Here is a 144,179-nt window from a genome sequence, read left to right as displayed (position 1 = left end):
CCACTAGCTTCTCAACAAAAATATTCCCAGGAGTCAATAGAGGCCCGAAAGCCCTGTCCCAATTTTAGTACCAAACGCTTAAATTTAGGCCAGAAACACATATGTTCTCAATATTTAAATGCATTTCGTTGGTTTACGGTCAAAAAACATTTTTTCCTGATTAATGAGACTTTGTCACACCCCTTGGTTTATACATAAATTTCGGGTGTATTTTGTTTTCCCTGTCTTTGAAACTTGAGCCCCTGTCGACTAAATGAACGTCAAACAAGGTCAAAAGTGTCAAGGTTCAATTTTTTTGTATGGTATTCAGTTGGAGCTGCCTGACAGCTTAACTTGTCAAAGCTGAACCCTTGGTCTGGCTTTTGCCAAGTTTCCCCTCTACCAGGACTAATACTCAGACGGACTAGGCTATGGTGCCCACATGAACACTGTTTATTAGTAGTAGTTCTAGTTGATTTCGTGTTTGTTGTTAAAAGTATTTATTGGTCATTACGTTCATATATGGGGCGGTCCATTAATTACGTAAGACAAATTTCTGGGTTTTTCGACCCACCCCCTCCCCGCATGGTAAGATTTTTTGTATGAAAATCAAAAATAAATTGTATGGCGCGTAAGAAATCTCAGACCCCCCCTCCCCCCATAAACCCTTACGTAATTAATGGACAGCCCCTATCCTTAAAGAAAAAAATCACTTTCCTTGTCTATTCAACAATTTCTCGAAACTAGCAAGTTACCTAAGGCTTCTATTACAGTCTCCTACGAGATTCACTTTTCGGTGGCAAATGTAATGCTTCACAACGCCTACTTTTTACTTATAAATTTTGCGATAATGAAGCTGGAATTAGATTGTTTATACCATTGTAACAAAACAGGTATTCCATGTTATGGCAATGTGAAAACCATATTAAAATAAGATTGTCGCCACTTATTTCTACTCAGTGAATCTACTAGTCATTTTCCTAAGAGTTCCTATGTATTCCCTACGTCGTATATGATAACAATGTGTCTAGCTAACTAATAGTAAGAGTGGCTACGGATCAATCTGGTTAGCAATCGTCGCCAATAGTATTAATGTCCACTTCGAATAGATTAATTAATTGAAATGGGCATCAATTCCATCAACGACGCAGGATGTCCGTTGGATCACATCCGAGATATCATTAAAGCCATTTGGCATAAAGTCGTTTGGCATAATGGTCATTTAGCATAATTTAGCATTTAGACGTTTGGCATAAAAGAAAAGAAATTATAAATTTACAGTGCTGTTCTGAATAATAGCAGCGCATGTCGATTTTCATACAAAATGCTCAACTTTGACATGCTGTAGTTTTGTTCCCTTTCAAGCAATCGAGTTGAAATTTTCTCCACAGAACTAAAAATATGCCCAATTTTGTAAACACAAAATTTCAAAATTTTCTAAGCCCCTACCGGAAAGTGAGATACTAGGTGAAATTGTTCGAAAAAATAGCAGTTTTAAAATTTTGAATTTCGGCTTGACATTATAGTTTTAAATTGTATATCACTTACCATTCGAACAATCTCCTCCTACTTATCAAACCTACACCTAAACCGAAAATGTTTAAAATATTTGTAGAAGAAAAATTTTAAAATGAAAAACTGCTATTTTTTCGAAAAATTTCATCTAGTGTCTCACTTTTCGGCAGGGACTCAGAAAAAACTGAAATTTTGTAGTTACAAAATTGATCATATTTGTAGTTCTGTGAAGAAAATTTCAGCTCGATTGCTTGAAAGGGAACAAAACTACAGCATGTCAAAGTTGAGCATTTTGTATGAAAATTGACATGCGCTGCTATTATTCAGAACAGCACTGTAAATAGTGCTACTTAAAAGATGATCTGGTGATCAAAAGAAGGAAAAATCGTCGACGAAAATGTTAGTAGTCTTAAGGCGAAGTAGGCCGTCAATGAAATTTGTACGTGTCGTTGATGATTGTTGCTAATTCATCTCACGATTTCGGATCAAAGAAAATCAGTTGGTTTTGCACTGACACAGCTGAATAAAAATCAGCATACTTTATGCATGTTAGCACGTACAATGATACTTTTTCAAGATAATATAAACTATCAAGACTGAGTTTTATCACTTCGAAATTGCATACAGCAAAGTCATCATTGCTGCTGGAACGAATGACGGGCTACTTAGCCTTAACGCCAACGTAGAAAAGAAGGCAAAATTGTCAATGAAAATGTTAGTAGTTACAATGCAAACCACTAGTTTAACAACTTAATGAGAAAGAACAGCCTATGACCGAAAGAAGGGGAAATCATATATGAGAATGTTAGCAATGGTAACGCCAAAAACATAGCAACTTAGTTTTCAATGGTTATGCCAAATGTCCATTATGCCAAATGACTATTATGCCAAACGACCGTTATGCCAAATTATTTTATGCCAAACGGCTTTATGCCAAATGACTTTATGCCAAATGGCGTTCCCCCATCCTTTGTTTTCCATCATATGGGCTAATGGATTATGCCCTCCCATCGCGGCAAGGTCGTATAACCAAGGGGAGGGAAGATCAAAAGTGTCAAGTTTCGAATTTGAACCCATTTTTTAATTAAAGTTCAAATATGATATAGCTGTTAGTTGCCAAAATAGTAACAAGTATGTTTTTATCAATTGGGTCCTAAAACCCCAATTCAAGATTTCATTAGAAATTGTCAGCTCCGGACGCTCTTAATTGAATATTTTAAGAGAATTGCTAATGGACTTCTCTGCTATATTCTGTTGTGGGGAGAATTTTTCAAAAGCTTCGCCAGGAAATCTTCGGAACTGCGACAAAAATCTATCGAAAATTTGGAAACCTAATGAAAGATTCACAAGACTTCCGCGAATACTAAAAAAATAGTTTTGCCAAATTTCCAATTAGCTTAATAATATAATATACGTACAAAATTGTTCAAAATTGTCAAAATTTTCATATTTTGACATGTAGAATCTAACAAAAATAGTCCGGTTTAAAACCCCATGTAACACCAACGTGACCTTCCCTGGTTAGAATCTTGTATGGCAAAATATATGATTATTGAAGTTCAGAGAATGCAAAGTTTTAAGTCAAACACACATCTACACTTACTTCGTAACAATGGGGTCCACAAAACTTTCCCTGCAGATGTAACACTTAAAAGGCAGCTCTTCATCATCGGAATGAATCTCATATTTAGTGTCATCTCCATCTGAATCGTCGCCCGCATATGTGCCACCGGTCGTGGATGCCTCCTGTTCCAATTGCCAACCATGTTTATAGTCACTTCGATCGTGCAGAAATTTACAGCTGTCTCCAAAGCCACAATAGCCCGTTTCCTTATAGTCCTTACAGATATCCGGTTGGTAATCCCATCGGACCGTGGACCTAATGTTTGAGGGTGCTCGGATTGGGCCTTTGCGTACCATTCCGGAAGCAGCATTTCCCAACGCACTATCCTTCTTCTTGTAGAACTGCGTGTAGTTGGCCATTCCACGGTAGACTTTGTCGTCCTCTTTGCCTTCCAGTTCCTTGTTGATCTCGATACTTTTCTCGTAGATCGCTTGGGCATCGTGGCTCTTTTCGGTTTCAATCTCCAATTCTGCGGTCGCTCCCTGGTCATTGGGTCCAGCAGGTGCAGCACTTCGTTTTGATTTGTAGCTGACGCCGACTGCTGACCGGTCGTCTTCCTCGCTGCCGGAATCACTGTTGGAAGCATGATCGGCGGCTTTGCGCTGGTGCTTTATCGATGATGTACTCTGTACATTTGGATTGGCCTTCTTTCTTTTATCCTGATTAATGACAACGGCCGATTCTGGCTCATCTTCGTCTGCGGGAAATGTATGAAATTTAGTGGATTTCGTTTTATGGAATGTAAACAAGAATAATTGAAATCTTACCCGACTCAGAAGATTGCTTGCGCTTCCTAGCGAATTTATTCTTCACATTACGTTTTATAAACGTTGACATTATTGTAAAAAATCGTACAATAAACCTTGTTGAATGATTTAGGTATTTAGTATTTAGGTATTTAAACACAGTAGAATTTGGTAGAATATTTGGGAATCACAATGTGCGTTTATGAATGAGTTATGAATGTTTTGGTTTTGAGAAGAATATCAATGTTACCCACTTCATTGTACCCACCAGTGCACTTATAAAATAATTCACACATCCAACGTAAAAGATTGCCTTTAATTCGATTCTACGGATTCGACCGGTCGACAGTGATTCAAATTCATATTCGTACAGCGTAGGTATTTATTAATCAAGGACTGTTCATTTCATAAAGTGGACACCTTGTACAATTTGGTGTATCATATTATTTTATTAATGAAATCGCAATCGGTTTTCTGTAGGGTAAACAGGTATAATACGCCCCCCCTAACGAAAAATTGCTCTATTGCAGTGGAAAATGGATTACTTCTATTGTTATTGGTGTCAAAGTGTTGTTTACATAGTTGGTCATGCTCTGCATGCAACTTTCTCTTGCCAGGTAACTTCTAAAAAGAGTACAAGACGTTTTCTGTAAACGGTCCAAATCTTGACGTTTCAAAACAAACCGGGCAATATGCCCCTCCCGTAGAAAAAGTTCCGCAGCGCTGTAGAAATGTTTTCAAGGAGAATTCCACCACTTGCTAAGCTTAAAAGGGTCTATTGGCAGTCTTCTTCCGGTAAAAGTTTTTGTAATAAGTACAATAGTAAAGGATGGGCTTCATTTACAACGAGGCTTCCCTATCGGACCCAAAATTTTACGCCAAAAAGCTGATTTTCGATATTTTCGGTATTTCTATTTCTATTCAAAGATCTTATATGTGCAACATCAGTTTTTCGCGAATATTCACGGTGTGTAATCATATTTACGTGTCAAATAAGCCTTAATCCCTAGAAAATGAAGTGGGGCGTATTGCCCGGTTGGGGCGCATTATACCAATTTATCCTACATCGTTCGACTAGTACTACACGAGGTTGGGTAAATAAAATAGTCAACAAAGTATTTAAAGTACTATATAAATAAGCTTAAAAGATAAGAACGATCGATTTTCAAGGTTATCAAAATAAATGTATATTAGAGCACAGCACAGCACAGTCTGTGATTAGAGAGGATAATTAAATAACTCAGCAATCCTATCTTTATTTTCAAAATATGGTGTGCAGTGCTGGGAATGGTAATAGTAGTAGGCTTGATTTTCGAGAAAGTCACGTGGCTCTCTGACTACAGTAGTTCAAAAACGTTGAAGTAGCCTATGTTGGGTGCATGAATTTTCTAAATCGTTAGTGTCATTGAAGGCTCTAAATGCGGGAAATGCAGCGGGAGGTAGAACATTTTTGTACAGTAATTTTGGGTTGCCCTTAGCAACGGGTGTTTTGCAATTTTCAAGGCTTTTTGCCTATAATAGCGATGGACGTGAGTTTCACTGGCTTCGCTGACTGTGATTGGCTTTGTTTGGCTACTGTAGGGTGAATTTCAGATTTTTTTTTCCAACCCTGATGGTGTGTACTTCAATGAATAAAGAATCATCATTAACAAGCCTCTTAAAAATTTCATGTTTGCTCTAGGGGTCATGCACAAATTATGTTACGCTCCAAGGGGGTGGGGGGTCAAGCCAAGCGTGACAAGCCTTACAAAATTTTCGAAGTACTCATCCAAAAAAAACGTGACAAAGGGGGGGGGGCGTGTCTGAAAAAAATCGAAATTTAGCGTAACATAATTTGTGTAGGGGAAGGGGTGGTAAAATGAACACCTTAAGGAAATTATCTTGATTCTAATAGAAAAACGACAAATTTGTATAGTTCTATCGCACAACATCAAAAATAGGGATGTAATCTATAGCAGCCACATGGATTCAGACTAAAATAGCTTAATTTTCACAATATTTTATTGCTATCAAAAAGCGATGCAAATGTTCATTTTACCTGCACTATGTGGGTAAAATGAACAGCGGTTGGTGGTAAAACGACCACCATGCAAAAAACGTGAGCAAAACAAATATTTCCGAATATTTTCATTGGCACACCGAAAATACATCCATTAATGATTGTAACCCATTCAAGAAGAATTCTAAAGGTATCAGATTTGACATCATATCATAACGATATTCATCTTACTGAAAAACCTCAAGTCGTCCGAGCTAAAACTTACGTCAGTTCTAATTTTCAAACGTGGTTTTCTAAAATCTTAGTTTTTGTTGATATTTTCACTTCAATTGACCTACGTATCAACTCGAATACTCAGATTTATGCTCTAAATTGGCCGTGTGTGATTAATATTCATCGAAATTTGTTTTTTCTCGGTAAAAGGCACGGTGTTCATTTTGCCACCCCTGTTCATTTTACCACCACTTCCCCTACCATTCCCTACACGGGAAATTCTGTGGTAATAATTACTATTGTAGTTGACTACGCCCATTCTTGAAACTACCATGGAATTTTAGACCAATTTACTATGTTTACGGTACACCCCACCATATAACTGGTACATTTGACAGAAATAATTTACAACAATCTGATTTCGACTACAAACATGGTAAAATCAAGCGCATTTCTGGTCTGCTGAAAATTGCCGGTGCGAGCGCTTAAGTTAACCCCCTAAAAAAGTAGTTCTTACCGCACAATTTTTTTGCGTGTAGCAATAAATCATATAATACCGTTTAAACCTATTTTCGAAGGAAAACGATCTCAAATTATCAGAGTTTTTTTACTTCCTGAGATGTTTTAAAAATAGTGAGATTTTTCAATTGAACAACCAGAATGTGTAAAATTTATAAATTTGGTGCTCGTTTTTACAGATATAGTTTCTTTAGTATACAGCCTTTTACTCGCTCTTTATTTTACTTGCTTACTGGATGTACAAAAATGGCATTACAGCAAATTTAACCATTAAGGGGGCAGGATCCGTCATTGATTTCAGAATTTTCAAAAGCAGTTTTTTGTTCAAAATAAAGAAAATTTGAAGGAAAATGTGTTCATTGTATTCTATTATCCAACCGAAACACAGTGAACACATTTTCATCGAATAACTTTTAGTTCTGCACAGAAAAACTGCTTTTGAAATTTCGATGATGACGATGATTACGGAGCGTTGAATGTTAAGGCTGATTTGCTGCTGAAAATAAAAGTAATCGCCTATCTCAGTACGTGAAAAATACACTCCAGTGCAAAATTTTGGTTTCACCCCCTAAAAAACATACAAAAGTATTCTGTTCACATCTCTGTGATTACACATCCAATTGAAACTCTTTATGGCGCATTTGAAAAGCAATGAGTTATTCTTACTATGTAGGTATTTTTTTATAAACATTGTTTAAATTTTGTATATAGTGTGTCCCAGAAAGTATGGGCACGACTTTGATAATAAAAATCATAGTACTTTGCCAAACAATCAAATATTTTTAAATTTTTGTTTTTTTTTTTTTATATAGGCTGTTTCAACCAGTATCTGCAATAAATTTATTTAATTAAATAATCGTTTACATTGAAAATTTTGATTTTAGAAAATCAATTCTTATCTGGTCAGCACAGACCTTGCATTTTGTTTTTGTTGAAAAATAACTAGTAAAATATGTTTTTATCAAAATCTTTCGCCGCGGTGAGTTCAAATAGATTTTAATAAGGATGTTTTATATAAATTTTTGTTTGAAATTTCATTTGGCTTTGTTAGAGAACACTTGAAAAAAAAAATAAATTCGAAAAATCTCGTATTTTTCTCTCCGCATAAGACAACATTACGAAGTTATAACTCTTCAGGTATTTTAAATAGTAATAAAAATAATAAATTTTAGATTTACGAAAGGTTAATCCCTTTTCTCTTGGATAAACAACTTTAATTTTGGATTTATTCATGTTTTTACTAAATACAGTGGGATTCCGTTTTTGGCAACAAAGTTAAAATTTTCAGTTGCCAAAAACGGAACCGTGTCAAAATCGGAACCCATTTTTTAATTTAATTTTTAAATTATTGCTTTTAAAAACATTATGGGAATGTTATTACAGCATCCTAATGGAATCATATAACATCCAGACTTCGGAACAGTCCACTTCGAAGCAGATTCCTATAGTATTGGACTATGCTATGAATCTATATCCCCGTAATGTTAATTGTGACAAACGTTCTACATAATTTTAATCGCTAAAATAGGTTCAATGATTTTTATAAGCTTAACGCACACAATTTTTATTTGTGACCCATGTGAAATCAATAATCGCATAAGTGACCTTCATTCAATAATTGGATATTTCATTAAAACTGTGTAAGGATGCAAAAAAAAATATATTACTTTATTCCTTACGACTTTGTTAGAAAAAACATGCTCTGGATATTACAAAACTGTTACAATGCTCTTTGATTTAATGAACGTTAAACATAAGTTTAAATTTGAGCCCCAAGCGAAAAATTTGAAAAAAAAATCGGTGGGTTAATAATAGCTCCTATAATTTATCTTTTTGACAAAGTAAAGCATCTCAACGAATAATTGACTGCAGTCAGAAGGGCAAGCAAAAACAACTACAACATGATCCATGAATGCCACTCGTTATTTCGTAGAATACGAAAATAAGCTTATGATCATTTTTATTTAAAATGAGCATTAGTTGTGATTTAGAAGTTGTGCACGATATATGTTATAAACCTACGGAAATTTAGAGGACTCTGAAGCATATTGCTAGGAATTCACAGGATCCCACCTATGATTCCCAGGATCATGCTTAGTATTCCGATAGGATTTGACATCTTAAGATTCCACTGCAATATTGCTGGAAATTTTCAAGTCTCCTATGAAAATCTTCAAAAGTGTATTATTTTTAGACTACCACTAATACTATCCAAATTTCACTTGAGGGCCTTTAAAAATTCCCAATTTTTTTTCTTTGGAAACTGTAAAAAGTTTATCACGAATCGCCAGATTTTGGATAGAATTCCCAATAACCAATTACACATTCTCAGGATCTCGTTAGAAACTTCCAGTGTCCACTAAGAATTTCCAGACATCCTCCAAAATCCGTCAAAATGTCTGAGATGCACCGTAAAACCATGAATCCCCTGAGGATTATCCAGAGTACAGTTAGGAAACTCATAGTCCCAGCTAGTAAGGAACATTTGGTTATTTTAAGGGACCCGTAGCTTTGATTACAAATTTTGTATAGAATGTTGAATCGTCTAAAAAAACGTCTTGCAGAATCGCTTAAACAATAAATTGCGTTAGTGAACTACATTGTCATTAACAACGCAATTTACGCAATATTCAATTTGTTAAAATTTAAGATACGCGAATTTTTGCTTTATTTGTTTTCATTACTGCGGTGTATTTTTACACACGCTACACGCAAAAAAAAATGCGGTAAAAAGTAACATTTTAGAGGATAAATTTAAGTGCTCGCATCGGCAATTTTCAGCGGACCAGAAATGCGCTTGATTTCACCATGTCTGTAGTTGAAACCAGATGGATGAAAATGAGATCAAATGTACCAGTAATGTGGTGGGGTATACCTTAAACATTTTGTTCCATGAAATTCCATGATAGTTTAGTACATTTTTAGTACATATTTTATTCCCGTGTAAACATCGAACTAAAAAAGTGTGACAAAATTGATTGAAACTCTGTGTGAGCCATACGCTTTTTGTTGCTCTTGTGTCAGTGCTAGTGCTTTGTTCAAACTAGCAGTTTCTAATTCTGAAGAAAAGTGGTTATTATTAAGTGTATTACCTTCTGGCAGACTCAAGTGGGCTGGTTATACAGTATAAATGCCTTAAAGAAGAGTTTGGTCTCTACTTGAAATACTGGTAGAGATTAATGAATTCATGAAACGTTGCGAATGCATGCCAATGAGCATTCCGAAGAAAATGAGCACGTACGTGAGCCCGTAGCAGATGATGGAATTTGGGAATATTGTCAACGATGGAGCTCAGGAACGTAGTCGGTGTGTAGTTGACTGTAGCGCTGTTTAAATAAATTGAGCAAAAGACACGATAATACTTACAAAAAATTTACATATTTTATTGGTATTCAAATATGTTGCCAAAAACGGATCCATTTTGTTGCCAAAATCGGGGGGTGCCAAAAACGGAGCATGCCAAAAATGGAGCATGCCAAAAACGGAATCCCACTGTATAAGGATTTGTTTTTGACTATTTTCAAATTGACCATGGCTGGAATCGAATTTTTAGTTTTTAACTTAGGTCTAAGTTTAAAATTTCAATTTGAGTAAGTGATAGTCTTATCAATTATCATATCGTCGCTGATAAATATATTTTTCAGATTTTTATTATACGCGCTTTCTGACATAGATCAAACAAAGTCGCTCAAAAATAACAGCGATGAGCCTTGGTACAAAAATAAGCAGCTGAGTCATAAAGAGGTGCGAAGCCTGAATCGTCTGATGGCCGGACACAGCTTCGCAAACCAGGGTGGGTGTACGGCTGTCAACTACAAACAAAGCTCGCCTAACAATCATCTCACACGCGGGCCGGCCCAAACAGCATCATCTCTCACGCGGGCCGACCCAAACAGCTCAGGTCGAAAACGCGGGCCATACCAGGCAGCAAATGCGGCAAATGCTGATGCTTTTCAACACTCAAACAGCGGAGTTCTGGAGGAACTTAATGAGGATGGAATTACTCATTTTTTTTGAGGAATTCTTCGAAAAGTTCATAAAATATTTCATGGAATAGTGCCTGAAACAAGCAATTCAGAGCAATTTCTAAAAGTAATCGTGGTTGATTTTTTTTATAGAATACATATGAAAAATCGAAACTATGGAATAAACCTTTGCGGAAGAACTTAGGATATGTGATAAATCTCATAGAAGTAATAACTGAAAAAATCGCTGAATGAATCAGTGGAAAAACATTTGGAAGAAATCCTGGGATAATCACTTTATTTTTTCAGAGTGATCTATGTGAAAACTACTGGAGGTAAAAATGCTGCAAAGCTTTACGATTTTCTTGACAAAATTTGTGATGGAATTCATTTGAGCATCCCTTGAAAAATTGCTGATAGCATCCCTCGAGAAGTTTATAAAGGTATTCCAGAAATTATCACTAGAATACCTGAATACCTGAAGCATTCCTGGAAATTTCCTTCAGAACTTGTAGAATAGTCGAAAAACATTTCTGTGAACAAAGTTAGAATGTTTTCAACCAAGTTTTGTATGCTCATGAACAACACCCAACTGTAAATGGCAACTGTATTTGCCTTTCTCAACTTTTTAATCTTAAGTTAGGATTAGAGTTAGTGAAGGAGTTAAAATAAGGATGCAATTATCTGTACATGTTTTGTGTTGGAAAAATATAAATCGTTTAAAAAATTTAGGACCGAACAATCGAAAATATCCAGTAACTTCTTGACAGCGGCGCAGCTGAAAATTTTTATGATTGAAAAGATTTTCTGTCACAAAAAGGACATATTCTACCTTGTATTACTGATTCAAAAAAATTTCCCTGATTATGGCCGAAATTCCCTGAGAATTCCAGGTTGAATAAAATTCCCTGATAGTTCCAGCACGTTCCAGGTTTTCCAGGTTTTTCCGGGTAGTAGACACCCTGTAGAAGGCAGCCTAAACTGTTCCTCTATGTGAATACTGATACTCGATACCCCGCTAACTCCATGATCCCTTCAATATCGAGTTATATAGAGTTGACTGTATTAATGATTTCTAATCATGCCTTGAAGTGGTATATTTATTGAGCTCTATATTATTATTAAATGAATTTTTCATAATTTTCTTCAAGAATGTCCCTCATGTTCTCCCAAAATTTCATTCAGACACACTGAAAAAAGGGACGTATGAGGGATATACGATTTCCCTATGAAATGATGACGTAAGGAGCATTTTGTTTTCAATTCGAGAATACCATAAATACCCTCAACAGACTTATGAAATAACAAGCAAAATTTAAAGAGACATAATTTCATGAAAACTCTTCAATGTAATCAAACGTATTGGTCATTTATTCTAATAATACAATCCAATGGTACTAGTTTTTTGTAACAATTTCGTATAGAAAAAGAATGAATTACGAAATTTGATTTTGTTAAGATGAAGATGCAGTGAAGCCACAGCTCGAAATGGAATGGAAAATCAATGGATCTCTAATGGAAATGACAAGAATTAAATGCGAACATCGTACGTTTTGTGTCTCATGAGAACCTTACGAAGGAGAAAAAACTAGTCAAGAAATCAAGTCACAATCGTTTTCACATGAATTTTTTTCGTAGCTTTTGCTTCAATGTATTTTTCACTAGTTCATTAAGTGATTTTCTTTTACGGACTTCCTAAGTAATTCCTCCAAAAATTGCGTTCAAATTATCTGAAGAATTAAACCTACATTTTTTCTAGGATAACCCCAGAAATTACTCGAGAGATTCCAATAGGAATTCTTTCTATTGGATGCTCTGGCATGAACATTGGCATTGTGGATTTTATTTATTATCTTCTAGAGTAGCAACTAGATAAATCAGTTGAAGCGATGGTCCCTGGGAAAATTTTCGCAGTAATGGATGTGGAAACTACTGGAGGTAGTAGCGTTGGAGTCCTTAAGGATTTCCTAGAGCAAATTCTGAAGAAATTCAATTAATATTTAATCATTTAAAATTTGCTACGAGTACTCCAATGAGCGTCCCACATGAAACTATAGTTTTAATCGAAATTAGTGAATAACATTAAAGAAGATTTCAAAATTGATGTAGAGTACGCAATTATGATAATTAAATTCACTTATTAAACAATATGATGTTATTTGTGTAAAGTTAATGCAAGTTCAGTATCGACTCTGGTGGTGAAGTCAGAACTGTGGTGAAGTCAAAATTTATGACCATGCCTTCATAGTAAATATTCTTGATTCTATACACCTACATACGTATACGTAATTCTCAACCATCTGTTGAATAGAACTTTGACAAGGGTTGTAGATGTATCGTTGGTAAAGTGTACGTTTCGATCAGTTGTGCTCGCAGAGCGTAAAATGGAAAGTCTCAAAATATGTCTGGCTCTGATTTTGGTGCTGGTCAGCGTTCCTTTCAGATCTGGGCAAATAATAAATAGGCCTAATGTATTGCTACTAGTTTTGGACGATTTTCGACCGGCTATTAAATCATTTGGTGATACCAAAGCGATAACACCAAACATCGATAGGATAGTTAACAATGGATATTATTTCACCAACGCTTTTGCACAGGTAAGTTTTAATTAGATTAGTTTGAGGAAAAACTTTTGAAAAATGATTCCATTTCGCATTGCAGCAATCGATATGTGCACCGAGTAGAAACTCATTTCTCACCGGCCGTAGACCGGATACTACAAAACTGTATGACTTCTACAGCTATTGGAGAGAATCTGCAGGCAATTTCACAACGCTACCTCAATATTTTAAGCAAAACGGTTACCTAACTAAATCGATTGGAAAGGTATTCCATCCTGGAGTATCCTCGAATTTCACTGATGATTATCCCTTAAGTTGGACCGATGAACCTTACCATCCTTCAACAGCGGAATACATGAATGAACCAACTTGTATCGATATGGCAACCGGAAATATGACGAATGATTTACTGTGTCCTGTCGTACTACCACTACAGCCAGAAGGAACTCTTCCTGATATACAGAGTACCGAAGAAGCTAAAAACTTTTTGAAATCTCATCGAAACTACAGTTCACCATACTTTCTTGCTGTAGGATATTATAAGCCCCATATTCCTTTCAAAATACCGATGGAATATTTGAAGCTACATGAAAACACTAATTTTAGAACTCTGGATTTGGACTATCCGCCATATGGACTACCGACAGTAGCATGGAACTCTTACTTAGATATCAGGAGTCGGGATGACATGATGGCTTTGAACATAAGCTATCCATTTGGCCCGATTCCAGAGCTGGTCAAATTAAAAATACGTCAACACTACTATGCTGCGGTAACTTACATTGATACCTTGATCGGAGAACTGTTGAAGGATGTTAACTTCGAAAACACTATAATCGTTATAACATCAGATCACGGATGGGCACTCGGTGAACATGCCGAGTGGTCAAAATATAGCAATTACGACGTTGCTTTGAATGTGCCTCTCGTCGTATACAATCCACTTGTGAAACTGAGATCCGAGAATAAAATCGAAACGGTAGTTGAACTGCTAGACCTATTTCCCACTTTGGTGGACTTAGCTGGACTACCACCGATTCCAACTTGTAAGACCAATCGGATAGTTGAGGAAACATGCGTGGAAGGAAAGTCCTTGCAACCATTGATTTATGGTGATCCGTGCGACAGTTTATTGGAAGAAGCTTTCAGCCAATACCCAAGACCAGGAACCTACCCGTCCATTCATCCGAATAGTGATAAGCCAAAGCTTTACCAAATCGAAATTATGGGCTACAGTTTACGCACCAAGCAGTACCGTTATACCGCGTGGATTGGATTCGATCCGAACAATTTTACTCGAGGTAAGATGTTACCTTCGGAGGCAGAAGAACAATTTATTTTTATAATTTTACACTTTTAGATTGGAGCGAAATCTATGGTGAAGAATTGTACGATCATACCATTGATCCCAAGGAAAATATGAATATTGTCAACCGATCACATTTGGCCCCGGTAGTTGAATGGTTAAGACTACGACTGCAGGAGAAATTTTGTGGAATATGAATTAATCGTCCGTTGATGTTCCTATACACTGAAGGTGCTTTTTCTGTCAATGCTTAGGTATTGCTGTACACATAGGGCTGGTAGCGCCTGAATGTCTAAAAAACGGAAACTTAAGAGAACACATTTTTGAAATAAAAGCCACATGATTGAAAAGAGAAAAATCAGGAATCAAAATGAAACTACTCAGAGTACCAAAAAACTAGAGCTATCAGGAACCAGCGAATACGAAAGAAGTAATTGTATGAGATTCAGCCAGACTTGTATCAGAGAGCACTTTCAAGAATTTCATTGAGGATAACATTATGTTAGATTGTTAGGTATTACTTTATTTATGTTGTCATGATTTTTTTTCTAATTTTTTATTCATTAGAAATAAATTGAGGCACTTGCCCGAAATTTCTTCTGATTTATTCAGTGAATCTTTCACGGATTTCTTTCCAAACTCATCCGATATTTTCGTTTGAAATATTAAAAAAAAATCGACCGGAATTTGTTTTGAGGATGTTGCTAGAAACTACTTCAGATTCTTGCGAGTATTTCTCAGATCTCATGACATGTATTCAACTGATCTTCCATCTCATTATCTAACCGAAAACTCCTCTTAGAATACCTCTTGAGATTTCTGGACTTTCTTAAGGCAATGAGTTCCAAAGCTTTTAATTTATTTATCCAAGAATTCATACAGTGATTTCCCCGTTGGTTTTTAGACGTTCCTTCAAGAATTTCATTAAGGACTTTTCAAGAAATACACCAGTTATTTCTCCAGCAATTCTTAAAAGAATTTCCACAGAGATCCTTACAGAAAATGTATTGCGAATTTTTTCTAGTTTTATTTTATTAGTTTATTAGATTTTTCCATCAATTCATCCAGTACCCATCACGATTTTTTTTAGGATTGCAGGGCTGGTAGCGACCAGGCAATGAAGTAATAGAGATATTAGTGACTAAAATCGCCAAAAAAGTGACCAAATAGTGACTAAAATTGACTTCACAACTATCAGGATTTCAGATCACATTAACCCAAAAATGTGAAGAAGCAGGACTATGTACTTCCATAGATGTTAGACTGTAATAGTTCGGCATTATTCTTACCTCACGACAGCATCATCTACAAAGATCAGGGGCGACTCGTAACCTCACTTGAAAATTCGTGCATACATCTTTTATCTACGATCATTTACTTTACTGACAGGAAATAGGAAATCACCCTGTAATTTTTGGGAGCCTTCCTTGCCCGAGTGGGTGGAGTCCGCGGTTACAGAGCAAAGCCATGCTGAAGGTGTTTGAGCTCGATTCCCGGTCGGTCCAGGATCTTTTCGTAATGGAAATTTCCTTGACTTCTCTGGGCATGGAGTATCATCGTACCTGCCACACGATATACTTACTTAGGGTAGGTGTACCAGTTATGGCCATAGTGGTTCCCTATTTCGCCATACATAATAACTTTAATTTCTTCACATTTTGAATAGTTTTATGTGTTTAAGCAATAAGATAAAGCGTAAATCTTGATGTTAAAACATTCAAAAACATTAAAAATATGAAAGTTATCGAAATTTCACATATGGCCAAATAGGGAACCACTATAGCCATAACTGGTACACTTTCCCTATACTTATTTGGCTTTACATCAATTATCTTGATAAAGCCTCCCCAACAATAATTCGCCAATTCACTCGGTTCATGGCCGCTTCTCTCCATCCTCGACTGTGACCTACGCTCTCCAGGTCCTGGTGCACCTGGTCAATCCACCTAGCTCGCTGCGCCCCACGCCTTCTTGTTCCGACCGGATTCGTAGCGAACACCATCTTTACAGGGTTGTTGTCCGGCATTCTTGCAACATGTCCTGTCCAGCGTATCCTTCCAGCTTTAGCTACCTTCACGATACTGGGTTCGCCGTAGAGTTGAGCGAGCTCGTGGTTCATCCTTCGCCGCCACACGCCGTTCTCCTGTACGCCGCCGAAGATCGTCCTTAGCACTCGGTGTTCGAAAACCCCAAGAGCTTGCAAGTCCTCCTCGAGCAAAGTCCACGCCTCATGCCCGTAGAGGACTACCGCTCTTATGAGCGTTTTGTACATCGTACATTTGGTGCGGGGGTGAATCTTTCTTGACCGCAGTTTCTTCTGGAGCCCATAGTAAGCACGAAACAAATTGTCCGGAATCGTGCCTCGACTGTTAAGTCCGGCTCTCCGTATAACACCTTCAAGCGCAATATTGAACAACAGGCACGAAAGTCCATCGCCCTGTCGTAGTCCCCGCCGAGACTCGAACGAACTGGAGTGTTCGCCCGAGATCTTCACGCAGTTTTGCACACCGTTCATCGTTGCTCTGATCAATCTTGTGAGCTTCCCGGTAAAGCTGTTATCGTCCATGATTTTCCATAGCTCTACGCGGTCGATACTATCGTATGCCGCCTTGAAATCGATGAACAAATAGTGCGTAGGGACCTGGTACTCACGGCATTTCTGGAGGATTTGCCGCACGGAAAAGATCTGGTCCGTTGTCGAGCGGCCGTCGATGAAACCTGCTTGATAACTTCCCACGAACTCGTTTGCTATAGGTGATAGACGACGGAAGAGAATCTGGGATAGCACTTTGTAGGTGGCGTTTAGGATGGTGATTGCACGATAATTTTCACACTCCAGTTTGTCGCCTTTTTTGTAGATAGGGCTTATAACGCCTTGCTTCCACTCCTCCGGTAGTTGTTCCGTTTCCCAAATTCTGACTATCAGCCGATGCAGGCAAGCGGCCAACCTGTCCGGGCCCATCTTGATGAGTTCGGCTCCGATACCATCCTTGCCAGCGGCCTTGTTGTTCTTGAGCTGTTGAATGGCATCCTTAACCTTAGTTTGATACTGGGGTCATTATGACCCAAAAACGAATTTCAACCGGCAATATCTCTGTTGTTATCAAACGGATCTTTCTGAAATTTCCTGACTTTTAATATTTTGTGGAAACGAAGCGCAAGACCAAAAAAATTTTTTCTTAAGGTGATTCTAAGATGGCGCCACAAAAAAACAACTTAATAAGATACTGGGGTCATTATGACCCAGAAATGTATACCCCTATAAATCAGCGAAATATCAACCGAATAATTAAATTTATGCCGCATTCGAAAGATATACTCCTCAAGATTCTGATCAGTACCTGGAATACCGGTTCCGGTTCCAGTGGCCACCGGGAATCGGCTACGAAGGGGACCATGTTGGCCACGTGGAATTTCAGTACACCCAGTCCAGAAATCTGCAGTCATCACCAAATTGTATGAGATGCAGGCCATATAGGAACGTACTGCCTTCAGCAAACTTGCTTCAGGGACCAAGAACTTCCACATGGGATACAATTTAGTTCAGAACTCGACCACCGCGTGGCGCTAGCGTCGACATGAACTTCCGGTAGGGGCTAATTATGCGATAACTCAAGATTGCGAGTACATAGAAGGTTGCTGTCTTCGGCAAAGTTGCTCAGGAGGATAAGGGCTTCCACATAGGATACAATTCAGTTCAGAACTCGACCACCGCGTGGCGCTAGCGTCGACATGAACTTGCGGTAGGGGCTAATTATGCGATAACTCGAGATTGGGAGCATATAGAAGAATGCTGTCTTCGGCGAAGTTGCTCAGGAGGACAAGGGCTTCCACATAAGGTACAATTTAGTTCAGAACTCGACCACCGCGTGGCGCTAGCATCGATATGAACTTCCGGTATGGACTAATTATGCGATAACTCGAGATTGCGAGCACATAGAAGGTTGCTGTCTTCGGCAAAGTTGCTCAGGAGGATAAGGACTTCCACATAGAATACAATTCAGTTCAGAACTCGACCACCGCGTGGCGCTAGCGTCGACATGAACTTCCGGTAGGGGCTACTTATGCGATAACTCGAGATTGCGAGCACATAGGAGGTTGCTGTCTTCGGCAAAGTTGCTCAGGAGGATTAGGACTTCCACATAGGATACAATTCAGTTCAGAACTCGACCATCGCGTGGCGCTAGCGTCGATATGAACTTCCGCTAGGGGCTAATTATGCGATAACTCGAGATTGCGAGCACATAGGAGGTTGCTGTCTTCGGCAAAGTTGGTCAGGAGGACAAGGGCTTCCACATAAGGTACAATTTAGTTCAGAACTCGACCACCTCGTGGCGCTAGCGTCGACATGAACTTCCGGTAGGGGCTAATTATGCGATAACTCGAGATTGCGAGCACATAGGAGGTTGCTGTCTTCGGCAAAGTTGCTCAGGAGGATAAGGACTTCCACATAGAATACAATTCAGTTCAGAACTCGACCACCGCGTGGCGCTAGCGTCGATATGAACTTCCGGTAGGGGCTACTTATGCGATAACTCGAGATTGCGAGCACATAGGAGGTTGCTGTCTTCGGCAAAGTTGCTCAGGAGGATAAGGACTTCCACATAGGATACAATTCAGTTCAGAACCCGACCATCGCGTGGCGCTAGCGTCGACATGAACTTCCGGTAGGGGCTAATTATGCGATAACTCGAGATTGCGAGCACATAGGAGGTTGCTGTCTTCGGCAAAGTTGGTCAGGAGGACAAGGGCTTCCACATAAGGTACAATTTAGTTCAGAACTCGACCACCTCGTGGCGCTAGCGTCGACATGAACTTCCGGTAGGGGCTAATTATGCGATAACTCGAGATTGCGAGCACATAGGAGGTTGCTGTCTTCGGCAAAGTTGCTCAGGAGGATAAGGACTTCCACATAGGATACAATTCAGTTCAGAACCCGACCATCGCGTGGCGCTAGCGTCGATATGAACTTCCGCAAGGGGCTAATTATGCGATAACTCGAGATTGCGAGCACATAGGAGGTTGCTGTCTTCGGCAAAGTTGCTCAGGAGGATAAGGACTTCCACATAGGATACAATTCAGTTCAGAACCCGACCACCGCGTGGCGCTAGCGTCGACATGAACTTCCGGTAGGGGCTAATTATGCGATAACTCGAGATTGGGAGCATATAGTAGAATGCTGTTTTCGGCAAAGTTGCTCAGGAGGATAAGGACTTCCACATAGGATACAATTCAGTTCAGAACCCGACCATCGCGTGGCGCTAGCGTCGATATGAACTTCCGCAAGGGGCTAATTATGCGATAACTCGAGATTGCGAGCACATAGGAGGTTGCTGTCTTCGGCAAAGTTGCTCAGGAGGATAAGGACTTCCACATAGGATACAATTCAGTTCAGAACCCGACCACCGCGTGGCGCTAGCGTCGATATGAACTTCCGGTATGGACTAATTATGCGATAACTCGAGATTGGGAGCATATAGTAGAATGCTGTTTTCGGCAAAGTTGCTCAGGAGGATAAGGACTTCCACATAGGATACAATTCAGTTCAGAACTCGACCACCGCGTGGCGCTAGCGTCGATATGAACTTCCGGTAGGGGCTACTTATGCGATAACTCGAGATTGCGAGCACATAGGAGGTTGCTGTCTTCGGCAAAGTTGCTCAGGAGGATTAGGACTTCCACATAGGATACAATTCAGTTCAGAACCCGACCACCGCGTGGCGCTAGCGTCGATATGAACTTCCGGTATGGACTAATTATGCGATAACTCGAGATTGGGAGCATATAGTAGAATGCTGTCTTCGGCAAAGTTGCTCAGGAGGATAAGGACTTCCACATAGGATACAATTCAGTTCAGAACTCGACCACCGCGTGGCGCTAGCGTCGATATGAACTTCCGGTAGGGGCTACTTATGCGATAACTCGAGATTGCGAGCACATAGGAGGTTGCTGTCTTCGGCAAAGTTGCTCAGGAGGATTAGGACTTCCACATAGGATACAATTCAGTTCAGAACTCGACCATCGCGTGGCGCTAGCGTCGATATGAACTTCCGCTAGGGGCTAATTATGCGATAACTCGAGATTGCGAGCACATAGGAGGTTGCTGTCTTCGGCAAAGTTGCTCAGGAGGATTAGGACTTCCACATAGGATACAATTCAGTTCAGAACCCGACCACCGCGTGGCGCTAGCGTCGATATGAACTTCCGGTATGGATAATTATGCGATAACTCGAGATTGGGAGCATATAGTAGAATGCTGTCTTCGGCAAAGTTGCTCAGGAGGATAAGGACTTCCACATAGGATACAATTCAGTTCAGAACTCGACCACCGCGTGGCGCTAGCGTCGATATGAACTTCCGGTAGGGGCTACTTATGCGATAACTCGAGATTGCGAGCACATAGGAGGTTGCTGTCTTCGGCAAAGTTGCTCAGGAGGATTAGGACTTCCACATAGGATACAATTCAGTTCAGAACTCGACCATCGCGTGGCGCTAGCGTCGATATGAACTTCCGCTAGGGGCTAATTATGCGATAACTCGAGATTGCGAGCACATAGGAGGTTGCTGTCTTCGGCAAAGTTGGTCAGGAGGACAAGGGCTTCCACATAAGGTACAATTTAGTTCAGAACTCGACCACCTCGTGGCGCTAGCGTCGACATGAACTTCCGGTAGGGGCTAATTATGCGATAACTCGAGATTGCGAGCACATAGGAGGTTGCTGTCTTCGGCAAAGTTGCTCAGGAGGATAAGGACTTCCACATAGAATACAATTCAGTTCAGAACTCGACCACCGCGTGGCGCTAGCGTCGATATGAACTTCCGGTAGGGGCTACTTATGCGATAACTCGAGATTGCGAGCACATAGGAGGTTGCTGTCTTCGGCAAAGTTGCTCAGGAGGATAAGGACTTCCACATAGGATACAATTCAGTTCAGAACCCGACCATCGCGTGGCGCTAGCGTCGACATGAACTTCCGGTAGGGGCTAATTATGCGATAACTCGAGATTGCGAGCACATAGGAGGTTGCTGTCTTCGGCAAAGTTGGTCAGGAGGACAAGGGCTTCCACATAAGGTACAATTTAGTTCAGAACTCGACCACCTCGTGGCGCTAGCGTCGACATGAACTTCCGGTAGGGGCTAATTATGCGATAACTCGAGATTGCGAGCACATAGGAGGTTGCTGTCTTCGGCAAAGTTGCTCAGGAGGATAAGGACTTCCACATAGGATACAATTCAGTTCAGAACCCGACCATCGCGTGGCGCTAGCGTCGATATGAACTTCCGCAAGGGGCTAATTATGCGATAACTCGAGATTGCGAGCACATAGGAGGTTGCTGTCTTCGGCAAAGTTGCTCAGGAGGATAAGGACTTCCACATAGGATACAATTCAGTTCAGAACCCGACCACCGCGTGGCGCTAGCGTCGACATGAACTTCCGGTAGGGGCTAATTATGCGATAACTCGAGATTGCGAGCACATAGGAGGTTGCTGTCTTCGGCAAAGTTGGTCAGGAGGACAAGGGCTTCCACATAAGGTACAATTTAGTTCAGAACTCGACCACCTCGTGGCGCTAGCGTCGACATGAACTTCCGGTAGGGGCTAATTATGCGATAACTCGAGATTGCGAGCACATAGGAGGTTGCTGTCTTCGGCAAAGTTGCTCAGGAGGATAAGGACTTCCACATAGGATACAATTCAGTTCAGAACCCGACCATCGCGTGGCGCTAGCGTCGATATGAACTTCCGCAAGGGGCTAATTATGCGATAACTCGAGATTGCGAGCACATAGGAGGTTGCTGTCTTCGGCAAAGTTGCTCAGGAGGATTAGGACTTCCACATAGGATACAATTCAGTTCAGAACCCGACCACCGCGTGGCGCTAGCGTCGATATGAACTTCCGGTATGGACTAATTATGCGATAACTCGAGATTGGGAGCATATAGTAGAATGCTGTCTTCGGCAAAGTTGCTCAGGAGGATAAGGACTTCCACATAGGATACAATTCAGTTCAGAACTCGACCACCGCGTGGCGCTAGCGTCGATATGAACTTCCGGTAGGGGCTACTTATGCGATAACTCGAGATTGCGAGCACATAGGAGGTTGCTGTCTTCGGCAAAGTTGCTCAGGAGGATTAGGACTTCCACATAGGATACAATTCAGTTCAGAACTCGACCATCGCGTGGCGCTAGCGTCGATATGAACTTCCGCTAGGGGCTAATTATGCGATAACTCGAGATTGCGAGCACATAGGAGGTTGCTGTCTTCGGCAAAGTTGGTCAGGAGGACAAGGGCTTCCACATAAGGTACAATTTAGTTCAGAACTCGACCACCTCGTGGCGCTAGCGTCGACATGAACTTCCGGTAGGGGCTAATTATGCGATAACTCGAGATTGCGAGCACATAGGAGGTTGCTGTCTTCGGCAAAGTTGCTCAGGAGGATAAGGACTTCCACATAGAATACAATTCAGTTCAGAACTCGACCACCGCGTGGCGCTAGCGTCGATATGAACTTCCGGTAGGGGCTACTTATGCGATAACTCGAGATTGCGAGCACATAGGAGGTTGCTGTCTTCGGCAAAGTTGCTCAGGAGGATAAGGACTTCCACATAGGATACAATTCAGTTCAGAACCCGACCATCGCGTGGCGCTAGCGTCGACATGAACTTCCGGTAGGGGCTAATTATGCGATAACTCGAGATTGCGAGCACATAGGAGGTTGCTGTCTTCGGCAAAGTTGGTCAGGAGGACAAGGGCTTCCACATAAGGTACAATTTAGTTCAGAACTCGACCACCTCGTGGCGCTAGCGTCGACATGAACTTCCGGTAGGGGCTAATTATGCGATAACTCGAGATTGCGAGCACATAGGAGGTTGCTGTCTTCGGCAAAGTTGCTCAGGAGGATAAGGACTTCCACATAGGATACAATTCAGTTCAGAACCCGACCATCGCGTGGCGCTAGCGTCGATATGAACTTCCGCAAGGGGCTAATTATGCGATAACTCGAGATTGCGAGCACATAGGAGGTTGCTGTCTTCGGCAAAGTTGCTCAGGAGGATAAGGACTTCCACATAGGATACAATTCAGTTCAGAACTCGACCACCGCGTGGCGCTAGCGTCGATATGAACTTCCGGTAGGGGCTACTTATGCGATAACTCGAGATTGCGAGCACATAGGAGGTTGCTGTCTTCGGCAAAGTTGCTCAGGAGGATTAGGACTTCCACATAGGATACAATTCAGTTCAGAACCCGACCACCGCGTGGCGCTAGCGTCGATATGAACTTCCGGTATGGACTAATTATGCGATAACTCGAGATTGGGAGCATATAGTAGAATGCTGTCTTCGGCAAAGTTGCTCAGGAGGATAAGGACTTCCACATAGGATACAATTCAGTTCAGAACTCGACCACCGCGTGGCGCTAGCGTCGATATGAACTTCCGGTAGGGGCTACTTATGCGATAACTCGAGATTGCGAGCACATAGGAGGTTGCTGTCTTCGGCAAAGTTGCTCAGGAGGATTAGGACTTCCACATAGGATACAATTCAGTTCAGAACCCGACCATCGCGTGGCGCTAGCGTCGATATGAACTTCCGCTAGGGGCTAATTATGCGATAACTCGAGATTGCGAGCACATAGGAGGTTGCTGTCTTCGGCAAAGTTGGTCAGGAGGACAAGGGCTTCCACATAAGGTACAATTTAGTTCAGAACTCGACCACCTCGTGGCGCTAGCGTCGACATGAACTTCCGGTAGGGGCTAATTATGCGATAACTCGAGATTGCGAGCACATAGGAGGTTGCTGTCTTCGGCAAAGTTGCTCAGGAGGATAAGGACTTCCACATAGAATACAATTCAGTTCAGAACTCGACCACCGCGTGGCGCTAGCGTCGATATGAACTTCCGGTAGGGGCTACTTATGCGATAACTCGAGATTGCGAGCACATAGGAGGTTGCTGTCTTCGGCAAAGTTGCTCAGGAGGATAAGGACTTCCACATAGGATACAATTCAGTTCAGAACCCGACTATCGCGTGGCGCTAGCGTCGACATGAACTTCCGGTAGGGGCTAATTATGCGATAACTCGAGATTGCGAGCACATAGGAGGTTGCTGTCTTCGGCAAAGTTGGTCAGGAGGACAAGGGCTTCCACATAAGGTACAATTTAGTTCAGAACTCGACCACCTCGTGGCGCTAGCGTCGACATGAACTTCCGGTAGGGGCTAATTATGCGATAACTCGAGATTGCGAGCACATAGGAGGTTGCTGTCTTCGGCAAAGTTGCTCCGGAGGATAAGGACTTCCACATAGGATACAATTCAGTTCAGAACCCGACCATCGCGTGGCGCTAGCGTCGATATGAACTTCCGCAAGGGGCTAATTATGCGATAACTCGAGATTGCGAGCACATAGGAGGTTGCTGTCTTCGGCAAAGTTGCTCAGGAGGATAAGGACTTCCACATAGGATACAATTCAGTTCAGAACCCGACCACCGCGTGGCGCTAGCGTCGACATGAACTTCCGGTAGGGGCTAATTATGCGATAACTCGAGATTGCGAGCACATAGAAGGTTGCTGTCTTCGGCAAACTTGCTCAGGAGGATAAGGACTTCCACATAGGATACAATTCAGTTCAGAACCCGACCACCGCGTGGCGCTAGCGTCGATATGAACTTCCGGTATGGACTAATTATGCGATAACTCGAGATTGGGAGCATATAGTAGAATGCTGTTTTCGGCAAAGTTGCTCAGGAGGATAAGGACTTCCACATAGGATACAATTCAGTTCAGAACTCGACCACCGCGTGGCGCTAGCGTCGATATGAACTTCCGGTAGGGGCTACTTATGCGATAACTCGAGATTGCGAGCACATAGGAGGTTGCTGTCTTCGGCAAAGTTGCTCAGGAGGATAAGGACTTCCACATAGGATACAATTCAGTTCAGAACTCGACCATCGCGTGGCGCTAGCGTCGATATGAACTTCCGCTAGGGGCTAATTATGCGATAACTCGAGATTGCGAGCACATAGGAGGTTGCTGTCTTCGGCAAAGTTGGTCAGGAGGACAAGGGCTTCCACATAAGGTACAATTTAGTTCAGAACTCGACCACCTCGTGGCGCTAGCGTCGACATGAACTTCCGGTAGAGGCTAATTATGCGATAACTCGAGATTGCGAGCACATAGGAGGTTGCTGTCTTCGGCAAAGTTGCTCAGGAGGATAAGGACTTCCACATAGGATACAATTCAGTTCAGAACTCGACCACCGCGTGGCGCTAGCGTCGATATGAACTTCCGGTAGGGGCTACTTATGCGATAACTCGAGATTGCGAGCACATAGGAGGTTGATGTCTTCGGCAAAGTTGCTCAGGAGGATAAGGACTTCCACATAGGATACAATTCAGTTCAGAACTCGACCACCGCGTGGCGTTGGCGTCGGTTTGGACTTTCGGCTAATTATGTGATAATTCAAGATTGTGAGCATATAGAAGGATGATGTGTTCGGCAAAATTGCTCAGGAGGATAAGTTACATGATAAGTCACATGAGATACAATTTAGCTCGGAATTTGACCACCGCAGTGTGCTGGCGTTTTATGAACTTACAATAGGAGCTAGTTATGCGATATTTAGAAATTGCATACACATAGAAGGATGCTCGTTTTTCAGACAATTTTCAGACTTACCATGCATTTTTGAGGAAGAAATATTTTACCAAGTACGAACATTTTAGTGTTCTAATATTTAACAAAAGCGAGATTTTCTTAACCCTCCTAGAGGAACTTGAAAAAATTACAGGAAAAATATCAAGAGAAAATCATGAAAGTATCACAAAAAGTGGGACCCATTAACTACATCCAACGAAACCTCTTATTAAAAAAATTAGCAATAGTTGCAAACTATTTCTTGCAAAAGTGAAGAAACAATTTCTGGAGAGATTGTGGAAGGAAATGCATGGGTAGATAATTTGTGCAAGGAACTTTCAAACAATTTTCTATGAAAACAGAAAAACAAATTGCTGAAAGAAATCCGTGAGAAACTCCAAAATGACCTAAATAGTAAGGAGTAATTTTTAAAATCATTGGAAAAATAAATAGATTGATAAACTTACGCCTTGAGGAGTATTAGGGGCGTCTCTCCTAGGAGATAATTTATAAGGATGTCCTCAAAAAATATTCTGGGGCGTATCCCTAGAAGAAGTTAAAGATAGAATTCCGAAAGAAACTCTTGAGCTTGTTTTTGTTCTTAAGAAATTTCTTACCTTTTCTTACCTTTACTTAAAAAAGTGCACGTCGTAAACTTTAATTTGAACGTATTCCTCTGCGTGAATGGTGATTATCTTATCACCTAAACTATTCTTCGCAAGTTAGAAGTAAGAAGATTTGCTAGCATGACTTGAAGTACAAAGATGTGAATGTTTTCGGATAGTGATAATCATCAATGTTATTACAGGTCGGACTCGATTATCCGGAGTTTGTTTTTGATATTCTTGTTTTCAGTTTTTATGCATAAATTTGAGATAGTTTAGTATTGTTATATACAATATAAATGGTAAAGCAGTTTTGGGCGTAGGTAAGAAAACGAGAGTTTGAGAAAAGTTTTTTTCTTGTGTATACTAGTCAAATTTTTTTTCTTCTCAAGCCCCAATGTACCTAGAAATAATTTATGGCTACGCCACTGCATCATATAAATAAAAACAACGAAAAACGATAATATTTAAGTAATTTTATCGCAAATTTAAATTTTTCTTTTAGCGATTCGATTATCCGGAGGATGAAATAAAAATCGATACTCCGGATTATCGAGTCCGACCTGTATTGAGATAAATACAAGTTTATAGTAAAATGAAAAGGTGCGTGAATTTGATCTAACGTTAAATTTAGTGCTGAAGTAGTTGATTTGTTTCAGAATAAATTATTTTTGCGTAAGTAAAAATAATTAACAGGATAGTAATGTCAACATAAAAAAAATCTTCTTCGTTATCTTCTGCAAATTTCAACATATATTGCGTACAAGATTTAGTGTAAAAATTTTGTATTATAACAATATTACCATGAAGAACTTAGAGAAATTTCATCACATTATCTTGAAAGAAGATTTGTACAAAAAATCAATTTTCTCGTAAAATTCCATAATAAATTATTAGAAGAATCAAATTCAACTCATGTAGAACTTCAACGAGACTTTCAGTAGACTTACAGAGCAATTCCAAGAATGACCGTGGAGGAATTCATACATTAACTTGAACGAATGTTGCAAACATCTTTTGGACTAATACTAGAAAAAGCAGCTGGAGGAATTCCAGAAATAGCTTCAATGGGACGCATTATTAAACTGTACCCGGAAGTGTTTTCAAGAAAACCCTCTTGAGAAAATTCAAATCGTCAAACCGAAAAATAATAACTTGAGAAATACCGAAAACAATTTAAAATCAGATCGTAGAAGAATTCAATAAAAAAGACCTGTGAGGGATTTACAAAAACTCTGAAGAATTCGCTCCAGATAAAAATTTTGGAAAATTTCAAAAGGTACTCTTTTGAGGGAGTTTATAGATTTATAAGATTTCTCCGGGAATTAATCCATCCTCATGGAACTTTTCCAGGCATTATTGCAGAGATTACTTCAAGGACTTCTACAGCGATTATTCCAAAGATTCTTCAAGCTATCTCTCCTGACATTCCTCCAATAAAAATTACAGGGGAGGATTCCTCCAAGAAGATTACTTACGATATTTCTCCAGACATTCCGTAGGTAGTCCTCTCAAGATTCTTCTAGGATTTAGTCCTAAAATTGCCTCCAGGAATTCTATAACGAATTATTCCAGAGATTCCACCATTCAATTGGGGATTTTACAAGAAATTATTTTATGAGTTCTTATAGGGATCGCTGAAGAAATTCTTGCAGGAGCCTAAGAAGGGATTCTCGAGGAAAACTCTGGAGGAATTCCTTACAAAAATTCCCGGAACATCAAATATGCTTTTCAGTTACGCAGTCTTTATTTTTTTCAACATTCTATTTATAATAAAGACTACGTAGACGAAACTCATATTTCATTTATATAAACAGTCAAATCTCTACCAGTTCATTCCTGAAACGATATCTACAGTAAACTGTAAAGATTTGTATAGAGAAATCCCTGGAGGAGCCTTAGGATAAACTCCTGTAAGAATCCATGAAGGATTCTATAAGTCAATTACTGAAGGACTCCTGGAGACATATCTGGAGGAACCACTGGAGAATCCTTGGAGGTATCCCAGGAAGAATCGTTATAGAGATTTTGATGGTGGAATCGTTAGAGAAATCCCTGGAAAATCCCCTGTAGATTTTTTTCTGGAAAAATCTCTGGAAGAATCTTTATAGAAATATTTAAATGGAAAAACATTCTGGAAAAATCTAAGGAGAAATATTCGAAGGAATCCATGAAGAGATTTAAAAAAAATGTAGAGATTTAACTGGAGGATTATATGTAAAGATTTTCTTAATGTAATCCATAGAGAAATATTTAGCATAAGTTCTGATAATATTCTAGCAGGAATTTATGGGAGAATCTCTGAAGAAATTTCAAGAAGAAGTCTTGGGGGAATTCATGGAGTATTATTGGACCCAGAACGAATCCCTGAAGAAATTTTTGGGGAATTCTGAAAGATAATCTTGGGAAATCCTTGAGGCAATTCATGTAATTTCCTTGAGGAATTTGTGAGTTTTAGAACGGCTGCAGAAATTCCTTGTGAAATCCTTGTAGAATTTCCTCGAAGAATCATCCCTGGAGCGATCCGTGGAGGAATCCTGGAAAAAATCTCCGGTATAATTTCTGGACGAATCTCGAGAGAACTGCTTGGGGATATCTTTGTATGTATCCGTAGAGGAATCCTCGGAATAAATTCTGGAGAAATCACTAGAGAAACATCTTTAGTAATCCTTGAAGAGATTGTTTTAGTGTAACTCCTGGAGAAAACCTTGAAGATATCTGTGCTAGAATTCTTGTAGACACATTTTTTGGAGCAATCCTTGCAAAAGTCTGTGGAAAGTTTTGTAAAGGAATGCCAGAAGAAATTACTTAAAAAATCCCTGGATTTCTCGAAAAAATTTCGAAGCATTCCTAAAACGAATCCTGGAGGAATCATTGGGGAAATTCCTGAAATAATCCCAGTAAAGATTTTTCTGGAGGAATCAATGGAGGAATCACTAAAGACATTTCTGCTGGAAATCTTTGCGAAATCGCTAAAGTACATATTTTCTTGTAGGAATCCTTGTGAAAATTTCTTGTCAACTCCCTGGCCTGGAGAAATATGAGTATGGAAACCAAGAATCAAATATACTGTCAGTTAGTTATAATCTTAGCTCGAAAAACTGCTTTGAGGAAAACGTCTTCAAATAACTACAATTTCATGCATGGCGAACAAAAGTTCTTCCTGGTAGAATCTCTGGCAAAAGTCCTAGTGGATCTCCAGGAGAAATCACTGTAGGGATTAAGGTAAAGATCAGCTTGGATTATTTTCTGGTAAAATCCCAGGAGGAATCTTCGAAAGATTTCCTGGAGAAATCTCTGGAAGAGTCTATGAAGATATTTGTAGAAGATGATGAGCAGAAGGGCTTGAGTTTGTATACCATCGGATGAGCTCTCGGTAAAAAACTGTAGAATTCATCATACAAATCATTTAAGGTTACTGGACTATCTCCTTTGCGATCCAGATGTTTTTTTGAAGGAATTCCAGAAGGAAATACTGGTGTAAAGTCATAAGATTCCTCCGGATCCAATTAAAAAATAAAGTGCACAGGTAGTGCAAAAACTTATAAAGAAATTTAGAAGTATTTTTTTTCGCAACTTTATGACATTATCTGTATCTAACTCTTGTGGGAATTTTAGAAGTGACTACAATATAGTTCATATCATATCATAGAGCTCATTTCATATTATATAGTTTATATCGTACCATAAACTTCATTTCAGATCGTGTAGTTCATAACATATAGGAGCAATATAATGACGAGCGTCACGCGGAATTTACTACGCAGAATAAAAAAAACTTAACAAGTTTGCCGAAGATAAAACCTTCAAAAGAGAGCTCCTTCGGGAAATGCATATAGACGCCAGCATCACATGCCGGTCAAATTTGAACGTATGTTCATGCCGAATTCCTTATTCTCTCGAACAATTTAGCCGCAGACAGCATCCTTCTATAAGTTCACAATCTCGATATATCGCATAATCAGTAGAGATGGTCGGGTCTCGGTTTTCAAACCCGAACTCGACCGGTTCGGGTCGGATTTGCAGGCTAGAAATTTTTTTTCGATTAAGTTGGAATCGGGCTTGTAAAAAATCGGGTTTAGGTGGAGTTTAGTAAAAGTTATGGAAAGATTAACATCCAGAAAGCTTCCTTATGCATCAGAAACGATGAATTTATCTTTTTTTAAAACTCTGTTTTTTCTTACAAAAATTTCTTGGGTTTCGAGTCGAGTACGGATTTGAACAGAGGATTTTTTCAGGTTCGGGTCGGTTCCGGGTTTGAAGAAATAAAGTAAGTAGAGTACGGGTTGGGTTTAGGCTCGAAAAATGTGAAACCCCCCTCTAATAATTAACCTCTACCGGAAATAGAAAACGACGTCAAATCCACCGGGTGGTCGAGTTCTAAACTGAACTGTAGCCCATGTGGAATACCTTATTCTTTTGTGAGACTGACTCTAATATTGTGGTTGCTCCACAAACCCCTCACGCTGAAGACCTGGGATCAAATCACATAACCTGATGGTCACTTTGGAGCCGTTGGTCTCGAGATAAACTTGCTATGGGTTAAAAACCTCATTATAAGAGACAAAAAAATATCCTCTTGGGCAACTTTATCAAATACATCCTTCTATATGCACATAATCTTGAGTTATCGCATAACTAGCCCTTACCGGAAGTTGATACCGACGCAAGCGCTACGCGGTAGCCAAGTTCTGATCTAAATTGTAACCAATGTGGAAGTCTTTATCCTCCTGAGCAGTTTTGCGGAAGACAGCATCCTTCTAAATGACCCATAACGCGGGTACATTAACTTTTCGTGGTGCGTTATAGGGAAAAGATAAGTGAACTAGTGAACCCTAGTTCTGACTGCTTCAAACAAAGAGAACAGGATGTTCTAGTAATGAAAGAAACACTTATTAGTCCTTGTAACATTCGAAACCTTGTTAAAAGTGACAAGTCTCGGTTTTCCCAGTTGCCGAGAAAGATCTGACAATGATCGAGACACGGAAAAAAATGGAGTCTAATTCAACAATTTGTTTTCTAATCCTTTATTCATTTAGTTCTCTAGTTTGAAAAAGTAAGGACAAGGATTCTGATACATGGACAATATCTGTGTAATTTCTTAGCTTTATCAAAGGATCCGATTTTGACTGACAAAGGTGCACTCACCACACTCTTCGAAGGGAATAAAAAGCGAAACCTTCCAATTAGAATCCTTTCCAGCGATCGAGTTACGAATTACAACTGTAAGAAAACCGAATACTTTATCTCTTCTCAATAGTGACAGAGTAAAACGATATGAACTAAATAAAACACACGAGATACACTACAATAGATCAAATGTTGGTCGCAGTGGTTATGTTCCAGACAGAAAAAAAATCCTTCTATATGGTCGCAATCTCAAGTTATCGCATAATTATCTCCAACCGAAAGTCCATATCGACGCTAGCGCCACGTGGTGGTCGAGTTCTGAACTGAATTGTATCGTATGTGTAAGTCCTTATCCTCCTGAGCAACTTTGCCGAAGACAGCAACCTTCTATGTGCTCGCAATCTCGATTTATCGCATAATTAGCCCCTACCGGAAGTTCATATCGACGCTAGCGCCACGCGGTGGTCGAGCTCTGAACTAAATTGTATCCTATGTGGAAGTCCTTATCCTCCTGAGCAACTTTGCCGAAGACAGCAACCTTCTATGTGCTCGCAATCTCGAGTTATCGCATAAATAGTCCATACCGGAAGTTCATATCGACGCTAGCGCCACGCGGTGGTCGAGTTCTGAACTGAATTGTACCTTATGTGGAAGCCCTTGTCCTCCTGAGCAACTTTGCCGAAGACAGCAACCTTCAATGTGCTCGCAATCTCGAGTTATCGTATAATTAGCCCCTACCGGAAGTTCATGTCGACGCTAGTGCCACGAGGTGGTCGAGTTCTGAACTAAATTGTATCTTATGTGGAAGTCCTTGTCCTTCTGAGCAACTTTGCCAAAGACAGCAACCATCTATATGCTCCCAATCTCGAGTTATCGCATAATTAGTCCATACCGGAAGTTCGTATCGACGCTAGCGCCACGCGGTGGTCGAGTTCTGAACTGAATTGTATCCTATGTGGAAGTCCTTATCCTCCTGAGCAACTTTGCCGAAGACAGCAACCTTCTATGTGCTCGCAATCTCGAGTTATCGCATAATTAGCCCCTACCGGAAGTTCATGTCGACGCTAGCGCCACGCGGTGGTCGAGTTCTGAACTAAATTGTACCTTATGTGGAGCCCTTGTCCTTCTGAGCAACTTTGCCGAAGACAGCATTCTTCTATATGCTCCCAATCTCGAGTTATCGCATAATTAGTCCATACCGGAAGTTCGTATCGACGCTAGCGCCACGCGGTGGTCGAGTTCTGAACTGAATTGTATCCTATGTGGAAGTCCTTATCCTCCTGAGCAACTTTGCCGAAGACAGCAACCTTCTATGTGCTCGCAATCTCGAGTTATCGCATAATTAGCCCCTACCGGAAGTTCATGTCGACGCTAGCGCCACGCGGTGGTCGAGTTCTGAACTAAATTGTACCTTATGTGGAGCCCTTGTCCTTCTGAGCAACTTTGCCGAAGACAGCAACCTTCTATGTGCTCGCAATCTTGAGTTATCGCATAAATAGTCCATACCGGAAGTTCATATCGACGCTAGCGCCACGCGGTGGTCGAGTTCTGAACTGAATTGTATCCTATGTGTATGTCCTTATCCTCCTGAGCAACTTTGCCGAAGACAGCAACCTTCTATGTGCTCGCAATCTCGAGTTATCACATAAATAGTCCATACCGGCAGTTCATATCGACGCTAGCGCCACGCGGTGGTCGAGTTCTGAACTGAATTGTATCCTATGTGTAAGTCCTTATCCTCCTGAGCAACTTTGCCGAAGACAGCAACCTTCTATGTGCTCGCAATCTCGATTTATCGCATAATTAGCCCCTAGCGGAAGTTCATATCGACGCTAGCGCCACGCGGTGGTCGAGTTCTGAACTGAATTGTATCCTATGTGGAAGTCCTTATCCTCCTGAGCAACTTTGCCGAAGACAGCAACCATCTATGTGCTCGCAATCTCGAGTTATCGCATAATTAGCCCCTACCGGAAGTTCATGTCGACGCTAGCGCCACGCGGTGGTCGGGTTCTGAACTGAATTGTATCCTATGTGGAAGTCCTTATCCTCCTGTGCAACTTTGCCGAAGACAGCAACCTTCTATGTGCTCGCAATCTTGAGTTATCGCATAAATAGTCCATACCGGAAGTTCATATCGACGCTAGCGCCACGCGGTGGTCGAGTTCTGAACTAAATTGTACCTTATGTGGAAGCCCTTGTCCTTCTGAGCAACTTTGCCGAAGACAGCAACCTTCTATATGCTCCCAATCTCGAGTTATCGCATAATTAGCCCCTACCGGAAGTTCACGTCGACGCTAGCGCCACGCGGTGGTCGAGTTCTGAACTGAATTGTATCCTATGTGGAAGTCCTTATCCTCCTGAGCAACTTTGCCGAAGACAGCAACCTTCTATGTGCTCGCAATCTTGAGTTATCGCATAAATAGTCCATACCGGAAGTTCATATCGACGCTAGCGCCACGCGGTGGTCGAGTTCTGAACTAAATTGTACCTTATGTGGAAGCCCTTGTCCTTCTGAGCAACTTTGCCGAAGACAGCATTCTTCTATATGCTCCCAATCTCGAGTTATCGCATAATTAGCCCCTACCGGAAGTTCATGTCGACGCTAGCGCCACGCGGTGGTCGAGTTCTGAACTGAATTGTATCCTATGTGGAAGTCCTTATCCTCCTGAGCAACTTTGCCGAAGACAGCAACCTCCTATGTGCTCGCAATCTTGAGTTATCGCATAAATAGTCCATACCGGAAGTTCATATCGACGCTAGCGCCACGCGGTGGTCGAGTTCTGAACTAAATTGTACCTTATGTGGAAGCCCTTGTCCTTCTGAGCAACTTTGCCGAAGACAGCATTCTTCTATATGCTCCCAATCTCGAGTTATCGCATAATTAGCCCCTACCGGAAGTTCAAATCGACGCTAGCGCCACGCGGTGGTCGAGTTCTGAACTGAATTGTATCCTATGTGGAAGTCCTTATCCTCCTGAGCAACTTTGCCGAAGACAGCAACCTTCTATGTGCTCGCAATCTCGATTTATCGCATAATTAGCCCCTAGCGGAAGTTCATATCGACGCTAGCGCCACGCGGTGGTCGAGTTCTGAACTAAATTGTACCTTATGTGGAAGCCCTTGTCCTTCTGAGCAACTTTTCCGAAGACAGCATTCTTCTATATGCTCCCAATCTCGAGTTATCGCATAATTAGCCCCTACCGGAAGTTCACGTCGACGCTAGCGCCACGCGGTGGTCGAGTTCTGAACTGAATTGTATCCTATGTGGAAGTCCTTATCCTCCTGTGCAACTTTGCCGAAGACAGCAACCTTCTATGTGCTCGCAATCTTGAGTTATCGCATAAATAGTCCATACCGGAAGTTCATATCGACGCTAGCGCCACGCGGTGGTCGAGTTCTGAACTAAATTGTACCTTATGTGGAAGCCCTTGTCCTTCTGAGCAACTTTGCCGAAGACAGCATTCTTCTATATGCTCCCAATCTCGAGTTATCGCATAATTAGCCCCTACCGGAAGTTCATGTCGACGCTAGCGCCACGCGGTGGTCGAGTTCTGAACTGAATTGTATCCTATGTGGAAGTCCTTATCCTCCTGTGCAACTTTGCCGAAGACAGCAACCTTCTATGTGCTCGCAATCTTGAGTTATCGCATAAATAGTCCATACCGGAAGTTCATATCGACGCTAGCGCCACGCGGTGGTCGAGTTCTGAACTAAATTGTACCTTATGTGGAAGCCCTTGTCCTTCTGAGCAACTTTGCCGAAGACAGCATTCTTCTATATGCTCCCAATCTCGAGTTATCGCATAATTAGCCCCTACCGGAAGTTCACGTCGACGCTAGCGCCACGCGGTGGTCGAGTTCTGAACTGAATTGTATCCTATGTGGAAGTCCTTATCCTCCTGAGCAACTTTGCCGAAGACAGCAACCTTCTATGTGCTCGCAATCTTGAGTTATCGCATAAATAGTCCATACCGGAAGTTCATATCGACGCTAGCGCCACGCGGTGGTCGAGTTCTGAACTAAATTGTATCCCATGTGGAAGTTCTTGGTCCCTGAAGCAAGTTTGCTGAAGGCAGTACGTTCCTATATGGCCTGCATCTCATACAATTTGGTGATGACTGCAGATTTCTGGACTGGGTGTACTGAAATTCCACGTGGCCAACATGGTCCCCTTCGTAGCCGATTCCCGGTGGCCACTGGAACCGGAACCGGTATTCCAGGTACTGATCAGAATCTTGAGGAGTATATCTTTCGAATGCGGCATAAATTTCATTATTCGGTTGATATTTCGTTGATTTATAGGGGTATACATTTCTGGGTCATAATGACCCCAGTATCTTATTAAGTTGTTTTTCTTAACATCCGCGGAAGGTTAACTTCCCCCATCGTGGGAGCTGGTTGGTTTCCGCTGTCCGCTGTGCTGACGTAGCCATCGCCTTCGTTGTCCTGACCTTCTGTGCCTGTGTTCTCTGCGCCATTCAGGTGTTCATCGTAGTGCTGCTTCCACCTTTCGATCACCTCGCGTCCGTCCGTCAAGATGCTGCCACACGATATACAAATGTTAAAAATGGCAACTTTGGCAAAGAAAGCGCTTAGTCAATAACTGTGGAAGTGAACACTAAGCATATGAGCATGTTCTGTCCAAACGAACACGTAATGCCAAGGAAAAGAACGTCAAAAATACTGTGCTTTCTGAATTATAAATTTAAAACAAAATGAGTTCGAGCCCATAGGCCTCTCCCCTACGATCAGTACAAGAATAACTGGAAAGTTAGATACGTACATTTAAAAATTGAAAAAATGTTTTTCAAGATCATTTTGCCTAAAAAATACCTTAGAAACCTTCCATTAATAGTCTTTTCAGAGATTTGCATTAGAATAGTAAACAACGCTAAACAACGAAAAAAAAGGGGTTGAACTTCTCCTTTGGTGGTGAATTGGTGGAATAATCACTAGAACAATTTTTCGGAGAGATCTCTGAAGAAGTCTCGGATATTATGCCAAAAGAACTCTCTAAAGAAATCATTAGTTGAATTGCAGTAGCTTTTTTCTAAGAATCTAAGAAGAAACTCCTGAAGAACCTGTAAAACACTCGCGTTATAAATGTTTCTCCGGAACCTCTAAATTTGGCAACAGGATTCACTGTGAACAGAATAAAAAAAACATTTTGGTCTTCAGAGACATTCCATTATAAACAGGAACTTGCATCAAAATAAAGACCAAGTCTCTAAAAATATGTAAACCTATTACCAGCCCTGATGTTAGAACATGGATAGATATTTTCTCTAACCTAAAATGAAATTCTTTGGCATTCCAAGTCAAAAAGTGAATTCCTTGACAATCCTTTACTTTCCAGTTTTTTTTTTTCAGGAAGCCGACACCCTTTCCTACACACCTGTTCTAGATAGGTATACATGATGTAGGATTCTTCAAAACCGTTAATAAATGAAAATATTTCAACAATTATTTAAATTGTTTTATGAATAATAGAAAATGGAACTCCTACCTTGACATGTAAAAGTCCGTCCGTTCATTTCACCGCTCGTTCGATCATCTTCTCACTCAGCGTCCACAGGCTCTGCTGCATCCGTTCGTTCTTGGAAGGGCCACTGGGATCACAGACGTAGCAATTGTTGAAGTACAGTCCGGTGAAGCCATTCAGTTCCGGTGCCGTAGCACAGTAGATAGTGGTACTGGCCGCTTGTTGCAGTGACTTGGTGAAGGGTCTTACAATCGCAAACAGCAGCCTGTAGAACCACCAGTTGCGGGACAGCTGCGAGGAAACCATATTGCCGGGATGGAGAGCAAAAACTGATATTCCACGAGTTTTCCAACGTTTGGACAGTTCACACGCGAAAAGGACGTTCAACAGTTTGGCATTGTTGTAGGCCATCATGCTCCAGTACTTGTTGGCCGACGGCGAAAGGTCAGTTTCGGAAAAATCGCTTGGCAGCCTGCTGAAGCGATGTGACTCGGAAGACACCACAACTACCCTTGATGTGTGATCGAGTAAGTCAGCCAGAAGATTGGTCAGATAGAAGTGGGACAAATGCGATACTTGGAATGTGGTTTCGAATCCATCTCCCGTAGTGCTGTAGGGTAAGGCAAAAACTCCAGCATTCAGGATCAAATAGTCTAAATGTTTAAACTCAGCTTTCACTTGTTGGGCACAGTCCCTAACTGACCGCAGACTTGCCAGATCTAGCTTCACGAATTTGCATTTCTGTCCGGCAACTTCCTTTTCAGCAAATATTCTACCAATTGCTTCTTTCGAGGCCAATTCATTGCGGCAAGCAAAGATGACCTCACATCCGTGCAAGGCAAGGGATCGTGCCGTCTCGAACCCTATCCCGGCGTTGGCCCCAGTGATTAACGCTTTTTTACCACTCAGATCCCGTCCATGAAGTACCTGAAGAGCATTCGTGCCACTATCGAATCGCTGCCGCAATTCCCCGACAGCTTGAGGGGCTTCTTCCACGGCGAATGCAAGCCGCGGATCCGTATAGGACTTCCGCTGGGTGGCATCCTCGACGAAAATGATCTTTCCCGTTCCCTCTTCTACGTGTTTGCTCCAGCCCAGCGGGAGGTCACCGGAGACTCGTTTCATTTTGCCCGTTCTCGGATGCGTCCACTGGGTGGTTTTGCTCTGGTGATTCACGTAGTAAACAAAACCGTCGTTTGTCGCTCGCTCCTCCCATGCCGGAGGCAATTCATCTTCCGAGTCCGATTCCGGCAGTGGCACGGGCATTCTTCTATTCTCACTCAGTTATACGCGGCGGATTCGAATAACTTATAGTAATTATCACATACAATTTCTTATCTCGGTATAATCACGACTTGATAAGATTGATAACAGCAATAAACAGAAAACCGACACGAAACACCTGAAAACATCAGTCGCATCATCAGTCTCGATACACAATAAAAGACATTCACCTACATTTTGGGTTAACTTGAACCATGAAAAAATGACTGTACACGCTAAAAAATATTATACTAGATGGCTTAAATACTATAGGCCTTTTCATGTGACAGGTCCGTCTATGCATTTGTTTACATCGGTGGAAGAACGGTGCATACACGAGGCTGTCATTTTCATAGAAGAACTGTCAAAGACCTTCCTGATCAGCTGTTTTGGAACGTCATGTGAATAGGCCTATAGTCCATTTTACGAGACGTTTTTGAACAGCTGATCGCTTATTTTACATCGGTGGAAGACCGGTGCTAAGACGGGCATGTCATTTTCATAGAAGAACTGTCAAAAAGCTTCCAGATCAGCTAATTTGAAACGTCATGTGAAAAGGCCAAGCAATAAAGGCAGCGTCCATTTATTACGTAACGCTAAAATTGGAAATTTTTGACCCCCTCCCCCCCTTCGTTACGCTTTTTGTATGAAAAATTTAAAATGTTTGTGTGAGCCGTAGCGCTTGAGTCTACTCCCCCCCTCCCCCTAGATCGTTACGTAATTTGTGGATGCCTCCAAATTTATTTTTTTTTTCATAGAAAACAAATTTCAGATGTTCTGTATACTCTATCACGATCGTGCATGAAATATTTCAGTTGCGCGAGTTTGCAAACGTTGAGCCCTTTTGATTTCCATGTCCCATTGACGGGCGCGGAGTGCAAAAGAAAATGCGTAAAATCGTTGTCAGCAGACCAGCGCTGCTGTCATTTTCATTGATAAAAATAATACTACGGAATAGTGATAGCAAAAATACACAAATAATTGGGAAAATTTAAAGTTTTTCCAAGTGTTTTTCGCGTTCTGGTGCAATAGGCGCCTTTGTCGAACGTTACATTTTGTGCGTATCGATCACTGAGTGTGAAAAAACATCGATTCGACATGTAGAACTGCCGTGAAAGAATGAAGGTTGATTGTGTTTGGATTAAGCTCTGGTTAGATCATTCATTCGATTGTGACGACAAACGGCAACGTAGTTCGCGCTGATGATGGTTGATTGGGTAAGCAAAGCAAATTATTTCCAATGATCAAGTTTTAGTTGTGAATCTAGCTTAGTTTTTGTATCACATTCATAGATATGTATATGTTGCGGGTGTAAATATTTAGAGGGAAATAACTTATTTATGACTATCAAATATTAACATTAGATTGCTTCTGAATAGACAAATACATACGGTTACTAATATTCCTTCACACAGGACATTAACCTGTTGCATTCAATAATATGATATGGACTATTCCACGAAACACGTGCAATATTTCGACCCATCTGATGTATAAGATGTAGATAATGTATTCTGTAGATTGTGCTTGAGTCAAAATAATAAAAAATAATTATGGCGCAATAAGGTCTATGTATTTGTATTTGTATTTGTATTTATTGTTAGCTATTGTGTACGATAACTTGCTGTTTATACAAACGTTTGCTCAAGTCTATGTGAATTTCAACTACTAGCCGTATCCTATTCTTGGCACTTTTGATTCACTTCGGCAGTGAGGTTTTTAGAAAGCTACTGAGCCACAATGTGCATCGTATTAAAGTGCTTCTTATTGCAAAGCTTTAGAAAATTCGGACGAGAAAAACCCCCCATTCCAAAGTGAATCATGGACGTGTCCAAGAAGCTCTGCACCCTATTTACCCCAATTATGTGAACTAAGTTTTGACAAAATGTCATATAAATGATTAGAACTTTTTTTAGATGAAGTTGATCAACTAATATGATAGGTTTCTAAATATATTTATAAAGACATGATATCTGCAAAACTGGTAGCAAGTCACTTTTAGTTACTTGGCATTTTTTCGACCAGATCACAAAAAAAGTCACTATTTGCAACAAAAAGTTATCTAAGTCACTTTTTCTTTACAAATGGTCGGTGATCAGACTGAACCAAGTGTTGTTTAATGATTTCAGGGAAACGTACCCCGTATAATTGCATTATTTGCTGTAATAATGAAACTTATCTATTTGATGATACATCTGTATCAAAAACCGTGTCAGAAAATCCAGAATTATTAGAGCATTAAAATATCATCTAGTCCGGTTTGTCTGAACACCGACCAAATGGTCACTGAAATCCCTATTTTCGTGATCTGATGATAAAGCAACGATAATTTAAATCAACTTCTTAAACAGTAACGTTTTAGTAGTTTTTATTATTCTAATGCTAACATTGTTTTTTCGATCAGCATATTAAAGTGTCTAGAAGGAAGGATTTTATGTTTACTTTTAGGAATATTAGTGAATATTGCGCAAACATTTCTGACAGAATATCTAAAATTTGTTGTATGGAATGCTAAGGTCAAAATACGAAAATAGGGTTTGCAATTTTGCAGAATACGACTTTGTGTTCAATCTAGTGGCCGTGTATTTGATCAAAGAAATGAATACGAAGCAAACAAAAGACCATTCGTACGTTCACAGATCATGAGCGTTCAGAATGCATCTCTGCTGTATTCTCGGATACTTTTTTTTTAATTTCTAATTCAAAAAATACTTTATTTTCCATGTGATTTTGTTACTAATTGAAATGCCTACGATTTAACAAGCGAAAAAAAAAATATGGGTGGCTCCAAATAAACAAATAAACCTTTAAACTTTAATTATGAAAGCTATCACACTTTTTGTAAAAATGTGCATTATTTTTCAAGTATCCTTTATGCCCGTACACTAAATTCAGTAAACTCGAACAAGTTAACTGGCTGTTGGAAATTCAAGCCAGATAGCCGTAGCGGTAAACGCGCAGCTATTCAGCAAGTCCAAGCTGAGGGTCGTGGGTTCTAATCCCACCAGTCGAGGATCTTTTCGGGTTGGAAATTTTCTCGACTCCCCAGGGCATAGAGTATCTTCGTACCTGCCACACATGCAAAAATGGTCATTGGCATAGAAAGCTCTCAGTTAATAACTGTGGAAGTGCTCATAAGAACACTAAGCTGAGAAGCAGGCTCTGTCCCAGTGGGGACGTAATGCCAGAAAGAAGAAGAAGAAGAACATTTATTTTCGCCAAAACCTTATTTTTGCATGAAACGTCCAGAAATGGTGTTACTTTATTTGCACGGTTTTTGTAATTTTGAACTAAAAACTTTTTTTGCACGGTACGCATCTCCAACAGAATCGGGTGTATTCCTAACACAGACATTTGCATAGTAAGCTCTCAGTTAATAACTGCGGAAGTGCTCATAAGAACACTAAGCTGAGGAGCAGGCTCTGTCCCAGTGGGGACGTAACGCCAGAAAGAAGAAGAAGAACCGCAGGATGAAGAAATAACATTATCATGCTTCATATCAATACGTTAGTGTTTCAAGAACTTTCATTGTTATCAATTGATTAAAATAATATTTTGTTATTTTTGACCATTACATACAGTAAACAGTTCAAAAATAGTCATTGAAAATATTTTGAGTCTGAAATTTCAATTGAAACTCTTCTCTTTTGAAATACGAAGTTTAATTCTCTTTAAATAATGAAACATAAAAGTTCAAAACTGAGAAGAGTTTTCATTTCAAACGATAACTAATCAAAATAAGGATCATGTGATCAAGTGATGAGAATCTCTATTAAATTAAAATTCGTGAGTAAATACTCACTCCACAATGTCTATGAGCTGTTCCACTTAACAGTTTTTGCAGTTTGCTCTAAAAGATGGAACGTATTTATTTCAAACCCCATAGTTAAATAAACCTTGAAAGTTTTCCATAATATATAGTTAAGAAATATCTTTAAAATTTAATATATTTAGAGATTTTTAACAATGTATTAATGGAACAATTGTGGTAATCAAATCAAAAATACTTCAACGTTTTTAAAAAAATAGTTCAGCAGATGTTTATGTCGCGCTTGAAAAGCAGTCTACTTCTTACAAGTTGCTTGAGTTAAAGTTCGCTATAACCTAAACTGCCCATACTCGCATAACAGTCCAATAATATATGGGATTTGCTATTTAAATGGGACTGTTATGCGAGTATGGGCAGTAAAGATGTCCGTTAATTTATTTATTTCGTCAATCAATAGTAGACTACACGTTTGCTTAATTCTATGTTGTATTAAATCTTAAGGAATTAAAATATTGTCTTAGCTTTGTTCGCGACATGGTCAGATCAATTTCTGTGCAATGCTGATTATAAAGAGACATCATTCGATTCATTGGGCCGAATTTTGCATAGTTAGTTCGATGATTATTTGATGCAAACAATTTCCGATTTCTTAACTGTCTAGCGGGCGTGTAGAAATTCAAACATGATAAAAAACATGATTAAACTGATAGCTTTAGTTCCATCTCCAAAAACTCGAATCCCCAGATTATATCACCCAGAAAATATACAAAAATGAAACGCTATTGGTTGCTTGCACATCTTGCTCGATACGAATGACAAATTTCCATTCAATACAATCAAGGCAAATTATCTTTACAAAATATGGCTAAAAATTCGTTTTTTTTAACAAATTTTGTTTTTTTTTTTTTCAAGAATCCACATTTTTTTTGCAATGCGTTATATTTATATCTTAAATTCATTAGTTTTTTTCTTTCAATTCATTAGTTTATTGAAAAGAAGTTTTATACATATATATTTCAAAAAATCGTATTTCATAAATACAGTGAGAGGCAAAATAAAGTGCCCACCTTACCAGTTTTCGAATTTCTCTCATTGATTTGGTTCAAATTAAAGTTAACACACCTAAATCTTTTGTGATATTTTATTTTTGATGTTCTTTTAAAGTTGCACTTACGAAATTTTGATTAAAAAAAGAATTTTACTTAAAGAAAAAGAAAATCAATTTGTATTGAAAAAAAGTAGTGACAAAAATAAGTGCCCACTTCCTTCTTGGCCCCAGAAAAGATGATTTAAGAAAAATAAAAAGCAATTTAATAGTTAATGTGTCCTCCTTTGGCCTTAAGGACTTGCTGGAGGCTCTTCGGCATGCTTTTCACCAGGTTTTGTAGGTGTTGTGGATCTAGTTCTTCCCAGGCGCGTTCCAGGGATTCAAAATAATTATTTTTGTTGGTAACACCAGTTTTTTCAACCCTGGCATCGAGAATCGCCCACAAATTCTCGATGGGGTTGAGGTCTGGGCTTTGTGGAGGCCATTCCAGCGGTTTAATCCGACAAGACCGGAAGAAAGACTTGGTCTTCTTTCCAGTATGCTTCGGGTCGTTGTTCTAGAGAAATATGAATTTCTCTTCAAGGCCCGTCTGGATCAGCGAAACCTCCAGATTTTCCAGCAAGATGTTAATGTAGGAATCTGCCGTCATTATTCCGTCGATTTTCACGACGCTTCCTACTCCACTCCATGAAAAACACCCCCAGACCATCACATTTCATCACATCACACTTCCATGCGTCACCGTTCCTTGGATGTGGCGCTCCTGAAGCTCGAGCTGTCTAACCGAGAGCGGCGGGCTCGTGTGTGATGCAGAGCACCACATCCAAGGAACGGTGAAGCATGGAGGAGGAAATGTGATGGTCTGGGGGTGTTTTTCATGGAGTGGAGTAGAAAACCTCGTGAAAATCGACGGAATAATGATGGCAGATTCCTACATTAACATCTTGCTGGAAAATCTGGAGGTTTCGCTGATCCAGACGGGCCTTGAAGAGAAATTCATATTTCTCTAGAACAACGACCCGAAGCATACTGGAAAGAAGACCAAGTCTTTTTTCCGGTCTTGTCGGATTAAACCGCTGGAATGGCCTCCACAAAGCCCAGACCTCAACCCCATCGAGAATTTGTGGGCGATTCTCGATGCCAGGGTTGAAAAAACTGGTGTTACCAACAAAAATAATTATTTTGAAGCCTTGGAGCGCGCCTGGGAAGAACTAGATCCACAACACCTACAAAACCTGGTGAAAAGCATGCCGAAGAGCCTCCAGCAAGTCCTTAAGGCCAAAGGAGGACACATTAACTATTAAATTGCTTTTTATTTTTCTTAAATCATCTTTTCTGGGGCCAAGAAGGAAGTGGGCACTTATTTTTGTCACTACTTTTTTTTCAATACAAATTGATTTTCTTTTTCTTTAAGTAAAATTCTTTTTTTTATCAAAATTTCGTAAGTGCAACTTTAAAAGAACATCAAAAATAAAATATCACAAAAGATTTAGGTGTGTTAACTTTAATTTGAACCAAATCAATGAGAGAAATTCGAAAACTGGTAAGGTGGGCACTTTATTTTGCCTCTCACTGTATGTGTTAATTATTGTGTATATAATATGTGTAAGTAGAATTTAAGATAGCCGTAGCGGTAAACGCGCAGCTATTCAGCATGACCATGCTGAGGGCCGTGGGTTCGAATCCCGCTGGTCGAGGATTTTTTCGTAAAGGAAATTTTCTCGATTCCCAGGGCATAGAGTATCTTCGTACCTGCCACACGATATACACATGCAAAAATGGTCAATCGGCAAAGAAAGCTCTCAGTTAATAACCGTGGAAGTGCTCATAAGAACACTAATCTGAGAAGCAGGCTTTGTCCCAGTTGGGACGTAACGCCAGAAAGAAGAAGAAGAAGTAGAATTTAAAGCTCTTTAAAAAACTGTTGTCAAGTTTCGATCATCGAAACTCAATCAAAGAGGCCTTCAGCCATAGCAAAATCAATTGGAATCTCACTTATGATACCTACACGTTTTAGATTTTCATAAGGAAACTGTTAATCAACAGATATTATGTTGAAAACCCACCGAAACGCAAATATCTTAAATATGAGATATGAAAATTTGTGTTTTCTTTTAACAAAACTAGATTAATGTTATTTGGAACCACCACTATGTTTAGGATGTTGAAAAAAACTCATTGGAAAAAATCCCTAGTATCCCTAGATCCCTAAAATCCCTAGATCTAGTAATCGAACTGGCTGTTTCTGGATCCATTTGACATGAAATATCCATTAGCCTGAATGAAAATTAATGCATTATTTGTGCATACAAAGTAAGATTTTTTTGCCTCGAGTTGTATGTAACAAAATGACCTCCATCAAATTCGCAATATTTTCCATTTGATTTTAAAATTACAGGACGGGTTCAGTAAGGTGTTTGCGTACAATATTGCGTACAAGAAAATCGTTTATGTGAAATTATAAATTAACACATTATTTTTATTTACGTTACGTGTAGATTTTAGCATTTTTATCTTATGCATCAGTTTGATTAGTAGTCGTTTTGCTGCTGAAACCGCGCTGCTTCATTCAAATTGTTTTCGTCATTCTTATTAAGCAATTCAGTTTACGATGTTGTTTTAGTGCTTGGTATAAAAAAGTTTACATCCGGTGTGTCGATTAACATTAGTAACATAGCTGACAAGAGTGCTAATATTGTTTAATGTTTGTTGTAAACATTTACTCCTCCACTTGAGTGTTTTGTTCGAAACGTCCATTGTTGTTCTATGTCATCATACAAAATTATCTTTCTTTTGATTTAATGAATTGAATGATGATAGTCATTATACAGCCAAAATACAGTGAACTCTCCAAAACTCGATATTGAGAAAGGTATCGAGTTATTGAACACAAAACCAATGCAAATGCGAAAAAAGAGCGTTGTTTGTTGCCATACTTTTTCATTAACATTTTTCTAAGACATTTATGTTTTATTTATATTTTTAATAGTTCCATCCAATTGAATATTTATCATTCGGGTTTTTACTCAATTGAACAATCGGCTCAAGTGCGATCAGATATTACGGAGCCGAAATCTTTTGAATATTTCAGAAGCAGAGCAGATAATAATGAGCTTTTATTTTGTTTGAATTGATTGTTGACATAATAAAAAAAATCTTGGTTTATCTTAATGATAACATAATAATAACTGTTGAGATACCAAAATACCAATATTCTGAGTAGATAACATTAAACGTTTTCGGGTCATTCTGTAAAAACTTCGTATATAAGTGCGTCTAATTGCTGAGTTTCATACAATTTGGCCGAAAAAATCCCATGCTGGAGTGCTTCACGGATGTGACTAAGTAGTTATGTATACTATATAAACATAAATGTCAAATGAAGAAATCTAAACGGTAATTCAAATTAATACTTATATAAACAACATATTCAGAGGTTACTTTGTAATGAAAACAAATGTTGATATCATTTGGTTCTTCTTCTGTCGGGTGTGGGATCACTGCGTCCATTTTTTAGGACTATTGTGATATACCCTATTACTCTATGTACACAATGTTTTCCAGTAGCAAATGTGCCTCCGGAATACTTTGCGCATTTGACTGAACTTTGAACCATCTGCCATTGATGGGCAGAAGTCCTAGGTTGCAGTGTTGTAGTTCCCCCAATCTGGCGTGATCAGCCTAATAAAGCTAACCACCTCCCTGGGGGATGCGTTCCAAATATCAGCTGGCTGTAAGTAGTGCTTGCCAAATATTTTGAACCTACGATGGATGTGTGCACTGCAAGAGCAGAGAAGGTGTTGTGAGGTTTCGTCCGTCTCGTCACAGAAACGGCAATTTGTGTTTTGGACGACACCGATCTTGTATAAGTGGTATCTGCTTGGGCAGTGACCAGTTATTAGATGTATGTTCTGAGATCCCTTTTGTTGAGACCTATAAGTTTTTGTGTTTGTGTCGTGTTTATTGTTACGAACCTTTTGGACTGATTCGCATTGGAAACTGTATTCCAATTTGATTGAATTTGACCGAACAACCAGTTGTTCAATTTCGTGTTTAGTGCAGAGTTTGAAATGCCAAGGAATGGCTCTGGACCAATGAACATATTGGTTGATCCATTCCTTGCTAGCTGATCGGCAATTTCGTTACCCTCTAGACCCGTATGTCCTGGGATCCAATATAGTTTAACTCGATTGCGTTCAGCTAGGGATTTCAGTGCAAGAATGCATTCCCACACAAGTTTTGAGTTGCAAGTGAAAGCCTTCAAAGATTGAAGCGCTGCTTGACTATCAGAGAAAATACAGATGGTGGCATGTCTGTAATTTCTTTTCAGACACAGCTGCGCACATTCCTTGATTGCATAGACTTCTGCTTGAAATACTGTAGGCCACTGTCCAAGAGAGACAGAGATTTTGGTTTTCGGTCCGTATACTCCAGACCCTGTCAAATTATTCATTTTTGAACCATCTGTGTAGAATTTAATAGATCCCGGTGAAATGGTGGGTCCACCTCCTTCCCATTCCTCACGAGAAGGAAAGACCACCGTGAATGGCGAGTCATAGTTTACCACTTTTTCCATTCAGTCACTAAATTTTTCAACAATAGGATTTATCGAAAATTCGTTTAATATACTGAGGTGACCTGCTAAGTCCCCTGACAGTAAGACTGTTGATCGTTTTAGCCGAAGAGCACTTTTCTCAGCATCCAGCTTTATGAATTGATCCAGCCGGGGCAGATTGAGTATAGCATCTAGAGCAAACGAGGGGGTACTACGAACTGCACCGGTTATGGCAATACAGGCAGTACGTTGAATTTTGTTCAGCTTAGCTCTAGCCGTAGCTTCCTTTGTCTTAGGCCACCAAACAAGGGACGCATAGGTTATTCTAGGCCGAACGATTGTTTTATAGATCCACATGATCATACTGGGTTTTAGACCCCATGTTTTACCACAGGTCTTTGAGCAAACCCAGAGTGAATTGAGACCTTTATTTATGATTGTTTGAAGATGGGTGTTCCAATTTAGTTTTGCGTCAAGTGTGATGCCAAGATACTTGACCTCATTTGAGTAAACTAATTGTATTTGGTTCAAGAAAAGAGGGTGGAGTTGTACCTTTCGTCTTTTTGTGAACGGTACAATTGTTGTTTTTGAAGGGTTTATTCCTAGTTTCTCTTTTTGACACCAGGAGAGTGTGTGATTGAGAGCAATTTGCATCCTTGATGAAATAACGCTGTCAAATTTGCCTCGTACAATAATGACTACGTCATCTGCGTATCCAACAACTTCAAAACCCCTTCTTTCTAAGCTATCTAGCAGTTCGTCCACCACTAATGACCACAATAAGGGAGATAGTACTCCCCCTTGAGGGCATCCCCTTGTAGCCATTACAGTAATGCGCGAATCACTCAGCTCAGATGAGATCTGTCGATTTGCTAGCATAGCATGTACCCAGGTTGCAATGCATGGGTCGAAGTTTCTCCTTAACATTGCTGAACCTATAGACGAATAAGAAGCGTTATCGAACGCGCCCTCAATATCAAGAAATGCTATAAGAGCGATTTCTTTTGCATTAAAGGTTTTCTCGATCTTGTTCACTAGCGTGTGCAGTGCTGAGACCGTTGATTTTCCGCTTTGATAAGCAAATTGGGATTTAGAAAGAGGCATAGTTTTCATAAATTTAGAATCTATATACTCGCATAATACCTTCTCCATGATTTTAAGCATTACCGAGGATAGGCTTATCGGTCGGAATGCTTTAGGGTTGGTTTTGTCCTTTTTTCCTGCTTTTGAAATAAAGACAACTCGAACTTGACGCCAATCATTTGGAATGTGTCCCAGAACTAAACTTGCCTTAAAAATCTCTACCATGTGTGGAATCAGTGTCTCTTCCTCTTTTTGGATAAGCGCTGGGAAGATTCCATCCATGCCAGCAGATTTGAATGGCTCGAAAGATCTCACTGCCCTAACAACCCTATCGCGAGTAAAAGCTTCTTTGGCAACCTTTATTGCGTCCCTTTTTGCTCCTGAGTCCCCTGATAGGAACCCGTGTGGAACTGAGACGTCAAGTCTGGCACCTTCAGCATTTAGACTCGTTTGTGGGATTGAATCAGGAAAGTGAACTCTTAGCATTTCACTCAGTGTTTCACGAGGTTCCACAGTGAGTGAACCGTCAGTCCTTTGAAGACTTCCCAAACCATTGGAGTGATCCTTCGAAAGAGTTTTATGAAGTCGAGCAGCTACGGGAGTTTTCTCAATGCTTTCACACATGAGAACCCATGATTTCCGTTTTGCTCGTCTCATTTCTTTGTTATACTCTGTCAGAGCCTTTCGGTATAGACTCCAATCAGAAGTGCGTTTGGCTCGGTTGAATTCCTTCCGAGCAGTTTTTCTGAGTTTATCAAGGTTGAAGTTCCACCATGGAACATCTCTGTTCGAACTAACTGTTTTGATCGGACAGCTCTCTTGATAAGCATTTAGAATTTTGTTTTTAATAGAATCCGAAGCTGCTTCTAACTGTATAATAGTTTGAATATTCGGCTCTATTATATAGTCTTCAGAACGGAGAATAGCTGAGTAGGTTTCCCAATCAGTTTTCTTGGGATCTTTAAACGACTTTTGAATCATTAGACCCCCTTCCCACTCGAAGACTATATGTTTATGGTCTGACATAGATATTTCATTAGAAACATGCCAGTTTTTTATTTTATCCGAGATGGATTGACTGCATAAAGTCAGATCAAGGACTTCTTGTCGTAAGATGTTTTCAAATGTAGGCTTATCACCGACATTGCATATGTCAATATTTTTGGAGGAAAGAAACTGCAAAAGATGCTCACCTCTGATATTTGTGTTTGTACTTCCCCATACAAGGTGATGAGCATTGGCGTCACAACCGATGACGAAGGGGATGTTGTGTTTTTGACTGTAAGAGACAAGAGCAGCCATCTCTGGAGGAGGAATGTCTTCTGCGTCGCCAGGGAAATACGCCGAAACCATAATGATCTCAGTACTGCCCCTAGCAGTAGAAACCTCCATCCTGACCGCCACGATGTCCCTTTTGATGAATTCTGTAATTGGAAAACATTTAGTATCATTGCGTATTAGAATAGCTGCTCTGGGAGAGAGCTGGCTGTCATCATATACCAACCTACACGAGTTTAGTTGAATACCTTGTATTCGAGTTTTGTTGACCCATGGCTCTTGAATCAGTGCCACGGAAAGGTGTTCTTTTGTGAATCTCCTGCAAAGCACATCTGTTGCGCACTGAGCATGATGGAGATTCACTTGGAGGATTTTAATCATTGCTGAGGCGTTACGCATTTTCCGGACGTTTGCCGTCCTTCTTTGGATGTTGCGGATCATCAACTTTTGATTTTGGGGGATGTCTTAGATTTTGGTTTTTGTCCTTTCCTTTACCTAGGCCTGCTGGCTTATCCCCTGTGGTCAATTTTACACTTTTGACATTTCCACTGCCCTTATTAGGAGCCATTGAGGTGACACCGCTTGGGCCAGGAAGTGAGGTCAAACATGCATCTTTTCCATCAGAGGAAGACAAGCTAGCCTGTATGGTGGGAATTGGTTGTGGGATGCTACTAGAGGCCTCCTCAGATTTCTCTTGGGTCGGCTGTCCAGTTGGATTGTCATTGGAGTTTGGGGTTGTGCTCTTTACTTTCCTCAACTGTATTTCTCCAAAGCGGTAGTTGAGGATGAACTTGGATTGAATGAGTTTTTCCATGGACGGTCCATCTACATTAAAGACCCACACCACATGCTTGTTGTTAGGAGTGAGCCGTTGCATGACACGCCAGTTGTTGGTTATCAGATCGTTCTGACTCTCGATGAGAGCTTTGATACGATCATCGGTGTATTGTGCGCTTTGAGGGAAGAAGGCTCGAATCAGTTCTGGACGTTGAATCTTATCCTCATCCATTGCAACCAACTCAACGCCTTCCAGGGGATTTAATGCAGGTGTTATCTCCTTTACCCATTCCGCAGTCTCCTGATCCTTACAAATAAGAACCATATGGCCAGACTTGTAGATAAGGTTAGAGAACTTGGGCTTCATTGTCGCGTTCCGTTGTTGTTCAACCCGAAGCAGCAGTGCCTCCTGGAGAACGTCCAGCTGAGTCGTTGAAAGTTGGGTCGTGGGGAAGTCTTTTGGGATTATTCCGACTCTCCTGCGACTGGTAATTTCACCGTAGCTTAGACTAGTCTGTTTTTTATCTTCTGGTGGGGGTTTGTTGATCGTCGAGGCTGTTGAGCTGTTGGTTTCCTGTTGCCCAACGCGCTTTCTCGGATTCAGGTGTTGTTTCATCCGTTTCTGCTTATGTTCTTCTTCAGCATTTGTAGACTTGTCAAGGTCCTGCCGAGTGCGTTTCGAAGGAGTTGACACCATAGCCTCACCCCCCGTGATTCTGGATAGGGCCTCAGGGCGGCTTAAGCCACTTTGTCGGAGTGCTTTTAGCTGCTTCCTTTGGCTCCGAGTGATCTTTTTGGTGCCAGTAGGTTTTTGTTTGTTCGCGTCATCTGTTGGATGTTGATCGGTCTTCCCATCAATAGGACCCGAGGTGACGTTCGATCCTGTGATTGATGGCTGCGATCCTGTCAAGTTTATTGTGACTGTAATTCCATCCTCTTCGTCGTCCATTGGTTCAACCGAAGGATGGAGTCCTGGGTCGTTCGGGAGTGTCAGAGGGAGGTCGGTTTCCATGTTTTCATGCGAACTACTGAGAAGCTCATCTTCGGTCAGTCCAAGCTTACCAAAAGCATTCTCTGTTTCCGTTTCGTCCGACTGGGAGAGGCCTTTTTCGAACTGAGGGAGGCAGTCGACACTTTTGGTTTGATTATTTGCACTCATTTTTTGATCCCACGAGTCGCTGGGGAAAGACGGTCCGCTGCATCATTGCCCCGCCCTAATGCAGTAAGAGCTACATACTGGAGAGTTCGCCCTGGTGCTCTCCAGGCTCCGTTAGCGATTGAGCATATTTTAAACCCCCTCAACCATTCATCCATCAGCACGGGTCGCATCACACCTTGGGATTGGGGTTACCTGATTAGTAGATTTTTACTACAGGATCAGGCAATCCGTAGTGTTATTCTTAGCCAGTTGAGACAACCACTACCGACACTACACGGCTGATAAAAAAAAAAAAAAACAACAAATATGCAATATATTCTCATTCCTTGCTCGGATCGAATACAGTTTTTATAACTAAATAATCTACAAACATCGAATACTAGTTAAAATTGACCTATATTTGATCCAGTACATCATGAGCTGCTGATACTTTCGTTGATTTTCAGGTAAATCGTTATTACTATATTAGTTTTATTTGCATCTTAATCTCGTTTCTTTTCAGATCTAAATACAATTCGGAAATAGTACATGATTGCAGTGAACAAAAAAAAACATAAAAATGGCTGAAAGCATAGTTCCACCGGAACCGAAGAAACCGAAACTTTCAGATGAGTATTGCCTGGCCACGATAAAATCTATTTTGCCAGACGATTTTACCCAACCAGTTCAGTTGGTAGACGTTTATGTTGGTCAAATCGACGATACTCGTAATATATCGAAACTGATCCCTGAGCTCAACCGATGCTTAAAAGTCCCAGGGCTACAGCATCTTAAACGTGTCGGACGTGATGGAACAATTATACTGGCGGAAGCTTCGGAGCTAGAACAACTGTTGAAGCGTGAAGGGTATCTCGACAGCAAAGACAATAGCCTTTCTAGCGGAGATATTCAAATTGGGATCGCTAAATATTTCCAGCACAATAACGTCAACGATAGTTTGGTGAAAAGCTGCTACACAACTGTTGCCGTAAAGAAAGTTGCACGGTTTCAGCCAAAACTGAAATGGCAGTATGACGACGCTAATAAGCATTGGCCATGTAAATTTCATCCGAACAAATATTCGGAAAATTTATACGCAAACACGGTTTTCAGCGATAATGAAAAAACGTTTCACACTCAGATCATGTCTGCTTGTCTCTTTTTGGCACGACAGTTCGCAAACAATCCCGTCGGCATATGTGTTAATCCTAAATTGAAACGAATCGTTGCTGTCGGAATGGGTAAAAGCAACGAACATCCGATGATGCATTGTCCTATGGTGTTAATTGATAATGTAGCTGTGTCCCAAAATGGTGGCATTTGGCATACCAGCCATGAACATTCAACTGCTGATAGTGAGCCAGATTTTATTCTCGGCGGAATCGATCCTGAATACATGCCTCTACTTAAAGACAATTTCAACAATTTAAAATTTGGAGCTCAACCGATAAAACCGGTTGAAAGCATCAGTCTGGATGATATTTCACCACACGAGGATAATTTGACCAAGTACGGACCCTACCTTTGCACAGGGTATGATGTTTATTTGACACACGAACCGTGTATAATGTGTGCAATGGCCTTAACACATAGTCGGGTTAGACGAGTATTCTATCATTTCAATACTGCCAAAGGGGGTCTTGGTTCCATCACAAAAGTCCATTGTGCAAAAGGGCTCAACCATCATTATGAAGTGTTTCAAATCGTTTGATTGTAAAAGAAAATAAACGCCAACATTTGTATTGAATCGCTGGTTTTCCTATATAAAAAAGAACAATCCGAAATTCATGATTATTAGCCCGGGTAGAGGAGAAATCCAATGAATAACAAAATTTACCATTAAAATAGAATGTTTGAATAGTAAAACTTGTTCTTTGTTTGTTTGAAATAAGAGTTAAAATAACACAAACGAAAATAATGTAATTACAAAATAATAACAGAAATATGTGCAACAAAAATAACAAAATATGTTTTATTTAGATATTGATAACAAAATGAGGGGGCGGACCTGGTGTAGTGGATAGAACACACGCCTCTCACGCCGAGGACCTGGGATCAAATCCCACCCCCGACATAGTCACTTATGACGCAAAAAGTCATAGTGACGACTTCCTTCGGAAGGGAAGTAAAGCCGTTGGCCCCGAGATGAACTAGCCCAGGGCTAAAAATCCCGTTAATAAAGATAGAAAAAAAAAAAATAACAAAATAATAACTAAATGAGCTTTGCACGTGTAGATCAAAATAATGGTTATTTTTGGTTCTTTGACTATAATATCTAAATTTAACATGATCGAAAAATAAACTTTTTGCTTTCCTGAAAAAAAAAAATACTTTTTAAATCATCAATTAATATCATACGAATAGTAAAATGTTCTACTATGGCAAAATTTGTTATTGGTTCATTCTTATAAGTTTTTTAAACAAAGTTTGCAAATATCAAAATAATGACACATTTTACTGTGATGGCGAAGTTTGTTATTCTTTAGATATTTAATGTTGTTTTAGAATTTTTGTAAAAATAACAAATTTTTTAATTAATAATGGTAATATTTTGTTATTGATTAGTTATTACATGACGTTCAAGTATAACATACCAATGACAAATTTTGCTATGATTGTATAATTTGCTATTGATGAGATATTTAATGTTATATATTAATAGCATAATAATGGTTAAACTAAATAGTGGTTTCTGCGCTCGTGTACATACACGGTACATGTCACCAACACTACTTAAAAATTGCTGGTGGAAAATATAAATAATGATCAGCTCTTCCCAGAAAAATCAAATGGCAGTATTTTCAACCAGCAAATTTGTGCATGTGTTCGTGACACCGCTCGGCGAGAGCTCAATACGAGTGCAAAATTTGTTCTTATTTTATCATTATTTTGTTATTCACCTCTACCCGAGTAGTAGATAAAAACTGAATTACAGTCATCCTAAAATAAAATTTCACTTGCCTTCAATCACATGAATCGTTTGTTAAAACGTGTAATGTGCTTGTTAAAATGGGTGTACTTTATATTTGATAGGTGATTTACACAAAAAAAGTTCTCATTTTTAACCATAATTTTGGTTTTGACAAATACCAAAAAGGGGGCTCAAAAATATATGTCAAAATTATGTGCATTTGCATTTCCTTCACTGTGCAATATTTAACTTTTACTTGTCTTGTTATATTTTGTGAATGTAGTTTTATGCGCCGTCCACAAATAACGTAACCCCCGAGGGAGGGGATGAGGCTCAAGCGTTAAGACTCGTGGGACATTTTAAAAATTATCATTCATTCAGAGGCGCCACGTGTGGAACTTGATTACCCGTGCACTGATTCGCACAAACCGTTAAAATTAATTATAAATTCGAATTAGCCAATTGAGTTGTAAAATGTACTTCAGTAAATAAAATGCAATCTTCAAGTGTCTCGAAGTTATTATATTTGTTGCTCATTGAAGGTTTTTTATTATTTTTTTTTTCGTTTTAATCACTTGTTGTCAGTTTTAAGCATTTTGGATGATGTCTTAGGGACAAGAGAAATTCGCGGCAAAATTCTCGAAACTTCGCTGGTACCAAGGCGGTAAAAGCAAAATTTCTTGGCTTTGTCGCGGTCCCATAGTTTTGATCATACTGTCGCGCGCCCACCAAATCGGAACGCGCATGTGGGACACGCGACGTTTGACTCGTTCCCGACATAACTGTCATAATGACATGTGTGCCGCTGCATTCTTACGATTTTTATGCACACAGCGCACTATACAAATATTAGTCGCAACGCTTGGAGATTGAGAAAAAATATATTTAAAAAAAATGTTTTTGCAATTCCGTTGCAAATCAATCAACTTTTCATTGAGAAGTTGATCAACATAACGGCCTACTTTTCCTGCCGAAAAAACAGTGCTGAAAAGTGCTACTTTTCAGCACTCTTTTCGGTGCTGAAAAGTAGCACTTTTCATTACTGTTTTGGTAGGCGTCAACCGAATAACCCAGGTTCTTCATGCCATTTGTGCTTATTGCGCTATTTGTGTATGCTATTTGTGCTGCGCGGCGTATGAATCTAGACGAGTCGTTCTCACCTCGGGTGGCGTTAGGCGACTAATGTTATTCAAATGGGAGCGAATCGATACCTCACCGCACAGAATAAGCACAATTGTATCTGATTCTTGGATTTTTATCTACGACTGGCGTGAGGTGAGAATTGTCGGTGTCGTACAGCGAGGTGACAATTCTCGAATAGAGTGAAGTGACTTTCCATTTGGTTTACACGGCGAGTCACTAAAGGTAACATCACGCTCCCATCGGTATCATGCAGATCTTTATTCCCTATTGGAGGAAAGAACAGGTAAGACAGCACAAACAGTAGCTGACTGCAATTGCTGGACGATCTGATCCTTCATCAGAATCGCCAGCCTGTGTCGGTACCAGTTTGGATAGGAGCGTGAAAATTTGTGACATTCATGGGTACTTATCACCGCCTACGTGATTGCAAAATACTGAATTGAAACTATGCATGGCTGTATGCCCATGTGGGTTATCTTGAAATGTTTGTTTGTGCTTTTAGAGTTCATCCAGCAGAAACGGCATTTTTCGAAATAGCAAAAAATGTTGTATGCAACTCGTTGCAAAACTCGATTTTTTCAGCACTCGTTGTATTTATCCAACTCGGCGAGCCTCGTTGGATAAATGAACAACTCGTGCTGAAAAAATCATCATTTTGCAACTTGTTGCATAAATAACTATTGTCCTTATTTCTATCGGATCCATAATATGTATTTTACATAAAAATATCATATTATCAATGCAAAATTCAAAGAACAGAAAGACGTCCAACTTGAAACTAAACGATGAGAACATTTTGATAAAACCTCGACTCACAAATAAATACACCACATTTATAAGAAACAAATTGAAATTTACATGATAATCTCAAGGTTTTTAAGTGAAATGATGACTGATTGGTGAACGCTGAATCGCACCTTACGCCCACCGCAATTTATCATCTGTCGGTCCGTCGAGCAAGACAAGCTATATTCACACATAGTTTGTAAAAAAATATAGGTCCTATTTGGTTTATATAATGAGACGAAACATAATCAATTTTGCTTAGATGTCAATTACATCTAGACTAGATTTAGTTGCAATCAACATCGCACCTAGTATCGCGCGACACATGGAAGCTCCATGCAACATATTTATATGCATGTATGGCGTTGTCGCTTTCTCATGCAGCAGCAGACGTCGAATCTCGCAAACCGCGCCATCGCTCTCTCGGGTGCACAAAGTGGTATGCATCAGATTTTACCTATACAACGCCACTGATGGTCTAGAAATACAAATGCATACCGTGGTGAATCCGGACGGTATCAATATCCGGACACTTTAATTATATTAATTACAGTTAAATTAATTGATTATGTCTGGTTTTCATTCATCCCCTTTTTATTGAACAATGCTGATCATTTTACATTTATTTCTAATCTAGTAACCACTGCTAAATAATTAATAAAAATAAAAACAAATTCTTTGTTCATGTTGGATGTCATTACGTCGCGATTTAACTTCAACTCTAGTCGAACGATCGATGAACGCGCGAACAATGTTTGTTTGAAGTAAAAGTTGGTAAAATATATCTCTATAAAATTTTCATCCAAAACTGTTCGAAAGAAGATATTTTGAAAGTTCGGTAACTCCACTATCATTAAATAAATTGGAAATATACATTTATCGGTGTGCAAAAAGACTGTCCGGGATTATGAGCCAGTGTTTTCAGATCCGGACATTGCGTAATGGACCCCCGTTTTACTAGTGTAAGTGAGATTCCCGAAAGAAAAAATAAGTGAATATTTGAAAAACAACTGTGGATAGTGTAGTGAGTATTCAGAATGCAATTGATTATTGGATAAATTGTATTTATCTTCAATAATAGCTGTTCGAGTCGCATTGAATGCAGTTCAAGCTTCGTGTGCTTCAGCTCAGGTAATCAAACCAGTTTTATTACAAACGTCTTATTGGTTTTGCCATTGTGGGGCAATCGTGGCCATCAAGTTTATTAAAGATTGTTATTTAATTACGTGTTGATATTATTTTCATTGAAATTTAACGGATATTGCATGCTATAACACCTTTGTCCGGATTTCGATCCAAAAGTGTCCGGAATTAAAGACATCATTTGTCTAAGGTGTCCGGATTTAAAGACAAGACATGCTTCAATATTTGATTGATTTTTGTGTTAAAATCATGATTTTTATCAAAAATTTCATCACTTCCATGAAGATCTGGCTTGAAACAATCTATCAAGCAATATTGCACCGAGGATTTTCTAAAACAACACGCTTATATTGAAGTAAGAACATTTGTGGCACCTTAAGCGTCCGGGTATTGATGCACCACGGTATTCCTGCGGTGTTCATACACGGCTGAACTGAATATTCTCTGCAATACTATGGAGACGCATGGCAGTTTGTTTTGTTTGCTTTGCTGTTTTCGCTTGCTGGTTGAGCGAGTTTGGAGATTGGGTTTGTTCACTGAGGGCGATGCACATTTCCAAGCAACTGCTCATTATAAATGTTGCATGTATTGAGAATTGTAATATAGGGTAGAAGTACCAATTATGGCTATAGTACCAAATATGGCTATAGTATCAATTATGGCTATAGTACTTATAATGGCAATAGTGGGAAGAAAAAGAGATTTTTCTTATTCTTCCACTACAATATAAAACTATTTGATTTTGATGATAACTAGACATTGATAAGAACATTCGTGCAATAAACTTCGAAAAATGAACCTTTGAAATTCTTGCCTCACACACACGCTATGTCTAAACCAGCAGATTATGCAAATCGAATGTACCTCGGATATTTTTCCACTAGAGTTCAGTAATTGGGTTAAATTTTCATAATCGGAAGGTTTTAAAATATTCCATCAGTGAAATTTTGATTTTTCCATTTTTCCATACAGACTATGAAAATTACGTTTTCCTGCACATTTCAGCCCATACAATATGTATGGGAAAAATTTCACCGATAGAATATTTTGTAACCTTCCGATTATGAAATTATAGACCAAATACTGATATCTAGCGGGAAAAAATCCGAGGTACATTCGATCTTTATAATCTGCTGTTTTAAACAATGCGTGACACATATGATATTAAAAGTTTGCAAAAAATACATCCGCACGCATACCTGGAACCACGATATTAGGGATGGTACAATCCAATTTTGATAAATTGGAACCGTTAATTCCGTATCATAGGGATCCCATATAACGTAATTGATCGTGATATCACAGCTTTTAAAAGTTTTTGGCAGAATTATCAACATCATCGTCACCATTTGAAAAACATGATTGTTTCTTAAGTAACAATATTTGGAATATTTGACAATAGTTTCAGTAACAATATCCTATGTGGATTTTTTAACTTCAATTTTAAGTGGGATTCCGTTTTTGGCATGCTCCATTTTTGGCACCCTGCGATTTTGGCAACAAAATGGATTCGTTTTTGGCAACATTTTTGAATACCATTAAAATTTGTTCATTTTTTTTGGTAATGTCATTGCGTTTATTATTTTAGTCATTTGAAAAGCTTCTCCTACCACATTCCAAAACTCCATCTTCGTCGAAATTTCTCCTAATCGCACCAATTGCTAAGACTTCCGTGCGCGCTTATTCAATTCGAGATCGCAACGCTCCATGTAGCCATTAACCTCTATAAGTATTTCAATTAGAGTTTCAAAATATTTTGTCAAGCTTTCACGTCAGTCTGCCGGTAGGTAATACAGTCAAAGAAAACCATTTTTCTTCAGATTTGGAGCAGCTCGTTTGAACAAACTACAAGCTTTCACACAAGAGTAACAAAAAATTATATGATAACAGAGTATTCATCACAATTTGTGGGCTTTAGTAGCATCACCATGGCAAATCGGGGGACACGGGGCAGTATGAACACCCTAAGGAATATGCCTATTTTGACTGTAAAGACATGTACAGTATGGTTTTTAGAGTTCTTAAGCATTTGTTAAACATGGTTGCATAATAAGGAAAAAAATATTTTGTATTCAAAAAAAGTCTTTAAAAAAAGCCTATATTTGGTAGTCGTCATCAAGCTAGCGGGGCAAAGTGAACACCCCCATGGGGCAGTATGGACACCTTAATGTTTATAGGAAAATTGTCCCGCGATCGTTCTCAAAACCTCAAAAAATGAAGTTCATATTCAGGAAACCATAGTGATAGCTCATTGTGCCACTGAAAACATGATTAAAATAAATTTACGACATTTTTCGTAGAGATGCTTTTAATATTGCCTCCAGGTCAGTTTTAATCAAGAATTGACGATTTTCAACCGATTTGTGGTTCTGCTTCATAATAATTGCATTGAATGCTAAATATTTTTGGATAATTTTGTGTTTGAAGTTATATTTTTTTCTCTTTGACGTGTCAGCTCTACTTTGTCACCCGGTGTTCATATTGCCCCAACAGTATAAGAAAATTTCATATAAGTTTTGGGCTGTTTGGGCACGTCAGGAGTTAATTATCAATGTTAACTTCCTTTTCCCGATCAGCCTAGATAGCCGCGTAGTGTCGGTAGCGGTTGTTTCAACTGGCTAAGAATTAACACTACGGACTGCCTGTTCCGGTGGTAAAAGTCCACCTCACAGGTGACCCCTAATTCTTACGGCTTTAAGCTTACCGTGCCTAAGAATGAATGGTTAGGGGGGTCTAAATAAAACCTAGCCGCCTGTGGAGTTCCAGGGCACCCTCCACAGTATAATGCCCTTCCTATGCTACCCGGAGCAATGGTGCAGGTGACCTTGTGTTTCTCCGAGATAATCGGCTGCCCTTCTTCAGTCTCGAGCCTGAGGCTAAATAAGGGTGGGATTATTAATACATTGTAATTTAGTTTAAATTTTCACCTATATGGTTTCGCATTATGCGTTTTACGCAGTGTATTCTGTGCTTTTCGCCTTTGGCGACTTTTAAAAGATACCGATCTGGTTTTTGTTCGCTGCTAATCTTTTTTCGTTCTGAGATGGCGAAAAGCTAAATCCTGCCTAGTTAGGGTAGTGGCTACGGCTAGGATAGCTTAGTTAGATCAATCTCCAGCAACGATCAATCTTTGTAGACTCATGCAAATGGTACAGCTCAAGTGGCGCTAGTTCAAAAACCTTACTTTTGTGAACTTTTATCTAGGTAACCTTATGGACCCAGTTTTTGCTACTTTCAGAAACATGAAATGGCAAACTCGAGTACCATGCCTCGTGCATGCGTGCTCGTAAATAGCGCTGACGTTTCTACACTCATTTCTGAGTTAACAACCAGAGATGTATGTGCTGTCACAATTGATATTTCTGTTGGTGACCTCAATAGGAAATACGTCTTTCGTTTTGTGGTGTATTTACCACATGATGAACCATCCCCAATGAATGATTTCAAACGAGTAGTCGTTCACTGCCTATGAAAAGGCCTTCTGCTAATTGTGGGCAGTGATGCTGATATTCATCACATCATCTGGAGCAGCTCAGATATCAATTTGAGAAGCTCTAGTCTGATGGAATGCTTAAGTAGTTCAAATCTTGGATTACTAATTGTAGGAAATCGCCTACATCTCTATATGAACATAAGAATGTAAATTCGCAGACTTTGCATTTGTTATACTCCACAAACTGTGAATTGGTTGTGTGCAAATTCTATGAATTCTCTCCGTCCATTGGAAATCCTAGTGATTTGGATGTTTCCACTTCCGGTGAATTGGGACACAATTGTCCTTGCTTCGAGTGATCTCAAAATTGCTTGTCACTTTGCTTATAGGAAATGTTTCTCACAACTCCCTTCGCGGGACGAGTGGACGTCTGTACATTACTGAGCCACCCCAAACCTGATATGTAACTGTCAAGTTCTCGCGTAATTGCGATTCCAATTACTTGGTAAACACTTATTAAGTGAAACTGATTTCAGTAACCTGAATCTTCAGGACCTTCTGTTATTCTTAACCCGCTGTGGTAATGAGCTATAGGCTCTCTTTGCGCTTATGCGTTTTGCAGTGCCCTTTTTAGGGCGCTGTTCGAACCCATTGTGGTATGGAGCTACATGCTCTTAATTCGCTTGTGCGATTTTCCCTCTTCAAGGGACCCCACTCCTATTTCCTCCCATCTTCCCCTTCCCTTTCCTCTCCCATCGGGTAGATGATGAAATAGGCTCAAATATGGCGATGGCAAAAATCTCCCGAATGGCGGGGAACGTGCCTCTGGAGCCGGCCTTCTGATACCTGATACAGTGCTGTTCTGAATAATAGCAGCGCATGTCTATTTTCATACAAAATGCTCAACTTTGACATGCTGTAGTTTTGTTCCCTTTCAAGCAATCGAGCTGAAATTTTCTCCACAGAACTACAAATATAATCAATTTTGTAAATACAAAATTTCAGTTTTTTCTGAGTCCCTGCCGAAAAGTGAGACACTAGGTGAAATTTTTCGAAAAAATAGCAGTTTTTCATTTAAAAATTTTTCTTCTACAAATATTTTAAACATTTTCGGTTTAGGTGTAGGTTTGATAAGTAGGAGGAGATTGTTCCAATGGTAAGTGATATACAATTTAATACTATAGTGTCAAGCCGAAATTCAAATTTTTAAAACTGCTATTTTTTCGAACAATTTCACCTAGTATCTCACTTTCCGGCAGGAGCTTAGAAAATTTTGAAATTTTGTGTTTACAAAATTGGGCATATTTGTAGTTCTGTGGAGAAAATTTCAACTCGATTGCTTGAAAGGGAACAAAACTACAGCATGTCAAAGTTGAGCATTTTGTATGAAAATCGACATGCGCTGCTATTATTCAGAACAGCACTGTACCTGATAATATTGCCTCCAGGTCAGTTTTAATCAAGAATTGACGATTTTCAACCGATTTGTGGTTCTGCTTCATAATAATTGCATTGAATGCTAAATATTTTTGGATAATTTTGTGTTTGAAGTTATATTTTTTTCTCTTTGACGTGTCAGCTCTACTTTGTCACCCGGTGTTCATATTGCCCCAACAGTATAAGAAAATTTCATATAAGTTTTTCAATGTCTTAAAGTACCAGAAAAAAATCTACTATATTTTTGAATATAGCATAGATAGTTGAAGATTCAATCAAGAGCTACATTATCAGTCAACTTGCAGTCATTTGCCTTTAAAACCTTATTTGATGATCATCACGCTCAATTTTTCAATTTAAAATCAATATTTTGAACATTTTTTTTTATTTCAGTTGATAATTTACTCTTCCGATAGGCAACTGAAAAATTGTTTGCATTGAAAGTGTAACAGTATTCGCTTATGCAAAGATACATGTTGTGTCCATTCTGCCATCCCTCTACAGGCAACTTAATTTTTTACCGCAAGAAAAAAATAAATTCAAATCGCGATAACTTTTTTGTTTCTTGCGATTCTTTGCGAAGTTCTCAAAAAAACTCTTCTAGTTTATTGATGATTGATGATCTGGTTTTAAAGATATTCTATCGTTAGCAAAAATCGATCGAAATGTTTGATTTACCTGCACTATGTGGGTAAAATGAACAGCTATTAGTGGTAAAATCAACATCATGCAAAATAAGTGAGCAAAACAAATATTTTTGAAAATTTCAATTGCATTTCCAAAAATAAATGCATACATGATTGTAACCAATTCAAAAAGAAATCTAAAGGTATTAGATGTGACATATCACAACGATATTCACCTCACTGAAAAACCTCAAGACCTTCGAGTTAGAAGTTACGTCAGTTCTTATTTTCAAACTTGGTTTTCTGAAATCTTAGTTTAAATTAACCTCAGTATCACCTCGAAAACTCCGATTTATCTTTAAATCGCCCGTGCATGATTGTAGCAGTGGCGCAACCAAGGGGGGGTTTTGGGGGTTAAATCCCCCCCCCAGAGCCAGAAAAAAAATTAATAATTACCAAATATATTTTTGAAATTCAACACTACACATCGTACAACTAAGAACAACGAAGTAGTAATTAAGTTTGGTTTAAATTAAAATTGTGAAATTCAATGGTTTTCACAGTTATATTCTCCTAAAGTGTTTCCCTTTTATTTGTTGACCCCTATAGAATTTAAAAATTACATGCAAAATTAATGAAATTTTGTTGCCTTTTATGGAAAACAAACTAAGGGCTTTATGTGAGAAGTTTGTTAAACTTTCAGATATATGGGGACCTTTTTAACAGAACATTGACGCAGTTCCCGAAGCATCAAAAACCCTTTGTCAAATTTTACGACTTTCAGAGCATATGAATTCCCGAAGAAGCTATTCTTCGGTTTTTATAGATTGAAAATCTCAGAATGCATTAAGCATCTGGTGGAAGCATCTCTGCCTTATTGAGCGTTCTAACATTTTCGATATTTTGCAGGTGTTGATAATGAATTACATTGAATTTTTAGGAAAAAGGATGCATGAAAATTGAGTCTTTTTTAGTGAAATTGTTGGTAAAAAGTGATTCCGACTTGTCCCAATTAGATAGGACGAATAAGCGTCCCACTATAGTAGTTGTTCAGTCTGGTTACAGAGTCATCCTAAAACAAAGTTGGTGGCATTGAAAATTTTGAAACATTACACATTTTTGTTTATAAAATCTTCACAATGAAAGCAAAACACCTTTCTGACCCTCAACTCAACTTTATAGATTTACAAGTCAAGTTCTCCAATGCTGATTTACTTCTGACCTACTGCAAGAATCGTGGCAATGAGTTCTATTGTAAATTGCTGCGGTCATTGTAGAACAACTTGAAAACATTTTTAAGCAGTAACACAGATGAAGAGCGATTGAATCGTATCATGCAAATATATTGTTATATTGTTCAATCTATCTTTGATATATTTGTTAAAAAATTGTAATATACATGAATTTCTCGACTAATTTTTAAACATAACTACGTTTTCAAAAATAAACCTTAAAGTTTACAAAACCCCCCCTAGATCCAAATCCTGGTTGCGCTACTGGATTGTAGGGTAACCAATATATTTTGGACCCCTATATATTTTGGACCCCCTTGGCCATTTTCCTGCAAATTTCCCAGTTTAAATTAAAAATTTAAAGTTTCAAAATTGAGTTGGTCTTTAGAACTCAATTTGCATGCCATTTGGAAAAATAGGACTATTCCGCACTTGCATCAACCGTTTTTACAAAGAAAATGTATTTATTTTATCTGAAATTAATTTAATTTAATCGGTGCATCCATGAAACCGTTATAACCCGTTACACACAGAAATTGAAGCCGTCAGAAATTTCTCAAATGTAAACAAAAACTTTTTTCCAATTTCTGAACAGAAAGCGTAGAATTTGTTCGGTTTTCCGTTGTCGATCGATTGATTAGACTATGGGCAAGCATATTATACATCCAGTGTCATGGACTTTGACGCCAAACGATAACAAAATGCCGGGGGTCCAAAATATAAACTTTGACGGTCCAAAATGTATTGGTGTGTCCAAAATAATGAAAAACAGTGCTTCACAATTCAATTATTTTCGATGTTTTTTGGATCCTACATGACCGTTTGGTCATTTTTATCTCGTAGAGGAAGTTTTTCTCTACATTTTGATATGTTCTTTGACTTGGTTACGCTGTGCAAATAATTAATTGGGACGCAAAACTAAAATCACTTCCTTAGTGGGTCCAAAATACGACCGTTACCCTAGTTCATTGAATTTTGTTTTATCTCGTTAAGAGGCACGGTGTTCATTTTACCACCCCTGTTCATTTTCCACCACTTCCCCTATTCAGGGAACGAAGCTATTCATGCAACATGTTTGAAGTCTTAATAGAAGTGTGACATACGGGAACGGTCGAAAATAGCCTGCGTTTTCGAGACGTAATTTATGGGCGTTCCATTAGTTAATGATTGTAGAAATGCACTCAAAACACTAGTTTGAGAATATCTTAAGGAACGTTATGCATAAACGGTGCTCCGAAATTACAGAAAAAAAATACACTCGTTTGATTGTTTAGTACAAAATATATGCATCAAACTGATATTTTCAACCCTATTGCAGTTTCTGCCACGTTTAGTGTCAATCTTCGCCCACAAAAATATCACGCAGTTTTAGGCTTTTCTCCATACCAGGATTGTCTTGGGCGAGAAGTATAAACCATTAGGAAATTTATATATTTGGTGTGGGTATAGGTATGGAATTCTATCTTCTTCTCTGTTGTATATAATTAGTGCTTTTGCTAACCCAAAGGAAATTCAATAAACGAAACTAAACAGACAAATCTGAACCTCATTTATTTTTTTTTCTTTCGTTTTAGACACACCATGTTATTAGTTATGTTCGCACCCATAGGGCACCAGTTGTATTCCCGATATCAAAATTTTGCACCCTTTAAACATAATTCAGGTGAGGGAAAAATCAATTTGTTTAGAGTTTGTTTTTCGATGGCGGAAAATTTCTTCTCATAGCTTAAGATCTTTAGTTTAATCAGCGCACCCGATTTTGTTCGACTTTTTGTAGCTCAGCTCCACGATTCAAACGGTTGTATAGGTCTGTCACGTTTTCTTATGTTCGATCGATAATGTCATATCATACGCGAAGCAAACAAAATGAAGGGATCTGTTAAACAAAACGTTTCTAGGCATACCCGACTCTTCGCATAACATTTGACTCAAGCTCAACTGATAGGCCGTCTTCAGTGTCGTGTAGTAGACTATAGTTAAATCTAGTACACAAAACTGAAAACCGCCTTAAGTTGAGGTTAAAATCCTTTGACAAATTAAACGTTTGTCCTTTGACAAGTTAAATTATATTGTAAAAACATTGAATTTTTATTGATCTAATAAATTGTATGATTTATTTATGCGCTGTAGATTACAACAAAGATAAAAGTGAAAGGTGGATGTAACAGTCAAATGTTTAGGACAAATAAATTAATGTTGCTGAATTTGGAAAAGTGGAACTATCATGCAAAATATAAACGATTTATAAAAATTCTGCTGCAGACAATCAAACTTAGAACAAAAAGAAAACTTTTCGTGAATTTTTTGCTCATAATTAAAAAAAAGGCACTTAAAATGATGTTTGAGAAAAAACAAGCAACTTAGTTTCAAGAATTCTGTACTATTCCAAGAAGAAAATTTGAGATCGCACATCTCAATTTGTTAACCAAATTGAATTATTGATCGATTGATTGTAAAAAAAAAAAACAATATCCACGTGGACACTACATTTACATGTACATGGAGGCATGGACTATCGTGGACCTATTCGAATACTCACTACCCCCCTGATCGAAGTTGTCCACGTAGTTAGTCTACCCCCCTCGAAGTTGTTCACATGCTTAGAGCAAGTCAACCCAGACAGATCTAGCGGTAAACACACAGCAAATAACTGTGGAAGTGCTCATAAGAGAGTGCAGCTGAGAAGCAGGCTCGGTTGATGTTTGGATGTAAAATCAGGAAAGAGAAGAATTATTTTGTTTACCAATATTCAATAAGACGATCTTATATGGTTTTTGGAAACACAGGTTCAGATGATGAATAGTTTGTACTTCATCTTACTTGATGACTTGCCCTATACGCCAACAATTCTGCCTTATAATGGTCTCGTCTGTTTGACTGTTGCCGTGAAGACGCCATAGTATTAAAGAAAAATCATTCAGAAAATTATATACGTCTTCATTGTTGGTGATCGTGAAAAGGTCCGATTCGACTCGTCATTTTAACGTTTTTGCTTTGATGTCAAACATGGAAGGCCGTATGCGAAACAGTTGCTTGTTATTTTAGCTTTTCTCAATTTATTTCTTCTTCCTTATGGCATTACATCCCAACTGACACAAAGCCTGTTTCTATGCTTAGTGTTGGTATGAGAATTTCCACAGTTAATAACTGAAAATTTACTTTGCCATTTTACCTTTTCTGCATTTGTGGCAAGCACAAAGACACTTGCCCTGGGAAATCGAGAAAATATCCCTTTGAAAAATATCCCACGGCCCTCAGTATGGTCTTACTGAATAGTTGTGCTTTTACCGCTACGGCTATCTAGGACTACATTAATACTTGATCTCACACACACCAACTGATTGTATTCGACAATTCTGGAACATTTGGGAGAACCAGTTTTAAAACTATATCGCCGCCGTTTCTCAACCGATTTCTTTAATTTTTCTTTGACAAACTACAAATTACCTCAACTTTTGATTACTATTGGAAAAGAAGTAGTGTAAAACCTATTGATTCAAAAATTTCTGATAAGTTGAATTTCGACAAAAAATGCACCAAGACGAGAACTGATGCAGCAGATAAACAAGGAATGGAATCATCAATGCGCTTAAGACACCAAGGTATTTTTTTTTGTATGGTATTCAGTTGGAACCTGACAGCTTAACTTGTCAAGGCTGAACCCTTGGTTTAGCTTTTGCCAAGTTTCCCCTCTACCAGGACCAATACTCAGACGGACTAGGCTATGGTGCGCACATGAACACTGTTTTTTTATTAGTATTGTGACGTGATAGTTTTTGAAAAGTACCCATATTCCCTTGCTTCTGAGAAAAGGAAGCATTGTGAAAATCAGCAGCTCCATCAGAATTTGTTTGAAATAGTTGTGTAGTAGTGTCATTACTAATACTGTTTAGTCAAAATGGTTTTGAATAACTTGTCATTTAAGTGCTATTCTTATTACTCCTGTTTTTACGTAAGATTAGAGGCTAAATGTCAATTATCGTGAAGTCTTAACTAAATTAGGCTGTTTAGTAGTAGTTCTAGTTAATTTCATTTTTTATTGTTAAAAGTATTTATTGGTCATTACGTTCATATATCCTTAAAGAAAAAAGTCACTTTCCTTGTCTGTTCAACAATTTCTCGAACCTAGCAAGTGAACCCTAATGATCGATCTCAGAGTCTTACTTTCCATAGTCATTTTTATAGTGAATATTTAAGAGTAACGTTACCTTAGGCTTCTATAACAGTCTCCTACAAGATTCACTTTTCGGTGGCAAATGCAATGCTTCACAACGCCTACTTTCTACTTGTAAATTTTGCGAAAATGAAGCTGGAATTAGATTATTATACCGTTGTTACAAAAGAGGTATTTCTTTTTATGGCAATCTAAAACCATATTAAAATAAGATTGTCGCCACTTATTTGTACTCAGTGAATCTACTAGTCATTTTTTTATTCATTTATTTTCTGTTTTCGATGAGTACTGTACCGTGATGAATCAATACCCGGACGCTTAAGACGACACACATGTTCAAACTCTTATGCAAGCATGTTTTGTTGGAATATTCTTGAAACATTATTGTACAGCACATTCTTACAAACCAAATCTTCGTAAAAGTGATGAAATATCCGATATTAACCATGATTTTTACAAGAAAATTATTAAAATATGAATGCTTACCTTGTCTTTAAATCCGGACACCGGATACAAAATGTGTTTTTAAATCCGGACACTGTTGGATCGAAATCCGGACATCTGTATTGAAACTTGAAATATTTGTATATCGCTTATGACAATTATGTCAAACTTAATGTAATATCACTCCTTCACAGAATCGATGAAAATATTTCTATTATTATGTTGCACGTAAGTAATATTAATGTTTTGGTTACCAGAAGTAGAGCGCATGCAGTTTGAGCCGAAATACATGCGGCTTGAGTGTCAATCATTAACAATTTACCCGGTTTATCTCACATATAATCGTATTCTGTTCTCTCACACTACTTTTCATGTATATGTTTTACAATTTTTCTCCAATTTTCTCATAAAAATCACTTTCACTAGTAAAAACCAGGCTTTTTAAATGATGTCCGGATTTAAAATCACTGACTCGTAATCCCGGACAGTCTCTCGACACACCGTGAAATACATATTTGCACCAAAATCTTCAACAATTGTGTCACCGAACATTTAATAAAAGCTTTATATAAACAATTATGATCAAAAGACTGCATAAAAAAGCCTCACACACTTTTTCTGAAACAAATCGTTGTTCGAGCTTTGGCGTTTGCGTCAATAGATTTTTGAACTTGAATTTACACGAACCGCGACGAAATGACATCTAACAGCAACTACTATTTTGTTTTTATTTTTATCAATTATTTGGCTGTGGTAACTAGATTAAAAATGATAGTACAATGATCTACAATGATAAAAATAAAGAATTGCAATGAAATCCAAACATATTACCATTCAAATCTAGCTTTAATTAATGAATATTACCAGAGTGTCCGGGTATTGGTACCGTCCTACCCATAACGCGTGTAGATCACCTTTTCGTGGTGCGTTATGGGGTAAAGATCTACCAGTGAACCCTAGTCCTGACTGCTTCAAACGAAGAGAACAGGATGTTATAGTAATCAAAGGAACACTTTTAGTCCTTGTTACATTTTAAACCTTGTTGAAAGTGACAAGTCTCGGTTTTCCCAGTTGCCGAGAATGATCTTGAGACAAGGAAAAACATGAGTCGAATTCAACAATTTGTTTTCTAATCTTTTATTTATTTCGTTCTCTAGTTTGAAGAAGTAAGGACTAGGATTCTGATGCATGGACAATATCGGTGTAATTTCTTGGCTTTATCGAGGGATCCGATTTTGCCTGATAAAGGGGTGCGCCTGTGGAGAGTGCATGCACCACACTCTTCGAAGGGTAGGAACCTTTCAGTTAGAATCCTTTCCTGTGATCAAGTTAGGAATTACAACTGTAAGAAAACCGAATGCTTTATCACTTCTCGATAGTGACAAAGTAAAACGACATGCACTACACAAAGGACACGGGATATACTACAATAGATCAAATATTGGTCGCAGTGGTTTATGTTCCGAACAGAAAAAAAAAAAAAAAATTGGTACCGTCCGGATTTTGATTCACCACGGTATACTTATACAGTAGAGTGAAGCTTATTTTTCGAAATGTCTCAAAATAAAGAATTTGTGTGCTTTTCTGCATTCAAATCACATAAAAAGGGAAACCTCAAATTTTGAGCAAAAAATATAAAGATTTACAGATAGCGCAAGCGACTTGAAGCTGAATTTTCATGTTATGCAATATGACCTTCAGTGAAGTCTTCATAACTTTGTCATTTTCCAACCAATTTTGAAGCTTTTGGCATAATTCTCTTTAAAATTAAATTTATGAAAAGTTTGTAGAATATCAAATTTATCTAAAATCGAAACTAGTCTTAGTTTCAATCCCGAAAGAAATGGTATACAGTAGAACTAAAAAACTGAATCATTCAAGAGATGTAGCTTATAAAATAGCAAGCCAAAGTTAGGATGTTGTTGATTGGCAAAATCATACTATACTGAGGAATGAATATTCTAATTCTCTTAGAAAGTCGAAGGCAGAATACACTCAAAAACAGATAAATTTAAATAGAGGAAATAGAAAACAGCTTTGGAAGACACTTAAAAATATGGAAAAAAAAAGAAAACTCAGCTAATTGTATGAGTATTAATGGATCTAGCATAGAAGATAGTAATGATATTTGCAATAAATTGAATTCGCACTTTGTAGATAGCTTTCAAGACATAAATAGCAGCATGGGAAACGTTCATGATACCTATAATTATCAAAATGAACATTTTTATCAGATCAATCGAGTGTATTTCGTCAGATTTCTTTGGAAGATCTCAGAAAAGTAGTAGGAGCATAGGTAACTCATCTGATGTTGATAACGTGAATTTTCAAGTACTGAAGGACTCGTTTGAGATGGTGAATATTTACTAAACATTGTTAATGAAAGTCTTGAAATTGGCAAATTCCCACACAATTGTTAGTTGTTGTACTAATTCCGAAAATAGCTGGAACAACTAAAGCGGAAGAATATAGACCAATTTATATGCTACCCATGTATGAAAAATTAAAGTAAAAAGTAAAAGTCCCAGAGTGATGCCAAGAAGAAGCACAAGAAGATGGTTTTGCAGGAAAAGTCCTAAGTTGGTTTGAATCATATTTATCGAGTCGGACACAAATATGTCAATATAATGGATTAAATTCATTGCCTAGAGTAGTTCCTTTAGGAGTACCACAACGTAGTAATTATCCAACTCGGCAAGCCTCGTTAGATAATTGTACGACTCGTGCTGTAAAAATCGGCCATTTTGCAACTTGTTGCGTAAACTACTAAAAGCATACAATTTTTTTGTTAATTAATTTCTAGCCCCAACAATAGACCTAAAAGTTCATATTCAGTGAACCAAGTTTCAAAGCATCAGTTTCGTGTCGTGGGACAATTATGCGTGTACCGGCTGTTTACGCTTATTTTACTCGCCGGTTAAAACCGGTATCTCTGGCCTACCGGATACATCGAAACTCGTTATTAAGTTTGAACGTGTCAGGCTGGCAACCCGCCACTAAAGCAACTGATTAGGCAAAAATTCACCCGTATCGCATATACACGGTGGCGAGAAGTCGAGACGACGTCAGTCGTTAAACCCAATTGAAGATTGATCGTGTTTTGAAGTTTGAATTCGGTTGTGAAAGGTCATAGTCGGGTCAGGCGCAAAGGAGCAACAGGTAATACTCGTTTCTGGGTTTTCTGGTAACATGGTAGAGGAAGATATTAAAGCCACATTAGCAACATAACTGTATTATGAGTCATTGTCAAAAATTAAATTCAATCATAAACTAGTTGAATGATAGTAGCTGACTATGCCTTTGCGTTTATATTCATGGTATAGATATTGTGTACAAAGGAAATATATACGTTGTTAATTGTAATGAATCGGTTTGGTACAGTCCACTGTACTGATTGGTTTGCATCTGATCGAAAATCAAATTCACGCGCGTCTATAGCGAGAATCATTCCAAACGAAGCTTTAGGCGTTGATAGAACAACATTATCATTCCAAGCAATTTAAACTTTGTCGTTGTATTGGTTATATAGTTTCAGATGACTGACCGAGAGAAACCAGTTGGTTGTGTTGCTTATATTGCAATTTATATGGCACGTGACTGTTCAACGCCAATCTTCGAAGGCTACAACGACGATGACATTTTGATGCGTATCCTCTCAGCTAGACATACATATTATTCGCTGACGATGAGATCCGTGGAAGGAATTTTGGCTTTTCAATTGCCTGTATTGTGGACTTCTACATATTGAACGTTTCTAATGTGGAGCAATCGGTTCCCGTTTAATTTAAAAACTGCAATAAAATAAATGATGATCGACGAGCCAAGAGCACAATTAAAAACGTGCTACGCTCGATCAATTGACCTCAATTGAGAAGGATCTTCTGTATGTTTTGCGTTATTCGTTTGCCTTTTGCTTGCATCATATTCATTTGATTTTCTATCGTGCAAAATAGTTTCTGCATGGTGATTGGTCTGCTTTTTATTATATGAAAATTAACCATTATTGATTGCTACTATTGTCCTACATGCTCTTAACAATAAACGTTTTAACCTAGATACTATAACTTGACATTTCTTGAACAAGTTGTGCACTCGACAAAAACTTCCAATGAATATGCATTTCTCAATCATATTTTATCGTTTTAATTTTAACAGTAAAACTTGATAAACATATTAATTTTCTCAATATTTTTCTTACTAACTTAAAAAAAGCGAAAGTTAACCGCTTTGACTCAAATTTTGACATAAGTTTTAAAATTGATAATTATTTTGCTTACTTAAATTATAAAATTTGTTAAAAATATATTATAGTACTAAAATTTCTGTAATGTTTACCCTCAAAAGGGCAAGCGCCCAAGTAACCATAATTGGTTTCCCAATTTAAATCAACTTTAATTGTACATATACAGTCAGTGGCGCGGAAAGTGAGTAGGGCAGGTAGGACATGTACTACGCACAAAAACACCTTTGTAGGACATTCAAAGGATTGTGCTACCCACGATTTAAAAAAAACAAGATCAGTAGAACAATATTTGTCATCTGTTCAATGTACATGCAAACGTCGTACTTATACTCATCATAGTGATTTAATTTAGAATACTTTCAGGGCCTCCTACAGGGATTTCTCAGAAAATTTTCCAGAGGTTTCTACCAATTGCGCCAGAAATTTTTCCAGCGATTTTAAAAGGATTATTAGAAAAAAAATCTTCAGAATTTGCTCCAGGAAATACTTGAGAACTCCAAAGCTACCTACCTCCAGTAATTTCCTCAGCTATTACTTTTTTTTAAACTGTCCTAGAACTTCCTACAGATATTTTTTTTGCATATCCTTCAATCCAATTCTCCAGTTGTTACTCTAGGAGATCTGCCAAACATTTCTACAGAATTTCTTCCGAGTAAATCCACAAAGGTTCATTCCAGAGTTTCTGAAAAAAAAAAATGCTTAAGGTGTTTTTCAAGAAACCCTGCAAGAATTCCTCTGCCTGCTCGTTTGTATTTCTCCATGAATTCATTCACGATTCCTCCCAGAAATCCGAAATTTTTTGATGGAATCTTCGAACAAATCTATTTTTTTATGATTTCTCCAGCATTTCATGCAAATATTCTTCCTTCAGTTTATCTAAACTTTTTATTTACACAGTTTCTCAAAAAAAAAAAATCAATAGTTTATTGAAGTTCTCACACCAGTTTATATTACAGCAGATTTCCCAATTATTCCTACGATAGTTCCTACATAAATTTCTATGTCCAATGTTTTTCGAAAAATCTTTTTTTTTCGTAAATCCTGCGGAAATCTTCTCAAACTTCCTCAAGAGTTCAGGTGTTATTTAAGAGATCCTTGTTCATTAAGAGTAGCTTTAATACTTACATAAGTTTTATCAGAAGTTACTTTAGGATTTTGTTTGCGGATTTATGTTTGCGAATATTTTTCTTGGGGTTACCTAAAAAAAAACTTTCAAGACTTACTTGTGAAAATCATAAAGTATTACTGGTATCTAACCATTTCGGTAAAGTAACTTCCAATTTCTAGCCTAGGATTTCATAGGGTTAATTTTTCTTTAGTTTCACTGTGCGCAAAACATCTTCCAACGTTTGTCCTGCCCATGGTTTCGAACGGGGAGGCATCTCTGTATATAGTAATGCTAGCTTTATATATACCGTTGAGGGTATCCGTCCTATTATCGAGGGCTTATTTACAATGTTGAAATTCGAATTGCATTTCAGTCCCAAAACCTAAATATTATCGTATTTTGCAATGTGAAAAGTTGAAACTATCTTGCGCCTCATATTCCCGACGCTTTGATTCAACCCATTAAAATCATAAAGAAAAGTAAAATCGTCAAACCACTAATAAAACGTCTAAGGCAGTTGGGTATTCTAAATTTGCATAGATATCTATGGAAAATGCTTATTTGAACGAGCCTCAAAAGTGAGAACTTTTGAGCGGCAAAAATTGAAACATTTCGTGTGAAATATTTCCCATTTGAAGTGGAGTGTCCGGTATTTGATACTGTCCATAATATGAGTGGCTCAAGAGAAGCAGTAATTATATATAGATAGCCATTCCATGAAAAATCGATCTAGTGAGTCATCGAATTCCGTGAAAATTTGCTATTTTGTTCCTTATCCGAAATAAGGATACACGTGTTTTTGGATTTTTTGATTAGGGTGACCATTTTCAAAATAGAGTGACCACAAAAATCGTAATTTTGCAAAATTTGTATTTTTGAAAAAAAAAAAACAAAAAAAACATAACTTTTGAACCGCTTGACCGATTTTCAATTTTCTTGGACGAAATGAAAGTTAAAGATCTTAACTTTTCAAAAAAAAAAATATGAAATATCACAAAAATCGTATTTTTACATGAAAAAAAAATGAAAAATTTCCGTTTTTTCGTGTTTTGAAAGCTCTGGGACAAAAAGGTTTTTTCTTGAAAGTTCAGAAAATTTTACGTCTACTGTCAAACTTTTAGCGATGTATGTTTTTTTAGTTTTTGAGATCTATTGTTTTGAAAATAATAAAATCAGCCATTTTTCATCGGCACAAACTGTAAGTCTCAGCGCATTAGATTTTTTAATTTAAAAAAATCATAATTTTTGAACAGCTCGACCTATTTCCAATCTTTTTATGGAATGAAAGCTTAAGATCAACTTTAGAATTATAAACTTGCGATGTTCAGCAAAAATATGCATCTTTACTTCCTGTGCAACTCTTCTGAAGATCACATTCACGTAAAACTGAAAATAAAAAAATTAGACCAAAATAATTGATTTTTTAGGTCCACCGTAAGTTAAAACTTTCAAAATCAATTTACTTAGCTCAAATAAAGAGTTAGATCAAAAGTGTCTTCGACAAAGTTGTTCAAAATAACATTTGCTAAAAGTTTGCAGAAAAGCGCAGCCACAAATTTCATCAAACAAAAATGTTTGAGTCAAAATTTTAACTTAGATAAGGGCCACCCTATTCAACTTTTTTTTGTAAAAGATGCAAAACTCAATTACGATTAACTTCTCTGAACACATCGAACGAGAACAGAGAAAACACTTTTTTTCGGCTAAATTGTCGATTTGGTCCATTGTGGAATGTGTTCTGTTTATTATTTATTGTTAATGTTTTTCTTCAAACTCAGTTTTTAGTCTCATCGTTACTCTTCAGCATAAAGATACATTGTGAAGATTGTAATACTGTTAATGAGGCACGAATTCGGCTAGGTAGTTGACCCCCTTTTCTAGACCATATTAAATATTGAGCGGAGAAAACGAAGAAAAAAAAAACGCGTGCCTGCTTCTGCCGAGAAACGGTGACATAAAATCTAAAAAAATATTTGACGTCAATCGCACATCTGAAAGTAGATGTGACACCATAAATTCAAAATTATAACTGCAATGTGAAAATATGTTTGGAACAGGTTCGAACAATACCATACTTTTGTAACCGTATTTTTCCAGGCATTTGGTGAAATGTCGCGATGAATGGAATTCTAGCAGTTCAGCTCGTTGTTTGCTTAGCTGCCCTGACACCCATCCTTATGCATATTTTGTCAAGTTTCGAAGCGGTTTCGGTTCTTTCCACAATACCTATCAAACCCGATCTAATGTCACAGTTGAAAGCAATTAACACTTAATATTTAATAAAATCTTCAATAGCGCTCGAGTTGACTTACGAAACGGCAACGTTTCATGCTTGAACAGCATTCACCACCTTGCTCGTGCATGGCAACGTGTGATGAGCTTTCAGTCTGGTTGTTCGCTTCAGGCAGTTTTATTGATGATTTTGAGACTAAATAAAGTTCACATTTTGTTTTTAAGTTATACTGTGTTAAAATGAGGATAAATTTAATTTCTGTCTTATTGTAAGATATGAATCTAGTCGCACACATTAAAAAAACTCGAATTTTTCGTATATGTAGGGGAATGTGGTGTATTTTGAACTTTGTAACAGTACACGGTGTCCAAATCTAAATAATTATTCAACTTGCATGCATCTCGATGAGGATTAAGTACTGTTCTGACAAAGTTTTGACAATCTAAAATTTGAAAAATCTACTCTTAGTCAGCGGTATTTGGACTTATTCATGTTTTTTTGTTTATGTCAAGCCTATTTTGTTGCCAAATTCGTTCCATATAATGGGGATATTGATGGGGAAATTGCTCTTGACAGACTTGTTTTTAGACATATAGACAGACCTCTCAAGCATAAAAGTGTAGTACAAAAATCGAATAATTATAAAGTTTGCAGTAGGTACTCAAACACAGAAATAAAACAAATATCTCATTGCATTAGAATTAAGCAATTCGCAGGAGGATTGCCTCTTTCCCATCCGTTACCGTAGACAGAGATTTGGGACAAATCTCTTCCTCTTAAACGAAATTCACGCATGCTCTACAGTTCAAATCCCGGCCTTACGATAGGAAAGGACTATTGATTTGTACCACATAAAACAAAAATATAGCAAATTTTTATATAATTGTAATAAAATTATTACAGAATGTGTTTCAAGGATGTTACAAAATAAAATTACTGTAAATTATGTTACTGTTCATAACATCGGATGTTATTTACAACAAACTTACAAATGCAATGTTAAAAATATTATAAATTTTGTTATTAATGTGTTACAACGAATATAACAAGTTAAAATCATCTTAGTAAAAAAAATCAGCTACCGTTATTTTCAACTTCAGTTCAAAGAATGTGTTATAATTTTGTTATGTGATTCTGGTCGGGTTTGGTTGGTTTTCTTCATACAAACTTCAAGCTATTTTAGGAAACACCCCCAAGCCCCCCAGTGTGAACGGATTTCAATCTTATTTTCACGCTAACTTGGTTTCGCCACAAAATAATATAAATTAAATCACAATAACTTTTTTTTGCTTGATGTTTACGAACAATTTTTTCAAGAAAATTTTCTTTTGATCATTCTTTTTTACAACACGTTCTAATCAAAGTATTGTTTCGAAAACATGCGAAAAAATATCCTGTAGAGAATTGATTACTGCGGATAGGCCGTTATGATACTAAACGCGAGCATTGGTGCCTCACACTGTAAACTCGACATTACCCTTTAATGAGGGAAAAATACCCATTTTGTCCTGATGTATGTAAACGTCAAAATAAAGAGTACTTTCAAATTTTGAATAAAGGGTATTTTTCTCCCATTTAGAAGTTCGGAGCATTTACCCATTAAAGGGTGAAAAAATTCTTGACGTTTTTGGAATTGACCGAGCTTGATCATTCAGTCCAATAGCCGAAAACGAAAAATGATAGATCATTGATACTCGTTGTGAAATGTAAGTATAAATTATTTATTCTGCTACTTTCTACCACTATACGTCTCACTTAATCCATAAAAATGAATATTTACAGAAAGCGCTGCTTAAAAATGTGAAAACCAACTTGGAACGGCAAAAAATCTTCAGCTGCCATAATCTGGCAATTTTTCACCAAAATCACTGCACTGCAGTGGAACAAGATGGACCAGTCCCTAAGTAAACAGGTGATTCAGGACACAAATAATCGGGAAAAGGAGATATCCAGCATCGCTTGCATCCGTTAGAATATATCAGCCGGAATACCACTCCCTCGGCGATTGGCGGTTTAAATGAGATTTTTTGTCAGAATAAAAGCTCAAAAGATTTGTATAGTATTACCTTTCGATAAATACATGAAAATACTCAACCTACGTATAAAATTGGTCATATTTTATTATCATAATTATTTTGCAAAAATCATTCAAATTGAAGTCTTAAAAACAACTAAAATAGAGTAAATTTTACCCACTTTGCTAAACGAAGACATTTAGAATAGTGGGTAAAATTTACTCGTTGATTTGACGTACAAGCCCTTTACTCTTTAAAGAGTAAAGGCCCTTTACTCTTTTTATGAGTTAAACTAGTTTCTCTCAAAGAGGGTACTTTTTTACCCTTTAAAGGGTACCGTAAAACGGGGTAACTTTGATAATGCGGGTAACTTTGATAGTGCGTAACCCACCGCATACTAAATGAAATATCATAATTTCTGTTAATCAGTTAAGCAAAGCGAATGCAAAACTAAAGAATATTAGTATGACACTTCATGAAGGAGCGGTTTTCATTCAAATCAAGAACATTTTTGGCTTTTTATACGAATTTAAAAAATTTACGCAATTTTAGCATTTTCAAAACGCTTACAAACAATCTGTTCTACGATCACTATTTCATGTAGTTTTGAACAGTTGGCCACTTATCTTTGATAGCCTAGTTATCATAGAACTTGAATACGGTCTCAAATCTCTTAGCGAAAAGCATGTTCACAAACTGGGACCATTTTTGTAATCTAAGTCAGAAATTTCCATATAACGTTAAACGCCTAGAGGTATGCAATGCCCTACAAATGTTCGTTATTCATTCAATTTTGTTCGCATCATACTCCATTATCAAAGTTACCCCAAAACAGAAAACCAACTTTCGATTATATGAAAAATTATATATCCATTCAAAATGAATCTTTTGCCAATTTATCGACTGTAATCGATAGCTAGGATGCCAGTACTTGTTTTAAAAATATAAATTGTAAATCTTTGAAACAGCATGCAAAAATATTCAAGTTTTCTTCGAAAAAACTATCAAAGTTACCCCGTTTTACGGTACTTTAGTCTTACAGTGCACAACCTAAAGTATTAGGACTTGCCTAATTCAAATATTTTTTTGTATTATGATTGCCATTCGGGCACTGATGTGACAACATTTCATGATTAGCACCTGTGCCGTATCTGATTGCCTGTCTTCTCTCTAAAATAAAGTTACTTAAAACCAGGTACTTCAGTACCTGGTGGTATGGTATGATTATCATGTGTGTAATTTTGACAAATCATGTGAAATTGATTTTTCATCGATTTCTGCTTCAATTTCTCAAATTTCACTATACACAGAGAATATTAGGATTCCGAAGCTTCGTTATGTTTAATATACTTTGCGAAAATGAATTCCTGTTTCCGCTGTTTTAGTCACTGATAATGAATCTCAAACGATCATTTTTCCTCGTCGTCTTATAAATAAATAGGTACATGCCAATTGTGATGAACATTTCAAATTAATTATCACCAAATCAAGATTTTTCAAAAAAATATTGAAAAAAAAAGCAAAGCATACTAAGAACATTGTGATAAAGTAAAAATATATTCAGTAACAGTTAAGAGTTTTGAGAAAACGCAATCATTCGAATCAAGATAGACGGGTTTACAGAAATTTATCACCATTACTCTGACTAATGAAATCCCTTCGTTGATGTGTTATGAGATACCTTCTAAAACACTATCAACGCATTGTTTTTAGAGATATCGCGCTCGCCATTGGAGATAAAATAATATTAAGGACAAATGTCGCTGATGTTCTCATTGTTCACAAAAAACTTGTTAAGAACATCGACAGATGAAAATTTCTTAACGACAATTTTCTCGACATTCCCGGGCATCGAGTTTCTTCGTGCTTGCCACACGATATACAAATGTAAAAAAAATGTCAACCAGCAAAGAAAATTCTTAGTTAATAACTCTGGAACGGCTCATAAGAACATTAAGCTGAAATGCGGGCTTTGTCTCAGTTGGGACGTAAAGCCAAAAAGGAGAAAAAACAAATTAGGTCTATGAATATTATTGGAATAATTAATCAACTTGTTTTTTACATCTTAGAAATAACACAAACAAACAAATGTTTGATTATAATTTGGTAATATCAAATTAGCATCGACTTGAGAATGACAAATCAAAACATGTTATGAGTATGTTTTTGAAAACATTATTTGAAATAATATGATGATATTCAGAGCAAACAAATAAAAATGTGTGCTGTATTGAGGAAACATATGATTCCTCCCAGAAAAATGTATTCCTATACTTAATTGTTTATAGACGGTACATTGTAAAGTGTACACATACACTGCCAAACAAAAGTTTGGGGCCACCCCTCCAAAAACATTTTTTTTTCAATAAATGTTTACTTGAAAGATCCTTAATCCAACACTCTTTGAAGAGTAGTTTCAATGTTTAATCAGAAAAGAAAAATCAAATAGCTCAAATCAGTGAAAGACTGTTTTCATTTATAGTGCATAAGCTTGCGATGCAAGCAAATAGTTTTTGTTCATATCTGTACCATTTTCGCCAAATCTCTATAGTATATTGTTTATTTGAAAATAAATTCCATACAAAATGCTCAATTTTGATGTTTTAAATTTGTTTCCGTATGCGTAATCAGCATGAATATTTGACAGAGAACTACAAATATACTCAAGTTAATTATCACAATAAGGTACCGTGGGGCAAGTGGGTAAATGGGGTAAGTGAAAATAATACAGCGTAACAAAAATTACATGTTCGCGTGTCTCAAGAATCAAATTATGTGTCTCTAGTAGTTTTGGGGTTGTTGAATCTGATGCCGTTCTCATAAATGTCCCAGCACGACACAATTTTTTGCTGGAGGTCCCCAAAGTTGTATGGAAGACTGGTTTTATAGATGTTTACAAAAAAAAATGAGGTATGATTATCAAACTTTTTTTCTTATCTAATCCATCAAGCATGCAAAATATGACTGAATGAAAGTTGACATTTTAGATATAATTTGGTTGAAATTGCACGATTAAACAAAAACAAAACAGTTTTTTTTCAACATGCTTGCAGTCTGCAAACAAAATACTTCGTATATTTTATATGACAAAACACAATGCTCTTCTAAACCATCAAAAACTAAGTTTTGAGCATCGAAAATATTATGAACTTTTATGTTAAGTTTTGTTTTACATATGAAGTTTGAATTCTGTGGTAAATTAAGCAAATAAATTGCCAAGCTGTCAAACTTGCATGCAACTTGACTGATAAAGTCAAATTTTGCATTATCAACAGTCAATATCTCAAAAATTAGAAATGCAATGATATTTAAAAAAAGCAATGGATTCAGCAGGCTTTTATTAAGTAAATAGCGGTATTTTAGTGCTTGAGACAAATACGTGTTTCGCAGTGTAATTTGTATATTTTACTGAATATGTGAAACTCATGCGTAAACCTTTGAGGATATTCAGAACATTACGAGAGGTAAGAGATTCCTGAAAATTTTCAACCATTTTTGCATGATAGAACGAAGAATTGTTAACTTGCCAACTATTACTCCGTAACAAGTTGGCGGCGAGAAATCTTATGTTGATATTTTCGGTGAAAAAATGTTGCGGGAAAGAATTTTCTGTACCACTTCTAAGTTGCCCTCCCTAATAATTCCAAACTGAAATAAAAAAGTTTTCGAACTAATTTGACGTAGACTTGAAATTTAGTTCATCATCAATTTTCTAATCAAATGAGGCAAGTGAAAAGTTTCTCATTAGAGATGGAATTTGTGTTTGCTCTTTGAGTAGCTATAAGCAAACAAGGACTTAATGCCCTGAAGATTTGTTGTTTAGATACAAATTGACCCCAATATCTTAAATTTGAGGCATCCCTGAGGCCCGAAAAGGGATATTTGAAAGATAAATCATATGCAGGAAATATGGTTATCAAATTGAATTCTTTCTCAGAAGGTTTATGAAATTTAGTATATTTGAACACAATTGTAAACATAGACGAAAACATTTGTACATAATCTACCCATCATGACATCGCGTATTGCAACACTCATACTGAATGTTGCAGCATACTCAGGTAACTATAAGCCGTATATCGGGCCCTTTCAGCCATATACGGCTAATATAGTGCTATTTAACGGCTTATTGGCATTATATCAGCCGTAAATCAACATTTTGGCCCAATATACGACTTATTGGTTACCTGGGTATTGAAATGTTCAGTAACACCTAATAAATCGAAACAAATGTATGTGCTAGATCAATATTATTATTTATCATCTTCAAAAAAATTCCAGGAACGTTTGTTGGAAAATCTTTTTACTGATGCTAAACTTCCAAGTCCCGTAATACTCAGTATGTATTGCAACGATTTAATAATTTCGATCGTAGGGGACGGGTCTGGTGTAGTGGTTAGAACTCACGCCTCTCTCGACGAGGGTCTGGGATCGAATCCCATCCCCGAGATAGTCACTTATGAGTCATAAGTTATAAGTTATGACGTATAGGTTATAGTGACGACTTCCTTCGGAAGGGAAGTAAAGCCGTTGGTCCCGAGATGAATTAGCCCAGGGCTAAAAATCTCGTTAATAAAGACAGAAAAAAAAATCGATGGATAGTGTATGTTTTTTGTGTAATTATCGTAGTCTTACTATCAATATCTACAGATTTTTCGAATGATTTAGGGTAATTCGCAAATTGTTGAACGCAACCCAAATGTTTAACGATCTGTAGAAACCATGTTCAAACAGGAAATTGAACCATTTTCAAACAGTTTCAATAAATTATACAGATTATTTTGTATGTTAGTTGTACTATTGGACGCAATAAATTTAATTAGCACATTAATTTCTTAAACGAAATATTTATTGAAATTTTTCATCGGTAGGTGAAACAAAAATTTCAATTCTCTTAGAAAAAAACTTAAGCTGGGGCTGCTATGAAATAAGCTGTGTAGTAAAACATACTACGTATATTGGGTTAAGCACCTATTCACGATATCAATAAAAGTCTACTTAAGTTATTTTCTAAACATCCGTACAATTTACTCGTAACTATTAATTACATAAAAACATTTTTCAATTGCACTTTCGTTTCACGTACACTCTCCATTTGTTGAACACTAGCATAACATGACAGTCTTGGTTTCATCAACAGTATTGCCAGATTTTTTATTTTCGTAGCAAACACACCTATATTGAAATGGAATATCGCATTACACAATATAGTATTGTTTATTGCTTTGAATATCTGTTGAATAATTACTATTAAAAAAATCCTATAATGGTGTCTGTTGCAATGATGAAAAACGCGATTCAATAAAGTATAATTAATTGCATCCCTGGCTATATCCCACCTGTCGAGGATCTTTTCGCGTTGGAAATTTTCTCTACTTCCCAAAGCATAGAGTATCTTCGTACCTGCCACACGATATACACATGCAAAAATGGTCAATTGGCATAGAAAGCTCTCAGTTAATAACTGTGGAAGTGCTCATAAGAACACTAAGCTGAGAAGCAGGCTTTGTCCCAGTTGGGACGTAACGCCAGAAAGAAGAAGAAGACTATATCCTGAATCTTTTTCGAATTTCACTATCTTCACTATGGCATCTATGCCATCACCGTTTGTTTGTTTACATCATGATTGAAATTACGCATCGGCTGCCGATTTATCCGGAGTATTACCTCAATCTCGCGATTGATGCTGTAATGTCGAAGGTAATGTACATTAGGAGAAGCCGCTATAGTCTATGGAGTGCCGAAGGAGACGATTCACTTCCGCCTCAGCCCAGAGTGGCCAGGGAAAGTGCTTCGCGGACCTTACCCTGTCCTCACAACCGACGAGGAGCGCGAAATTGCAAGATGAATGAACGCGGGAGTAAAGCGGTCAACATTTAGCGACAATCGTTCAACATTAGGATAAGATGGGTTATGTATGTGTTCAACAGTTGGGTATACACTGAGGCAAAAATACTTAGGTTTTCCATAAATCATGACTTACGAACCAGCCAAATTATGGTTTCATTGTACGGTTAAACATTTCGAAAATAGAATCATAAGTTTCATAAGTGAGAGCTTTAAATTCTTTAACAACAATTACTTGAAATAATTATCATAGCAATCGCTAGAAGAACTACTCCGCTTCCGATGTTAGGTAAAACTTAATCGAAAGCAGCACATGTTATCAAAACATGTCAATTTTTGAGCTCGCCTGAAATAAAAGGCGAACAATGTTATAGATTGATAATTCGAATTAAGATATTATCATTGCGCTTATTACCGAATTTCAATGATTGACTTATGAAATTTATTACTGAAATTCTTCACCAAAATCATTAGTAAAACTTTAAATTTTTAACAATAGTCGTTGTGGCGCCAAATCATAATTATTTCTTAAGAAATTATTAAGTTTTTTTTGCCTCAGTGTAGAACTATCTTTTTAAATATATATTTTTTTATTTCAAAATGGACATTACAGTACCAAACATGTACCAGGAATAATGTTAAACAATCGCCTACGGTGTTGAATGCTTTTTTTTAGCAACCTTTCTATCAGAATTTCCATTAAAATAAAAAAAAAACATAAAAACGTATATCTTAACCGTTCAACATTTGGCGATTTACCCTACATGTTATAGCTGTTTGATAATAAATACTAAAGCTCTGACACCATTTTAAAGATTTATGCGGTAATCCTCCTACCACATACATTAGACCGGAACAGTTTGTGGTCATTTGAATCGCGCTTTCACAATATTCAATACCACTCATAATAAGTGGGCTTATTTAAACCGAAAGGATTTTACCTTCACCCGAATACATAGCGTTAAACCCCGAACAAACCCGTCTAGGCACGTCTGTGGCGTCTTGTCCGATTTCACTTCCAAACAAGTTTTTGATCACTCATCCCCGTTCGACTATGAGTGTATGCCCAGGTACCTGTATGATAATATTATACTCATTTTTATCATTTTCATCCTCCACTTCGTTCACTGATATTCGCGGTGTCGTCACCAACGCACACGTTGTCACTGAGTTGGATTCGAAACAATTACTGACTGGTTCATTAATAGCATATACGTTCAACTTTCATTCTACTTTTCAGTTCATTCACGTGGTTAAGCTGGGCGAGACGGTTAAGCCTGATTCTGTTCGCAAGAGGTTTCTTCTTTGCTACCACCAAAGTCCGGAGGGGATACTCGACCAGTATTGTACTTGTGACATGTGGAAGACTTAAACTACTGCTTCACGGCTCGTCGTATAACCTAGTTCGAAATCCAAGGCGATTTTCGTGATTGGCGTGATTCGTTTTCAACGTGTATTAATCAAATCGTGCGAAAAACAGTTCATACAAAACTTTTCCGTTGCTATATATGCGTTTCAAACTCAGCAACAAACGAGAGTTTATCATTTAAAGTGAAAAGTATAAACGCAAACAAAAGGGCAAGAGCAGTAAATTAGAGCTGATATGGAATGAAATTATTGCTCTATACGCCAGTGAACATCGTATATGCAAGCCAAGTGTCCCCGTCCAGACAAACTAAGCCACTGTTGCTGCTCTATTGGGCCCAATAAATCTTAATTTAAAGTAAAATAAGTTGATTGCTGTGTCACACTGCTCTGTGCCTTTACTCGTGAGATTTCCGTACAGTGAAACCGCCAACTGACAACAAGCAACATCGGCTCCATTTGTTAAACTAAGTGACTGTGACCGTTCGAGTGAGCGCCACATTTCTTGTTGTGTTCCGGACGAGATAACATACCCAAAATGTTGAGTGCGTTAGCGTACTGCGCGAAGCTATGCTTCAATATTTGATAGTGTGGAATCGAAAAACGCAATCAAATGTTACTATGGATTGTGTAAGGTCGATCGAGTATTATATTAACGACTAACCAACCGGTGGGACTTAAAATATTCGAAGAAAATCTAAACGTCTAGCGTGCGCGAGTGTCTGGTTGTGCCACATTTTACGTGAGCTTACTCTTAAATAAATTTGAGCTACTCAATACATCAAAGCCGCAAAGGCCAAAAGAAAAACCAAAATGGTGGAAGTGATCAGTATATATTGATTGCTAAAACTTGATAAAACGAATCCAACGCGAGTGTTAATTAGCCGTGCAAATTAGCAGTCAACCAAAGCAGAAAAACAAGTTCCGACGAAGAAAACCGTGAGGTGTTGGCGAAGAAGAAAATTCCACTAGAGAACCTTTCAACGAAACGATTTTCATTCATTGTCAAAGTGGAGCTGCTACAGAACAAAGTGCTTGAACAGTTGTCCTTAAAGTTTTGCGCCATTAGTGTGCCATATGGAGTTGGAAAATAAGTGTATGGAATTTGTCGTTTTCATGGTTAACAAAATGCTGATTGATATCGAAAACACTCTACTGCAAAGCCATCGACAGCGTGAAACTACCGGAATCAAGAAATTGTACAATTCATTCTTTGTACTGTTTTAACTGACTCGCTGAAACAAAGACCAAAGTATCGGTGCATATCAAGTGTAATGTGCTTGTACTTATCATTCATATGTGAAGAAAAAGTCCCAAAAAGGTAAATTACAAAGTGCAATTTTTTTTTATATTAAAAAGAATAAGTATAATCATAGTATATTATCCAAATAAAGTAGATTCAGGCACGTACGGTCCCGTCTCCAGGAACAAGGTCAAATTGTCCGAAGATGTAAACTACTGAACAATCACCCGTGAAGAAAACTGTGGAGATATTAACAGAATCATATCAGTTGCACCTGAAACAATTGAACAAACACAGAAGAAATTATACGGAAGAAACCTCAAGTTTGTGCCTGTTATCGTGAACTGAATAAGTGAGAGGTACACATGATTGAATTTTGGCTTGTGACAGCCAGTGAGATATCAATATTTCCATTGTTGAGAGTAAATTAAAATTCATTACAAATCGTCTGGAGAAGAAAATACCCAATAATATAAGGGGGTTGTGTGTTGTCGTCACGGTGCACGTCATTTTTGAGGCTGCAAAGGCTGCTGAAAAGAATATCAAAGATAGCAATTCCGACTTCTTCGTTTGAATCAGCAGGGTGGCATTGGGTGAGATAGAATCACGAATGGCGGTATCGCTGTTGGCTAACTTATGCAATAGTGGATTAGAACAGCTCTGCCAAACACCGGAGCCGTTGAAGTTTTACTATCACGCCAACGGCCATTACAACCACCACCATCTTCATCAGCAGCAACAGCAGCATCTTCAACAAGGTGGTCGAGATCTGTGTGAAAAAGAAGAACAAATGGAATACCAGAATTCGTTCTATCAGCAGCAGCAACACCAACAGCAGCAGCAACAACACCAGCAACAGCAAGACCAACAACCTCAACATTCAAATCAACAAAATCAACAGCATCCGCAAAATCAGCAAGAATTCGAAGAGGTATGTGCTTGTACAACGACCGCAATATATTGTTCAATTCAAATTATGCTAAATAGTTTCAGGATTGTAGACCAGGACGTCAAATATGGGGACTGTGAATTATGTTCTTATTAAGTCATACTACTTTTTCTACTTATTAATGGATTTCTTAAGTCATATGAGCAGAGAATTGATGTATGGTAAAATATAATGAACGACATTTTTTCATCTGTTACAACAAATTTATTTTCATTTGTGAATTTACTCAGTCGTAACATAAAAAGCGAAGTATTTTGCTAGATCATGTTATGAGGGTTGCGTTCGAATCTCGCCGGCGGTTTTGTAGACACACACATGCCTAAATCTCAATCAATTAGCTCTCCAGCGAGAGATAATTTATTAAGTCCTGTATCTCGAATCTCACACAAAATCACTCAAACTCGCTAAAACCGTTAACAAATCGTTTGTATAAAACCCATCGGGAACCCTTCCTAATGTTATGGTTTATGTTCGAATGGTTTATTACATTTCCATCAAATAAACAAGGAAGCATTGCTATGTGCGAGAAAGCTATGAAAATAGCTAGGGGAAGTGGTGGTAAAATGAACAGGGGTGGTAAAATGAACACCGTGCCTTTTACCGAGAAAAAACTAATTTCGATGAATTTTTATCACGCACGTACGATTTAGAGCATAAATCTGAGTGTTCGAGTTGATACGTTGGTCGATTGAAGTGAAAATATCAACGAAAACTAAGATTTTAGAAAACCACGTTTGAAAATTAGAACTGACGTAACATTTAGCTCGGAAGACATGAGGTTTTTCAGTGAGGTGAATATCGTTATGATATGATGTCAAATCTGATACCTTTAGAATTCTTTTTTGTATGGGTTACAATCATTACTGGATGTATTTTCGGTGGGGTAATGATTTTTTTCAGAAATATTTGTTTTGTTCAGGTTTTTTGCATGGTGTTCATTTTACCACCAACCGCTGTTCATTTTACCCACATAGTGCAGGTAAAATGAACATTTGCATCGCTTTTTGATAGCGATGAAAATTTGTAAAAATTTAGCCATTTTAGTCTGAATCCATGTCGCTACTATAGATTACACTCTTGTTTTTGATGTTGTGCGATAGAACTATAGAAATTTCTCGTTTTTCTATCAGAAACAAGATGCTTTCCTTAAGGTGTTCATTTTACCACCCCTTCCCCTACGAGAGGATTGGTAAAAAGCACAAGCCAACTCATCTATGACTTTTTAAATGTGAATTGCGTGATCGACAAATCCTGCAAGGAAATTCACAAAATAATAGGAGCATATTAGACGTGAGACATTGAGATTTTCCTCTACTGTGAAACATTCTCATTTTCCCAGGGTATAAAGCATGTTCGTGCTAGCTAATACGTTTCATGCTAAAATCTAAATGCAAAAATAACGAATAGGAAAAAAAGCTGTCAGTTCGCAACTTTGGCAGTGCTCATAGAACTTCAAATTGAAAAGCAGGCTGGGACGTAATGCCACAAAGAAGAAAAGTCAATTTACTCAGTTACTTATTCAAATCAATTAATCAAAAATAGAATTTTAAATATTATAAAACTAGCCTAATAGATAGGGCTGCTCGACCACCGTCGGCCTTGCTCATATTCTTGATTGTATTGTGCCATTGTAAAGAGCATACAACAATGCACCACTCCCATCCAGATCTAACGCCCACATTTTATATTTTCCGCAACAAACATTTATAATAAGCATTGACGCTTCTGAATTGACAGCAAGGAGATATAGACAGCAAGGAGGAAATCTACTAACATAGACAGCAAGGAGGAAAACTACTAACAGACGAAGTGTGGGGTTGATGCACCTTTGCCGACCCACTAAATCAGCACATGCTCTGCATTGGGTGTACAGAAAACACAAATATTACTATTGGCCCCAGACCAGTTTTTTCCCCGGAACCACTCGGGCTAGGGTAATATGTTCTGGTAATTCAAGAATTCGCGGTACAAGCCTTGTGACTGGCAACAGTTTCTGTAACTGAATCTATTTTACCTAGCTGATGGTTAAAGACTCGGAATTTTTCAGTCCCTAGACTACACTTGAAGCCAGGACAACAATCATGAGTGTTAACTCAACAAGGACTGTTCAATATCGGTAACTCTCACGTGAATTCCGATTACTAAACACATTTTGTTTGATGAGGGGTCGCGCCTTCGCTTAGATTTAAGTTTCTATAAAAGGTGTAAATAGCGGAACCTTTTCGTCATATTAGATTTTTATCAATCTCTGATGAAACAAAACAAGAACTGTACAGAAATCGATGCTTCAATAACTATCAGTAGAAATGGAGTAATGCGACATGCACTATACAATGTATAGTATACACTAAGAATACGAGTAATGCCACAATAGATCTAAATAATGGTCGCTGTGGGTCATCCGAACAGAAGAAGGAAAAAAATCACGTGTAGCAAAAGTAGCTCCGGCAAACTGCTTCTCCTAGCCGTCTTAAACAATGTTACAGGGGACCAACCTCGGCAGGGCTAATCTTCTGAAGCCGACTTCTGGTCGGAGCGCCATAGACGCTGCAATTCCAGCTTAATGTGAATGACAGTCGTAGCTACTGCATTCCAGCACTGGGCATCCGCACATATTCTCTGGATTATATTGTCCGGAGACGTGTCCCCTCCGCATGTATCAACCATGTGATCTCTCACAACAATAAAACGCGTGCAGTCGAACACGACATGCTCTGCTGTTTCCTCCATACCAGCACAACTGGGGCACGCAGAAGATTCTGCGTGCCCCAACCTATGCAGGTATCGCTTATAGCAGCAATCATGTTCTGACAAAAATTGCGTCAGTTGGAAGGTTACTTCCCCATGGCTTCTTTCACACCAATCTGTCCCATTTGGTATTGATTGATGCGTCCATCTACCTTTATTTGAGCTATCCCATTTCTGCTGCCACGTTGTCTCTACACGCGTTGTGGACTTCTTTGGTAGGTACCTCTTTAGTTAAGGTGATTATAGAACGAAGCCACATTTCAAATTTTCAAGAGCACAAGACTTGAGAACCACAAAGCGCTCCGCGTTGAAAACTTATCCCAATTGTCACCACCAGCAAGCAATCAATTTGATTGATTTTTAACGCGAATTGTTGTCAAATTCTCCAGTCTTGTGCATTTGAAAATTCGGATTTTGGCTTCATTTTATTTTTTCAAAGGATTGAACATCTTAATTGATGATGAGCCCGATGGTCGTCCTCCTGGCTATGATGCACACGGCTTCTTTGAAAACCGTTCAGTATGCGCTTGCTACTCTTAACGATCAACGCTCCGTCATCGTAATCATCGTCATCATCGAAACTTGAAAAGCAGTTTTTCTGTTCAAAACTAAAAATTATTCGATGAAAATGTGTTCACTGTGTTTCGGTAGGGGAACAGAATACAGTAAACACATTTTCCTGTAAATTTTCTTGATTTTGAACGAAAAAACTGCTTTTGAAAATTCTTAAATCAATGACGGATCCTGCCCCCTTAAGCGCACCGGTTCAGGTTTATGCTCGTTCCAAGCCCTTTTGACCAGATTGGTACTTTATACCTAAGTATGGATAACGCCACGTCTGCCATGAGTCAACGTTTACTGACAATTACAGCAGAACTGTAGGACATCATCTTCGAAAGCGCTGCTAAAGCCGTTGATGCCATTTTACAGGCATATTTAACGTGGCTGGAGAAGCTGAGCTTGTTATCGATCATTACCTTAAGATGACTAAGGGATTGCTTGAGCTCTATGGTGTTATCACCTAACAAAACAAACGCCCTTAGCTCGTACTTCAGTTTTTTTTACCTCCCCCATCTCAGCCTTGTGAAAGGGCAGCCTCAGTACGTTATCGTACACCGCATTCCATAACATCGAGCCCAGGATTGAGGTACTCCCGCGGTAGGTCCTACCATCAAAATAGCTGCTTTGAAGATTGCACAATTGCGTCGTAACTTTGAGGCGGTGAAGTAACGTCTCCAACAACTTGTCCGTCGTATCTAGTAGACAGATAGGTCTATACGCCGACACGGGTCATTTGGTGGTTTCCCCGCCTTTGGTAGTAGCACCAATTCCTGTCGCTTCCATACATCCGGAAAGATTCCTTTATCTATGAAGCTCTATGAAGTTCAGAAAATGTCCGGAACCACGTTGATTACCGCTTTCAATGCAACATTCAGGTTTAGGTGCCTCATTTGACGTGAATGATTTCACGACTTCTGCTAGCTCTTCGTTCGTCACCCTCGCCACTTCTTCTCCTTCATCCGCCACATACCGCACCGGAGACTATGGACTGGTGGCGTGATGCGGAAAGAGTACATCGATTATCGATCGCAGCAGCTCGCGCGATTTCTCTTGTGGCACCATGGCGCCTCTGATCCTAGCCAATATCACCCTGTAGGCGTCACCCCACGAACTCGAGTTGGCACTCTCGCATAGACTATCAAAGCATGCCCGTTTCCGGCTCTTGATTTCCTTTTTAAGAGCTAAATTTGAATCTTTGAATGCTGCTTCTGTGCGTGCGCGTTGCAATCTTTGTCTAGCCCAGAGGCAGATCGCTGGAAGGTTTACAATTGATTTACACCACCGCGGTGTTGTACCGGCGGCCTGCCCACTCTAGGAGAGGCCTTTCGTGGCATGGAAGCATCGTGACATTACAGCAACTAGCTCTTCACCGTCTAGGCCCAGAGCACGGCATAAACAAGACAAGGCAGCCTCTTTATTTGTGGAAACATCGATTTTGGTTGTAAACATGTGACATCATTCCTTTCGTAGCATATACAATCTGGATCACTAGATTAATTTTTCAACAAATTTGTTCTAGGTGGATAGGAATGACGTCGTCAAGTAGCTGTCACTTTTTGGAATATATAACCTTATAAATATTGTCAACCGTGGTCCAGAGTGTTCCTTTCGCGCCCCAGGGCGTCAGTCAGTACTTCGCAATCCCGTCTGATGTTATACTATTGCAAATTGCTATTGCAGAATTCGTTCTCAATTGATTTCGAATCACGATCAAAGGAAGCGAAGAAAAACATCGCATCTGTATCGGTCCTTGATCGGAGAAGAAGTTGTAACTGATATAAGCGAAGGAGAGCCCCAATGAGAGAGCGAAGATAAAACCCATTTTCCTCGTTTATTTATCATTGGGGGTAGGATTTATTACAATCCCCAAACATCTGATAGCAATAGTCTCCCCCTGATTTGTATTGGAAGTACACAAAGACAATTCCAATTCCAGGATAGCTTATTGAGCACAAAGAAAACAAGCTAGTCCATTCCTCTGCAGACAGCTACTGACTGATAACTCAACTAGCAACTGCTGTTCCTTTTATTTCATCCAGGTATCTACAATTCTTTTCCACTAAGCACAACATAACATACCTCTAAATACTACCACCGACGATTCCCGTATATTCTACCTACGGGTGCGACACTACAATCTCAACACTCCTCCTTAGTGTCGTCATCCGGATTGCTCCTCCTGTCGCCAAACTCCTCGTCCAGGTCCACACAGCTCTTCCAGGTTCTACCATCTCGTCCATCACAAAGGTCGTCCAGGTTCTACCTTCCGAAGATCACGAAGCTCTTTCTACTTATCCACCACTAAGTTCAGGTTCTACCTCCTAACGGATCACGAAGCTCGTCGAGGTTCTACCTTCCGAGGATCACGAAGCTCCTCCTCAACTCGAGCCCTGTACAAGTGGCCCGACTCCGATGCTTGTACATGCTCCGACCAATCAGCAGCTCCTCCTACGGATCCCGTGCGGCATTACACGGCCGATCCTCCTTAGGGCACACTCGCAGATGAACCGTTCCTGGGCCCATAACCTATTGGAAGTACACAAAGACAATTCCAATTCCAGGATAGCTTATTGAGCACGAAGAAAACAAGCTAGTCCATTCCTCTGCAGACAGCTACTGACTGATAACTCAACTAGCAACTGCTGTTCCTTTTATTTCATCCAGGTATCTACAATTCTTTTCCACTAAGCACAACATAACATACCTCTAAATACTACCACCGACGATTCCCGTATATTCTACCTACGGGTGCGACACTACAATCTCAACAATTTGGAGCTTATTTAGATGGGTTTTATCATGCACTGTTAGCCTTCTAATATAGTCAGAGCAATAAACAGACACTCATGATGCGTAGCAGATCATGATTGTTACAGAGAACGATAAGTGAGAGATACTCTCAATTTTCGCAGAATTCTCGCATACTCTGAGATAACGCCCTAAAAGCCATTGGTAGCCACGTGTGTAGCTCATTGTTTCTGAGCACAAGAAAGAATAAGCATCCAAACCAACATCACTGGCAGGTAGATAATGATCCTTTCTTTGCCATAGCGTTGTTAAATAACATGAAAATCCATTCAAATGCTCAGAAACAATGGCTTTTAGGGCGAGATCAGAAGTTATGCGAGAATTGAAACATTGCGTAAAACTGTCATCGACGCGTCAGTTCATGGTTCCTATAAGGTAAGAACATTCTGTAGTCACGTCGATAATGATTATCGACGTGACTACAGAATGTTCTTACCTTATAGGACTGAGAATCGATTATCGATTCTGCACCATTTCTGCGGAAGGTGCTCAACGTATCCTCGTTTGCCAGCTTTACATTTAACACGGCTCGAAATTCCATCTATAGTTGGCCCTCTTTTATTGGCGCAGTGGCTACTCCACTTCATTGCCAAAGCAAAGTTACCAGCTTTCACTACTGCTTGCCGATTAATGCGCAGTATGCACCTGTAGGGGCCCAGATAGCCGTAGCGGTAAACGCGCAGCTATTCAGCAAGACCAAGCTGAGGGTCGTGGGTTCGAATCCCGCCAGTCAAGGATCTTTTCGGGTTGGAAATTTTCTCGACTTCCCAGGGCATAGAGTATATTTGTACCTGCCACACGATATACGCATGCAAAAATGGTCATTGGCACAGTAAGCTCTCAGTTAATAACTGTGGAAGTGCTCATAAGAACACTAAGCTGAGAAGCAGGCTCTGTCCCAGTGGGGACGTAATGCCAGAAAGAAGAAGAAGAAGAAGAAGATGCACCTGAAACGTAAAGCGTTCAAGTAAAATGTCTTCTTTTTACCAAAGTAATTTTGACAGCTGATTCAGTATGAGCAAAATGTCACTTTTACTTGCGGAATAATTGAGCGTCACATTTTTCCGTACGGAAAAGTGACAGCTCCATTTGATATGCACAGCAGATGTTACCGACGTTATGAAACTTATGATCAGCGTACCGGCCATAATGAACGATCTATTTCCATAACAAAAACGATAATATGGGATAGACTACTTCTTGGATTTGGTATCGTCTTGCTAGCTTTTGAGACCTTGGAGGAGACCTATCCGCCACAAAATACCCGTTATTGGATGGTATGCGGTGTGGGTCCGATAATAACACCACATCCGTCTTCGTTTCCGGGACTGATTGCCAAAGCAATAATCTACTTGTGCCTTGAAATGTGGGTCCACCTATTTAATTATGTGATACATATTTGCTCGGTCGGCATGAGATGTTCCTGCAGTAATTCGAACGCTGTTCTGCCCTTCCTCGGTGTCATATAGGTGCTGTCCATAAATAACATAGTGATACATCCCTTTCGGGACGGACGAATTTTCACCTTTATGCTCAAAATTTTCTTGCTATGTGTTAATGCTCCAGAATGGATTGTACTCTACATGGGGTGTCAGTGTAACTCATTGACTAGGGAAGAAGTACCAATTATGACTATAGCACCAATTATGGCAATAGTGGGAACAAAAACAGATTTTTCTTATTGTTTCACTAAAATATAACAGCTAATATTCACAAGAATGATAAACCTATTTGTATTTAATGGTAACTAAACCTTAATGAGACCATTCGTGCAATAAGCTTCGAAAAATGAACATTTGACAATTTTGCCTCACACATTTGTCACCTTCTTAGCATTTTGCTAAAGAACACCCGTTACGAAATGTATGTCTTCATCCCGAAAAAGCTTCACCCGATAATTGTATGTTGCCTAGTGAGAACAAATGAATAAATTTAGCTAGTGAGCAATCAAATCTCCTGGTTTAAGGTGGAAATCGTGTTATTTCCACTATGTCGATAACAGGTACAAAGAGTGTATGAGAGCCCAATTATGGCAATACTCTGGAGGCGGTTTGTTTACATTTTTTGATCAGTGAAATGAAAAAAGTAAAGCTATTTTACGGGTGACTTCCACGACGGGACGGTTTGGTAAGGCATTACATTTATGTTTTGTACACAATTACTAAAATTTTTCAATCACACGTTCGAAAACGTTCGCAAGCGGAAGATGCTAATTTCATTGTAGAGAGGGGTTTCCAGCGACACTCGATTTTTGAATTTTCCCTCTTTTTTCGTTAAAATTATGCACTGGAAAGGTAATGTGAGTTCATTAATGCTGTTTTGTATCAAAATTTGCTTTTTTACTACATGTCGACTCCTTTTCGAAAATTAATTTGCTCTCATGAACCCATTGCAATAAATTGATTTCAAATCTATTTAACTCATTTTCTTTTGGATAAGTTTATGACCAATCACTTTATTACATATTAGTGTTGCATATCATTCGCTCCGGATGGCGTTTGAGTCCATTTCGTGCAAATATTCGATAGTCCATAATTGGTACAGTTTTATATCGAATGCTAGGAACGCTATTGCCATAATGTACAAAGACAACACTTATTAAAACAAATTTTTAGAAGCTTAAAGTCAATTTAGTACTAAAACTGTTTATTTCAATTGTTACGCAAGGCTTCAAACTAGTAATGAACACCAACAAGTCATGCTTACGTTTTCGAAACGCAGTTAAAACTTGATTTTTATCCATCCTGTTGACATATTGCATCCATAATTGGTACACCTACCCTATAGATTACTGAAGACGGAAACAAAGTATATTTGAAACCGGCCCTGAACGAGCCGTTTCAAAAAATTATGTCCCGAAAGGGATATTGAAGGTGGAAGGAGTAAATGATGGCCCAAGTCCACGGTCCAAACAAATGAAAAGAAATAGTGAAATCAAAGGGAGAGGGGGCCGAAAACCCGTAGAAAATAACCAAGTGGTATATATTAGGTTGCCACCTCAGCTGTCTGGATTATGTTGATTTACCTTTCTCGAATCCGTACTGATTGTTAGACAGGTCGTCTGAATCTTCCATATACGATACTAGCCTGTTGAGGATTCACCTTCCCAACAACTTGCCCGTCGTATCTAGTAGAAAGATAACTCTTTACGCCAATGTTTTCCCCTTTTTAGTAATAGCACCAATTAATTTTGCTTCCATACATATGGTAGGATATCGTGATCTATGCTGCGTTACATTACGGTTTTGCACCCGCTTTCAAGGTAACATTTGAGATACCATCGGGGTCCAGTGTCTTATTCGACGGTCTACCGGCTCTTCGTTCGTCACCCTCGACAATAGAAATATTAGTAGTAGAAACCTAGTGGCACTGTTTTCACAAAACTGATTTTAATAATTTTTTTGCAATTTCTCATCGTAATAGGCTGTTTTTCATCACGCCAATCTGTCATGAAACGGCCTACTTTCCTGCACTGAAGCCTCGTAGGATAAATTTACGACTCGTGCTGTAAAAATCATCATTCTGCAACTTGTTTCGTAAACTACTATTACCTTCAGTTATGGGTTTTCGCTGTGTTTTGAATGCCAATGATTTGTTTTGGTGTTTAAAATTGATTTGACACTTTGAGGCCCGGTTATCAGCGCGTGGCAAACTAGATGTTGGTAACACGAACAGTAGCGACATTAGAATTCTTAGGTTAATGCTTTTACTCCCTCGACACTTTTCTCCTTCATATCTGAACTTTTCCATTCGTGCTTCAGGGCATCAATGAAAAACCTCACCGTCAAAGCGTTGAGTTATTTAGCGCAACTCTATGCCTGCCAACGAATCGCTGGATAATTACTATGAGTATAACAGTCATCGACGCGTCAGTTCATAGTTTCTTTAAAATTAGCACAATAGAACATAAAGTCGACAATTGATTATGTGCCCTTTTCTGAGAAAGGAGCATTTCGTACCCACATTTATCAATTATACATTTAACGTGACCAGACATTTCTGTTGGCCTTTTTGGTTATTGCAACGGCTGGTCCACCCCGTTGCCCACGCATTGAAGTCGCTTATGGGCTGCCGATCGCATACGTAATAGCTGCAAAAGAACATCTGCTATTGCTATTGCAATACCATTATTTACGATAGTAGTAGTAGTCTTTGGGGCCTTCCTTAGCCGAGTGGTTAGAGTCCGCGGCTTCCAAGCAAAGCCATGTTGAAGGTGTCTGGGTTCGATTCCCGGTCGGTCCAGGATATTTTCGTAATGGAAATTTCCTTGACTTCCCTGGGCATAGAGTATCATCGTACCTGCCACATGAGATACAAATGCGAAAATGTCAACTTTGGCAATGAAAGCTTTCGGTTAAGGCTCAAGAATACATCATTCAATCATCAGCAATCATCAAAAATGAAAAACCAGTTTTTTCGTTCAAATTTAAAGAAATCCTCATGGAAATCTATCATTGCATTACAGATAGCAAATGCAATGCAATGATAGATTTTCTTGAGCATTGCTTGAATTTTGAGCAAAAAAACTGGTTTTGAAAATTTGTAAAACGATGATGGTTATTTTCCTTTTAATAACTGTGGAAGTGCTCATGAGAACACTAATCTGAGAAGCAGGCTCTGTCCCAGTGAGGACGTTAATGCCAAGAAGAAGAAGAAGAAGAAGACTACTTTTGAATTGCCCTTGGTGTTGCCCTTTTGTCCCTAATTTGTACGTACAATTTATTGTTTTACTAATCATGATATAGCAAATAACCAACATGATACGTTTTCCGTAATTTTGATTCTGAACGATAACAAAACGACGTTCAAAGGGAAAGGGAGTTCCAGGGAGAACCAAAAAATAGTTTATAAAGATAGGTCTTCTTCTTCTTCTTCTTCTTCTTCTTCTTCTTCTTCTTCTTCTTCTTCTTCTTCTTCTTGGCATTAACGGATAGGTAGTTCTACTGAAATCTAGGGAATTAAAGAGTAACTTGCCCCACGCAGCGTCTCGTGCGAAGTTGGCTCAAAATCAGGATGACGACGCTGTTGGCGGGAACCAACTAGTTCTACTGGTTGGCACTAGCACCACGCCGTGCAACGTTTGTTACTATACGTGGATCTTCTGGGCTTTCGCGCCTGGTCCGCCGGTAGCTGATTTCGTTGGTGCTGGTAGCTGCGGAACTGGCCAGTTCTTTCACCTACGCTTACCTATCACTCATTCGAGACCCTGGCGGCCCTTGCCTGCGTTGGTGCTAATGTTCTTGGTCAGTACGTCCTCCATGCAGCGGTTCAGTGGCACTTCCTCGACCTGTACGGTGGCCTCTTGCTTCAGCAGTCCCGGATCGAACGGATGTGGCACGTAGCTGAGCGTTTCGTACACAGACAGGAAGCTGTCGAATGTGAAATTGATCGTCTTGAGGGTCATCAGCTTCTTGGCCGGATCCACAGTGGTGAGCCGATCACCTTCTGGGTCCACTGTGGAAAATACCATTTGGAACTGACTAGCCGATGCGTACGGAGGCGGGCCTCTCGACCACATCGGTGCCGTATTGACTGGTTTTGGGTACTTTCGCCAGGCTCCCTTGGCTACGGTTTCCTATCGGTAGAGCGATTTAAATTCAACTGTGTTATTTCCGTTTTGATTTTTTATACTCTGATTAAGCCTGGATATCTGGATCTACTCTTCAAGTGTCAGTGATCTGCTCAGTAGGCACATATAAGGCACTTTGTGATTTGCTTACACTCGCTTATTCTGCCTTCGCTGCCTTCTTCTGCACAGCTTACTTCTGTCTGGGCCAATGCATTTTGTTGACCTATGATTCTTCCCGAAACACTTGAAGTAATCAGAGGTTTTTCCTAGGGTTTTTCACTATCACAACAACAGGAATCTACACAACAAGGTATAGATAGATAGATCCTGCTAATATTACTTATAAAATTGGTTCGAATTCAATTATCACGATAAAACCTCGCCACGTTCTACAGATTCTGTTGCACCTGGTCAATTCACCTAGCACGCTGCGCCTCGCGCCTTCTTGTCCCAATTGGAGCGAACTAGCGTTGGGCAAATTTGTTCAGAACATCGATGTTACTGAATCGATTCCCATTTGAACTGCCGAATCGATTCACCGATTTAATCGAATCATTAGAATCGATGTTATCGAATCGATACGAATCGGATGAAAATTGACATTTATGAAGCTAGAAATGAGACCAAATGTATTTGCATTCGATTTCAACATCTTTCAATCAAATGAGTTTCCAAAATCAATCAAAAAAATTTACTACTTTAAGATTGATTCAAAAATGTTTTTTTTTATTCACAAACTCATTAAGAAATATTTAACGGTTCGCTGTAAATTGAGCGAGTTCTTAGATCATTTATGGCCACCACACACCGTTCTCATGTACACAACATAGTTCCAAGCACCACCAGTTCTAATTTTGTTGCTTCGCGTTTCAAATGTTCATCCGAGAGCACACAAAATGTTTGGATGTTGTGAAAATCGTACTTCAACTATTAAGTCCGGCTTGAACAACAGGCCGACCTACGACCTACGACAGGATCAATACCGTCTTATTACCTTAAAATCGATAAACTGGTGATGTGTAGGGACTTAACATTCGCGACATTTCTGGAAGATTTGCCACACGAAAAAGATCTGATTCGTTGACGAGCGGCCGTCGGTGGGACCCGTTTGATAAAATCCCACGAACTTGCCTCTGGAACTGGTCTTCTGATACCTTCCAGGCGACGCTTTTGGTTCAGGAATAGGCGGATTCGTTGTTTCCTCTAATTCTATTTCTCCAAAACTTTGCGGCTCGTCGAAGCAATCGTTTCTTACACTTCATTCCACGTATGCGGCAATGCTTTATGTGATGTCATTAATGGCTGCCTTGATCGATTTCCAGCATTCCCCAAGAGGGGCCCTATTGAGCTCGCTCTCATCCGGCAACGCTGCCTCAAGATGCTGCGCGTACGCATTTGCGACGTTCGGTTGTTTCAGTCGCGCTAGATTGTACCGAGGCGGGCGTCGGTACCATACATCGTTGATGATTGATAGTTTTGGGAGCAGTTTCACCATCACCAGGTTGTGGCCGATTTGAGATTTTGTTTGCTGGGGTGACCTCCAAGTATATTGATTCGGGAGACTGAGCTGGAAATAGGTGCCACGAATGATCATATTCTTGGAGACGGTGAGATCTATCAGTCGTAGTCTGTTCTCGTTCGTCAAGCAGTGGGCGCTGAACTGTTCAATCATCGATATGAACTACTCCTCCTGGTCAACCTGAGTGCTTAAATCTTCTATGATGGTTTTGACGTCCTTAACTTGCATATTATTTCGTGGATCAACCACCACCCGATTACACACCTCTGCGTCCATCACAATAAAAGCTGTTTCCAGCTCACGATTGTTGCCGCAGCTCTGGTAGATGAAATGATGATTTCTAAACGTTCGAACCAGATCCTGCTCAGCACACCTTCATTAGTTGGGGAGTATGCGTGTACTTCCGATGAAACTGAGAGATTTATATTGTCTATACCGAGTTTTCAATCGCTAGTCCATTTTCGCCACTGTAGTCTTTGCTCATTGTACCGGTCCGTATTCTTTCGTTGACATTCCTTTGCTAATGTTTATGTTACGGTTGAAATACCATAACCGCAAGAAGGTAGAAATAGGAGTTGCTGCTGCTAGGCAAGTGGCAAAGGACCATATCAATTGATCTATTTTATTCCTTCAGATATGCGTAATACCAATGGTACGCCATGCCTATCATTTACCAACGACATCCTACTTGTATTTTACTATTTCATTCACCTTGCAAAAAAGAATAATGTTATTCAATGAGATATGTTATTAAACGAGATATTAAATTTTACAGTTTTTAAACACCTTAATCAGACGAAAGTTTTCTTATACCTACTTCTTTCTATCATTTGCAGATATCTCAAAACTACACCCTCGACAACGACGACAACTACAGTGGGTCTCCGAACAATTTCCAGGACTATCGCAACAATTTCGTAGACTCGCCTCCAGATTCGAAAGAGTCTTGGCCGGTAGAATACACCAAAATGCAGTCCGGATTACCTACTAATAGTGGCGCCAACACGGCTACATCCACTAACGTCGTGGCAGTGGCAGCGGCGGCGGCTGCTGCAGCTGCAGCCGCCGCAGCTGCTCAGCAGGAGAGCTCATATTCCGTGGTTATGCCGAATCGTAAGCGCCGTCTCGAATGGATGTCCACACATCAGGACGAGGAGAACGATGGATCGGAAACGAAAATTGCAAACACGGAAAAGGAACGAGATGTCAGACGCAAAGGTAAATTGATTTCTGTTTTCAAATCAACATTTTTATTGCCACATTTAGGTGCTATGTTTCTGTGTTGGATTGAGCATACTGTCTCTAAATCACGCAAGACATACGTAGGCCAAAATGAATTATTTATTCTATAATTCGGAAGATGCCTGTGTTTATTTGTTCCATATTGGCTGTTCAGTCAATCTGCCAAACAAACTGCTTCCAGACTATTCATTCAAAATTGTTTGAATACTGATTAGATTTGAATTTTGTGTAAGTGATTGTCTTGTTTCTCTGTAGAAAGATGTCTGTTTGAATCATTGTAGCAGTCTGAGTACATATGTTCTTTCTTATCTATCCTGTAAACCAGCCAAGTGGACGGTCTTCTGATGGATTATGCTTAGTGCCCTCACATTTTGATTACGGCTAATAAATAATGCTAGATACATTGTTTATTTTAAAACCTGTTTTTAGCCTTGAATATTTCGGCTTGAAAGTGCACTGGTGTAATCAAAATGAGTCTGACCCAAAAATATCAGTAAAATTTATGGTCATTTCAATAGCCCAAAAACAATTCAGATCAAACATTTTTGACTGAAATATTGTAGAAAAGTCAAGAAGTTTGTCAAGACAAAATTTCAAAATAAGAATACGTTAGTTCAGTTTACAGAAGTGAATGAAATCAAGATTCGAAAAAAAACTATTGTTGACATATTCGATTTTTTTCTCTATGGTTCAGATCTGCTTGGAAAATACTCGAATTATAAACATGTTATGATAGTTCAAAACACTAATTATCCATTTCTATTGATGAGTACCGTAATCCGGGCTCCCAATGGTGATAGTTTTCATCTTGATTCATTCATTTGCTTAGAAACAAGGAGCTGCATACTCGATTACCAATGGCTTTTAGAGCGAGATCCCAAATTATGCAAGACTTGTTACGTAGAAATTCAATCCAGAAACAATCAAAATTTTACGAACTTGTGCTCTTATGTTGGATAGATGCGATGCTAAGCTCATCAAAGTTAGTCACTGTCATTTCCAACAATTCTAATCCAACATCTTTATCTGAGGCAGACGTTGGCACAATATTTATTCCAATTATCTGATGCATCACTCCAACAAACAAGCGAATGTAAAAATGCGTTGTTCTTTGTTGCAGTCGAACGTCCAGACAATTTTTCGGTATAATTAGCTACCCATTTTAGTTGCATGCAGAAACTTATAACGATGGGATTTTTTTTTTCATTACGCGCGATAATGTGCAGTGTCAGACGTTTTTGTACTCACCTTCTCACGTGATGATGTTTTTAGTTATTTTCACGTGAAAATAAAAACGGCACAAAAAGATTTTTTGTTTTCGTATTTTTGGGGGTTCCACATCTTGCGCATTCTTTCGTCGTTGACTAACAATAATTATTCGCTTCTTTTTCCTTTTTCCTTTTTCCTTTTATGGAAGGTATCCGGGTTTATTTTTTACCCCTGATCAATTTAGTTTCTTGTTGCTGGCTGAGTTTTCGTTTCTATTTCTTGTCTTCAAATTCAAAGTGCATTGCGTAATTATGTTATTTTTCTAAAGCTGTACATATTTATTTTAATAATTTATGTAACCTCAACTCGTATGAGAGTTACAAGCCTGACTGTGTGCTTTTAAAACTAAAACATGAACACTTTTTTATGGAGGGATTATGTTAAAAAAAGAAAAGTAAAGTATTTTTCTCGAAATATCAATTCATCCTTTAAGGCGAAGTAGGCCGTCATTGAAATTTGTACGCGTCGTCGATGATTGTTGCTAATTCATCTCACGATTTCGAATCTAAGAAAATCAGTTGGTTTTGCACTGACACAGCTGAAAAAGTATCAGCATACTTTATGCATGTTAGCGCGTACAATGATACATTTTTAAGTCAATATAAACTATCAAGACTGAGTGTTATCACTTTGAAATGCAAGCTGAAAAGTCATCATTGATGCCAAAAAGAATGACGGGCTACTTAGCCTTAAGTCGTTGCGCAGAACCACCTCGCTGATGCTGTGCACGATAAGCGAGGTGTATTAACCGATAATCAATACGTGACACGCAATATCTAAATAACTGGTTTCTCTTCGGAACAAATAGATTGATAACACGCAGAACCTTTCGAATCGAGATTCACATTCATAACTAAAGTAGGGTGCGCCAGCTTGAGCTGACCACCTTAAGGTGAAGATGAATCGAGGCCAAAATTCAAATTTTCAAAAGCACGAATCTGGAGAACCAATCATCCGTTTAAGCTGAAAGCTGAAAACTCAATCGATTGGTCACTAGCTGCTGGTCACCAATCGATTAAGTTTTCAGCTCAAACGGATGTTCGGTTCTCCAGATTTGTGCTCTTGAAAATCTGATGTTTGTCTTCAATTCATTTTCACCGTAAGGAAAACTATTTAGTTAACACAGTGGAACAAGTTTTTGTCTCAATCAGAAAAATACTGCTATTTACTTAATTTGAGGTTGCCGGAAATATTGCCGTTTACAAACATGTCACAGCTCGTCTGGTTTTCAGAATTTCAGCAGGTTTAGCCGACAAACACATCCCATGACGAAGAGAACAAAACGGCTGAAAATACGTACGTTCCCTTACAAAAGCTTGTGGGTTAGAGCATTCATTCTAATCGAAGTCCATCACACCAAAGTCGAGTGCTTAAGCCAGGCAAATTTCCAGGCTACTTGCAGCAACTTTGGTGCAAAAAGTTATAATTTGCTAAATATCTTCATCAAAAAAGTCGCAGAGATGTCTACTTAGTTTTATAGGCATCACCGAAAATTGGAAGCGGTGAGTGGGATGGTTAGTGACTGCTTCTTCTTGGCAATACGTCCTCAATGGGACAAAGCCTACTTTTCAGCTTAGTGTTCAATTAGCACTTCCACCACAGTTATCAACTGAGAGATTTCTTTGCCTTTGTTGCCATTTTCGCATTCGTATATCGTGTGGCAAGTACGATGATACTCTATACCCAGGGAAGTGAAGGAAATTTCCATTACGAAAAGATCTTGGACCGACCGGGAATCGAACCCAGATACCTTCAGCTTGGCTTTACTTTGTAGCTGTGGATTCTAACCACTCGGTTAAGGAAGGCCCTGCTAAGAACCCCGGCTGAGAACTGCCCTTCCTTGAAAAATATGCCATTTATGTCATTTAAGTTGCAGCCGGTTTCTCGCGGTACACAAACAGGAAGATAGCCTTCAACCAGCTCTTACAATTACGTTGATACTGGCTATATGTGTCAGGACATTAAGAAATCCATGTTCGGAATTCCCTATCGCTTGCTCCCGACTGTAAGTATGTTGTAACGTTCCCTCTGCTTAATAGAATTATTACTTCGCTTGTTGCTATACCATCGAATACATTCATAAAACAGGAAAAACAACCTGGCGCGTGAGCTACATACAGGCAGTGGTTCTCAGACTTCCTTGTTATGCTTAACTCATCAATGCTTATGAAAAATCAATGTCAACATTTGTTTTCCAACTATCAAAATAAGGGTCTCAATAATGCAGTGTGCCATTTTTTACACTAGGAAAAGCTCTTGAAAAGTTACTTGCTCAAACTCATCGCAGATTTTTTTTTCGCAGGCAAACCTCCGATCATAAATTAATTGATGAAATTATTATGTAAAGCTTGCATATTTCAAAATCCCACTTAATATAAAGAAATTTGAATACATAATTTATCTTTTTAATGTATTCGAATCCTCTAAGCAGAATCTCAATAGAGAATCAAAAATTTCGACTACTGCTTGTAGCCTTCTTCAGTGTCAGTTACTCGTATCTCACTCGAGTGGATACGAGTAACTGGCACTGAAAAAGGCTGTAAGTGGTAGACGTAATATATGTATTTGTCAAAGATAGGCAATTAGGGCGGAATTCAAAGGTATAAGGTGCTCAAATCTATTTTTTTGATTCTACAGTCAACTCTCCACATCTCGATATCGAAGGGGACCATCGAGATAGGGAGAGATGGAGACATAGAACTTTTTTTTTAATGAATACTTGATTGAAAACCACTCCCAAGAAAATTAAAAACAAACATATGTAATTTCGTCTTCGCAAATTCTTTTGAATCGCTAAAATCTAGTCTAGTAACCTTTGATAATGGGCATGTCGACATATGGAGAGAAAATCGGGAACGAAAGACACATCGAGATAGGGAGATATCGTGATAAGGAGGATATCGAGATATGGAGAGTGAAAATGTATGCAGAATGATGGGACCGAAACAATTATCGACATAGAGAGAGATATTGAGATGTGGAGAGTCGACTGTGTATAATTTCTGTTTCATCATACAAATTGGCAAAATAAAGTAATTTTTATAGCCGATAGCCTTAGTTATAGTTATAGTTGATTCTGTTTGATCATTAACGGTTTTATTTCATTTCGAAAGTTGTCACTTTAACCATATGATCATAAGTTACTATCTCGGGGATGCGATCCGTTCCCCAATTCTTGTCATGATTGTTTAAGGTGAAGATGAATCGAAGCCAAACCTCAAATTTTCAAGAGCACGGATCTGGAGAACCAAACATCCGTTTAAGCTGAACACTTAATCGATTGGTCACTCGCTGGTGGTGACCAATCGTTTAAGTTTTCAGCTTAAACGGGTGTTTGGTTCTCCAGATCCGTGCTTTTGAAAATTTGAAGTTTGGCTTCGATTTATCTTCACCTTAATACTTTTAGGCGTACTTTGCTTTTCACGATGTTTTCAATCTCAAAATAAACTTTAAAGTAAATAACTTGTAAGAGTTTGGTGTTTTCGGATCTATAGACCTTAGTTCATAGTCGTACTTTAAATACCACTGAACATTATTTTCATAGGTAATCCATGTAATCGCAAAAATGTAAAATAAAACACAATATAGAGTAAAGTGGGGCAAAAGTTCGAGTGGGGTAAGAGTTTCTATTTAAGATTTCTAGCTCAATTCAAAACAAATCTTATAAATGTCATGGTGGTTCGAATTTTATTCAAGTAAGAGACTTTTACTCCAAATATTATAAAAATCGATTGAGATTTGGAAAAGTTATGGCTATTTGTTGTTTTTTGACGTGAATATTGTAATTTTTGGTCAAACATTCGTTGCATGGAACCAATTGAAGATAAAATCTTTTTCAATATTTTATATAAAGGCGTTTCTAGGCCTATCATAAGGTTGCTTTGAGGTGTATTAAATTTTGCATAAATGCTTGGAAACAACTTTCGGCCCATAGTGGGGCAAAAGTTCGAATCAGCGGGGCAAAAGTTCGACCCATGTATAAAATCACGAAAAAATTTGCAAATTACCTAAAATCCACATATTATCTTCAAATTTATTTAAATTTGTCTGATCGTGTGAAAACTGTCACCAAAATTTTACATTTCCACTTAGTTTTTCGAAAAACTGCTATTTTTGAGTATATTTCAATTAACCCGGTTTTGGGCAATTTTTTGATGAAAATTTAGTGTGTATTTTTCGGCAAACTTAAGTTTACGGCTGGTGTAAAGTATGCCTGTCATAAAAAGATCGATATTTTGTGTTTTAGCCAGCGAACTTTTGCCCCACACTAGATTCGAACTCTTGCCCCACCGGTGGGGCAAAAGTTCGAATAAGACAATCAATTTTGAAACTGTTATAATCAATAATGGGTAAATATTTGGACACAAGTTTGTTCAGCAAAATTATAGCCAATATGTTGAAGGCTCACTGTATGGTATTTGTATTGTTTCAACTGCTATTGTTTTCCTGGAAACTTTGATTATCCCACTAAGGTCGAACTTTTGCCCCACCTTACTCTAACATTGGTACTGTACTTAAAACATTCAAACAACATAACTTGAGACGTTCGATTTGAAATCGATCTTCGACAAAGTTGTAATCGATTAATGTATCTAACAGTTTCTGCATAATACTAACAGTATTCACCTTTGGGATAATACTCAAAATGTGAACTGAATTGGTTTGGTTTACCCATAGGCTTGCTTATCTGATGCAAAAATATCAGATATTCAATCTTTCTGTATTTACTTATTGTTATTTGTACTTCTCAATAAAACTACATGAGCCACAGCCTTCTAAAAACGATATTTTATATAAGTTTATGTAGAAAATTAGCTTGGATTTTTTTTTCGTAAGAGATTGCACCTATTTTTAAAATAGGCTATTCTTTCAATTGATAATGATAGAATAATCATAAAGAAGTAGATAATCTGCATGAAGTGGCCGATAATAATGTTAACTTAAGCAGGGATGTCATTCATAATGATTAATTTTCTACTGGTTACGATACTACCTACAATTGCATATTTATCAAATTCGATATTTTTGTTAGTTTTGAGTTGATATCGTGGAGAGTCATCAAATGATAAGTACTAAGTAGATTATTAAAATCTGTCAGGATGTCTATACGTTTACCGAAATAGAATTCCCTGATATTTCCAGGTTTCACAAAATTATTCCAGGTTCAATAAATACTCTAATTTTGTATGGCTAAAACAAAATAATGACCAGTGAGGGGGTCAGAAGCAAAGAGGTGTAGGTGACAAAAAACTTGTTTTAAGAAAATCAACTTTGAAGTTTTTTTCACCAATTTTTCATTTCATACAAATTATATGGGAGCAACAGAAACAAGCCAATCTTCTACGAATTATGTTATGTTTTCTGTTGGACGGAAAAATCGTTTGAAATCTTGAAAACGGTAGATTTTTTGGTATACTTAACTCAAAAGCGATTAATCAGTGAGTCGCTGGCCTCTCTTAAAGTAGGTGTCATATCATCATCATCCTCTTAACGGAAGATGGGCGTGGCCGGCAATGGACATTTTCATATCTTTCCATCTCTAACTTCCGATTGGACAACTATTTCTTTCAAAATTGTTTTCCATAAGTAATTGGAATAAGACTGGTAAAGTCAATATGACAGTTTTCAGTATGCAATCTACGAAATACTCCGTTCCTACGCAACGCAACTTAACTCAGAAGCGATTAAAATGTCACTTACACCATTTTGCGTTTGGGCCCCTCAAGTGTTTTTGATTGAATAGCAATTTATACACTTCTAGACATTAAAATATAAACCGATATTTTTGCAAGTAATCATCTGAAAAAAGCCAAATTGCACCTTCAAAATGTCTCAAGTTCATTAAATCGTGTTAATGGTTGTTACAAATGTCATGTGCTACATATTTGGTAAGGTATATTCCCATCTAAGTTAATGCAAATAATCCGTGAATCTTTTGGATCTACAGATTTTCGGATAATAGAAACACAGATTATCAAGCCCCCGGTTAATTGCGTCCGATCTGTAAAAAATTTAAACGTAATTAATAAGATAAATGATGAATTGTTATATTTCATTCGAAAATGTTCAAGAGTTCTAAATTAATTCTCTCTTTTCCATGGTAGCTCCAGAGCTATCGAAGAACTCAATGCAAACTGAATCAGATAAATGCAATGCAATAGTTACAAAAACATATCAGATTCTATACATATCAGATTAACCCAACACTCAACTCTTTCAATAGTAAAACCACAGACAAACAGACGGAACACTTAGAACCCATTTCTTCAAAATTGATCACCCATTTCTGGTGAGCATATTGCACGAAATACAGTTTTGTGCAACAAAACCTGCAGTTGGTGGTAGTGTGAAACGTCAAACACGAAGAAAAAGCGATTCGCGCGCTTCTAGTTGTGAGAGTTGGAAAATTAAAAATTTGAAATGAACGTTAAATGAGTGGTCGATGGAAATTTCGTCAGTGTTACGTCTGTTTGTCTGTGTTTGTCAAGTAATTTATTTTAATTGGCTTCGAATAATACAGCCCACTTGCATCCTTATTTTTTTAAGCAAGTTTTATAAAAAACGCTTTTTTCGTAAAGGAATAGTCGATTGAAGTCCTGGGAAAGTAAGGGTTAATCGTAGGTGTTACGAAATTTTAAATTTAAAGTTGTTTAAATTCCAGATGACTTTTCCAAAAATTTTATTTTTCTGAAATCAGATATTTTCCAAATCTTTTAAAAATTGTGCATGAAGTAGTTCTGGCAGTTACTGAAGGCCCAAACGCAATGATAGCGGAACGGCAACGGAAAGCGGAACCGGTTCGCCAGCATGAATCACACCATCTAGATTGAGCTGTGAACGCAGGAAGGTGAACCAACACTGAATCGAGAAGCATGTTATATTTCATACTGGCAAACCGATTCCGCTTTCCGTTGCCGTTCCGCTATCATTGCGTTTGGGCCCTGAGTGTCTAGAAAATAGGAAATTTGGAAAACTCTCCTAAAAAAGAGACTAAACAAGAACCAAAAAGAAAATTTAGGAGAATATATGTATTGGAAATTTATCGTGATATTACGACAAATAATTTCTCCAGGTTAGATGCATGAATAAATAACTTTATTTGAGAGATTTTCTTTAGTCTTCAGAAGTTCATTTAGCTATTATTTCCCATGAAATGTCTCCAAGAATTTTCCTAAGGAATTAAAAAAATGTTTTGGGTATCTTAGCAAAAAAACTTGTATTTTTCAAAAAAAAAAAAAAAATACCACAAACAATATATCCGTGATTCCAACAGGAATTCCTTTATATCTTCTTCTTCTTTCTGGCGTTACGTCCCATCTGGGACAAAGCCTGTTTCTCATCTTAGTGTTCTTATGAGCACTTCCACAGTTATTAACTGAGAGCTTTCTATGCCAATTGACCATTTTTTTGCATGTGTATATCGTGTGGCAGGTACGAAGATACTCTATGCCCTGGGAAGTCGATAAAATTTCCAACCCGTAAAGATCCTCGACCGGTTGGATTCGAACCCACGACCCTCAGCTTGGTCTTGCTGAATAGCTGCGCGTTTACCGCTACGGCTATCTGGGCCCCTTCCTTTATATACTATTTCTGATATTTTTATATTTTTTCTAGAAAGTCCTCCAGGATTTTATCCGGTGATTCTTCCATCGGTTTTTCTAGAACACCCTCCAAGACTCCCGTTTACAGCATATTGGAATATTCAACCAGAAACTACTCCAGACTGCTTCCAGGATTTCTCAGCATTTTCCTAAAAATGTTCTTTAGAAAAACTTTAGGATTTCAACTAGAAATCTTAGGGTACCTTCTGTTAAAACTTGTGTAGGTTTTTAAGTCACCCTTGATGAATAGGGATTTCTAGAAAAACTCACTCTTGAGGTAGTTAAGCTTTTCTAGATCATTAATAAAATAATTGTAAGAAAAAAACAAAACAAATCATTTGAATCTGTGGATAATATTCCGCAGGATTTTGTGAAGGAACTCCTCAAAAAACATAGGACAAAAGGCCTAAAAATATGTGTGCGAATGATCGGACGATTTCTTGTAAAAATGCTTAAGTGTTAACTGGTGTGGAACCTTAAATGAATTTTTGAATATTCCATGGAGATATTTTGATTAGGTATTCATTATAAAATGTTTGGAAGAACTCCAGTAATCTCTGGATGAAATGCTGGAGAATTGATAGAAAAAAATCTAGGGAAACTCAATGAAATACGGGTCGATTTTAAGAAACTATTTAGAATGTTCTGATGAGATTCACTCGAGGAATTTTTGGAACAATTCTTTGGAATAACCGTAGATGAAATGGAGTAGAAATTCTAAAATCTCTAAAAAGAAACCTGCTACCGGCCCTAGATATGTTAACATACTTTACTGATTAAATATAGAGATATTGAAAACGTCAATCATGTTTTGGTAAGTCGATGAAATTTCATACTCGAAAGGATCCTCACTGAACGAACAGCTCAAACAGCTTTATGATAGCGGCGCAGTCGAATTTTTTTTTCGATGGTAGGTAATTTTCTTGCAAATAATGGTTGATCTGGGTTTTTACGCAAAAATCCTTTGTCGGATTACTGCCTTAAAATAATTTCCCTGATTGTGATCGGAATTCCCTGAGAATTCTAGTGTTTTTTCCAGGTTGAAAAAAATTCCCTGATAGTTCCAGGTTTTTACAGGTAACACCCCATAGCACGGGGCCTTCCTTAGCCGACTGGTTAGAGTCCGCGCTTACAAAGCAAAGCAGGTCGGTCCAGGATCTTTTCGTTATGGGAATTTCCTTGACTTCCCTGGGCATAGAGTATCATCGTACCTGCCACACGATATACGAATGTGAAAATGGCAACTTTGGCAAAGAAAGATCTCAATTGATAACTGCGGAAGTGCTTATAAGAACACTAAGCTGAGAAGCAGGCTCTGTCGCAGTGAGGACGTAAATGCCAAGAAGAAGAAGAAGACATCCTGTGTGAGATTGCTCTAGAAAATTTAAAAAAATACCAAGTTGTTTTGTTTAGCAAGTAATCGCATAACAGTCACGTAGAGATTATAAATGAGCCTCATAATGTAGTAGCAATGAAATTGCTATCAAAATTATTTTCTCACTATGTGATATTAGCTGTACAAAATATCAGTTTCAAATAAGCAATCCGAGTTCTTGGTAATTAAAAAAAAAGTTTCTTACCATTATGGTACTGATATGGTATGATACTGACATAAAATGCACACTTGGTATTCCATTTACCCAACGCCTACTTTTGTCGAACGTTACAAATATGAAGTTATGGGTAGGGTATTTTCTAACTATAAATCTAATGCGATCCCTGAAATGTATTCCCAGCTAAAACATGCTTTGGAAACTACTGCTTCAGGAGCCGACTCTCCGTTATCGACAAAGGCGATGGCGATGGTGGTGGTGCTGGTGGGACAAAGTGTTTTGATTTATTTAATAATTACGTTGATAACGTGTAAATTTTTCGTGATAACTGTCTACACAAACATATTGCGCTCTTGTGGGCTAGAGTGTGTTCACTCTTTTGCTCACACGGGACATGGAACTCGCACGCTGATGTAGGCTATATAGGCAGGCACCAACCAACGACATCAGGGAATGATGGTGGGTCTAGTCGGATGATGATATGGGACGCCTATTCGCTTGTTGCTCGTTTCTCGAGGATTCACAATTGTTAAGCCACACCGTCAGTTGGGTGTTTGTTTGTTTAATAATTGCCAACGGGGTAAAGATGTTTCGATGTAGCGAATGGAGGACGGACTTCATATAATCATTCATTTAGTGAACCACCGCGGTCGTTGGTAGTGCCACGTGTAGTCCTCCTGTATAATGGTGACGTAGATTACGCGCCACAATTCAAAGCTTTCGAAGAGAACGAAAAATAATAGCCCGTTGCACAGCTTGAACTTGCATCCCTGCTATCACATGTTGTTCACAGATCGTGAAACCTGTTTGTTTGAGTGATTCCGTCATCATCTCAGCTCAATGCGCTGGCTAGGCAGTTTGTTTACGTTTCGAACGCAAAATTAAGTCGATTCCGTTTTACTGATGGAGCGCCAGTTCGACAGGCTTGACAACAATGTCCACGTGAAGTGACTGGGATACGACAGCTGAATTGTCAATGCTTGGACCGGTGGTTTCGGAATACATTTTCTCTGAAGCCGGTTGTAGCAATGTGCGAGGCGTATGGGAATGAGGAAACCGCCATGGATAAGGATTTTTTGCGCAAAAGATTGAAATGCTTCAATGTCACCGCGAACAATAACAATAATGATTTGAGTAAATGCCATGAAAACGTGCTACAATCAATTTTACATGTTTTTACTCTTTCTTTATCTTACAGGTTCGATGCGCTGGCCAGAAGAATTAGATCTAGATTTGAGTAATGACCTTTCAAACAATGGATATATTAGGTTAGTATTATATTAAATCATCGAAGTTACATTAATACTCTATTCGCCCTATTCGAAACCCTATTCGAAATTTAATATTAAAAATTAGCTTTATTTTTGATTCATTAGATTTTTAATTCATTTTATTTTTGATTCAGCAAAATGAAATAAACGACCCTCAGCATTATCTCGTTGAATAGCTACGCGTGTATCGCTACGGCTATGCGGGCTTAATTTTTTTTTAATTATAGACAACCAGATTGGGGATATTCCCATCTACTACAATGGTCGACATTCGTACAGCCAAGTTCATTTTTTTCAAAAAACTGTTGGTATTGGTTACACTATAACTAATGCTCTTTCAGAAGTATGTGAAAACCCATAGTTACAAATACCGTAAAACGGGGTATCTTTGATACTTTATTTATTTATTTATTTCGTCAAGCATAAGTATACTACATACAATAATTACAATAAATTCTTACATGCTATGCATTACTTCTATTGTCCTTTTGTCGTGTTTGAGCTGCTTTTTGGACATAGTAATGCCAAAAAATTCGCAATGTACATTATACTGACGCATCATACGATTAACTGGTAGGTTTTTAGCATAATGCTTTCTGTACTTGTTTCTGTATGATTCTTCTGAATAAAATTTTCTTATTTGAAGCGCAGCTGAGCCTACATGGATTGAAATAATGTTGTTGATGAAAACAATCATTGCGAATTCCCGGCGTTGCTTTAGTGTTTCCAAATTGATGAGCTTGCAACGCGCTATGACGGAAGTGGCAGTTCAGTCCAAATCAATTTCCGAGGGGCTTATAAAAGCAATTGCTTCTGTACTGATTCTATGCCTTCTTCTTGTATGGCATGGCATACTGTTTGCTTTGTTTATTATGGAATTATAATGTTCTATAAAAGTGAGCTTTGAGTCTAAGATTCGCCTTACAATTCCTTACAATTTTACACTTGTGCACTAATTGATTTCCTAAAAATACTTCAAAAGAAGATGTAACATGTTTTCGGCTAAATGCTATTGAATTACATATTTTTAAACTTAATTTGAAGAGTAGTCCTTTTTTAATTTTTTAAAGTACAAAAGAAATGTCGTTTACATACAAAATAAATAGAAGTGGACCTTAATGAGAGCCCTGGGGAAACTTCAGAGGTTACTGAAATATGCACTGTGAATATATATTGAAAGCGCACTATTTGTTTCCGATGCGATAAATAAGACTGGATCCAATTCAAGAGTCCTGGCTCCATTCCTATTTTTCAATTTGTAGATTAATAATGGTATGTCGATTCAGTCAAATGCCTTAAGGTGAAACAGTTTGGAATCAACTTCTAAGATTGCACTAAAACTTCAAAGGCACAAATCTCGCGAAGAAAGCATCCCACAACAGTGCACTTTTTATTTTGGCTTTGTGCACTAGCAGAAAGCTTAAAATAAGAAGATCAGGAACATTTGCCAACTATTTCTCCTGTTTTGTGCCTTTGAAAACGTGAGTAGGGGGAGAAGTCGGCCATTGTGATGGCCATCTTTGGATTCCGAGATGTTTCACCTTAAGGCATAAGGGCTGTCCATTATCCACGCGATCATTTTTTTTTAAGATTTAAGACCTTTCTTAAGGTCTTTCATCCACACAAAATTTGAAAATTTGTATGGACCTTGGTCATTAGCTAGAGCCTTTCTTCCCCCATAAATGACCACGTGATTTTCGCACGACCACTTACCAAAGTTAGTGTAGAGGGCTTATACATGCTTGCCATTGTCCATAGCGTTGAGAATGAACGATACAAATTCTAGCAGTTTGTTTGTCTGTGCTTAAGTATTTTTGTAAATATTTCCATTTCTGAGTGTACGACTAATGATCACTGCGATGTAATATTTTTCGAAAAGATACCGTTTTGATTCATATTACGGACAGCTTTGCGGACACTTCACTTAGTATGAAACAAACATATCAACTAAAATGTTTAATTTTTTGCCGTTCAATAGTTCCCACTTTTGAGGCTCGTTTTGATGAGCATTTTCCACTAAGATCTATGGAAATTTATAATGTCAAACTGCCTTAAATGTCTCTTTAGTGGTTAGACGATTTCAATTGACCATTTGATTGTATGACATTTGCCAGAATCAATTCGCTAGAATGATATTTGCCAGAAAACCATTCCCCAAAATCATTCTTTGTAATTTATTTTCAACCTTGATAACTATTGATCGACAAATGTATAGAAAATTTAATACTACCAAATTTTCTTGCTATTTTGTACATTGTAAAGCAATTTTCAGATTAAGCGAAAAATTAATTGAAATTTACCGTCACTTCTTACCTAGTTTTTGCTATATAGAGATACTTGTTAGAATTCCATTTGAATTCATGGCAAATTTTGTATGAGATCTTTGCTGGAAACCTAACGGAAATCGAAACGATAATTGACCAGTATTTAAACATTCTTTCTGAGAGATCACTGAAATGGTTATTAGTAGATTGTTTATAAAATTTTCAGTGGATTGTAGAAAAGGTCCTTGGCTGATTTTGCTTGAAATTCTTAGTAGACTCGTAGAGGTTGGCAATAAGCTTAGCGGAAATAAAACATTTCATGAGAGATCTTTTGAAAACCTAGTTCAACAGATTCATTAAGAGTTCCGTTTGGCGGATATCTGGGGTTCTTAACGATACTGATTCTTGATGAAGGCTTGTCTGGATTACTAGTTTGACTGCGACAAAGTTCTTAAGAGGCTTTTGACGCGATTTTTATAGATTTCTGCAGATTGACAGCGAATCTTCCAATGATCCAAAACAAATTTCATGGCTAGTTCTTTGATTAATAAATAAATAACGAGGTCCTTTTGGTATTCTAGGTAAGATTTTTGTTAATTTTTCGACAAGATTATTGATATGTTGATCAAACTTTTGAAAATTACTTGGAAGATGCAATCTTGGATTTATGTCAAAAGTTTTAGCAAGTTTCATAGGAGAACAATGACATGTATTTGGATACATTGTTTCTTTTTAAATATCTTTTCTTGGATCCAACATGAGATTCATCAGATCAACAATTTCTCCATGACGGTCTTTTAGACATTTCAACAAATATTTTATGTCTTTTTGTCCAAAACTTTTTTAAATATAAACCTTTTTTTAATTGTACTAACAATATTTCATAAATAAGTTAGACCAAGTCCTCCAAATTTGTCCATATCGTATGAAAATATCAAAACGCAGGATCCTTTTCTAATCTGAGTTTAGCGCCAATAATTATTTTAACAGTATAACTCTAATGTAAATAAATTTATATACATTATTCAGCCCTTGAAAAAAAAGTTAAATTTTTTTCTATTAAAATCAATTTGAAACATATGTATTTTTGTTTGAAAATAATTTTACACGATTTGCGATAGGCTACGGAAAAACTCTTCAATCTTCAGCATTGACCCTGATTTTTAGTTTTTGCTATCTGGTACCAGATATATTTAGAAATTCCTTGGAGGACTGCCACGTGGGAGGCCATGATTCACGGTGAAAACCTAAAAACTCACAGAATGTTTTTTTTCATATTCAGTTAGGTTGCTGTACGAAACAAGTCGGTTATGAAGACTGATGTTTAGGAATGAAGATTACAAATTAGATAAACGTCATGATTAACATTCCATGATCGACTCATTTTCAATACACATTTTTGTTGGGACTGTCAGTGACTCTCTATATTCCAATTTTTGCATTTTTTATTTAACTTAAATCCTCTTTGCAGGCATTTTTATTGTTACCAGTCTTTCTTTGGGTTTTGTTCTAATTATTGAAAATTGAGATGACACAATATTGTTTCTGGAAGATGATTCTGTTTCTGCTCGTGATGAACCACTGCGACCAGTTTTCTGTGATCTTTTGTGGTATACCCGTGTCCTTTGTTTAGTGCTTGTCGTTCTACTCCATTACTATTGAGAAATAATGAAGTAGTCGTTTTTTATACAATTATCATTCTTTACCATTTTGCATAGAGCCTCTTTAGAAAAAGTAACCACTATTTATACCTTTTGGAAAAAAAAAAACAGTTTGTCACCATTAAACTCTCAAAAGCGCGCCTCTTAATCAAGCTCGGCCACTATGCTGATTGAATGATACCGATTTTGACCATGCATCGGTACTCTAGCGTATCAAATTATTGCTTCTACACCATGAAATGCTTGCATGCAAATTCCTTCGCAGACAGTGAAAAAGTCGGTGGTACAGTTGATCGGTTGTAAGCACTTCTTGCATACCATTGTGGCAATCCAATATGACGGTGAGATGAGCGATACAGACGGGAACAATAAGCCCAGTTGAAGAGTGTTGTTCACTATTTTGCAGAGTTTATCATCAAGTGTTTCACGAAATCACGATCAAAACTATTTCATGTATGTAACGGCTTTCAGCTTATTAGCTTTCACGAATTATACTATTGAATATTTACAAGCAAAAAAAGATTTAAATCGACCGCACGATAAACACACGTCTAAACAGCAGGAGACATACACAAAGACTATGCATAGCATAGTAATGAAGTTTTGTTTCTGTGTCTTTCTGGGGAATGGTCCATTCTGGCAAATGGTTTTCTGGCAAATGATCCATTCTGGCAAACGACTTTCTGGAAAGCGGGTTTCTGGCAAATGTCATACAACCATAAGGAAGCGTTCAGAATAAGAATCATTGAAGTCCACACATTTCCATTTATTAAAAATGGTTCATGTTGATGAATCAAATTCTCCACTCACCATTAATTATTGGAATGTTAAGTGTTTTGAAGGTTCGATAACGCTAAGAAATCATACAGAATGATTTGTTGTATATGCTTTTTGATGAGTTATACTTCAGTAAGGCCTTAAGTTTCCGTAATATGAATCAAAACGGTAACACAGCGTAACAAAAATGACATTTTTGCGTGTCTCAAGGATCAAATTATGTGTCTCTAGTAGATTTTGGGTCGCTGAATCTGATGCCGTTCTCAGAAATGTTCCAGCACGTCACAATTTTAACTGCAGGTCGCCAAAGTTGCATAAAACACTGGTTTTATTGATGTTTACATGACATTTTAAGTATGATTTATCATTTGTTTTTGTGATATACTCTATCAAACATGCTAAATAGGACTTGAAATTTCAATCTAGACACAATTTAGTTGAAATTTCACAATAAAATTTAGTTTAAATCGTTTTTTTTTTCAACATGCTTGTAGTCTTCATATAAAATTCTTCGCTTCTCTTATATGGCAGAATACAATACCTTTCTTAACGACCAAAAAATAACATTTTACCATTGAACATGTTATGAACTTTGTTGATAACGATTGTTTTATGCATGAAGCTTGAATTCTGTGACAAATTAACCGAATAAATTGCTGTACAAGCTGGCAAACTTGCATGCAAGTTGGCTGAAACAGTTAAATTTTGCATTTTCAACAGTCAATATCTCGAAAACTAGACGTGCCATGATATTTCTGAAAACGGCAATGGACTCCGCAACCCTTAAATTAGTAAATAGCGGTATTTCGGTGCTTGAGAAAAAAACGTGTTCCGTAGTGTAATAAACTTGTGCACCTTTTCAAGAACAATTGTAAAAAAATCACTCAAACTTTTTTCTCTTTCCAAAGTCAAAATTACAATCAAATAATAATATTCATGGCACGATTGGTGTCTTCTATCCATCGTAATTTTTGACTGTTTTCCAACTTTGGTTGGTTGATATGTTGAATTTTCTGTTACATAAACGTTTAGAAATCTGCTTCATTGAACCCAAGGCAATCATCGTTCAATAAAAATGTAGCAAACATATTTTTCCAATGTTATTTGCAGTGTGACACATATCTATTCGAACAACATGAATGTATGCTGTATCGTATGTGAAATTCAAGAGAAAAAAAATCATTTTCGATGGAATCACGTTTCATAAATTTACTCCGGTAACAAGTAACTGATGTCTAAAGAATTTGTTATTGGCACGCCCGACGTTCTTACCTTTATCACATCACAGTGTAACTTTTATCGCATTTAAACTGCAACTGTATCTCATTCAAATACATTCAGTGCCAATAAACAATTTACAACAAAATATAGAAACACACAGTCAGGTTTAAGTTTGAAATAGAAATCCGAATACAAAAGATCATTGAAACTGCTTCAAATTAAGTTTGTTAGAATAGGTATGTTCATACTGTATATATTCTTTCTTTTTTATTTCATCGTAAACAGTGACTCACTGCTGAACTTTCCAGTCTTCAAGCAAGAATTACCTTCTCCACCACAAAAGCTTGGCCATGAAGTGATAAAAAGTACAAAAACCATTCAAGGGCCAAGCTCACAGCAACAGCAACAACAGCAGCACCCCCAACAACAACAACATTCTCAGCATCCCCCGCATCATCAAAATCATCACCAACATCCCTTGCAAAACTCCGAACAGCTACAAGCTCAACAACTACAGCAACCTCAACAACAACAGCAACATCACAGCCAAGGTGATCAACAGCAAAGCTTGAACAACAACAATAGCAACAATGGAGGGCAGTCTGCATCGGTCGGTAATGATCAGGCAGTCGTGCCGGGAATGACTGGCAATGGGTCGGGAAACTTGGGCAATATGAGTGGGTTGCAGAACTTCATACATGGCAGCCGATATGATAGTACAGGTGAGTAAGTGCACTCTAAGTTTTTTCACTGTCTTTTTTTAATGTTCTCTATCATCCCTATCATCTTTTTCAGTAGCATTTTTAGTGCATTGATGGCATTCTTAATCAAACGACACGGTTAGAAGCTATAATTTTGTAGAGAATGCAGGTTAAATTCCCCCAGGAATTTGTGCAGTAATTGTTCCTAGGATTTCAACAGAAATTCCTCCAAGGAATATCTCCTGGAATTCCCCCGAGATTCTTTCAAATTTGTAACTGAGAAGTTTTCCAAATAATACTCCTGGATTTTTTCTATTGAAACCTTCAAGATTTCAGGTTATTCTCTCGGACATTTCTCCAGAATTTTCTTTAGAATTCCTCCAAGCATTCCTGCCTGATCTTCCAAGATCTCCTCCAGCAGAGCATCACATGAAAGTTCCTCTAGGGTTCTATCCAGGAATTTCACCTGAAGTTCCTCAAGAAATTCCTTCCACAGATTTTTCCAGAAGAATTTAACAGGGAGCCACAGGGAATTTGCCAGAAATTCTTCTCCAGCTATTCAGTTATTCCTTCTCCCAGAAATTTCTCTCAATTCTTTCAGGGATTTTTTAAGTAGTCTTTTTAGGACCCCTTTAGTAATTCCTTCTTAAATTGCCTCAAAGATAACTCCAGCATTTCCTCTAGTGGTTACTTGGGGGAAGTCCCACTCACATGCGCATTTCTAACGTTTTACTATCCATTATCTACATCTTTCTGATTGTGTTTAAAAACTTAACATTTCAATCAGGTCCAAATTGCATAATGCATTTTGATATATATTTTTTTTAGGAAATCTCGCTCAGCCAAACGATAATCTACAACGATCGGAATCATTCCACGATGACAATAGGTAAATATATACTCATTTACAAGTATCAAATCAAAATCAAGCCTCAACAGTGCATTTAATTCATTCGGCAGATTCCAGTACGTTTTGGCAGCGGCCACATCTATTGCCACCAAGAACAACGAAGAATCTCTCACCTATCTTAATCAGGGTCAAAGCTATGAGATTAAGCTGAAAAAGCTAGGTGATCTATCGCCATTCCGGGGAAAGATACTGAAAAGTGTCATCAAGATATGCTTCCATGAAAGACGTCTACAGTACATGGAACGCGAACAGATGCAACTATGGCAGGCTTCCCGGCCCGGGGAAAGAATTTTAGATGTGAGATTAGCTTTTAGACTTTCGCTGACCGTGCAGTGGATTTGAATGAGTATTCTTTTTTAGGTTGATATTCCCCTTTCGTATGGATTGATTCAGGTGCAACCAAATACGAGCAGTCTTCTGAACACGATTGAAGTTTACTGGGACCCCATGAAAGAGGTCGGTGTGTACATCAAGGTGAACTGTATATCAACTGAGTTCACACCGAAGAAACATGGAGGCGAAAAAGGTGTTCCATTTCGCATACAAGTGGAAACCTTCTTAGACAGCTCGCTGAATGACGGTGGAAACAGTTCTATTGGAACGGATAATACCGTGCGACCACTGCACGCTGCAGCCTGTCAGATTAAGGTTAATTCTATTTCAATGATGGGAAGCTCTCGGCCTCTAGTTGAAGAGCGTCAATTTAATTTTTGCTTACACCATGGTATGATTTTCATTCTAAGGTTTTTAAACTGAAAGGAGCTGATCGAAAGCACAAACAGGATCGTGAGAAGATCCTGAAGCGGCCAGTTGCTGAGCAAGATAAGTACCAACGCAGTTGCGAGTGCACGATTTTGACTGACATCACGACGGAATCGATGATAACACCGCTAGTTGGCGGATTTAGTCCAGAGCAGTAAGTGTGATATCATAAGTATTAACTAACATGTTTGTTTCAAAGTAAAAATCTACTTTCAGCATCAAACGCAATATATCTCCACTTCTGGGAGCACCAAGCTCACCTGTTCATATGAACAAGTTCGAGAACATAATGTCCTCGTTCTGCAATGGTCCAGTCAATACGGCAAACAAGCAAGCAGTAATGGCCGCAGCTGTAGCAGCTGCCGTTAGTAGCAACCCGATAGCAATCGGGAACGTATCTTCAACCAACGGACTGTGTAAACTGATGGATCAGAATGTGCTGTCGCCACCGCAGGCCAGTATCGATTTGGATGACTGTGTGCCAAACATCTCCAAGGATTCTAATCCGGCAGCGTTAGCTCAGTGGTTGAGCTATCATCGGTTAGGCGCGTATGCGAAAACCTTTTCGCAATTTTCAGGCTCGGATCTGTTGAGGTAGGTTTTGGTGGTCGATAAAATCTTGTATATACTTCCTTTTTACATGGATTACTGATAAATCGTTTTACATCCAGTTTTTATTTATTTATTTATTTAGCTACATTATATACGAATGAAATTTGTTCAATTCTAAATTGATCATTTCGTTCCCCACTGGTATCAGGTTTCAGAAGGCCCCCTACCATTTGGGAGATTTGTACCATCGGCATAATTATACAAAGCCCTATATATCGAGACTATGGTATCATCTTACCTCTGATGAGGTCATAAAAAGGGCAGTTGAATTCAATGCTTCTGTAGTTAAGTATTTCTAAAATTATGATTTCACGTTGATACCGTTGATGATCTTACTCCAGCTGTTTTACCTCATAGCTGATTCAAAGCGAATGAATTCGTCAGAAAATTCATTGTCAGAAATGAAAGGAGGCCAGGAACCAATACAAGGCTTACCGAGTTAACTAAATGCAGTCACTCAGTTTGATTTCAACATTCGATCGCTAACTTCGACCATTAGCCAAAGCAAGGGCATTGGTAAGCAGCCAGACCAGGGCTTCCCAACCGGAGTTCCGAGGGCTCCTAGGGAGCCCCTAGGACTGCTTAGGAAGTCCGCGAAGCTATTGAGGACAAGGATTTTTCTTGATTGATTTTTTCTTGATTGATGAATAAATGTCAGGAATCTCTCACCTAGCTTTTGTTTCGTAAGAGAGAAAATATATTCCTGGGCTACAGATTCATGGTATTGAAAATATCTTTGAAATGTAACTCATTTTGTTTATTTTAACTACACAAATACCAATAAACACTTTCAATGTTAAGGTGTACTTCATGCACTCCTATTCTAATTTTATTCAACATGAACTTAAGAATTAAACTAAGAACGTTCCTTGAGGTAATTTTTGGCATATTTGCGGCTTAATGCTTGCTAGATTTTCCCACCTTCTTGGCAAGTTCTTCGAGAAATTTCTTGGCGATTATTGACAGAATTGAAGACAAGTTCAAGTTCTACACACTCAAATCAACAGGATTTCTGGTGAGATTTCCAACTGATATATGACTGCGAAGATTCTTAACGAATATCTGACAAAATTTGCGGAGAGTTGCTGGCGGAATTTTTAACAGGTTCTTCACAACGCAGATAATTGGCTTTTAAGAAACTTATTATCAAGTCCAAGGTGTCTGCTGTGTGAGTGTATGAAACTTAAATGAGTACCGTACAGTACCAATAAGACCCTAATTCCGCGTATTATGGAATATTTCGAATAAATTGGAAATAATTATTAATAATTACTTATTACCATCATATACAGATAGCATTATGGGAAAATTCTGAAATTTTCTTAAATTTTGATAATTTTTGGAATCAGGGCAAATACGGCACATTTAATTTTTTTACAATGTTTGTTTTTGTTTTTTCGTCAAACATAATAAACTTTGTAGGGAAAAAGCAGAAATTACAATACGTGAGAAAAATCAGTACATTTTTTATGTTAGCAGGTATCTCTTTAGAGTCTTGGTCACTTTTTTAAAAAGTCTTTATTTTAATCAAAATGGTAGGGGAACATGGTCCAATTCGGACCTAGTAACAGTTTTTTGGCCATATCTTTTCAGCACGATGAACGGCATGAAAAGGTTTATGTTTTCGTGAAAGCGCAATTCAGCGCGCACATTTTCCTCTCAGAGAGTTTTGTGATAGCTCTTACCAGGACATGGCTAGACATGTTTGAACCAACTTCTCTAAAAGGTCCGAGTTGGACCAACCCTGTTCCAATTCGGACCCCCCATGTTCTAATTCGGACCACCCTATATTTCATCGTTATTTGCAATGTTAGTAACAAAATATAACTCAGATTTGTTTGGTATTGAAGCTTATTGAACTTTTTCTGCAAGCGCAAGCATAATAAATAAACTCAATGTGTTAGAAATTTCAAACTAATTCGAGTCAGAAGAAGCTCAAGTGAAATATGAATTTCATTAAAAAATATATCGGAAATTTGTTCAAAATTGGGTACAGTCAACTCTTCCTGACTCGATTTTGAACAGACTATCGTGTATGGGAGCTATCGAGATGAAGTACACATATTTTCAAATTTTAGAGCTTTTTTTTATTTATTTTTACAAAATTTTGTAATTTTGAAGTTGAATATTGTAAAATTTTCCACACATTGAAACTTTGCTATGAAATATCGGGTTGAAAAGGTGAACTGTATGGGAAACTGAAACAGACAACAAACAGACTCGAAGTCTCGGAAATTCAATTTTGAGAATTACCTACTTATATTTATGGATTAATGTACACTATATTGAAGGGACTGCGCTTTCCTACGAGCTTGTGAACAAAAACACAGTAAATCGGATAAGGGACAGTTGACTGTATTGTTCTTATATAGTACTCGTAAACGTTTTTTTATAGCGTATTGCCAAACTATTTTGGATAAAGCTTGGCTGTGGTATTGATGGGGATGCTTTTCAAGTAGCTGATTTATTGATTCCTTTAGTTTTTGGTAATCTACCTCATTTCTTAGATTTTTTGCAAAGCTATTTTCTTGACCGCAACAGAAACAAAGGCACTATTAATCAATATTACAACTTCTGTGATTTTCGATCGAGTCGGGAAGATTTTCACGGGGTGGAGCTCTTAGAATAGACTGAGTACACGTTGAAAATCAAGAGGTCCGTATTGAACCATATCAAAAGGTCCGGATTGGACCAACACACATTTTGAGATTTTCAAACTCGTTGAGCACAAACGGTGCATAGACATATCAAAACCATATGGTCAGATGAAAGCTTAGGCTAGGGTGATTCGATTATAAAATAGCACAGAGATATTGGAGAATTATTGTCGCTTATAGAAGCTTGGAAATAACGCCAACCGACATTACACATGAGCACTTCAAAACAATAAACTAATATAAAAAGCAAACGTGATAACTGAAAGGCGTCAAATTTATTGTGTTAGATCTAAGCCAAACGGTGAGCAGGAAAACTGTACCCACGGTATTTACAGTAACGCCAGTATTGAGAAATGCTTGATGGTCCGATTTAGAACAGGGTCCGAATTGGACCAGGTTCCCCTATCTTAAGTCACTTATTTGCCTTTATGTGCTTGCTGTGGTTACTGATGAAAAATTCTAGAGGTTCCAGAGACACCTTCATAGACTATTACGAAATTATTCGACAAGTTCTTAATGACATTTTTCCAGGGATGCACCTGCGATTTTTCAAGGGGTGCTTAGAGGAGAGGAAATTCTTCAAAATTTGGTGCAGAAAGTCTTAGAGCACTCCAACGCTACCTATAGTAATTTTTACAGAGATTACTCTCAAAAAACCCTTACAATCGTCCCAGGATTTCCTCTCGAAGTTTTTTTACCAATTCTACATTGATTTCTTCAATTGTTCTTTTAGGATATTTCCCACAGATTATACAGGATTTCTTCCACAAACGTTTATTCCAGAGTAAAAAAAAATCGTTTTGACATCCCAAGCAACACCCTTCTGGTGTAAAATTGTCGTAATTACAAAACATTTGTAGCTTAATAACAGTTTTTTCCACTGAAGTTAGCTTGTGAGTGATTTTTCAACTCTTATTCAGCAAAAATATTTGTTGGTTTTTTTTTTCAAGAAACCCTACCATAATTCGTACACCGATTTCTCCTTTATTGCGGGTTCTTTTGAAAATTCATCCACGCTTACTTTCATGCATTGCTCCTTCAGGCATGATTCGATGAAATCTATCTCATTACTATCTTCTGCGTTCATGAGTCCTCTCATGGCGTAGTGGTAACGCGCCCCAACTAGAGATCGGGGAGTCGTGAGTTCGATTCTCACTGAGAAGACTAACTAACTTTTTCGCAAATCTTCACATCAATTTGTCCATCTAATCCAAATGCAAATTATATGTGATGTTTAGCTTTTCGGTAGTTGTTTATCTAATTAAGTTTCTCCAGAAATTTCTCTCGGCATTACCCCAACCTTTTTATGAAAATATGACAGACATTGCTTCAAACATAAATTTCTTCAGGGATTCTGTCTGAATTTATACAAAGAATGGCTTTAAAATTCTTATAGGACATTATTCAAAGATTCAAATGTATTTTTTAGTTTTATTAGCAATTTATAATGAAAATCATAGAAAGACTTTCATGGAGGGTCCAAGCTTTTTTCAGAGACTACTCTAGAATTTTCTTTCAAAATTCCTCACGGATGTTCTTCGAAAAATTTTAAAAAATTCATTCATTTATCCTTAGAAATAATCCAGATTATATTCTTGAGAGTATCGGAAAGTATCTAGGAAAAAATACTTAGAAAGTTGACAAGCATAACAAAAAAAACTCCTGTAATGATCTTCGGAGTAATATGTGGAAGAAATAGGGGCCCAGATAGCCGTAGCGGTAAACGCGCAGCTATTCAGCAAGACCAAGCTGAGGGCATAGAGTATCTTCGTACCTGCCACAAAAATGGTCATTGGCACAGTAAGCTCTCAGTTAATAACTGAGCTGTAGCTGAGAAGCAGGCTCTGTCCCAGTGGGGACATAATGCCAGAAAGAAGAAGAAAATGTGGAAGAAATCTACAATAATATAAGTGTCGTAGTGTCACGAAGAATAAGAAATATTCTTCAATATTGTTTGAGGCATAAGCAATATTCTTCAATATTGTTAAAATAAGGAATCAAACTCTAATGTCGTGCTTCCTGTTTTTTGGTATACCTATTATTGTTCTTCCTATAACTTGTTTTTTCTCAGCCAAAAGATCTCTTAAGTTCTTATTTTCAAGACGATCAGTCGCAACCAGCCCTAATTTCTCCAAAATATCATCTAAGAAAAAAAAACCAAACCAACCTTCCAGAAAAAAAAATCCGTCGATGATTTAAGGGAAAGACTAATTTTCCTTAAGATCGAATATACTTTTTTATATCTGACTTAGATGATCAATTGCACTTGTAGATCATTTGATAAGTAGGTATTCTTGTTTTTACATACAAAACAAGTCATTTTTTTGTAGTTTACACATTAAGAACAAGCAGATTTGTTTTTATTGAAGTGAAAAATGCTGTGAAATTTATCGTTAAATTTCTTGTTTTAGTGTTTCGTAGCCAAACCACCATCAGTGCACCAGATTCTGCTCATTTAAGGGAAGTTATGTGTTCAAATTATTAAATAACTATTGAATCAATACTATTTTTATGTCACAATTAGTGTTCCCGGCAAACTTTGTCTTGCCATCAAGTAGATTATTCTATTCCATAGAAACTCTATAGACCGTCTCATACAAAATGGCAGTTCCCTTCAATCTAGTTTTTCCGACTTTCTAGGTGAATGTCCTTAGATTTCTATACATACAAACACGTCGGAACCCTAGACGAACAAAACGCGGAAAGAATAATTCAAATCCGTTGACCTGTTGCGTAAGCCATTTAGTGACATACAAACACCATTCCATCAATATTTATATAGGGATGTAGCTACAAGTATAGGGAATCAACGGCAAAATATAATTAACTTTCATACACAAAATATTTAATTTGCATTTGTTACTGCGACTAAGTGTTCCTATTTCCGCTCACGGTATACAGATTTCACGACGCTAAAAAAGATGCATATTTTGAAGTTTGTTATTTCAAACCAAACCATATCTACATTAGAAGAAAGCCTTCTTCTAAAATCGACATTTTTTTCAACTATTGTTAAATTTTTTTGGCGTGAGTGGTAATTGGAACACACCAAAATACCTGCTGAACCAATAGCCGCTCTCAGGGTCTTGCGTTTTTTATATGGAGAATTATTTCAACTAATGAAAATAATGTGAGATGGCTTCATTTAAATGTTGTTGATGTTATCCTTGACGATATCCATGCGACAAAGATAGCATTTTTACACGGAAAATCCGTTTCTGAGCAATTCTCGCTGAAACCATGCCGCCATCGGCACCCATCTTTAGAATTCCAATTTTATGTCACTGATCGCTAGTTTTCGATAAAACTTAAGGGTGATCCATTCGGTTTTCTTAAATTGGTGGACTCCTCGTACGCCAGCTGGCTAAACAGTTTGCGAAAAAGCCCATTTTTTGATAAATCTTGGGAAAATCTTCACGTTATATGTCTCATGTTCCTCATGGAACACATAGCAAACTTAATGACATCATATAGAGATATGATATAGCTTTCGTTTGAAGTTAAACAAAAAAATTGCATTCTGAAATCACCATCAGAAAGCTGAGGAAAAATTGCGTAAGATAAGCTACAAAAACTAGGTGAGCAATGGTATTTACCCTATGAAATGAACGATTTTCTAAATCATGTTCCACGATTTTGACGTATATGGCGAGTGCAATCAATGCAAACATTTTTTTTGTACAACAAAAAAATAAGTTTTCAATCGTTGGTATTTTATTCGATTCAGATGAAGAATAGGAGTACTGTTTTGAGTGAAAAAATCTGTCGGCCATCTTGGATTTCGACGCCAACTTGGTTTAAGTAGTAGAATAAGTTTTCTCCTACTAGAACAGATCCAGCCACTCAGCTTAACTAGCTTTAAAAACAAATTATCAAATAGGATTGATTATCGCTTATTTGCTACCTGAATGATACTTCTGCATATCTTCAAGTTGAAAAACATCATATTTCTTTCATTTATTTGGTCTAAAACCATTAATAGAAATGAACAATCAGTTGAACAGCTGAGATAAGATAAGAAAGAAAGAATCTGATTGTTTTTTAAAGCAGGCCTCATAATTCAAAATGATGAGTGCAGAGATGGTAAAAAATCATTCAACTGCTAAAAACCAAGATGGCGTCGAAATCCAAGATGGCCGCCGGATTGTCCAACCCCAAAATTATACACCTGCGTTAAGGACACTTGAACACTCACTTGTTTTTCATTTTTTGCTAATTCAGTTTTAGCTCACGCGATTATATATCATATTATATATGTGACTGGCCAATTCACATTTTTATGTATACACCTCAATTTCAACTATAAGAATTCTTTTTACTTTTAACCATTTTTTATACTTTTTATCAACGCCTATCCTAAGTATAACTGTATAATTGATTATTTTTTCAGAATGTCTAAGGATGATTTGTGCAAAATCTGTGGATTAGCCGATGGTATACGTATGTTCAACATACTTCATTCAAAGTAAGAAATTCTTCTTGGCTCACTTGAGTATTTCTCGAATAACTTATAATTTATTTCAGGCCCATCACACCACGATTGACATTATACGTATGTTTCGAGGGAAGTACCTACCGTGCCGTTTATCTACACTCCAATACCATATCGGAATTAACGCATAACCTGCAGAATATACCAGGATTCCTCGATGCTGTGCAATGTTCTCACTCAACAGAAAACAGTAATCCGTGGGCCTCCAACTACCAACGTGCCTTGAAAAATGCAGTTAACGGTCCAGCAGGTGGAAACAAATATTCCAGCGTAACAACAAGCGACGTCCACACGTCGGTTCCATCGCCATCGTCTCCGATTTCCTCATCGTCGCTTCCTCCAAGACCGAACCTGCTGATCAACGGTCCAAACGGAGTCAACGTGCTATTGACCGAAGACGTACTAAACAATATCAAAGATGAGAGTTTGTTCCAACTCGAAGTAAAACCAAACGGGAATGTTCTTATGAAGGCGATTCCAGCTGCAGGCAGCACTAGTCCTGGCAGTACGGGAGAGAATGAAATGAATTGAAGGATTTTTACCACCTTCTTTTCGAAAATGCTCAACCGTTCTCTCTTGCAGATGGTGTTTTGATTTATACTCTGTTTGATAACGTTACTGTTACCATTTGTTGTTTGACGTTCGGTGTTGGATGTACTTTTTATCTAAACATATTTTACGATAATCCATGTAATGGACACAACTAGATAACTTCTTGTTATATCCAATTGGAAATTTTGCATGCATGAGCAAATATATAGATCCCTGTCTGTTGTTAACTTCACCAGTATGTTTGCCAGAGTCTATTGATTAAAATTAAGTGAACATTGAAGCATGGCGAAGAAATTGGGAAAATTGAACAAACCGCACAAACAACTTTCTTCGCATCACAGATTGTTGTTTCAATGAAACAATACTTGCATTTTCCAGGGTAATCAAAGTTTTTTGCCTAATTTTGGCATACGTAGCTAATCAAGTCCTTAGTTTTTCATTATCATATATTATAATTTCGTAATAATTTTATAACCATTCAACAAAGCACAAACATGGTTTATATTATGTTTGTAGATGTTTGAATATAATGTTTCAAATGTGATTAAATATAATAGCAGCATGTTTGTGTTTTAAACCAGATTGTATATCCATAGTTTCTGACCTTTCAAAATGTTCTTAAAAATGATGCACATCAAATAAATTGAAATTGACGGAAAACTGAATGGAAAAATGATGAATCATTTCGTTCTCCTCGAGACAAATAATTCTTTTCTGTAAATATTATAAAATGAATACGATTAATCGTTCAAGCTACACAAAAGCAGCATCCATTTAGTACACCAGCAAGAAATTAGGAATTTTAAATCTTTATGTGAATTTGCTTATTTTTTCCCACATGGTATAATCAAAAATATCCCAATATTTCACTTTGTATTTGCGTAGCTATAGTTTCAATCTTTGTATATCGTTTTCACACAATGAACAAATAATTTCGAAGTTTATTTTTATGTTTCTGATGTGCTTCGTTTGTTAAGTGATATATTTTTACTGCAGAACATTCAATGCCAAGCTCTACTTTTTCTAACAATTGAGTGTATGTGTAGCCACAACAGGTTGCATTTGTGATGCAAGTAGAGAACGTGCTGTGTCAATCAGATCAATCATAGGAGATTTTTCACAAGTACAAATAAGAACTGAACCCCTTCATAGTAAATAAGACCTACCCCATACAAAGGGCCCACCAACAACGGAGGCGAAATTTAAACGTGCCTTACCGATGTAGCTGTGAGTACAGAGAAACAAAATCATCACATTTTAGAGAAAAATCGTTCACACAACAAAAATACTACTGAACCACTGCACTATGGTCCAGGAATCAGTTTTACGCGGAAAGATACATTTTGAGCTTTAGAATGAAACATTAGACAAAAACGGTCTTCTACAAAGTTGTTTGTATCAGTTGAGCCCTTTGTTTGGTTTTATTGAAAATTAGGGTGGACCACATTTTCATAGAAATTGTGTAACTAACTTTCTTATTAGTAGAAATTATATTATACATGCTTCAGCAAAGTTATAGACCATTCAATTTCAAGCAACTTTGCCAAAAAAAGTTTTTTTGTATCTCTTAAATTGACCGATTTAGAGCTTTTTTCCTACGGTGACATAGGGTGGTCCGAACAAAACTGGTTTTCTGGCTCTAGAGTTTTCAATTCACATTTATCATCAAAGTAGTCTATGAAACACTTTTAGAGCTTTGAAAAATGCGTAATTTGGTGAGTGAAGAAACTCGCTATCTCCTTCCGTTTAGGAGTTATTGTTGTTTTTCTCTCAAAAACATGCCTACTTTGATTGTGAATATCTCTGATTGGGGCAAACATAAAAAATATCTTTTGACGGCATTCAAAAGACAAAATAAAATTGTATATTATATCAAAAAATTGCAGATGTGTTATTTTTGTAACTCGAATAAAACGTCTTGAAAATCAATTATTTTTTATCACAAAAACTTTAATAACTTTTGAACTAAAATAGATATCAACAATCTTTTTGCATGAAAATTTGCGTTTTGTTAAGTTCTAAAAGTCGTTCATAGACGACTTTGACGAGAAAATAATATTAAAAAAACTAGAGTTGAAAAACTTATTTTTGTTGGACCACCCTGCGATGATTAGGAAAAAATGCTCTAGATTGGTCAAATTTTGAGCTACAGAAAAACTTTTTTTGGCAAAGTTGATCAAAATTTCAAGTTCTACCGCTTTGCTGAAGAGCATATACCAGTATTTTTGCAAATAAAAAAGTTGATTATATGATATGTGTTATATTGTGGACCACCCTAGTTTCAAACGACACAGTATGTAAGCTTACATTTTTAGAAACAATTTTGTAGAAGATCATTTTTGTCTAAAATTTCATTTTCATGCCCAAAATGCAAAATAATAAAAAAAATACATACTATGAAAATCTTCAAAATAGTTTTAGAGCCCTATCTTTCTTATTTCGGATTTCTCGTCAAAGCGGTCTATGAACGACTTTGAGAACTTAACAAAACGCAAATTTTCATGCAAAAATATTGATGATATCTATTTTAGTTCAAAAGTTATTAAAGTTTTTCTGCTTAAAATCCTTTGTTTTTCAAGGCATTTTATTAGAGTTACAAAAATAACACATCTGTAATTTTTTGATATAATATACAATTTTATTTTGTCTTTTGAATGGCGTCAAAAGATATTTTTTATGTTTGCCCCAATCAGAGATATTCACAATCAAAGTAGGCATGTTTTTGAGAGAAAAACAACAATAACTCCTAAACGGAAGGAGATAGCGAGTTTCTTCACTCACCAAATTACGCATTTTTCAAAGCTCTAAAAGTGTTTCATAGACTACTTTGATGAGAAATTTGAATTGAAAACTCTAGAGCCAGAAAACCAGTTTTGTTCGGACCACCCTATGTCACCGTAGGAAAAAAGCTCTAAATCGGTCAATTCAAGAGATACAAAAAAACTTTTTTTGGCAAAGTTGCTTGAAAATGAATGGTCTACAACTTTGCTGAAGCATGTATAATATAATTTCTACAAATAAGAAAGTTAATTACACAATTTCTATGAAAATGTGGTCCACCCTAATTTTCAATAACATCAAACAAAGGGCTTAACTAATACAAACAACTTTGTAGAAGACCGTTTTTGTCTAATGTTTCATTATAAAGCTCAAAATGCATCTTTCCGCGTAAAACGGATTCCTGGACCACTGTGCACTGGAAACTAGGAAAAATCCAATACTAACACAAAAAAAAACGCATACCGGTACTTTGCAGCATTGCATGTGATTAAATGTTTTAAAAGTCTTATAGCACAAGTTGCTATCGTAGCTGGATCATTTTTGTGCTACGGATTCTGTTTTTCTTTTATCAACAACAATCAAAAATGTTTTCTAAACCTATATGTTCTTTTAGGCAAAATATATGTTATCTCAAATAAAATTGTAGCTAGCGATATGGTTCTCTGTTATTGATCGAAAGTGAAAGAAGTCAACCAAGTCAGGGTAATTATAGCGAGTAATGCAGGATTATAAAAATAATATTTTCTGTAAATGCAGTGACAATGTTTCTTGGCATACAGGGTTGGTTGAAATAAGTCGAAGTAAATAAAAAAAGTCGTAGCATTTTCTAATTATTTTTTTCCGGATGTTACGGGGTTGAACGACAGATAGTTTATTGGCTTTGTTGTTGAAAGAAATCAAATAAAATCTACTGCGGGATATGAAAGCTTAATGTTGTCGTTATCAACAACATCATCAGAGTAAAAATGAATCCGGAATTTTTTTTTTCGATGATTGATTTCGTTCAGTCTATTTTTGTATTCAATGTTTAGGGAAAGTGTACCAGTTATGTCCATAGTGGTTCCCTATTTGGCCATATGGGAAATTTAGATAACTTTCATATTTTAAATCTTTTTGAATGTTTTAACATCAAGATATATCTTGAATCTAACTGCTACGGCACACAAAAATTTTCAAAATTTGAAGACATTAAAGTAATCACGTATGGCGAAATAGGGAATCACTATGGTCATAACTGGTACACCTACCCTATATGAAAAGATTTTTTTTGTAAATTACATATAACACAACCAGGTAACAACTTATTCCCATTGTTAAGGTTATGTACTATTTGGGGATTCTTCAGAAACATTTGCGGAATTCCTTCCAGGACCCTCTCAAAAACCCTACATAATTGTTTAGATTGTTTGTTGCAACTATTCCTCCCAAAGTTCGTCAACATTTTCTTCCGGTTGGTTTCCAAAAGTATTGACTCAGATCATCCGGATTTTTTTTTTCTAAATACTTAAAAAACAACAAAAACAATGTTTTGAAGATCCTTTCAGGATTTTTTTACTTAATCATTTATTTAAAAGGCTCATGCGCCTTCAGGCATTACGGAGCCGAATTCTTTGGAACTTATTTTGACAAATTCATGTTTGCTTCTTATTTATAGTGGGGGGTTGTTCTTAATTTCTTTGGGGAACCATAAAACTCGCGGTTTGGTCGATATTAGGGGTAGGGGGTGACGTTAACAGTCAGCAGCGTGAAGTTTTTGCGTATTTGCTGCCGGTCTAACGTAGAGAGGATTGAACAACCTGTAACGATAAAAAATGGATTTCGAGGGTACACAAGGTGGACGAGTTTAATTCCAGTCTCCAGTCTCGAGAATATATTTCAGTTCCTTAGTATTTCCGTCTTCGCTGAGGGAGAGTCTGCATCATGTGGACCATGTGGTGGAACGCTGCCATCTTAGGTTGGAACGAATGATTCGATGTGTAGGGGATGATTCGTAGTTCTCGTCCATGCACAATCTTGCCAACCTCATGTATGTCCTAACCTTTCCTTTACACGCGTACTTCGGGGTGATAACCAGTCTTCAAGAAGATTTAAGGAATCCTTTACTAGAACACAGGGGAAAACAGCCGCTACGTCAAAAGAAATCATCGTTTCGTCATCCTCGATGTTATATATGACTCTAATAGTTTCTGGGAGAACTCTTGGGTTTTTTTAACTGACCTAGTGGAGAAGGGATTCGGCACACTCTGGAATTTTTTGACTAACCATTTCGCCAGTTTACTTATGAGCAAGGATGGAAAAAAATCAGCTCTAACGACAAATAACACGTTATATGAATGGTCCAAGAGGGCCGTCGCTCTTGCTGCAACATGATTTCAACACCTCACGACGCGCGCTAATCATAGATATATCGAGCATCCGATGAACTGTTTGTCGTAGGACAAAGGGTTTGTCGGATATTGTAACATGTTGCGATGAATGCGAATCAATTTAAAATTCACGGATAATCTTTCTCACATACCATGCACGATTGACTTTCAGATTAAAAACGACAAGCTAGGAGACAAATCGTGGAATGAAATCAGAAAATCCTCCAAAATTATGACTTTGATTCGCGAACAATGGACCAATGCACGAGTTCACTCGTTGACGTTTGAGCGGTGCCGTGTTATTTATGTGACCATAGTAACCGGTGAATTTGGCACCGCTCAAACGTCAGATTAGTGAACTCGTGCATCGGTCCATTGATCGTCAACTCACAGGTCGAGCGATTCATTTTTCGCGGAGCGGAGTTTGTTGTGATGGCTTGACGACTAAGGGTTTATCGTTGTTGCTATGATCGCATGATAAAGAACAACCACGATGCATCATTTGTTTTGTCATGATAACTAGATTTCCATCCTTGCTTATGAGTGGAGGATCCGTCTGCCAATATGATTTCTCGCATTCAGTAGCGTAGCTTGGGGTGAGTGGTTCGCAACGTGCCCGTGTTCATAGGGGCCACAAATCGTGGTAAGAGTTTCGATTAATATCATGAATTGAATATTATGAATTCATTAACACGTTAACAAGAAGATAAAAGTTTAGTTTCATGATCATGATCGGTAATGTGTAGATTCTCTTGATCAATGGTATTAGCGATTAGAGTAGCCTAGATACCTATGACAAATTCATTCGCGATAACTCGGTTAGATATTGTAATTCAGACGAATATACCTAAACGTTTGGGGCTCATAACCGTATCTGGAACTGTTTTTTTTAAGGTATGTTACAGATCATATTCTTAAGCTAACCAAATTTCATTTCAATTATTATTGAAAAAAAAAATCGTCATCTTCGTGACATGGTTTGTACACATGCAAGTAGATCTCATTTTAGAGGCTTAATCTCTATTTTAAACGGAAGGTCTTGAATATATCTATTTTGAGCAAAATGGTCTTTAAAGTCACTTATTTCTTTATTTTGATTGCAGTGAATCTTGCTTCAAAAGGTTCCAGAGAGATTTTCAGAGACTTTTACGCGATTTTATCTTAGGTTATTCAGGGATTTTATTTTACTTCTCGAAGAAAAGCTTTAGCAATACTTCTAGTGATTTATTAAAAGATCTCTTCAGGTATACTTCTTCACAAATTTCTCTATTGATTCTACCACCATGTCTCTCAAAAAATCTTCCAGCGTTGTATCAAGGAATGATTATAGCAATTTCCTTATAATTTGCTCCACAAATTTATTTGGGATGTTTGAGGAAGATCCACGAGAATTTCTACGCCAGTTTCTCCAGCTATTCTTTCAGAAACGTCTATTTGAATTCTATCAAAAATTCATCCACATTCACCCTGGGACTTGCTACTAAAAGCCCTGCAGGGATTATACGAGGAAATACATTCATTACTCTTCCAGGTATCCCTATTCAAATTTGACCTGGGTTTTTTCAAGAAGCTCCTTAAGAAATTTCTCTAAAGATTTGTCCAAGAATTCATGCGAAATTACTCCTGCAGTACTTCCAACCAATTTCTCGTGTATTTTTCAAATAAGATCTTCATGGCTTTTTCATAAGTTCATCTGAGGTTCCTCACCAGCTAATACTACAGTAAATATTCTAGTAATTCCAAACATATCAGCAATTTATGTACTAAATCCTTTAATGCTTCCTTAAGGCGAAGTAGGGCGTCGTTGAAATTTGTACGCGCCGTTGATGATTGTTGCTAATTCATCTCACGATTTCGAATCAAAGAAAATCAGTTGGTTTTGCACTGATACAGCTGAAAAAGTATCAGCATACTTTATGTATATTGGCACGTACAGTGATACTTTCAATCTATGAAGTATACCGTAACTACGCTAACGCTAACGCTAACGCTATTGGCACGTACAGTGATACTTTTTCAAGTCAATATAAACTATCAAGAATGAGATTTATCACTTTGAAATTGCACGCTGCAAAGTCATCATTGCTTCCAAAACGAATGACGGGCTACTTCGCCTTAAGAGTTCATCAAAGGTTAGTTTAAAATTTAATCAAGTTTCATCAGATGTTATTTTGGGATCTCCTTCCGAAATATATGGAAACAAATTAAAAAATTTCACCTGGAAAAAAATCTTGTTTTTTTTCCGGAGCTTTCCCTGGTCATTTTAACTGGTAAAATTCTTTGAAGATATCGTTGGAAAATTTCTTGGTGGAAGTTTTAAGAAAACGATAGTAAAATCATTGGATACTTTCGATTTTCTAGAAAAATTGCTAAAGAATCTTTGAAGAAATTCATGGTTGAATATCTGAGGTAACTTCTATGGTTATGCTTAGAAATATTCTACTTTGAATTTTTAAAGGTATCTTAAACGGAGTTCTTAGTATGTTGTAATTTATTTGAAGCAAACTTTGAGCCTTTTTTTCTGATTTCCTAGGCATTTCTTTCACCAAGAATTTCGAAACCAATCCCGACTCAAAAACACATTTTTTTAATGTTATTGTAGAATACTCAATTAATGCAGTAAATGAATCATTGCTTTCCAGAGCTACTTCGCCAGCTAACATTTCCACTTCCATGGCAATTTACTGGAAGTCTCCTCTATAACTTTCAGTAAACTAATGTAAATCGACATTTGTGTCATTAAACTATAGTCTGTTAGAATTGCAACCCCTGATAGTGAGTAGCCCTCATTTTAATTTCTCACAGTGTGCACCTTCTGTGCTCTTTTTTTTACTACCTAAGATGTATAAGGTAAACATTAGTATTATAAGATAACCCTGAATACATATCGACACGTTTTATTGAGTTCCGTAAATCCGTGATTTGTTCCGTGTTCTTGTGACCATCCGAAACTATTTCAGGTTTTGGTCCCAGTGCGTTTCGCGTAGTATCATCGGTCGAAGTGGTTTGCGCGATGGAAGAAAAGTCGGAAAGGATGTTTTTGCCACTGTTTGATGGCACGAATTATTCCGCGTGGAAATTCCGAATGGAAATCCTATTAGAGGAACACGAACTTCAGGAGTGTGTCAGAACGCTAGCTAGTGAGGTGGAATCCTTGAAGGAGGTGGTGGGTGATAGCCAGGATGTGAAGAAACAGAAGGAAGTCGAGCGAGAGAAGCGAGCAAAACTCGATCGGAAATGTAAATCACTCCTGGTATCCCGAATCCATGACTCACAGCTCGAGTATATCCAGGATAAGCTGTATCCCAAAGATATTTGGGATGCACTGCGGCGGGTTTTCGAACGACGCAGTATTGCCAGTCGAATGCACCTTAAGCGGAGGATGCTGACTATGCGGTTCGAAAGTGGTTCCTTGCAGGAGCACTTCTTGCAGTTTGACAAACTTGTCCGGGAATACCGTTCGACCGGTGCTGATTTAGATGAACTCGATGTCGTTTGCCACCTTCTTTTAACGCTCGGATCATCGTTTTCGACAGTGGTAACGGCGCTGGAAACGATGCCGGAGGAAAAATTATCTCTGGAATTTGTTAATTGCAGGCTGCTTGATGAAGAGACGAAGCGAAAAGGTGCTGATTTGGGTGTTCTGAAGAACGATGAAACGGCTTTCGCCGGATCGAAGCAGTCTCAGAGGAAGACGAAGATTAAGTGTTTTGGGTGTAAGAAGGAAGGTCACATCCTATCAGAATGTCCATTCAAGAAGAAGAAGAAATTTGGCGGAGATACCAAATCGAAAGCTCATATGGCTGGTGAAAGTGGTGTGTGTTTTGTCGGCGTGAGCAGGGGAGATGAGCGACGGAATGAGTCCAGTCGAATACGATGGTATATTGACTTTGGATGTTCCGATCACCTTGTGAACGATAAATCACTTCTAGAAGACCTGAGGCCGTTGAGTGATCCGATAGAAATTGCTATTGCCAAGGATGGCGAATCGATTACTGCCAAGTATTCCGGCACTGTGAAAGTTGTTTTGCGTGTGGGTGGTAAAGATAGTGTATGCACTGTTCAAAACGTTTTGTTTGTGCCAGAACTTCGTTGCAATTTATTTTCCGTTATGCGTATAGATGAAGCAGGTATGCGTGTTGTGTACGAAGGTGGAAAAGTAAAAATTTACCATCGATCTGAGGTTGTTGCATCTGGAATGCGTGCTGGAAAGTTATACCAGCTAGATTTTTGGAAAACTAATCGAGGCACAAGTGAATCATTGCTAACGTGCGGTCGTGTACCGAAAACCATGGAACTGTGGCACCGTCGATACGGACATTTGAACGCCAAGAGTCTTGATCAGGTTTTTCGTAGTGGAATGGTCATTGGAGTGAATTGTCCCCTCGATGAGAATGGTCAGAACGTTGTCATGTGTGAGCCGTGCGTTTTGGGGAAGCAAACGCGAAAACCTTTCCCTGTGCGTGAATCGAAAAGGTCGTCGCGAGTGATTGAAGTAATCCACTCGGACGTATGTGGACCAGTAACACCAGTCGGTCTAAACGGAGTTAAATATTTTGTGACATTCATAGACGACTGGTCACACTTTACGATGGTTTACTTGATTGAATCAAAGGCTGAAGTGTTTGAACAATTCCGAAACTTTGAAGCATTAGTGACAGCTAAGTTCGGAAAGAAGATAAGCCGGCTGCGTTGTGATAACGGCGGTGAATACCGTTGCAAAGAGTTCGTGCGGTTCTGTAAGAAGAAAGGCATTGAAGTGAATTGGACTGTACCATACACTCCCGAGCAGAACGGGGTGGCCGAGCGGATGAACCGCACACTCGTTGAGAAAGCTCGATCTATGATGTTAGATTCGGGAATCAGCAAGCGATTTTGGGGTCAGGCTATTCAGACGGCGGCGTACCTCGTGAACCGTAGCCCGTCAAGCGCGATTGATACTGGTATTACTCCATTCGAATTGTGGGAAAGCAAGAAGCCGAATATTTCAAACTTACGTACGTTCGGTTGCAGTGCATATGTGCATATACCGAAAGATCTCCGGAAGAAGATGGATTCCAAAGCATGGAAGGGAATTTTCGTAGGCTACGCTCATAACGGCTATCGTGTGTGGAATGCCAAAGCGCAACGAATTGTCCATGCACGGGATGTTGATTTCGTTGAAGTTGATGGAAGAAGCGCTGAAGAAAAAGGAGTGTGTTCAAGTGATGTGTTTCAATTCCCGGTTCCTGAAAAGTCATTGGAAGAACGATTGGCTACTGACGATGAAGTGTTGGACGATTCGGATGACGAGTTTGACAGTTTTCGAGCAAGTAGTGATGTTGAGTTAGAAGCACAGGATGAAGCAAGCGAAGTACGTCTGGATGAACCAAGACAACAGCGTCAACGATGCCCGCCGAAATGGCATGACGATTTTGAAATGGAATACGCTGCATATGCCTTGAATGCCATGGGGTTCGTCGACGAGGTTCCAAATTCCTTAGCGGAAGCACGGGAAAGACCGGACTGGCTAAAGTGGAAAGACGCTGTAGAGGATGAGATGGCATCGCTCCGGAAGAACAACACTTGGGTATTGACAAAGTTACCCAAGAATTGTACTCCAGTCACCTGTAAATGGGTATTCCGGGTCAAGCGAGACATTGATGGGAAACCTGACCGTTATAAGGCTCGTCTGGTTGCACGTGGTTTCAGTCAACGAAGAGGTTTCGACTATGGTGAAACTTATTCACCAGTCGCTAAGTTGGACACATTGCGGACAGTATTAGCGATTGCCAATCAGGAGAACATGATTGTTCATCAGATGGACGTGAAGACGGCCTTCCTGAATGGCGAGCTAACAGAGGAAATCTTCATGGTGCAGCCGGAAGGGTATGAAGCTGGTGAGAATCTGGTGTGTCAACTGAAAAAGTGCCTCTACGGACTAAAGCAGGCTTCACGAGCTTGGAACCAGCGGTTCCACAACTTTGTAGAAACACGACTGAAGTTTGAGAGAAGCCGGAATGACCAGTGTTTATACGTGTGGAAGTCGGATAAAGGAATCGTGTTTATGCTGATATATGTCGATGACATAGTGATTGCTGGTTCGTCCTTGAAGCTTGTGAAGACTGTGAAGCGCTGTTTAGCTAGTGAGTTCGAGATGACAGACGGTGGGGAAATCAGGTGTTTCCTCGGATTGCGCATTGACCGTGATGTGAAGAGTGGTGTGATGCGTATAAGCCAGAAGCAATATCTTGTAGACATGCTGAAGCGGTTCAAGATGGACGATTGTAAGCCGATTTCCACCCCCATGGAATACCGGCTAAAGCTACAGTATGGTGCAGAAATTGACAGAACCACACATCCATACAGAGAGCTAATTAGATGTTTAACCTACGCAGCGACAACAACCAGGCCGGATTTAGCAGCAACTGTTTTAGCCAGTATCAAAGCTGCCCGACGGATCTTCATTGGGCTTACTTGAAGAGAGTACTGCGCTACGTGAAGGGGTCGTTAGATGTGGGCTTAATATACCGTAGGAACCAGAGTGCTGTAACGATGGAAGTGTTTTGTGATGCAGACTGGGCCAATGATGTTGCAGACAGGCGTTCTGTGAGCGGTGCTATTTTTAAAGTGTTTGGTTGCACTACGGCGTGGATTACACGAAAGCAACAAACTGTGTCTCTCTCATCAACTGAAGCGGAACTGGCGGCACTTTGTGTAGCGGCTTGTCACGAGCAATGGCTAGTGAGATTGATTCGTGATTTTGGGTATGATCCTGGAGAGCCAGTCGTATTTTTCGAGGACAATCAGTCTTCGATGCGCATTGCTGAAGAATCTAAGGATTTCGGACGCCTTAAACATGTGGACGTTAAGTTCCATTATCTCCGAGACCTGGTACGGCAGAAGAAGATCGTACTTCAGTTTGTAACAACAGTAGATCAGCAGGCAGACATGATGACGAAGAGTCTTCCTGTTGCAGCGTTTCGTAAGCATTGTGCTAGCATTGGGCTGGCCAACTTCAGTGGTTGAGCAAGGGTGTTAGAATTGCAACCCCTGATAGTGAGTAGCCCTCATTTTAATTTCTCACAGTGTGCACCTTCTGTGCTCTTTTTTTACTACCTAAGATGTATAAGGTAAACATTAGTATTATAAGATAACCCTGAATACATATCGACACGTTTTATTGAGTTCCGTAAATCCGTGATTTGTTCCGTGTTCTTGTGACCATCCGAAACTATTTCACAGTCCACCCTTCACAACTCGAATTCTATAACTCGGTGGATTTTTCGGTATCTTTAAATTTCCATACACCGTGCTCTATATAAGTCGATATTTCCATAACTCTATATCTTTACTATTCGATGTAAATTTATTTCCATAACTCGATATCAATTTAAAAATCCTTATTTAGGATACTTGGACTTATTCTTGTTTGTAGGTGAATAAATACTTGCACGTTGTAGATAAAGTTTAACCACTTAAAAATAAATATATTGATTATATCAGTTATAATAATGTGATTTTTCGAGTATTTTTCAAAGTTTTCAAAACAATATTTTTCTAAATACTATCAACAGAAAAATATTAAATTGACGCTTATATTGAGCTGTTTGGTAATCCAATCCGCATGGTTTTTAAATAATTTAAATTAACTCATTACACGTGGTGAAGATGGATAAATTATGGGCGAATTTATGGAAAAAAATTCACGTGCTCGGCTGCGATTCGAACCCAGGACTCTTGTAGACGAGCGCAACTAAGCTACCGAACCACTTGGTGACCCAA

General features: G+C 38.1%; 4 protein-coding genes and 1 pseudogene across 9 annotated transcripts in view; 2 read left to right on the top strand and 3 right to left on the bottom strand.

Annotated features, from left to right (window-relative positions):
• LOC5572288 (RING finger protein 113A) overlaps positions 1-4,115 on the bottom strand; it is a 5,156-nt gene extending 1,041 nt beyond the window's left edge. Inside the window, exons 1-2 of the mRNA XM_001653924.2 lie at positions 3,886-4,115; positions 3,098-3,815 (exon numbers count right to left, since the gene is read on the bottom strand). Of these exons, the coding sequence (XP_001653974.1) occupies positions 3,098-3,815; positions 3,886-3,955 (788 nt within the window). The 5' untranslated portion in view covers positions 3,956-4,115. The remainder of the gene's footprint in view (positions 1-3,097; positions 3,816-3,885) is intronic.
• An 8,768-nt stretch (positions 4,116-12,883) lies between these two features.
• On the top strand, positions 12,884-15,034 carry LOC5572289 (iduronate 2-sulfatase). Its single transcript, XM_001653925.2, has 3 exons — positions 12,884-13,157; positions 13,222-14,422; positions 14,482-15,034. Exons 1-3 carry the CDS (start codon positions 12,945-12,947, stop codon positions 14,622-14,624), a joined length of 1,557 nt encoding a protein of 518 aa, XP_001653975.2. The 5' UTR covers positions 12,884-12,944; the 3' UTR covers positions 14,625-15,034.
• A 22,213-nt stretch (positions 15,035-37,247) lies between these two features.
• On the bottom strand, positions 37,248-38,711 carry LOC5569668 (WW domain-containing oxidoreductase). The gene has a single exon (XM_001652882.2). It carries the CDS (start codon positions 38,539-38,541, stop codon positions 37,324-37,326), a length of 1,218 nt encoding a protein of 405 aa, XP_001652932.1. The 5' UTR covers positions 38,542-38,711; the 3' UTR covers positions 37,248-37,323.
• A 736-nt stretch (positions 38,712-39,447) lies between these two features.
• LOC5572295 (transcription factor CP2) lies at positions 39,448-132,570 on the top strand. Of its 6 annotated transcripts, XM_021843030.1 has the most exons (13): positions 39,448-39,755; positions 66,472-66,560; positions 86,202-88,500; positions 102,560-102,941; positions 114,587-114,656; positions 120,868-121,304; positions 122,112-122,172; positions 122,223-122,490; positions 122,554-122,841; positions 122,937-123,109; positions 123,172-123,549; positions 130,615-130,689; positions 130,749-132,570. In XM_021843030.1, exons 3-13 carry the CDS (start codon positions 88,180-88,182, stop codon positions 131,245-131,247), a joined length of 2,952 nt encoding a protein of 983 aa, XP_021698722.1. In that variant the 5' UTR covers positions 39,448-39,755; positions 66,472-66,560; positions 86,202-88,179; the 3' UTR covers positions 131,248-132,570. The 6 variants fall into 6 exon arrangements, with proteins under 6 accessions (XP_021698722.1, XP_021698721.1, XP_001653981.2 ...); XM_021843029.1 differs by lacking the exon at positions 66,472-66,560; XM_001653931.2 differs by lacking the exon at positions 66,472-66,560 and having other exon boundaries at positions 39,449-39,755; positions 122,244-122,490.
• Positions 99,287-102,406, bottom strand: LOC5572293 (annotated as a pseudogene).
• Positions 132,571-144,179: the final 11,609 nt, after the last annotated feature.

This window comes from Aedes aegypti, chromosome 2, assembly GCF_002204515.2.
Source record: "Aedes aegypti strain LVP_AGWG chromosome 2, AaegL5.0 Primary Assembly, whole genome shotgun sequence".
Classification (NCBI taxonomy): Eukaryota; Metazoa; Arthropoda; class Insecta; order Diptera; family Culicidae; genus Aedes; species Aedes aegypti.
The sequence above is the reverse complement of the archived record's forward strand: the minus strand, read 5'-3'. Positions and strand labels throughout refer to the sequence as shown.

Bases quoted from the DNA above. Each gene is read 5' to 3' on its own strand.
- LOC5572295 (XM_021843029.1), top strand. From the start codon at position 88,180: ATGGCGGTATCGCTGTTGGCTAACTTATGCAATAGTGGATTAGAACAG. The intron at 88,501-102,559 runs GTATGTGCTTGT...TATCATTTGCAG, and splicing joins ATCAGCAAGAATTCGAAGAG to ATATCTCAAAACTACACCCT. The intron at 130,690-130,748 runs GTAAGAAATTCT...AATTTATTTCAG, and splicing joins TTCAACATACTTCATTCAAA to GCCCATCACACCACGATTGA.
- LOC5569668 (XM_001652882.2), bottom strand. From the start codon at position 38,541: ATGCCCGTGCCACTGCCGGAATCGGACTCGGAAGATGAATTGCCTCCG.
- LOC5572289 (XM_001653925.2), top strand. From the start codon at position 12,945: ATGGAAAGTCTCAAAATATGTCTGGCTCTGATTTTGGTGCTGGTCAGC. The intron at 13,158-13,221 runs GTAAGTTTTAAT...TTCGCATTGCAG, and splicing joins TCACCAACGCTTTTGCACAG to CAATCGATATGTGCACCGAG. The intron at 14,423-14,481 runs GTAAGATGTTAC...TTACACTTTTAG, and splicing joins TCCGAACAATTTTACTCGAG to ATTGGAGCGAAATCTATGGT.